This window comes from Panthera pardus, unplaced genomic scaffold (assembly GCF_024362965.1).
Source record: "Panthera pardus isolate Hobbes unplaced genomic scaffold, ASM2436296v1 HiC_scaffold_23, whole genome shotgun sequence".
Lineage (NCBI taxonomy): Eukaryota > Metazoa > Chordata > Mammalia > Carnivora > Felidae > Panthera > Panthera pardus.
In genome coordinates this window covers 6068769-6186976 of record NW_026526799.1, presented here as the reverse complement: position 1 = coordinate 6186976, position 118208 = coordinate 6068769, and the positions used below count along the sequence as shown (strand labels likewise).

At 47.5% G+C, this 118208-nt stretch overlaps 2 protein-coding genes, 1 long non-coding RNA gene and 1 other non-coding gene across 4 annotated transcripts; 2 read left to right on the top strand and 2 right to left on the bottom strand.

Moving 5' to 3' along the window:
• The first annotated feature begins 1245 nt into the window (after window positions 1–1245).
• LOC109273432 (uncharacterized) lies at window positions 1246–28323 on the top strand. Its single transcript, XR_002083045.2, has 4 exons — window positions 1246–1471; window positions 12525–12676; window positions 13395–13740; window positions 28176–28323. It is a non-coding gene; the product is annotated as an uncharacterized LOC109273432 (long non-coding RNA).
• A 3282-nt stretch (window positions 28324–31605) lies between these two features.
• Window positions 31606–79955, top strand: TICRR (TOPBP1 interacting checkpoint and replication regulator). The gene is made up of 22 exons (XM_019460243.2): window positions 31606–33262; window positions 39293–39572; window positions 41012–41250; window positions 42387–42621; window positions 43590–43719; window positions 47937–48076; window positions 48877–49095; window positions 51564–51715; window positions 52701–52798; window positions 53109–53202; window positions 53298–53377; window positions 53540–53779; window positions 54268–54364; window positions 56995–57052; window positions 58656–58805; window positions 69159–69249; window positions 71989–72050; window positions 73119–73253; window positions 73837–73994; window positions 76084–78223; window positions 78344–78469; window positions 79260–79955. Exons 1-22 carry the CDS (start codon window positions 32600–32602, stop codon window positions 79370–79372), a joined length of 5700 nt encoding a protein of 1899 aa, XP_019315788.2. The 5' UTR covers window positions 31606–32599; the 3' UTR covers window positions 79373–79955.
• A 297-nt stretch (window positions 79956–80252) lies between these two features.
• On the bottom strand, window positions 80253–107151 carry KIF7 (kinesin family member 7). The gene is given in 21 exon segments (XM_053888675.1): window positions 80253–81044; window positions 81183–81329; window positions 81434–81632; window positions 82363–82569; window positions 83264–83479; window positions 84278–84454; window positions 84630–84755; window positions 85050–85247; window positions 96721–96923; window positions 98597–98749; window positions 98926–99041; window positions 99386–99534; window positions 100296–100523; window positions 101036–101149; window positions 101669–102212; window positions 102438–102646; window positions 102648–102832; window positions 103217–103417; window positions 104849–104959; window positions 104962–105199; window positions 106781–107151. Coding segments are annotated over 20 exon segments (4041 nt in total). The 5' UTR covers window positions 105176–105199; window positions 106781–107151; the 3' UTR covers window positions 80253–80700.
• On the bottom strand, window positions 98068–98152 carry TRNAR-UCG (transfer RNA arginine (anticodon UCG)). The gene has a single exon. It is a non-coding gene; the product is annotated as a tRNA-Arg (tRNA).
• Window positions 107152–118208: the final 11057 nt, after the last annotated feature.

The following is a 118208-nucleotide window of genomic DNA, read 5'->3' as shown; positions in this document are numbered from 1 at the left end:
GAGCCACCCAGGCGCCCCAAGCCCTTGTTCATTTCTACTAGATTCACGTAATTTCCGCGCCGTATTCTTACGGGGAAATGTGCTTTCACTTAATTTAATGTTTTCATAAGGTGACAATAGCAGTCTTGTTCTTTCTGAATATAAAGGAAAGAAAGCGCATTATGGCAAATAGAAACAAAGGAAAGAATACAAACATGACCTGAAATCCCAGAGATAACCGTTGTCAACATTTCGTTGCACATCATTCTAGAATATATATATGTGTGTGTGTGTGTGTGTGTGTGTGTGTGTGTTAACATGTTTCAATATAGAAAATATTTTTTGAAACAAACAAAACTGGAATCACACTGTACGTAATGTTTTGTAACCTGCTCTTTTCCACTCAGTAATGCCTTATATGAACACTCTTCCCTACCAGCAAATGCAGTTTTGCATCATTTTGATGGCTGCCGGTATTTTAAGTGAATGAAGGTACCATAATTCACTTATTTTACCTCTTTGAACATTTAGGATCCCCCCCCCAGTTTTTTACTGTTAAAAAACAACTTTGGGGGGGCACCTGGGTGGCTCAGTCGGTTGAGTGGCCGACTTCGGCTCAGGTCATGATCTCGCGGTCCGTGAGTTCGAGTCCCGTGTCGGGCTCTGTGCTGACAGCTCAGAGCCTGGAGCCTGTTTCAGATTCTGTGTCTCCCTCTCTCTGACCCTCCCCCGTTCATGCTCTGTCTCTCTCTGTGTCAAAAATAAATAAACGTTAAAAAAAAAAAAACAACTTTGGGGAAGGTGCAACAGCCCTCACAGTGTCATTTTTAAAACACACAGACACTGGATGGCTCAGTCTGTTGGGTGTCTGACTCTTGATCTTGGCTCAGGTCATGGTCTCATGGTTCCTGAGTTCAAGCCCTGCATTGGGCTTCTGCACTGACGGCAGAGAGCAGGACATGGGGCTTGAACGCACAAACTGTGAGATCATGACCTAGGCTGAAGTCGGATGCTCAATGGACTGAGTCACTCAGGAGCCCCAAGATATAATTTTTATTTTTTTCCCAAAATATAATTTTTAATTAAAAATTTTTTTTAATGTTTATTTACTTCTGAGAGAGAGAGAGAGAGCGAGTGCGGGAGGGGCCAAGAGAGAGGGAGACAGAATCTGAAGCATGCTCCAGGCTCTGAGGTGTCAGCACAGAGCCTGACGTGGGGCTCAAACTCACAAACTGTGAGATCATGACCTGAGCCAAAGTTGGATGCCTCACCTACTGAGCCACCAGGGTGCTAGGGATCCCTTACTGTTCAGGCACCGAGGGAGGCTCTGGAGGGGAGAAGGAGCAGTGAACAGGACCCACCCACTTCTTCCCCTCCTGACAGGCTTCGTGGAGAAGCAAAGGAGACGCTCACGCCTTCAGTAAAGAGGGCACGCGGGGTCCCTAAGAGCCAGCCTTCTCCCCGCTTCTGTGGTCCTGAGCAGCCGCTGTGGGTAAGCAGTTCCTGGGCGCTGGTTCTGTGTGGCGCACGCCCAGAAAATGGGAAGATGCTTCTCTCAGACAGACCAACTTGTTGGAATCTCCTGCCTCGTCCAGAGTCACCCGGCCCTCCCTGTGCTACACCGCACAGCACACACCTGCCCCCCACACCGGTCAGGCACACGGTGTTTGTACTCCCGTTCTGGAACTCAGGCAAGTTTCACAGTTGTTTTCAGGAGGCTGGAAAAGAGCTTAAAGGTCACCTTGTCTAACCGACCTGGTCTGCTGAGGATGGAATCTTCTCTCTGATCCCCCACACCTCAGGGGATACGTTAGGTGGCAAGAAGAATTTTCTCTCTCAATGTGGCCCACTTATTCTGTAGGAGGCCACTACTCACTGATTTGTTCAATCAAATGGTGTGAATTAAGTGCTATGTACTCAGTGCTTCCTATGCACTAAGAAATAAGCCAGTGAGGGGGCGCCTGGGTGGCTCAGTCGGTGAAGCGTCTGACTTCGGCTCAGGTCATGATCTCACGGTGTGTGAGTTCGAGCCCCACGTCAGGCTCTGTGCTGACGGCTCAGAGCCTGGAGCCTGCTTCGGATTCTGTCTCTGTCTCTCTGCCCCTCCCCTACTCGTTCTCTCTCTCTCTCTCAAATATAAAAAATAAAACATAGAAAAATTAAAAAAAAAAAGAAAGAAAGGTATCAGTGAGTAAAACACAAAAATCTCTGCTCTTCCGAATCTTACCTTCTAATGATATGGGTTGGGGAGGACAAACATTAAACAAAGTAGATAAATTATAAAGTGCTACAGAGTAATACACACTAGAGCAAAAAAAAAAAAGGGGGGGGAATATGCAGGAATGGCTCAGGAATGGCTCAGGAATGGCAATTGTAACTAATATTAAAACATTAGTGTTATTATGTGTTAACTAATACATGTTAACTAATAAGTGAGTTTTAGCAGGGTCACGGGATGCAAGGTCAATAAACAAAACTCAAATTTATTTCTATATATTAGCAATAAACAAGAGGAAATTGATAAAAATTGAAAACATCATTTACAGTAGCAACAGAAAACATGAAATACTTCGGTAGAAATCTAACAAAATATGTGCAAGATATGTATGCTGAAAACTACAACACACTGGTGAAAGAAACCAAAGAAAGCCCAAAACACGGGGAGATAGACCATGTTCGTGTTTTGGAATCTGGGCTTAATAAAATTCTCCCTGCATGGATCTGTAGATTCAATGCCAAAAATTCCATCAGCATTTTTTTTTTGTAGAAACTGACAAGCCGATCTTTTTTTTTTTAAAAAAAGGGAACTATAGGGTTTTTTTTTTAAGTTTATTTATTTATTTTGAGAGAGAGACAGAGAGTGCAAGTGGGGGAGGGGCAGAGAGAGAGGGAGAGAGACAATCCCAAGCAGGCTGTGCACTGTCAGCCCAGAGCCCCCGGCCATGGGGGCTCGAACTCATAAACTGAGATCATGACCTGACTAAAATCAAGAGTCAGGGGCGCCTGGGTGGCTCAGTCGGTGAAGTGTCCGACTTCGGCTCAGGTCATGATCTCGCGGTCCGTGAGTTCGAGCCCCGCGTCGGGCTCTGTGCTGACAGTTCAGAGCCTGGAGCCTGTTTCAGATTCTGTGTCTCCCTCTCTCTGACCCTCCCCCGTTCATGCTCTGTCTCTCCCTGTCTCAAAAATAAATAAAAACGTTAAAAAAAAAATTAAAAAAAAAAAATCAAGAGTCAGACACTTAACTGACTGAGCCACCCAGGCTCGTCCCCTGACAAGCTCATTTTAGAGTTATTTGGAAAGGCAGTGGAACTAGAATAGCAAAAGAATTACAAATAACAAGTCACTACTAAGAAGAGTGTTGAGAGTGGAGGTGAGGACTGAGAAGTAAGAGAGGGGAGGTCCGTGGGAGGAAGACTTTCACTGTGTGCCTTTAATACTTTTCCAGTGAATGTGCTGCCTGTTCAAACATGAAACATATAATAATATTAAAAAAATAGAAGTCCTTGGGGGTGCCTGGGTGGCTCAGTCGGTTAAGCATCCAACTTTGGCTCAGGTCGTGATCTCACGGTTTGTGAGTTCGAGCCCTGCATCGGGGTCTGTGCTGACAGCTCAGAGCCTGGAGCCTGCTTTGGATTCTGTGTCTCCCTCTTTTTCTGCCCCTCCCCTGCTCATGCTCTGTCTCTTTCTCCTCAAAAATAAACATAAAAAAAATTTTAAAAATATATATAAATAAAGTGGCTCTAGCAGACTCAAACTCTACAACATGGAGCTTTGATTCAGTGGGTATGACCTAGAGGGAAGCACCAGAAATCAGAGTTCTACTGGGCTTGGCAGGGCACTTACCCTCTGCTAGGCAGGGACCGTAAAATGGGGCCTCTGTTTATGCATATACAGCTCTGGGTGGGTTAGGCAGGTCACCTGTGGAGCACCCTGAAAATCTCTGGGAAGGCCAGACCCTCAAAGGCTGCTTGCTTGGTCCTCCGGCCCCTCACTGGGTGTGGAGAGTGAGAACGAGTTCTCATGGTCTCTTTAGTCATAAGGCTACAGAGAAGCTTTCCTGGTGGGCAAGTGGGTGGCATTCAGATGTCATGCTAGAATGATCATGTGTCCCATTTGCCCAGGGCAGTCCTGTTTACACCTGCTGTCCTGGTGTAATTATTAATAATGCCCCCTCTCACTCTGTTTTGGGTGATAGCTAGGGTCACCCTAGCGATAGTTCAGGTTTGATCCCCAGAACGAAAGGAAGATGATTCTAAAAGAGCACTGGTCCAGGAGTCAGGAACACAAACTTTTGTCCTGCTGCTGACAAACTGGGGACCTTGGCACGTTTTCTCTGGCTGAATTGAAGAGTTTGGATCAGACAGCCCCCTTTTAGCTGGGCAGTTCATGCACGGGAGATGTGGGTCACAGGGCAGGGGGAGGGGGGGTCTGATTCAAGACCTTTCTGAACCCAGACCTAATACAAATAAGTAAAAAACAAACAAACAATAATGAAATGAGCCCTCGTCTCAGTTGTCAGGGAAAAGGTTGGACAACTGGGGGACATGGTCAAACCTGGAAGGGACTTTGTGAAGTGTCCCAGAAGAAAGTCTTTCCTGGAGGTTGGACAGGACTTGGTAGGGGGCGAAATGAAGGGAAGAGAAGGGAAAGAAGAAGAGATTTAGGGGGAGGTTACAGTGCCATAGGATCAGAGAAGGGATGGGAGCGCTCCAGGCTGTAGGTCCTAAAGGTATCAGTCTGTAGGGAGGTGACACTTCTGAGTGCCACCTGGACAGAGTGATGCCTTTGGGCTACAATCTACACATGGCTCCGTCCCATGGGGGCCCATATGCAGCATCTCTGGCATGTGAAGAAAGATTTCGAAAACTTCTCTCCCACCTATGACTTAAATTGGCTGAGCCTACTTGCTCCCGCTTTGGGGTGGGTCCCCGTGGTCACACCCAAAGGAAACACCGATCTTACTTAGAATGTCTTTTTATGCGTTTCCTGGAGGCTTTCCTGGACTCGGGATAGGAACAGCAGAAGAGAAATCGTCTCCCCCAGTGTCAGCCAAAACCCTCCTTACCCATCTCTACCCCTCCCTAGACACCCTCTTCTCGGGACAGCTTGACCTCATTTGGATCTCATTCCCTGTAAACTCCAAAGTGGTGGTTCTCAAAGCACGGTTCCCAGACCAGCAGCAGCAGCCTCACCTGTAAGCTTGTGGGCACCTGGGTGGCTCAGTCAGTTGAGCATCTGACTCTCGGTTTCAGCTCGGGTCATGATCTCACGGTTCATGGCATCAGGCTCTGTGCTGATGGCACGGAGCCTGCTTGGGATTCTCTCTTTCCCTCGCTCTCCCCTACTTGTGCCCTCTCTCTCTCTCAAAATAAATAAACATTAAAAAGAGAAATGCAAATTATTGGGCTCTGTGGTATCCAGAATCCTGGCTCACATTATTGTTATTTTTTTTTAACGTTTATTTATTTTTGAGACAGAGAGAGACAGAGCATGAATGGGGGGAGGGTCAGAGAGAGAGGGAGAGACAGAATCAGAAGCAGGCTCCAGGCTCTGAGCGGTCAGCACAGAGCCCGACGCGGGGCTCGAACTCACGGACCGCGAGATCACGACCTGAGCCGAAGTCGGAGGCTTAACCGACTGAGCCACCCAGGCGCCCCTATTGTTATTTTTTTTAAAGGGTTCAAATGCAATTTATTGTCAAGTTAGCTAACATGCAGTGTGTAGAGTGTGCCCTTGGCTTCGGCGGCCCCCCCACGGCCCCCCAGAGTCTGTGAAAATGTTACTTCACGTGGGCTCTCATGCTGATTAAATTAAGGATCTTGACCTGGGGAGATTATCCTGGGTAATTTGAGTGGGCCCAGGACAGTCAAGAGGTTCATGGTAAGTGAAATGGGGAGGCAGGTGTGCTAGGGTCAGGGCGGGAGATGTGATAATGGAGGGCAGGAAGGTGGAGGGAGAGGCCGCAAGCCCAGGAAGGCAGGTGGGCTCCAGAAGCTGGGACAGGTGACGGAGCCGGCCTCCTCCGGAGCCTCCGGAGGGAATGCAGCCCTGTCGGCCCCTTGATTTCAGCCCACCGAGACCCATTTCGAACTCCTGACCTCCAGCACTGTAAGGTAACAAATTTGTGCTGTGTGAGCCATTAAATTTGGGGTGATTTGCTAAAGCCGTAAGAGGATGGACCTGGAGAGCATTAGGCTAAGAGAAATAAGTCAGAGAAACGGTAGCTATACCTGCAGGGAGCACGGCAAAATGTGGGGAGCGACTCACTATGTTGTACACTGGAAACTAACATTGTGTGTCTACCTCATTTAAAACAATGCAGCAATCGGAGACTCACGCAGGCTCCATCCCAGACCTGCTGAGTCAGAAACTGCAGGTTGTGTGTTATAAGTTCTTCCAGGGATGCAGAGGTGGGCTCCAGTCTGAGGACCAGTGCTCCCAAACAATGGTTCTTGGCTTTCATGGCACAGCTGACTTACCTGGGGAGTCTCTTTAAAAAACAAAAACAAACAAAAAACCCACGAATACCCAGGTCAACCCCCAGAAGTTCTGATTAATTGCTCTGGAATAGAACTCAGGCACCCCACTTTCAAGACCTCCGTCTCTGATTCTGGTCCCAGGCCAAAGTTGAGCCCTGGGATTCTTGTCCCCCCCTGCCTGCTTCGGCCTCTGCTCCTTCCTGGCCCCTGGGTATTGGTTTTCTCTTCCCCTGCTCTGGGCTGAACAGTCTGTGAGACTTCATCCTAAGACACAGGCTTGCCAGTGTTCCTAATTAAAGAAAAAATATGTATATTATATATACATATATAATGTATTATAATTATTATAATGTATTATATATATATATATATATATATATATACATACATACCTGTCACAAACTCACTAAGCCATGCAGGGCACAGATTTAGTCACACTCCTAGAAGGAAAAGATCTTGGAGAAGTGTCTGGTCCAGCCACATTCTTCCCAGTTGAGGAAATTGGGGCCCAGAAAGACGACGTGACCAGTCCAGGGTTATACAATGAGCGAGGTTCAAAGCGTGGAACAAAATTCTAGTTTGAGGCCTGCTATCCTTTCCCCTCTTCACATCATGGTCCCCTGACATGGAAACTAGAGGACTCCGGAAAGGAAAGGAGCTGGCTCTTTAAAACCATCCCCCATTTCCAGGCAGAAGGGAGCTTGTGTAGTGAGCAAGCCAACCCTCTGGAGGTGACCTTGGCTTGGGGGGCAAGGCAGGAGAGATTCTGATGGCCCAAGATAAGGGAGATCTGAGGGGGAGGAGAGGCAGCCAGCTGAGACTAACGCCTAAGGAACAGCTAGCCTGTTCCCAGCCACATACACGGGGTGGGCACTGGGGGTTGGGATGGAGGAAGACGAGAGAGGGTGGAGGGGAGGAGGGAGCATGGGGCAAGGGCCTGCAAATAAATAGCCCCCTACCCATTGCAGGGGCCCCGGGCTAACAGGGGGCAGGACACCACCGTGAGGCTACAAGATGGTAAGTCTGGGAGGGGCAACAGCTTGCTGTATGTAAAATCAGAGGCAGTGTTTGGAATCACACACATGGGGATTCAAATCCTGAATCTGCCAATGTTTTTTGTTTTTTTAATGTTTATTTATTCACTTTTTTTATTTTTATTTTTTTTACATTTATTTATTTTTGAGAGACAGAGAGAGACAGAGCATGAGCAGGGGAGGGGCAGAGAGAGGGAGATACAGAATCTGAAGCAGGCTCCAGGCTCCGAGCTGTCAGCACGGAGCCCGACGCGGGGCTTGAACCCACAAACTACAAGATCATGACCTGAGTGGAAGTTGGAGGCTTAAGCGACTGAGCCACCCAGGCACCCCTATTTATTCACTTTGAAAGAGGTAGAGAGAGAGAGAGAGAGAGAGAGCAAGTGAGCATGAGTAGGGGAGGGGTAGAGTGAGAGGAGACAGAGAATCCCAAGCAGGCTCTGCACTGTCAGCACAGAGTCCGATGCGGGGCTGAAACTCACAAACCATCAGATTATGACCTGAGCTGGAACCAAGAGTCAGGTGCTTAACCGACTGAGCCACCCAGGTGCCCCTGCCAACACTTTTTTTTTTTAATGTGTTTTTGAGTTTATTTATTTTTATTTTGAGACAGAGAGTGTGTGAGCAGGGGAGGAGCAGAGAGAGTGAGAATCCCAAGCAGGCTCTGCTCTGTCAGCTCGGAGCCTGACATGGGGCCCAAGATTGCATGAACCGTGAGATCATGACCTGAGCAGAGATCAAGAGTTGGACGCTTAACTGACTGAGCCACCCAGGTGCCTCTGCCAGCACTTTAAAAAAAATTTTTTTTTAATGTTTATTTATTATTGAGAGACAGAAACAGAGCATGAACATGAGAAGGGCAGAGAGAGAGGGAGACACAGAATCCAAAGCAGGCTCCAGGCTCTGAGAGGTCAGCACAGAGCCCGACGCGGGGCTCGAACCCACAAATGGCGAGATCATGACCTGAGCTGAAGTCAGACACGTAACCGACTGAGCCACCCAGGTGCCAGCACTTTCAACCACATGACCTGGGCCTCTCTGAGCCAGTTTGCCTTCCTGTGAAATGGGGCTAACAATCCCTGGCCCTTGTGAGGATTTTGAGAGAATCAGGATCAGAGAGGTTAAGCCAATTTCTCATAGTCACACAGCTGATGTGTGGTGGGGGTGGGACCCACCCCAGAGCCTCCCTCTTAACCACACTACACTAGCCTACATGCTTAAGCATGCCAATCTGTGCCGTTCAGCATGGGACTCAGGATCTAGTGCCCTTCCCCCGTCCTCCACAAGTCATGAAAGTTGCCAAGATCACTGTGTGAGCAGAGAGGGCAGTGGGGGTGGGTGGGGGGGCGTTGGGGAGGAAGGAGGCCCCGGTAAGGACTGAAACTGAAGGCCCCTCTGGTCTATTGGAGTCAGACTTAAGCTGATTTCAAGCAAATGAGGAAGGGCAATGTTTCTCGGGCACCTGGTTGCAGCTGCAAAGTCTTGCCTGCCGTACGCCCTTTATCTTATTTAACTCTCAGAGGAACCGTGTCTCCATTTCACTCATGAAGAAGGTGAAGCTCCTCGAAATTCGGAGACTCATTCAAAGTCACAGAGCTGGGAAGTGACAGAGGCAGGCGTTCAATCCCAAGTTCAGCCTCCTAACTGACAACTGTCTGGACTTTTCCACATCCCTGGGAGCCTTGCGAGTGGCCACTGCACAAGCATGGGGTGAAAAGGCTGGAAGGGACCAGATAATGGGGGGAGGGCAGAGACAGCTTCTGGGTGAAGGTGGCCTTCGAGCCAAGTTTTCAGGGATAAGTAGAAAGGAGCTTGGCAGAAAAGGGCCAGGAAGAGAGTATCGAGCGTGGAGACCCAGAGATGAGAAACAGCAGATTCTGTCAGCTAGGAGCTCAGACGGGAGAGGAACTGGCCCAGGACACGCCTTCTGTAACCGCTGGTGACCAGTCCAGCATTCCTTGGGGCCCCTCACTGGCCAAGGGCAATCACAAGGCTGCCTGGCCCCGGCTCCCTCCCCGAGCCTCCCTGAATTATACCACCGCATTCTCAACGTGCCTCTGGAACATCAATGCGTGTCCCATCACTGGGAATGCCGTGAAGACAGGGATTCTGATTTGTCAGGACTGGGACGGGGCCTGGCACTCCTCAGGCCTTTCTGTCATGACCTCAGGCAATGCTCCTGGTCCGAGGACCACACTTTGAGTGGCATCATCCAGAAAAGTATATGTTGAGCCCCTGCCGTCTGCCAGGCATTGTGCAAGCTACCTTCTACACTTTTGCTAATGTACTAATCATCACAATGCTCTGAAATGAGACTTCTTATTTCTACTTCCCAGAATAGAGAACGGAGGGGCCGAAAGGTGAAATGTTTTATTTACAAAGTTAGTAGCAGAGCTGGGCTTTGAACTTGGGTCTGTCCCACTCTATAGCTGATGCTGGGCCTCCTGGTCAGAGGGATGGCTATAGACTGACTTGTGTCCCCCCAAGACTCAAATGTTGATGCCCTAACTTTGAGTGGGGCTGCATTTGGAGTTAGGTTGAATGGGGTCATAAGGGTGGCACCCTGATCCTATAGGACCAGTGTCCTTTTAAGAGGAGACATCAGAGAGTTCTCTTTCTCTCTCTGCCACATGAGGGCATAGTGAGAAGGTGACCTTCTGCAAATCAGAAAGGCTTGCACCAGGAACCAAACTGGCTGGCACTTTGTGGGGTTTTTGTTTTGTTTTGTTTTAAAATGCTTATTTATTTATTTTGAGAGGGTGTGTGTGTATGAGTGGAGGAGGGGCAGAAAGAGGGAGAGAGAGAATCCCAAGCAGGCTCTGTACCACCGACACAGAGTCCCACACGGGGTTCAAAGTCATGAACCGTGAGACCATGACCTGAGCAGAAATCAAAAGTCGGACACTTAACCCACTAGGCCAGCCAGGCGCCCCTGGTCAGCACTTTGATCTTGGACTTGCAATCCCCAGAACCATGAGAAATGAATGTCTATTGTTTAACCCATTCAGCTTGTGGCATTTTGTCCTGGCAGCCCAAGCAGACAAAACAGGGGCCCAGCTGCTACCGGTCAGCCAAGGATGCCAGTTAAAAGGAATGGCTCCCCTTGCATGGAATGTGGCTCTTCCCAAACTGCATGGGACAGGAGGAGAACCAAGATGGTGGTGATTATAATGGTGATGGGGATGATGAGGATGTTGATAACGGTGATGGCAACAATAATAACTCACACCCAAGCCAAAGCCACCTGTACCATTTGCAAAATGAAACCACCACAGAACGACGTAGCTATCCCAAACCTCACACCCTGATTCCAAAGACGTTTCAGGAGAAGACAGGAAATGGCCCAGTAATCAGGTGCCATCCATTAATTTGCTGCATGTACTGTGATGGCTGAGTCTGCATCCTTGTGGAGTGGACACATAGCACAAACAAGCAAAGCCTGCTTCCCCCTGTGCCCGTGTGTCAATGGAAAAGGGCAACATAGTAGACTAGATACCTGAGTGAATCTCCCAGTGAGAAACCTAAAAACCGAATGCTGAATACAATATTAAACAAAATATCCTCTTAAACGAATCACTGAATTGACACAAAACTGAGCAATCCACAGACTCCCAGACTGGAGTTAAGGAGCTCCAAAGCCAGCTGGCATGCTGAGGTTTCGTGCAGGACACGGGAGACCTTGAGCTTGTGCTTTGCTGCCCCCCGGTGAGAGATGAGAAGATAAATCTTAGGGGTCCACCAGAGGATGTAGGGAAAATGTATGCACACATATGTACACAAATTTTACTGATTCAAAGATTGTATAGCACATCATTTATAAAAAAAATAATAATAAGGTGTGCTTGGGTGGCTCAGTCAGTTAAGCATCCAGCTTTGGCTCAGGTCATGATCTCAGGGTTCACGGGTTTGAGCCCCATGTCGGGCTCTGTGTGGACAGCTCAGAGCCTGGAGCCTGCTTTAAATTCTGCGTGTCTCTCTCTCTACTCCTCCCCTGCTCATGTTCTGTCTGTCTGTCTGTCTGTCTCTCTCTCAAAAATAAATAAACATTAAAAAAAAAGACATACTAGGGCACCTAGGTGGCTCAGTCGGTTGAGCGTTTGACTTTGGCTCAGGTCATGATCTCACAGCTTGTGAGTTCGAGCCCCATGTCGGGCTCTGTGCTGACAGCTCAGAGCCTGGAGCCTGCTTCGGATTCTGTGTCTCCCTCTCTCTCTGCCCCTAACCCACTCTCATTCTGTCTCTGTCTCTCTCAAAAATAAACATTAAAAAAAAGTTAAAAAAAAAAAAGACATACTCTTTACTGTAAATTCGACACAAACAATTGATTCACACAAAACACTTACGATGGTTTATGCTAAACCCTCCTATCCATTGCCAGCCTATGGTTGTGGTTCACTCTAGATCTAACGTGAATGTTGGTGGACACTTTTCTGGTTTATGTAAAGGAGGAAGATGAAAGAAAACAAAGACATGTTGGAATTTCACTCATTAATCAACAGCATAAGCTACTTCTTTGCTAAATCAGGTTACTATTATTTTTTAAGTTTGTTTATTTTGAGAGAGACAGAGATGGTGTGAGTGGGGTAGGGGCAGAGAAAGGGAGAGAGAGAGACAGAGAGAGAGAGGGAGAGAGAATTCTAAGCAGGCTCCACACTGTGAGCACAGAGCCCGACATGGGGCTTGAACTCACAAAACCGTGAGATCATGACCTGAGCTGAAACCAAGAACCAGATGTGCAACTGAATGAGTCACCCAGGTGCCCCAGATCATTGTTTTTGAATAGTGGAAGAATAGTTCCCCAGGCTTGTGTGTGTGTGTGTGTGTGTGTGCGCGTGTGTGCACTATTCACAGTGAAATGACCACAGGCATAACACACTTATAAGTTTAATCTGAATGCTTAACATTTTCCCAACACTTTGTCTAGACAATCGATAAAACATTAAAGCAAGGTTTGACTTGCGGCTCTTAGAACGGTGTGTGGTACACAGTGGACGTTGTCAAAATGCTGGCTATTATTTATTGTTATTTGCAGTGTAAGTCACTCCATGATGTCACCTGAGTTTCAGTATGGCTGGCTTCTGGATTGTGGCCACATGGGTCTGGAGAACTATGTTCCTGATTCAAGTCCCAGAGAAAGGCAGGAAGATGGGTGGACCCAGGTGGCTAAGGACGAGTTTGGGCTGGGTGAGTGGAAAATCCAGTGGAAGTCTTCCCCTCCCTTCCACCGTGTGCTGAGAGGGACCCTGGGTGGATGGCTGGAGCCCGGGACGTGCATGGGTTTCATCCCCACAATGGCACCGACAGAGCTGAGTCACAGCACGGTGTTTAGACCTGGCTGCTATACATCATTGGGCTAATTGATTTGGGTGTCTCTTGCTCAATATTCTGAATTTATGGGTGCGGCTTTCTTTTCTTTTACTTCCCCCTTTTCCCCGCTCATATCTACCGCACTTGGTCTCTAGGAATCTTGGGGATCCCAGGCTCATGGGGTCCTCGGGCCAAGGTGATAACTATCCGTTGAGTTTCACGAGCCCCGGAAAGAAGTATTCATCACAGGACACTCTTAAATTTCAAACAGGCCCCAGGGAAAATCTGCTGGGCTGGCTTGGCAGAAGTCCAGCTCTCATTTGTATGATCTGATTAAGGAGACTGACTCCTCTGTGCCAAGAAACACGAAGTAAATTGCCAACGTAGACAAGACACTGCTCTTTTTACAGACATCGCCAGTGGAACAGTGATTCTCTCCCTCAGCATCTGTCCTGCTGGTGTCACCCCAGCACCCTGGGGCTTCGCGTCTCAGTAGGGACTGACTCCCCGCACGACTGGGGCTTGGAGAAGTGGAGGACATGGGCGCAAAGGGCTCTGACTGCATCCCAGCAACGTTGTCTCCTTCGCTCTTTAGGCACAGGATGGGGAGATCAGGTGGTAAATTACTCTGAGCTCTTAGCTGCAAACAACAGACCCCGCTGTGGCGAGTGTGAACAGAAAAGCCTTTCGGGAGCCCCTGAGAATCGCTGTGAGGATGCCAGGCCAGGTTGGAGAGCTGGGACAAGGCAGAGCTGCTGTGAGGAGACGTCACTGCCATCCCGATGGAGTGTGGGCCACGTGTGGCTGCTTGCAGGGCTGTTGCTGCCTAGGGCAGTGGGGGCTTCTGACACCCTCCCCCCAAACTGGCCCTCACTTCCCAACTTGTGATCGGTGGACACCAGTCACACGTCTATGCCCCTACTGCAAAGGAAGCTGGGAAGGTACGTTTCTGGTTTCTGCTTTAGGGAGACATAAACTCGAAAGGTAGAGGCATCCCCAAATAAGAAAAGTGTGTGTGGGTGGGCAAGTAGAATGATAAATGTTCACACGTAATCAGTGATCTCACATCACATGATTAAGACATCCCCCCCACCCCCTCGGGCGCCAACCGCACTGCCTTGAGAAAGTCCCCTGGGCCCTGACCCCCTGCCTGGGTCCTCAGATACTCACTCTGCCGCTCCTAAAGCTGGTCCTGAGTCCTTACCAGGAGCCTTCATTCTCTGTGTAACTCAGAGGTAATGGCTTAATTGTTGCTCGTATGTTTGGTTGGGTCTTGGGGTTTTTTTAAGTTTATTTATTTTGAGAGAGAGAGAGAGAGAGAGAGAGAGAGAGAGAGAGAGAGAAAGAGAATGAGAATATATCCCAAACAGGCTCCACACTGTCAGCCAACTCTCAGTGCAGAGACGGATGCAGGGATTGAACTCAGGTACCGTGAGATCATGGCCTGAGTCGAAGACAAGAGTCAGACGCTTAACGGACTGAGCCACCCAGGCGCCCCATGGTTGGGTCTTTGAAGGCAAACACAAATGTCTTCAAGGGCCAGGCAGGTAAATTAGTGGAGGAAGTGAGCAGAGAGAAGGGCATGTGGAGGACAGAGGAACTGAAGGAGCAGTCCCTGCCCAGATGTTTCCATCTGGAAATATGGACCCAGTGGCCAGATCTCTGTGGATTTCTTGATGTGAAATACCCAGATTTGGTAATAATTGGTCAAATATTCTTGATCTGTTAAACATTTTCATTATATTAAAAACTCCAAACATAAAGAGAAACAGAGTGATAGTATGATGAACACCCACATCCAAATACACTCATCACTCAGATTTAACATTTTGCCACATTTTATCTACTTTTCTTCTGCTTCAGTATTTTAAAGTAACAAAATCAGAGAAGCTAATAAAATATTTTATCCTTAAACATTTCAATAGGCATCTCTTCAAAAGTAGATGCTACTTTTCCAAAGTAGTAGCTACTTAACAATACCTAAGAAAATTAACAAACACCAGGGCAACTGGGTGGCTCAGTTAGTGTCCTACTCTTGATTTTAACTCAGGTTTTGTTTTGTTTTTTTTTAATTTTTTTTTTAACGTTTATTTATTTTTGAGACAGAGAGAGACAGAGCATGAACGGGGAAGGGGCAGAGAGAGAGGGAGACACAGAATCGGAAGCAGGCTCCAGGCTCTGCGCCATCAGCCCAGAGCCCGACGCGGGGCTCGAACCCACAGACCGTGAGATCGTGACCTGAGCTGAAGTCGGACGCTTAACCGACTGAGCCACCCAGGCGCCCCTTAACTCAGGTTTTGATCTTGGGGTCGTGAGTTCAAGCCCCACGTTGGGCCCCACGCTGCACACTGGGTGTGGAGCCCACTTAGAAAAGAAAAGAAAATTAACAGATACTCTGTCTTCATTCGTATTTCTTTCACTACCCCAAAGACGATGCTTTAGATGGATTGTTCAAACCAGAATCCAACAGAGGACCAAAAATTGGATTTGGTGGTTATGTGTCTTAAGTATCTTTAATCTAGAAGAGATTCCCACTGGTCTGTTCGTTTTGTTGCTTTTTTAATGTTTATTTATTTTTGAGAGAGAGAGAGAGAGGGAGAGCGTGGGCGGGGAGGGGCACAGAGAGGAGGAGACAGAAGATCCAAAGTGGGCTCTGAGCTGACAGCAGAGAGCCCAACGTGGGGCTCGAACTCACAAACCATGAGATCATAACCTGAGCCAAAGTTGGACGCTTAACCGACTAAGCCACCCAGGCGCCCCTGTTTTGTTATTTTTTGTGTGTGTTTCAACTGACACTGATTTGAGGAACTCAGACCAGTGTCTTGTTGACTGTCCTATTTATCTAGATAGGTCTGGTTGTTTCCTTGTGATGTCCCTTAACTTGTTCCCTTATCCTCTGTATTCCCTGCAAACTGGAAGTTAGAGCTAAAGGCTTGATTACATCGATGTTAACGTTTTGTCAAGGATGTACCCCGGGTGGTGCTGACTGCCTAATCCAGGACCTCAGAAGGCACAGGACGCTGTCCTATTAGTACAGACGTTAGATGAGAGACTGGGTTGAGATCATTCCCTGTCTTGTAGCTTTGCGTTTTCTTCCTTAGATCATCATTGCCCCCCAGGAGCATTTTACCAAATGGTTTTAGCATCCCTTGATACCCCCTGCCCGAATCAATTACTTCATTAGGGATTGCAAGAGGGTGTTTTTCTAAGGCTCTTTCTTTGACATTTATTAGCTTGCATTGGTCTATGACGAAGAGCTTTCTTGCGTCATCAACTGGGGCTGCCTGAAACTGGGTCTACTTGTTCTTTCTGGATGGCAGAAAAAAAAAAATAATGTTTTGGCTTTAATTACCAACTCTCGGAGTAAAGAGTTGGTGCAACAGCTTTGGCCAATAGAGTAGTCCCCCCTTATCCATGGGGAGCATGTTCCAAGACCCCCAGTGGATGTCTGAAACCACATATAGCACTGAACCCCATAGATGCTATGTTTTTTTCCTGTACATACATACCTATGACACAGTTTAATTTATAACCTAGGCCCAGTAAGAGGTTAATGACAATAATAACAAGATAGAACAGCTGTAACATTATGCTATATTAAGACTCATGTGGATGTGGTCTCTCTCGCAAAACATCTGACTGTTCTGGACTCACTCTTCTCGCGAGGCTGTGAGGTGATAAAATGCCTACGTGAGGAGACGAAGGGAGGTGAATGACGTAAGCACTGTGACAAGCGTCAGGCCATTACTGACCTTCTGACGATATGCCAGAAAAAGGACCCTCTGCTTCCAGGCCGCACCTGACTGGGGGTAATTGAAACTGCAGATCAGAAGGGACCACTGTAACGACAAAGTGTTCTTTTCCTTTTTGAAGTATTCACTATTCTGGCTGCTGGATTTTTACGTATTCGATATTGTATCATCAGTTACAGCCTTTAGTCTTTTTTTTTTTTCTTTTTAATTTTTTTTAATGTTTATTTATTTTTGAGAGAAAGAGAGAGACAGAGTGTGAGCTGGTGAAGGGGCAGAGAGCGGGAGACACAGAATCCAAAGCAGGCTCCAGGCTCCGAGCTGTCAGCACAGAGCCTGACGCGGGGCTCAAACCCATAACCGTGAGATCATGACCTGAGCCGAAGTTGGGCGCTCAACCGACTGAGCCTCCCAGTCGCCGCTGCTTTATTCTTTAAAAAATTTATTTATAAAACATTTTTAAATGTTTTTATTTATTTTTGAGAGCGAGAGAGCAAGAGAGCACAAGCAGGGGAGGGGCAGAGAGACAGGGAGACAGAGGAAGCCTCTGAAGCAGGCTCTGCACTGACAGCAGAGAGCCCGATGCGGGGCTTGAACTCATGAACCATGAGATCGTGACCTGAGCTGAAGTCAGATGCTTCACTGACTGAGCCACCCAGGCTCCTCTCATAGACTTTATTCTTTTTTGATGCTCAAATTGTTCCGTCTTGGCCAGTGGGAGCCCTTGAGGATGGTTTCTGTGTGGTTTTTGATGTATCTCTGCTGCCTTTGGTCACTCTTCCCCTCCAGGCACACCTTGATGTCCCATGTTCCCCAAGGGAACTCTTCCTGCTCCAGCCCTGAGATGAACCATTTCTGCAAGAGCTTAGGTTCCTTTTTTCAAATACTTTAAAGGCATTCTGCAAGTTACACAAACCATGTAGCTCAGCTGGATACAGCCCATGGCATGCTAGTTTGCCACCTTAGCTCTTAAGTTTCTGCAGTTTTATGCTATAAGACGCAAGCAATCAAACATCCGTGCATGTGGTTGTTGCCCTTATTGGTGGACCATTGGTTTTTAAACCTAACACATGTCTGTGCAGGACCCACCTGTCCATTGACTACTATGCTCACTGGAGCCTGTGCGTTTCCTGGTTTCATGCAGAATTCTGGGGAATGATTTTCTCACAATCTAGGTTTGCCTTGTCACCTCCCACGTTTGGTCCCACTACTTTAGGATTATACTGTGTCCCTCCCGCACCTTCACGACCCAGAGCATTTCAGAATAGCTGACTGCTTCAAGCCCCTAATCGTGACACGGCAAGACCTCCATGATATACTGTTAACTGGGTGGCAAGGAGGAGGGCCTTGGAAATTGGCATTTTCATCTCATGCTATTGAGAATATAAATTTGTATCACTTTCCAGTATTATTCTGGACTCCCTCACTTATAAGTGACAGCAACCCAGGCAAAACTAGCTTAAACAAACACACAAAGGATGTTCACTGACTCAATTAACCGGGAAGACCGAGGGAGGGAAGGCTTCAGGCATAGCTGGATTCAGGGGCTCTATCTTTGTGACTTCTGATCCAAAAGGGAGAGAAAGAGCCCCCTGTGACAGTAGTTTATATAGAGTCTCAGGGAATACTTTGATTAATTCTCTCTGGATCTTATGCCCATCTCTGAACTGAACACTGCAGCCAGGGTTAAGAGAGTATTCTGGCTGCCTCAAGTAGAGGAGTGGGGGAAGCCTGGCTCCCTACAGGAAAAACAGAAGCCTATTATTAGAAGACGGGGGGAAAGAATTCTGAACAGGGGAGCACATCAGATGTCCATTTCATTTAGCAAAAAAAAGCCAACAAAGATTTTGAAACTTTAAAACAAAGATTTTACCTTCCATCTAAGAGAATAATTTCACATCAAAGAATTCACGAACAAAAAGATCACGGACAAGGGCAGACTTGTGTCCAAGGATGTTTGTAATCACAGTACTGTGTATAATAGCAAAATATTTTAAGAATCTAAATGTCCATCTAGAGGAGATCAAACAACTTAGCACACATCCGTGTTACTGGGATGCTAGGCAGCTCTTGAAAATGATCATTATTTCCTTGTATTTCATGACCAGGAAAGACCCCCATGATATACTGCTAAGTGGAAAAGACAGTCTACAAAATAGCACACATGTTATAATCTAATTTTTTTTTTTTAAAATTGGCTCTATACCCATTGGGAAATAAACATGGTCAGAAACCACATCACAGGCTTAATAGAGGTCATCTCTGGGTGATTATTTCAATTTATTTAATTTGTCTACATTTTCTATGATAAGCACGTATTACTTTTTAATAACAGATTTTTTTTTTTTTTAAGAAAAGAAATCAGGATAAACACACAAAGATACTCAAAGAATAGACTAACAAGTAAGGGGGGGTGGCCCAGGACCATGCCCACAAGGTCAGAGATGCTCAGAGGCAAGGACACCAGGCCTGTAGGTACCTGTGGGGGCTTAGCACACCTATTCATCAGTGCTGATTCCCTGTCATCTTGACGATTCACAGTTGCCACATTAATCGCAGGGTGGGGTGGGCAGGATGGGCTGACCAGGGCAGGCCACCACTGGCCCTCAGCTGAAAGAAGTCAAGTCCTCTTTGTCTTTTCCTCATCTGGTCCTGCCTGTGAAGACCTCCTTTTCCCAGCCAGCCCTATCCCCATCCCAAGCCCTGCCAGTTCTGGTCTCTGCACTCTCAGGTTAACTGAGAGTTAACCCATCACCCAACTTGGCAGTAAAAGCCAGCGGGCCAGAAGGCAGGGAGGTGCCATAGTGACCTGGGAGGATCCCCTTGGCCTGATGCCCTGATGCTCAGCTCCCCAGCACTGGCTCAGCAGACCCCAACCCACCTCTTCCCTTTACTCCCCCTAGGGGCTGGGATAAAAGGCTTTGGCCAGGCAAGGACCTCCAGCTCCAAACCAAAGTCAGCCTCTGCGCTGTGCCTGTTGGGGGATGCTGGGGCTCCAGGCCTTGGGTCACCTCTGTGTCTCCACTTGGGGAATGCTGAGGGATCTGTCCGGTTCTGCATTCACAGTGGAAGTCCCGATGTGGAGCTTGAACTCATGAACGATAAGGTCATGACTTGAGCTGAAGGCGGATACTCAACCGACTAAGCCACCCAGGCGCCCCTGTTTTCCACATTTTAAATGAAACATTTCAAACATAATTATTTTCACAGTGAAAATATCCCTATACCCACCGCCCAATTTCTACTATTAGTAGTTTACTATATTTGCTTTATCATATGTCTCTCTGTCTATCCATCCATCAATACGTTTTATTTTTTGTGCATCTCAAAGTAAATTGCAGACGCCGGTAACTTCCCCCTAGCTACTTCAGTATGTTTATCGTTAACTAGAGCTCAGTATTTGTTTATAGTTTTTTGAAGTGAAATCTATAAGCAATGAGATACAGACCCTTAAGTATACAGCTGCCAAATTCTGACAAATACATAAACCTGTGCACCCCAACCTCTATCAAGATGTAGAACCCTACCATCACCCCAGAAAGTTTCCTCATGTCCCTTCCCTATTGATACCTGCCCCCAACCTCTCGGAGAACAACACTGTTCTGATTGGTTCTACCCTAGGTTAGTTTTACCTGTTCTGGAACTTTATATAAATTGAATCATACAGAATATACTCTTTTGTTCAAAGTTTATGTCACTAAACATAATGATGTTGAGTCACTTATGTTGTTGCATGTACCAATAGTTTGTTCTTTTTTTTTTTTTTTTAAGTTTTAAAATTTATTTTTGTGAGAGAGAGAGTGCAAGCCAGGAGGGGCAGAGAGAGAAGGGAACAGAAGATCCAAAGCAGGCTCTGCGCTGACAGCAGCGAGCCTGATGTCCTATGAACTGTGAGATCACAACCTGAGCCAAAGTCAGATGCTCAACCAACTAAGCCACCCAGGCTCCCTGTTCTTTTTTTTTTACTAGGAATAATATTCCATCGTATGAATCCAGCCCCGTTACCCATTTTCCTTTTGATGGATGTCTGGGCTGTTTCCAGTTTTTTGGCTCTTAGGGAAAAGCTGCTATGAACATTCTTACACATATTTTTTTGTAGACATATACATCCTATCAGGTCAATACCTAGAAGTGGAATTGTTGGGTCGTAGGGCTGGCGTATAATTAGTTTTTTAAAAAATATTTATTTTGAGAGAGCAAGAGTATGTGCGTGCACGAGTAGGGGAGAAGCAGAGAGAGAGGGGGAGCGAGAAAATCCCAAGCAGGCTCCACGTTGTCAGCACAGTGCTTGATACGGGGCTTGATTCCACAAACTGCAAGATTATGACCTGAACTGAAATCAAGTCAGAGCTTGAGGGCGCCTGTGTGGCTCAGTGGGTTAAGCATCCAACTCTTGATTTCGGCGCAGGTCATGATCTCACAGCTTCGTGGGTTTGAGCCCCACACTGGGCTCTGTGCTGGCCACATGGAGCCTACTTGGGATTCTCTCTCTCTCTCTCTCTCTCTCTCTCTCTCTGCACCTCCCCAACTCGCTCTTTGTGTCTCTCAAAGAACTAAAAAAAAAAAAAAAAAAAAAAAGAGATGCTTAACCAACTGAGTAACCCAGGCACCCCGGTGTATAATTAATTTTAAAAGAATTGGCCTTTTCATCATTTCTTGATGTGTCAGGTGCTTTACACGCTTTATTTATTTATTTATTACTTTATTTATTTATTTATTACTTTATTACTTTATTTATTTATTACTTTATTTATTTACTTACTACTTACTATGTGTCAGGTGCTTTACTTGCTTTATTTAATTTTGGAAATAGCTCAATGTGGAAGGTGAGGAAGGTGATATCATCTCATTAAAAAATAAATAAAGAAAAGAACTGGCCTTTTCCAAAGTGGTTGTATTATTTTACATTCCCACTAACAATATAGGAGAGTTCTGGCTGCTCTTTATCCTCGTTAGCCTTTGGTGGGGGTCAGCTGTTTAAATTCTGTTGCGTATGTTGTAATATTTTAATTTGCACTGCCCTGATTATTAATGATATTGTCTTTTTCATGTGCTTGTTATCCAGTCATCTATCATCTTTTTTTTTTTTTTTTAATTTTTTTTTCAACATTTTTTATTTATTTTTGGGACAGAGAGAGACAGAGCATGAACGGGGGAGGGGCAGAGAGAGAGGGAGACACAGAATCGGAAACAGGCTCCAGGCTCCGAGCCATCAGCCCAGAGCCTGACGCGGGGCTCGAACTCACGGACCGCGAGATCGTGACCTGGCTGAAGTCGGACGCTTAACCGACTGCGCCACCCAGGCGCCCCCAGTCATCTATCATCTTTTATGAGCCATCTGTTCAAATCTCTTGCCAGTTTTTCACCGGGGTGGTTTGCCTTTTTATTTATTGAGTTGTAGAAATTCTTTACTCATCCTGGATACCAGTTCTTTTCAGACATGGTTTGCTGATGTTTCCTCCAGTCTATAGCTTGCCTATTTGGGTTTTTAAAAAGTTTGTTTATTTATTTTGGGAGAGAGGAACAGAACGCACGAGCAGGGGAGGGGCAGAGAGAGAGGGGGAGAGAGAGAATCCCAAGCAGGCTCCTTGCTGTCCATGCAGACTCTGATGTGGGGCTCGAACTCATGAACTGTGAGATCATGACCTGAGCTGAAGAGCCAGATGCTTACCAACTGAGCCACCCAGGTGCCCCATCATTTTTTTTTTTTAAAGATTTTATTTCATTATTATTTTTTTAAAGTAATCTCTATACCCTGTGTGGGGCTTGAACTAACAACACCAAGGTCAAAAGTCACATGCTTCACTGACTGAACCAGCCAGACGCCCCTTGCCCATTCATTTTTAAATGAGGTCTTTGAGAGCTTAAACTATTGATAAAGTCTTATTTATCAGTTTTTTAACTTATGGTTATTGCTTTCTGTGTCCTAAGAAACATTTGCTACTCTTAGCCACAAAGATATTCTCCTCTGTTTTCTTCTTCTTCTTCTTTTTAAAATGTTTATTTATTTATTTTGAGAGAGAGAGTGAAGGAGAGAGAACAAGCAGGGGAGAGGGGCAGAGGGAGACAGAGAATCTTGAGCAGGTTCCACGCTGTCAGCACAGAACCCAACACAGGGCTTGATCCCACAAACCATGAGATCATGACCTGAGCCAAAGAAATCAAGAGTTGGATGCTTAACCCACTGAAGCACCCAGGTACCCCACCTCTGTTTTCTTCTAAGAGCTTATGGTTTTACCTTTTATGTTTACATCTATGATCCATCTTTAATTACTTTTTGTGTATGGTGTGAAGTAGGAATTAAGGCTATTTTTTTCTATATAGATATCCAGTTTTTCAGCCCCATTTATTAAAAATATTTTCCTCTCCCCCTTGGATTGGCTTTGGCACCATTGCCAAAACCAAATGACTAAATAAGTGTGGGTCTATTTTCAGCTCTCTCTTCTGTCCTTGATGCATTGCTTGATCCTTATAATGGTACCACACTATGTTGATTACTGTAATTTTATATTAAGTCTTGAAGTAAGGTAATGTAAGTATTCTAACTTCTTTTTCAAGATTGCTTTGGATATTCTAGATCCTTTGCATGTCTGCATAAGTTTTATTTTATTTATTCTTAATTTTACTTTTAATTTTTTAAAATTTACATTCAAATTAGTTAGCATATAGTGCAACAATGATTTTAGGAGTAGATTCCTTAGTGCCCCTTACCCATTTAGCCCATCCCCCCTCCCACAACCCCTCCAGTAATGCTCTGTTTATTCTCCGTATTTATGAGTCTCTTCTGTTTTGTCCCCCTCCCTGTTTTTATATTATTTTTGTTTCCCTTCCCTTATGTTCATCTGTTTTGTCTCTTAAAGTCCTCATATGAGTGAAGTCATAGGATTTTTGTCTTTCTCTGACTAATTTCACTTAGCATAATACCCTCCAGGTCCATCCATGTAGTTGCAAATGGCAAGATTTCATTCTTTTTGATTGCTGAGTAATACTCCATTGTATATATATACCACATCTTCTTTATCCATTCATCTATTGATGGACATTTGGGCTCTTTCCATACTTTGGCTATTGTCGATAGTGCTGCTACAAACATGGGGGTGCATGTGTCCCTTCGAAAGAGCACATCTGTATCCCTTGGATAAATGTCTAGTAGTGCAATTGCTGGGTCATAGGGTAGTTCTATTTTCAGTTTTTTGAGGAATCTCCATCCTGTTTTCCAGAGTGGCTGCACCAGTTTGCATTGCCACCAGCAGTGCAAAAGAGATCCTCTTTCTCTGCATCCTCGCCAACATCTGTTGTTTCCTGAGTTGTTAATGTTAGCCATTCTGACAGGTGTAAGGTGGTATCTCATTTTGATTTGTATTTCCCTGATGATGAGTGATGTTGAGCATTTTTTCATGTGTCAGTTGGCCATCTGGATGTCGTCTTTGGAGAAGTGTCTATTCTTGTCTTTTGCCCATTTCTTCACTGGATTATTTGTTTTTTGGGTGTTGAGTTCTGCATAAATTTTAGAATTAGCATGTTAATTTCTATAAACAAACCTATGGAGATTATGATTTATGAATTAAATCTATAAACCAATTGAGAATTAACAATATTGAATCTTCTAATCCATGAACATGGTATGTCTCTCCCTATGCTTACATCCTTTAAACATTTACCTTAGGAATGTTTTGTAGTTTTCATTGTGTAAGTCTTGCACATCTTTTGTTAAACTTATTCTTAGGTATTTTCTGGTTTTTTGTCTTTATCGTAAATTGGATTTTATTTTAATTTTACTTTTCAGCTATCTACTGCTAAAAGAATCTGGAACACTTCACAAATTTGATGTCATCCTTATGTGGGGACTGAGTTAATTTTCCATATCATTCTAGTTTCAGTATATGGGTTGTCAAAATGACATTGTATGTTTTTAATAAAAACATAGTATCATCCACTCCTGTGAATTTTTAAGATACACTCCAGGCAATGGGGCACCTGGGTGGCTCAGTCAGTTAAGCATCCTACTCTTGATTTGGGCTCAGGTCATGATCTCACGGTCAGGAGATGGAGCCCTGAATCCAGGCTCTGTGCTGGACATGGAGCCTGCTTAAGATTCTCTCTCTGCCCCTCCCCTACACACACACACACACACACACACACACACACGTGTGTGTGTGTGTGTGTGTGTGTGTGTGTGTGTGTGTGCTCTCTGTCTCTCTTAAAAAAGAAAAAAAAAGATACACTACAGGTAAGGAAGTCGCTTCTTACCTGGATCCCTTTGGGCTCCTAGCACAGTGCCATGGACCCCGACAGGGAGCATTATGGGATCTCTGCCCAGGGTGCCTTCTCCTCTGGGTCACTATCTGGCTCTCTGAGGTTGGAAGCCTACATTCTCCACTACAAACTCCACACACTCACATCAGCTGTGATTTTGTAAAATGGTTCATCAGTCCTAAAACATGGTGGCAAAAAATGCTTCCTGAGCCAGAACCTGATTTACTGGCTTGTTCCTCACATTCATCCCCAAATATTACTGGAGAGAGAAAATCCCATCTCATGGACCTAATGATAGCCAGAAAGAGTGGAAAGAGAGGCACATCTGTCAGGCTCTTTAAAAGCCATTTCTAACCTCTTGGGTGGGTCATGATGACCCTTGAGGAGAAGACAGTGCCTCCCGCAAAAGCTGGGTGGCCCCAGCCTACAGGTGCTCTTGGAGCGCGCGGAAACCTCTCTTCAGCCTCAGATGAGACTGGCCTGACATGCTTTCTAAACTAACCACAGTATCATATTCTTCTTCTTCTTTTTTAATTGTAGTGAAATATGCATAACATAAAAGTTACTGTTTTAACAATTTTAAAGTAAACAGTTCAGCAGCCTTAAGTAAGTACATTTGCACTATTGTGCAAACATCACCCCCATCTGTGTCCAGGACTGTGTCTCATCCCCTATCACGGTTCATCTTAGAAAATTATTTTTCATCTGACCTATGCTTTTTGAAGAATGAATTAAAAGCAGGTTGCCCAGCCCTCCACTCCCAAACCACTTCGCAGTCCTGGGATCCACAGTGTGATAGAAATCTTTCCTCCTGGCTCGAATTAGCTGGTCCAGGCCTCATGGGCTTAGCCCAACGCAGGGCTGTGAGCCCTCGGGCCCCCTGTCCGAAGGGGGTGGGTGGACGCCTAGGGGGTGGGGCTTCCAGATTAGCTTCCGCCCCATCCTCTGGTCTGGCCCTGGGTCCATTAGGGAGATTGCAGTCCTGCCCACCCCCCCCCCCCCCAAATTGTCTGGGGCTTCCGTTCCTTCCCGCCCTGCCACGAGGACCCCACAACTTTCCCGAGCCTCTACAAGCCCCTCCAAGCGTCCTGAGGGAATGTGAGACCCTTCTTTCAGGGTGAAGCTAGCCCCGCCCTGGGGCAGAGCCTGAGGCCATGATCTTTCCCTGCCTACCTGCCTCCTCACGTGGCAGACCCTGTTTAATTTGTAGTATAAATGACTTCCGAGAAGGGCTTTGATTCTGTAAGGAGTTTCAGCTGGCGCAGTGGCCCCACAACCACCGCTTTGGCCTCATTTCTTCATGGGCTTCTGCCTGCCAGGGGACCTTCCTTTCATCCTCCATTTCTCCCATGGTGAGTGGGCCTGGTGTTCCAAACGATTGTCACAGGGCCCAAGGTGAAGGGTTTCTGAGCTCTGTGCCGTCCTGATAAGGCAGGCCTGGGCCATGCCTCACTGGCTTCAGCCACAGCTTGGCTTTCTCAGCCAACAAAGAAGGCCAGGCCCACAGGACTCTGGAATCACACTGGCCCTCAGAGCTGGTTTCCCAGGGAGCACTGCTGGGGTCGGAGCAGAGTGAGGTTGGAACCAGAGATTAGGGTCCCAGGCCTTAGGTCAGGAGGGGTCTGAGAGCGGACAGGGCAGGGGTGAGGCAATCACCGCCCAGCCTGCACTCCTGCTCCCCACTCCACCCCATCTCTGAGCCACAGCCCTGCTCCTCCAGGAAGTAGAGCAACCACTCAGTGAGCTGTGTGACATCCAGCAACTTACTTAACTTTTCTGAACTGTTAAAATGGAGATGTACACATGGTTTTGGGGATTAAATAGGAATGTTCTGGTTGAACAAATGCCTGGCGTGGAAGAGAAACAATCTCCTCGGAAGACCCACCCCTTATCCAGACCCACCAAGGACACATACGCTGTATGTCAATGCCAGTAAAAATCCCCAGACCTGTGACCTCAAGATTCCCTGCCCAACGGGAGCTGGAGGGGTCCAGACACCTCAGCTCCTTTCTCAAAGGAGGGTAAGGACATTTGTGTCATCATCACCCTCAAGGAGAAACCAGAGTTTCACTGGGCCCCTGGGTGGCTCGGTCGGTTAAGCATCCGACTTCAGCTCAGGTCATGATCTCACACTTTGTGAGTTAGAGCCCCACGTTGGGCCCTGTGCGGACAGCTGGGAGAATGGAGACTGCTTCGGAGTCTGTATCTCCCTCTCTCTGTGCCCCTCTGCCCCTTGTGCTGTTTGTGTCTCTCAAAATAAATAAACACATAAAAACATCAAAAAAAAAAAAGGGGGGGGGGCGCCTGGGTGGCTTAGTCGGTTGAGCCTCTGACTTCAGCTCAGGTCATGATCTCATGGTTCATGGGTTCGAGCCCCGCATCAGGCTCTGTGCTGATGGCTAGGAGCCTGGAGCCTGCTTGGGATTCTGTGTCTCCCTTGCTCTCTGCCCCTCCCCTGCTCACGCTCTGTTTCTCTCTGTCTCTCAAAAATAAATGAGTGTAAAAAAAAAATTTTTTTTTTTTCTTAGAAAAGAAAAGAAAAAAACAAACAAACCAGAAACTCAGAGCAAGGAGGGAGTTTGGTGGTATGCCCAAGCCCCACCGCAACCCAACTCAATTAGAATCTTTGCCGGGTAGGGCCAGCTTTGGATAGTTTTTAAAAGTCCCCGGGTGCTTCTAATGTGTAACCAGGGTTGAGAACTGCTGGTTTAGTCCAACCTCCTCATTGCAGAGATAAAAGAACACACAGGGGGAGAAAACCCCAGAAAGGTTAACAGAAATCAAATATTTAAAGTGAAAGAGTATGGTTCAAATTAGTTGCCCTAAAGAGGGAAGTTGTTATGATTTCCCTATTTCTCTTATTGCTCTAGGCAGGCTAGCTCTGTGGACATGTGTCTTATAGGGTCACACCGGCCCCTCGTGCTTGGAAGGGCCCTGTGCTTGACTTACTGCTCTGTTGCTGCTGTTTTGAAATGTTTAATTTTTTTAATAAGGGGTCCCACATTTTCACTTTGTACTGGGCCCCGCTGGTCCTGGCCCTAGATCGCACAGCTCTTAAAACCAAACTGGATTATCACCCCTTTAAAGGAAGACGAAGAATGCAGGGCTCAGAGGCTTGCTGGATCTCCTGGGCTCCATTGCCCAAAGAGGTCCTTTCTGTCCACTCCATCAGGGGAGGAGGCTGTCGTGGGATCTCCTGCGGGAAGCAGTGAAAGAGTTCCAGTGCTCTCTCTTACAAGCTGTGAGAGCCCCTCTGAGCCTCAGTTTTCTCATCTGTAAAATAATGCCTGCCTCGCAGAATTACTGAGAGTGGCCAGAATTATGCCTGTCCCTCTAGATGCTGGAAATATGTGACTTCCCTTGCTTTATAGGAACACAGAATGCATCGTTCCCCAAAAGAATGGGACCCACGTGCTCCAGGTGCAGCCTTGTCAGCCACCCCAAGGTCCCTTTTTCTCCCTCAGAGGCCCAATTACAGTAAGTTCCCAGATTTTTGCTTTTCTCACCCAAATGAAGGACAAGCAGTTCTGGGGAAAGCTTTCATTCTGGAGTGGGCTTGTAGGCTTGAGAGTCCCTGGTGAAGGGTTGCTGCTGCTGCCCTCTGGTGGTAATGTGTGTATATGCACAAATTCCTAATCTGGGAAACGCTTGGTAACATACTGCATTTCAATTATGACAATAATTTACTGCTACTCTGCTAGGCAAGAGGGATACAAAGACAAATAAAACATAGTTCTTGCCCTTTAAGAACTTTAAGAACTCACAGCTTTTAGAAAGTGAAAGGGAGATAGCTCGAATACAGTGTAACGTGAGAAGTTATAATAAAAACAACTCCCCGGGCACCTGGGTGGCTCAGTAGGCTAAACATCTGGCTTCAGCTCAGGTCAAGATGTCACGGTTCGTGAGTTCAAGACCGGCATCGGGCTCTGTGCTGACAGCTCGGAGCCTGGAGCCTGCTTCAGATTCTGGGTCTCCCTCTCTCTCTGCCCCTCCCCTGCTTGTGCTCTAGCTCTCTCAAAAATAAACATTAAAAAAAAAAAAAAAGCGAAAAAACAAAAACAACACCACCCGACTTCTAGCTCCAGACAAAATAGGGTACACATATTCCTATTATTCCCACTAAGTAAAGCTGAAAACTTATGGACATTCTATATACACAGACATGAGAAGACCTCTGAGGTTGAGAGAAGAGGCAAACTTTGCTAGGGGCCTTGAGACCCAAAGAATGACATGGCAGTGAGTTCCCAGGGTTTTCTTTTGTCCTTTTATATCTGACTGGATACTGGAGAAGCTGGCGACCTTATACATCCATGGACGCAGACTAAAAAAATCCCCGAGGAAAGTCTGCTCTCTCCAGTCAAAAGACCAGGAAAGGGGTAGACAAGCAAAACAGAAAACTTCTAGACAATAATCACTCCCGTCAGGTAAAACTCCAAAAAACACCAAGCCAACCCAAATCAAACCAACAAACAAACAAGCAAACAGTGTCCCAGCCCCATCAGCAAAGGCTGAGTGGGATCCCACACTTGCGCCCACGCTGGGCATCACGAGGCAGCCCCTTCCCCTGCCAGGGTGGCATCAGAGGCCAAGTGGGGAGCTGGCACTTTTATCCCCACCCGATGGTAATGAGGACCAAAGTGGAGGTCCCTTAGGGAACCTGGACTCCCACATCTATCTGCTGGGAACAAGATGCCCCCTCTGCCCCTGCTGGGGTGATGTCGGAGGAGGCACAGCGGAGAAACAGGACTGGCACAACCCCTGTGGTGACACAGTTCCCCCACCTGCAGTGTCAGCAGAGGCCACAGAGGCCAGGGGGAAGGGGGCTACATTTTCTAAGAGATGGGGGTGGAAAAAAAAAAAAAAAAAGATCTGTCAACCCAGAATTCTATATCCAGTGAAAGTCCTTCAGAAATAAAAACATTCTCAGAAAATTAAGGAATTTTCTGCAAGCAGACTTACTCTAAAAGAATGGCTAGGGGAAGCTGTAAAACACAGGAAAAAAATGATAAAAGAGGGAATCTTAGAACATCAGGAAAAAAGAAATAACAATGGAAAGAGTAAAAGTATGAGTAAAGACAATACAATTTCCTTCTCAAGGTTTAGAAGTTTGATGGTTAAGGCAAAAATTATAACCAATGTAGGTATTAATATTTATAAAGGAAATAGACAATTTTAAGTGAGGAAGGGTAAGGGGACTTAAAAGGAGGTAATGTTTCTATACTTTACTACATTATACTTCACCAGACTGTGGTTAATTTATACATACATATTGTAATAGACAAAACCCTAAAAAAATCTATACTGGGGCAACTGGGTGGCTCAGTTGGTGGAGCATCTTACTCTTGATTTCGGCTCAGGTCATGATCCCAGGGTCATAGGATCGTGGCCGCGTTGGGCCCTGTGGTGAGTGGGGAGCCTGCTTAAGATTCTCTATTTCCCTCTGCCCCTCTTCCCCCACCGTGCACTCTCAAATAATAATAATAAAAATCTATATAAAGAAATACAGTAACAAACAAAATTAATAAATAAAAATTGAATTTAAAAAAAAGGTTCGGGGTGCCTGGGTGACTCAGTTAAGCGACCAACTTCAGTTCAGGTCATGATCTTGTGGTTTGCGAGTTCAAGTCCCGCGTGGGGCTCTGCGCTGACAGTGCAGAGCCTGGAGCCCCTTTCGGATTCTGTGTCTCCCTCTCTCTCTGCCCCTCCCCTGCTCACGCTCTCTCTTTCCTTCAAAAATAAATAAACATTAAAATTTTTTTAAAAAAGTTTCAATTAGCACTGAGGGAAGGAGGAGGAAAAAACAAAAACCAAAAAATGAAATGGCAGACTTAGGCCCTAATAATCAATAATACATTACACATAGATAGTCTAAATACATCAATTAAAAGATAGATTGGCAGAACAGATTTTTTTTAATGTTCATTTACTTTTGAGACAAAGAGAGACAGAGTGTGAGCGGGGGAGGGGCAGAGAGAGAGGGGAGACACAGAATCTGACACCGGCTCCAGGCTTCGAGCTGTCAGCACAGAACCCCACATGGGGCTTGAACCCATGAACCGTGAGATCATGATCTGAAGGAAGTCAGACACCCCACCGACTGAGCCACCCAGGCGCCACTGGCAGAACAGATTTTTAAAACTGACTCAATTATATGTTATGTAAAGAAACTCACTTCAAACATAATGATATAGATAAGTTAACAGAAAAAGATCCAAGCCAGATATACTATGCAAACACTAATCAAAGAAAGCAAGACAGGCTATATTAATAGCAGATAAATTTATTTCAGAGCAAAGAAAAGCACCGGTTACAAGAAAGGACTATTACATAGTGATAGAAGGGCCAATACACTAAGAAGACACAGCAGTTCTAAGGGTGTACGCGTCAAACAACAGAGATGCAAAACATATGATGCAATATAATGATAGAACTGAAAGAAATAAGACACATCCACAATTATAGTTGAAGACTTCAACATCTTCCTCTCAACAACTGAGAGAATAGTTAGAAAATCAGCACAGATATAGAAGCACTCAAAAAACACACTAACCAATGGGATCTAATTGGTATTCACAGAACACTCCACTCAAAAATGGCAGAACATGTCCCTTAAACTGGTCCCATCTTCCACCCTTCCTTGACCTCCCTACAGCTTACCATAAACACACTCCCCCTTTGTCCTCAGCCTCTACTTTGAATATTCCCTTTACCTTGTTGCCCGATTAGAAACCCGGCTTCTTCTATTTGCAACAGGAAATGCTTTTTAGTCACTAAGTATATTTCTTCCTGACTATAAAAGTAACAAGGGGATACAGAATAGAAAATTCAGAAAAGTGTGAAATAGGTATATATGTTTAAAATCACCATAATGTCCTCATCACCCAAAGACAACTTTCGGTACAGTTTTATCATAACAGTTTAAAAATATACGCATAGAAAATTGGGGGTTCTCGCTGCATGTGCTGTTTCACAGTCCTTTTTTAAAAAATCTAATGTTACATATAAAAATATTTTTGAAAGCCGCTTGATGTTCCTTCCCTTTAGGCCGTACCGTACTTTAGTCATGCCCATTTGAGCTGTTTTCCAAGCTTTCTCAAATTAAGTAAGTAACTCTACGATGTACCTAAGTCTTTTATTTGGATCTAATTACCTTCTTCAGAGAAACTCCTTGAAATTATTGGGGCAAAGTGAACTTTTGATTGTTAATAAATTTTTCTTAAATTACACAAAACGAAAATTTCATCATCGGATTCTACTCCATAGAAAGTCTAGGGCGGCTTCCTGCCAGTTTGAATCGGACCGTCTCAAGTTCCCCTCCAGCCCTAAATTTTCAGTCTCGGTAAACATCTCCCAGCAGCCCGCACCCACGCCTGCGCACAATCGCCCAAACCCAGGCCTCCTGACCAAAGGGGAAACTTAAGGACACGCCCCCGAAGCGCAACCTCTTTAAATTTTAAAATGAAGGCCCAAGCCAATGAATGTTAAGTTTCTCCCGGAACTGGGTGCCCCGCTCACAGCCACGCCCTCCACCAATCGGGCAGAGAGCTTCTCCGTCGTCCTTCCAATCAGCGCCAAGGCTGGGAGTTACTCACGTAAGTTACGTAAGGCGAGCGACCAATAGGAGCTGACTCTGGGGGCTGACTCCGCCAATGGCAGCAGCGCTTGGAGAGCGCGGGAGCTTTTCCACCGGGACTCCTGAGGGAAAGTGGTGAATGGCGCTGGTTCCCTGAGGCGAGGGCCGAGAGGACGGCGGCGCGGGCCCCGGCCGGAGCCCGGGGGCGGCGGCGCGGCCGGCATGGCCTGCTGTCACAACGTTATGTTGCTGCTGGACACCGCGGGCGGTGCCGCCGGCCGGAGCCCGGCCCGGCGGGCCGCCCTGCGCCTCCTCACTTACCTGAGCTGCCGATTCGGCCTGGCCAGGGTCCGCTGGGCCTTCAAGTTCTTTGACTCCCAGGGGGCGCGGAGCCGGCCGTCCCGCGTGTCTGACTTCCGCGAGCTGGGGGCCCGCTCCTGGGAGGACTTCGAGGAGGAGCTGGACGCCGTGCTCGGGGACGGCGCCCACGGCGCCCACCTGCCGGGCCCGGCGCCCAGGGCCAGCCACACGCACGGCGCCCTGATGGAGACGCTGCTAGACTACCAGTGGGACCGGCCCGAGATCACGTCGCCCACCAAGCCGATCCTGCGCAGCAGCGGGAGGAGACTGCTGGACGTGGAGAGCGAGGCCAAGGAGGCCGAGACTGCGCTCGGGGGCTTCGTGAACGCGGTCTTCCTGCTGGCCCCCTGCCCGCATTCGCAGAGGGAGCTGCTGCAGTTCGTGTCCGGGTGCGAGGCGCAGGCCCAGCGCCTGCCGCCAGCCCCTAAGCAGGTGATGGAGAAGTTGCTGCCCAAGCGAGTGCAGGAGGTCATGATCGCCCGAAAAATCACCTTGTACTGGGTGGACACCACCGAGTGGCCCAAGGTGAGTTAATGGTAAGGTCCGACTTGGTGCACGGTGTCCTGCGGGATCAGCCGGAACCTGGCGGCGTCCGCAGAGCCGCCAGTGGACCCAGAATGCGACCGGCCTGACCCGCATGGGTCCGTTCGGGAGGAAAGTCCTGTGGTCACAAAGTGGGAGAGTCTTCACGACAAAGCAGGTAGGTCCTTGGGCCCTGCTGAGGTCAGCGTTTAAAGCCCTTCACAATTTGGGCCCTGTCCGCCTTCCCAGGGAATATTCCAGCATGTGAAGAAGCATGGTCTCTTGGGTCAACAAATCTTGAGTGCTTGTTCTGTCTTATCAGCCACCCGGAAGCCTTTGCGAGTCTAAGCCTCGCTTCCAACGCCCTGCCCAGTGGCAACACCTCGGTCTCTGTCTTGAATTTCCACCCACTTTTGTGGCACTTCCCCTTTCCCAGTGATCAGTTCCGCTGGTGCAAGTCTCTCCCTTTCATCTGGTCTAAAAACGTCTCAAAGGCAAGTCCGCACACCCCTCTGTGTCCCCTGCAGATGGCACCTTGAACGTTGTGCGAGCTCAGTTAAGTATCTGTTGACTTAAAGGAGTACATTTAGGTACTTCCGGTTCTAAGTGGCTCATTTGGGGCCCCAGCTTCAGTTAAGCGCCCCTGATAAGTATATATTTTTACCTTCATTTTTCTGCTGTCTGCTTGTTGTAATAGTCAAGCCATTGCACTGAGCGCCTACTGCACGTTGTAGCTGCTGGGGGTGCGGTGGTCAGCTGAAGTGGTTTACCTTCTGGTGAGGAAGATTCATGAAACAGATAAGATTAATAGATCAAACCGGTGAGCAGGAGGAGGTAAAAGGGTGGGGGGACTGTTGTACATAGGGTGATGGTCGGGGGAGGCCTTTATAAGCAGAGAAGGTGAAGGAGGAGGAATGTGAAGGCTGGGAAAGAACATTCCAGGCAAAGAACAAGTATAAAGGTTTGAACTAGAAACGAGCTTAGTTTGTTTCAGCAAGTGCCCATCTATGGGGCTTAAGCAGTAAAAGTGCCGATTTTCTTCTAATTGATGGGAAGTGGGTTAACCAGGTGAAAGATGTGATTCCGCTTATTGAAAACTCCTGCCACTGAACGAGGGGTGGGTTAAATTGCAAGATTACAAATGGAAAATGAGCAGATGCTTAAATAATGGTATGTAATGTTAAAATTTCCAACGTGCTTTCGCATGCAAAGCCCAAAAAAGGCGTGGGAAATGCAAAATTAGGCAGCAGCTTGTCAAAAGGAAGGGACAGAGTGTTTAAGGGGATTGTAAACATTTCATGGAGAAAAAGGAATCCTAGAACTTAAAAGTTCTTAAGGCAGCAAATGAAGTGTTGGACCCATACACAACACATAAGTGTTTGATTTGGGATGATTGACACCAGATCACAACAAAGACTTGGTTCTGAAATTATATCAAATACTGGCTAGAAATCTTAACGGATGGGGCTTGGAGATCCTTCTCTCCTTTTTCTCTTTTTGGAATAGCTTTGCAATAAGGAGATTGATGGTACCTTTTTGGAGACCCCTTCCAGTTATAACACTCTACCTTCTGAGGGGATGGGTCTTCTCTGAGGCTTCCCTTCTCACATTAGCTGTGTCGTTTCCCCTAAGAAAATGTCCCATCAAACAGGCTTTTCTGGAATTTTTTTTTCTGGTGAAGATTGATCCTTTACTATTCAGAAAGCCTCTGCCCGGCCACACCTTGGAGACAAAGGGAGCTTTGGGTCCTGTCCTTGGAGCGCTCTGGCTACAAGGGCAGAGAAAAGGGAAGGAGAGAAAATCCAGGCCCTGTCTGGTGGAGCTCCCCATCTGGGAAATGGAACGGGAGAAACAGAACCTGGATTCACAGACTGGGGGAGGAGGGATCCAAGCACAGAACTCTGGCAGAATAAAGGGAACATAGGAGACTCCTGGAACACTTTCGGCTTTCTCTCCGATTTATTCAACACCTACTTATTACATGTCTGCTAGGTGTGCTGAGTGTACCATTAAGTGAACCAGACAGATGCTTTCCTGGAGTTTATAGTCTTGTGGACATTTATAAATCTCCAGATTCGAAACTATCACTAAGGCTTGTCTGTCAGTTATTCTGTAATATGCATAAAAATGAAAAATATAGGGGCGCCTGGGTGGCTCAGTCGGTTAAGCGTCCGACTTCGGCTGAGGTCATGATCTCGTGGTCCGTGAGTTCGAGCCCCGCGTGGGGCTCTGTGCTGACAGCTCAGAGCCTGGAGCCTGTTTCAGATTCTGTGTCTCCCTTTCTCTCTGACCCTCTCCCGTTCATGCTCTGTCTCTCCCTGTCTCAAAAATAAATAAACGTTAAAAAAAATTTAAAAAAAAATGAAAAATATAACCATACCCTTTATATTGATTGTGTTTTTTGTTTTGACATAACTTCAAAAAAAATTTTATTTACATCCAAGTTAGCTCACATAAAGTGTACTAATGGTTTCAGGAGTAGAATTTAATGATTCATCACTTCCATATAACAGCCAGTGCTCATCCCAACAAGTGCCCTCCTTAATGCCCATCACTCATTTAGCCCATCCCCCCACCCAGCACCCCTCCAACAACCCTCAATTTGTTCCCTGTATTTAAGCATCTCTTATGGTTTGTCTCCCTCCCTGTTCTTGTATTATGTTTTCTTCCCGTATGTTCATCTGTTTTGTATCTTAAAGTCCTCATATGAGTGAAGTCATATATTTGTCTTTCTCTAATTTTGCTCAGCATAATACCCTCTAGTTCCATCCACGTTGTTGCAAATGGCAAGATTTCATTCTTTTTCATCACCGAGTAATATTCTGTTGTGTATATATACCACATCTTTATCCATTCATCCATCGTTGGACATTTGGGCTCTTTCCATACTTTGTCTCTTGTCGATAGTGGTGCTGTAAACGTTGGGGTGCATGTGCCCCTTCGAATCAGCGTTTTGTATCCTTTGGGTAAATACCTAGTAGTGCAACTGCTGGGTCCTAGGGTAGCCCTATTTTAAATTTTTTGTGGAAACTCCACACTGTTTTACAGAGTGGCTGCACCAGTTTGCAGTCCTCATGGTGGTTTTTTCAAATCATGTGCATATATTACTTCTCATCAAAAGTTGATTTTTTTTCAATTCTTATTGAAGCTTTACTTTTCAATTGATTAGCAGATTTTTTTTTTTTTTTCCTGGCTATCCTCTAGCCAGAATCTCTAACAATTTCAACAAATTTTTTTGTTTCCCTTTGGTGGAAAACCCCAATCAGGATCTGTGGTGTATGAACTAGCTTACCATTCTCCCCTATAGCAATGAACACAGGCATGGACACATGGATGGTAATGGCAGATATTGATTAATTTCCAAACTGGCATGCGTAACTGAAAAGTCTTACAATATATTGTTTATCTTCGTTACATGTGATATTTTCTGTTCTCTGATAGTTCCTAGCCTGTTTTTTTTTTTTTTTAAACGCTGATCATAAGCCAGGAAATTGATCCATCAAAGGATCCATCCGAGTCCATCAAAGGGTCTTAACCCTCATATTAAAAGCACTATCCAAGATAGTACTGGGTTCTTGGACTAGTCTATCCTTCCCTTGCTGTCACCTTGGGCACTCTTATGCCCCTCTTTGAACCTGAATATATGGAAAGTTTGGAGGTGTCCTGGAAGACCTCACATTTCCATAGCAATTTATTGTCTACAGTTATTAACTGTCCTGTGGAGTAGGCAAACCAGCACAATAATCATATTTTGGGGTAGGCACTCTTCTGTTCCCATACTACTTGAATATTCTCATGTTATATTGTGATGCTGCATTAAATATTTCATTTTATTACTGTTCCACCCCCAACTTTAAAATTCTAGAAGACAGGCACTGTGTCTCACTAATCTATGGCGTATAAAGTTTGCTCAATGAAAGTTTGAAATCCATGCTTGGGTGTTGAGACTCAGAGGGGGTCACCTCAATGCTCCCTGATAGAATTCCCACTGATTAAGTAGGTCAGTTCAGGATGTTTGCTCAAATGGGTATTGGAGTTCGACCAAATTGTTGTAATAAAGCAAGATTTTAATGCCTTAAAAAAAAAAAAGCTTGTTAAAAGAAGGTTGAATGGAGCATTGGCTGTGTGTGAGGAAGCGAAGAGCGGCTTTTACAGAGAAAGCAGTATTTGAGCTAGATTACCAAACTTAGTGAAGAGGGAAGGGGAAGGCACGGGAAACAATGAACAAAAGCATGGATGATAAAACAGGGCATGTTCAGGAAACATTAGTGGTTCAGTGTGTCTGGAAAGCAGCGATGGGCGAGGGAAAGATAATGTGTTTGGAAAGTTTGTTTAGGGCTGGGCTATCCAAGAGTTACGTTATCGTGGAGGCAGTGGGAAGCCCTTGAAAGTTTTTTAGAGAAATAGCATGATGTGATATATGATTTGGAAGAATACTTCTTAGAGAAACATGGAGGACAGATTCGAGGCGGGACACAGACTTTAGAGGCTGTACAGTAAGAGTTCAGGCAAGAGATGATGAGGACTTTGGTGAGAGCAGTGAGGACAGAACTGAGACCTGCTTGGTCCCCACACAGTCATGTGGAGTGGGTGAGTCAGCAGTGATCCCCCTCTAGGAGAGGGGCTCCTGCCTAGCTCCCTTGGTACCTAGCCATTGTTGTGTTCTGTTGTGTAGGACAGAATTATTTTTATTAGTGGACTGTATGTTTCTTTTGACTCTTGACATTTCATGATTCCTCTCCAGTGATTTTTATCGCTTCTGTTCCTTGCCAGAAAATAGAACTCAAGTGTTGTTTTCACTACATGGGCACTTTCTAGAAGGCATAGTATGTAGTAGTTATATTCTTAGGCTGTACAGTAACAGGATACCGGCCATTATTTGTGTTTGGCTTAATAAATACAATGATTGTGGAATTTGATCCTTTAATGTAGATGCCAGCTTGACTTTCTCTTGATCTCCCTAAGCTTGCTTTCTTTTTTTTTAATATGAAATTTATTGTCAAATTGGTTTCCACCCAAATTGAAACACCCAGTGCTCATCCCAACAGGTGCCCTCCTCAGTGCCCATCACCCACTTTCCCCTCCCCCCCCACCCCCCATCAACCCTCAGTTTATTCTCAGTATTTAAGAGTCTCTTACGGCTTGCCTCCTTCCCTCTCTGTAACTTTTTTCCACCCCCCTTCTCCTCCCCACTGATCTTCTGTTGAGTTTCTAAGGATCCACATATGAGTGAAAACATAAGGTATCTTTCTCTGCCTGACTCATTTCACTTAACTCTCCAGTTCCATCCATGTTGCTACAAATGGTCAGATTTCATTCTTTTGCGTTGCCAAGTAGTATTCAATTGTATATATAAACCACATCTTCTTTATCCATTCGTTGGATAATAAATAAATAAAGTTGATGGACATTTAGGCTCTTTCCATAATTTGACTATTGTTGAAAGTGCTGCTATAAACATTGGAGTACAAGTGTCCCTATGCATCAGCACTCCTGTATCCCTTGGGTAAATTCCTAGCAGTGCTATTCCTGGGTCATAGGGTAGATCTATTTTTAATTTTTGGAGGAACCTCCACACTGTTTTTCAGAGCGGGTGCCCCAGTTTGCATTCCCACCAACAGTGCAAGAGGGTTCCCGTTTCTCCACATCCCCTCCAGCATCTATAGTCTCCTGATTTGTTCATTTTGGCCACTCTGACCTCACTCTGTGAGGTGGTATCTCAGTGTAGTTTTGATTTGTATTTGCCTGATGAGGAGTGACGTTGAGCATCTTTTCATGTGCCTGTTGGCCATCTGGATGTCTTCTTTAGAAAAGTGTCTGTTGATGTCTTCTGCCCATTTCTTCACTGGATTATTTGTGTTTTGGGTCTGGAGTTTGGTGAGTTCTTTATAGATTTTGGATAGTAGCCCTTTATCCGATATGTCATTTGCAAATATCTTTTCCCCTTCTGTCGGTTGCCTTTTAGTCCCCTAAGTTTTCTTTATGGGTGCCTCATTTATAACTACCTGAGGTTCTTTATAATTTTTATTTCAGTTGTGGGAGTCCCCAGATCACCTTGGGTACTGGACAGTGTGTCAACTGCTCCACCTTGTAGGAGGCACTATCTTACCATCCGAAACTTTCCGCCAGGATTGTACTAAAGCTGGGAAAATACTACTTGGCAGTGAAAAAAAGCTGTCAAGTGAATCTCCCCTCACTTCATGGATTTCGACTCTGCCATCTGATGCCACTTTAAACTGTTTGCTCTATAATTCTCCTGCGTATGAAGCCTCATTTCCACGGATGGAAGGAATGTTATTTCTCCCTGTTGAAGGTAAGCAAATACTATTTTGGGGGCTTTTATGGTCTCAGGTACATTCATTTCCTCAAGGCAGATCCATGCTTTTCATTTGTTTAGAGTTTCCAGCAGCCTAGGCGCTCAATGCTTGTAATTAAAAGATACCCATGTGAAGGGGCACCTGGGTGGCTGGCTCAGTGGGTTAAGCATCTGACTCTTGGTTTTGGCTCAGGTCATGATCTCACAGTTCATGGGTTCGAGCCCCACATCGGCCTCTGTGCTGGCAGTGCTGAGCTTGCTTGGGATTCTTTCTCCTTCTCTCCCCTTCCCTCTCCCCCCTCCCACTCTCTTTCCCTTTCTTTCAAGATAAATAAACTAAAACAACAACAACAAAAAAAGATACCTATGTAGAATCAGAGGTACCACAGGAAACGGTTGGACATGGGCACAGTATAACTGCCAGCCCACATTTGAAAAGAACTAGTGAGTGATTGTTTAAAGAGTTTCCCAGCTGGGGTGCCTGGGTGTCTCAGTCAGTTAAGCATCCGACTTCCGCTCAGGTCATGATCTTGCAGTTTGTGAGTTCAAACCCCTTATCTGTCAGCACAGAGCCTGGAGCCTGCTTTAGATTCTTTGTCTCTCTCTCTCTCTCTCTCTCTCTCTCTCTCTGCCCTTTCCCCACTCATGCTCGAGCGCTCACTCTCTCTTTCCCTCTCTCTCCCCGCTCCCTCTCAAAAATAAACATTAAAAAAATCTTTAAAAAAAGTTTCCCAGCTGTTGTAAAGAAGGATAATATTGTTCAGGTGCCCAAGCAGAGGGGGTGGTAAGATTTCCCACCTCATAGAAGAGATTGAACAATTGAAGACCACAGAGAAGCGATGACTGATTAAGAGAAGAAATAAATTAGTTAAGAGGCGCTGAGAATGGTGCTTGTTACCAGGAAGAGCCAGCATGGTGAACTCTTCGTAAATCGGCTTTGCCGTGTGGTCTGTCGTATGGTGAATCTCCTTTGTGAATCCTGTCTCCACACAGGAGTAATCCTGCCTAGAGATGTAAACCTAAAACTATGTGATGCATTACGTTCAGTTTAAGGAAACTCCAAGAGTAGTTTTGTTTAACCAGTTCTGTCATACCTAGTTTTTAGACTTTAACATTTTAATAAGATCTGATACCCTGGACTTAAGAGGCAGTGTTGTCTTTTTTGTAAGTAATGAGTATTACTTGAATACTTACGTCGAAGGCATAATTATTGAGAAGTTCTGACATTTAGTTGCACCCGTGTAATTCTTTTCATCTATCGCTCTTCCCAGAGAGCGAGATGAACTTGCTCTGATAGCCTGTTGGCAGTGGAATGACGGTTGAAGTGTGAAGTGACAGTTACCAGCACCTCGACTGACAATCTGATTTTTTTCTTCTTACTATTCTATTTTTAGTACCTCTCACATTAGAATTTTAATATTCCTTATTTCTAATAGACAAAGAGATTCAAGAAACATGGACAGTCACCCTAGAGCCCTTGGCCATGCATCAGAGACACTTTCAGAAGCCAGTCAGAATTTTCCTAAAAGGCACAGCAGCCCGGTGGTCTCTCCCAGCGAGTAGCATTTTGGGCACCGATAGCTGGTTGCTACAAAGTCCAGAGGAGAGCGAATCAACTCAAAGGCTGTTATTTCAGCAGCTGGTAAGCAGGCTGACTGCACAAGACTTACACCTGGTAGGTACCGTGTACGCGCCGAATTATTCCGGTCTGATAACGCACTTGTACGGTTCAATAAGGGGTCCGTGAGGAGCCAAGGCTGGATCTACATAACATACTTTCAGTGACACAGGTGATGTTTTTGTGAATCATACTATTTCATGGTAGCATCATGACGGTGCTTGTTGGTGAAGAAACAGTTTATAAAATTGCATGTACCTTGATTCCCATTAAGTTAAGTTATATTCACATGGGAAGAAAAGGCAGCAGGTCAAATGGAAGTATTAGGGTGGTGAAATAATGTGTGGTTTCTTGCTATTTTTTTGAGTGTTCTAATATGTATTTCTAAACTTACGTATTTTTATATACTAAATGTCATGCTATGAAGCCCTTCACTGTAAAATTGGATGTAATAGTGTTTAATAGTTCCACAAACTTAGAAATGTCTTCTGAAAAACACACAGGTACCCAGATTTGATTGAAAGGTGATGATTATTTTCAACTACTGGCAAATTTTTTTTACCTTACTTTGTCTTTTGCCTCTGTAACCTCAGAAGGCTTCTGTCGTCTAGATCCTTTGTGAAACATAGAAAAACTGTAGTCTCTGGACCGATGTTGTTCTAAGAGTTACGTGTGCTCTGAATGAAAGCGCTGGACTCAGGGAGTCAGCTGGGCCTCTGCTCTGTTCTGCAATTATGTATCTAAATCCCTTAAGTGGTAGTATTGCCTCATGGTTAAGAGCATGGGTTTCGAATTCATACGCATACAGGCTTGGCTTCTGCCTCTTACCAACTCGGTAACCTTAAACAGTTTACTTATTCTTCAGCCTTAATCCCTCCTCTGTAAAATGGGGGTAATAATCATTTTGTTACCTCAGAGCAGCTGTGAGGATTCGGTGAGTTATAATCACATAATAAGTGCTTAGTAAATATTCCCGGTAACCTTAGGTTTTTCTTGTTTATAGATTGAGAGATTAGGATCATGTGGTCACTAAATTCAATTCGAGCACTAATACCCATCCAGCCCGTCTGTTCCACAGTTTTGTCTTTTGTAATAATCATTGGGAGAAACTATCATTCTGTCTTTTACTAAGCTACCTTCTCTTTTAGCTGTACATCAACAGTCTTCTCAATTAATTAGACCTTCTGATGTAGGTTGCCAGCGTGGACCCTGGTGAAGGCTGGCCCCCCATCACTGGAGTTATTTCCCCCCTCTCTACCAATGCTACAATTCTCACTGTGTTCCGCACCGAGGAGGCTGAATTTCAAAGACATTTTCTCCAAACAGTTGTGGCAGAGAGCCCCCAGGATACAGCGTCCCTTTTTTCTGATGTTATGGATATTGTACTGAGTCAGATTCACAGTTCACTTGAGGATCCTGCCACCTGTGGTAAGCTCCTGAACCGATAACTAACATACTCTAGGGCAGTGGTTTATAGTTTCTTCTACCATCAGAATTTTTTTCACTGTGCTCTTCGTAGAACCCCAATATGTATTATAAAACAGATAAAAGCAAGCTACAATACTTTAGGCAGTTTAAATCATCATTATTTGTAGAAATCCTGAAGCACCTCTGAGGAGGCCAAAGGCTCTATGAAACTGGTGTGAAATCAGAGGTATGAGATGAAACCCGTATTTTAATATACTTATTGAAGACTGCACGTGAAAGTATTGTGCTTCTGTCCACCTCCAGTCTGGTGCATTGTTACTAATAACAGTACAAACCCTATTTATGCCAGGTAGATATAAATATAATCAATTTGATATTTATCCCATTCATTCAACAGATTTATTGAGTGCCTGCTATGGCAGGCACTGTTCTAAGTAACGGGAATATAGCAGAGAACAAACTAGACAAAAGTCTGTGTTCTTACAGAGTGTACCATCTAGTCTGGGGAGACCAGACAGTGAATAAGGAAATTGCATAGTATATTTAGAAGAGATAAGTGCCATAGTCATAAAGCAGGAAAAAGGGAATGGGGAGAGTTAAGGGGTGGGGGGTTGAAATTTTAAACAGACTTTGTTGAAAAAGTAATATTTGAGCAAAGGCTTGAAGGAAGTGATACAAAGAGGTAACAGCAAACGCCAAGACTCTGAGAAAGGTGTGTGTCTGTTACATTTGAGGGACCGCGAGCAAGCCTGCGTTTTGTACACTGTCGGGAGTGGCATTTTTCATTGACAGCATAGACCTGTTGGGGTTGGTGGTGTGGATGGAGGAGTGTTGTTAGTGATGCGGCTGTGCATCCTTTGTAAGAAAGCGGCCAATCCAAGGGAGGAGCAGGTGTTTGGATTCTCTGCTTCGGTCCTAATGCGTCTTTTTCTCTCCTTCCTCTCCCATCTCTGCTCCTGTCCCTGTAGCTCCTCCTGTTCCAGAGTGGGCCCAGCAGGAGCTTGGCCGCACCGGTCCTTGGAGCGCGGCCGTCATGGAGAAGTGGTTCCCCTGCTCTAACCTGACTGGCGCTAGTTCAAGTCTGATGGAGTCATTTTGGTAAAACTTTATTTCTCTGGATATTGATTGATGAAATCGGCCCTCACTTATCTGCTTATGGGTTTGTTTGGTTTTTTAGCATACTGCATTTTCTTAGTGTAGTCCAGTAATACTAAAAACTACACATGGAGAGCATTGTTTAATGGGGATAGAGTTCAGTCTTATAAGATGAAAAGAGCTCAGGAGATGGATGGAGGTGATGGTTGCACAACATTATGTATCTACTTAATACTACTGAACAGTGTACTTAGTATATTTTAATTTACCACAATTAAAAAACTTGGGAAAAATTAATTACAAAAACAAAATGTTCTCATTATGGAAGAAAATATTTAGTATTAAATCTCAGTAAAAATGAAAAATAACAAATTTGTATAATGCAGCTAAGTTTATGCATACAGGAAGATTTAAGAGCTTAAACTGTCTTTTTTTTTTTTTTTTTTTTTTAACGTTTATTTATTTTTGAGACAGGGAGAGACAGAGCATGAACTGGGGAGGGTCAGAGAGAGGGAGACACAGAATCTGAAACAGGCTCCAGGCTCTGAGCTGTCAGCACAGAGCCCGACGCGGGGCTCGAACTCACGGACCGCGAGATCATGACCTGAGCCGAAGTCGGACGCTTAACCGACTGAGCCACCCAGGCGCCCCTAAACTGTCTTTTAAAGAAGAAAAGTTAGGGGCACCTGGGTGGCTCAGTTAAGGGTCTGACTTGGTTTGGCTCAGGTCATGATCTCCTGGTTCGTGAGATCGAGCCCCACATTGGGCTCTGCTCACACCTAAGAGCCTGCTTGAGATTCTTTCTCTCCGTCTCTCTCTGCCCCTCCCCTGCTCACGCACGCTCTGTCAAAATAAATAAACATTTAAAAATAATAAGGGGAGTGTAGGTGGCTCAGTCAGTTAAGCAGCCAACTCTTGGTTTCAGCTCAGCTCAGTTCGTGATTTCGATCAAGCCCCACATCAGGCTTCCCATTGATGGTGCAGAGCCTGCTTGAGATTCTTTCTCTCTGCCCCTTTCCCACTCACTCTCTCTGTCTCAGAATGGATGAATGAATAAACTTAAAAAAAATTTGTTTTAATAAAACAAAAAATAAAAAAATAAAAATAAACATTAAAAGCCAATTAGCTAAGGGTCCAATACAGTAAATAACACAACAGAGTAAATCCCCAAAATAAAGAAGGTAGTAATAAAGATAAGAACAATAATCACAGAAAATAATAGAAATCAACAAACATAAAGTGATTTTTTGAGAAGTCAAATAAAATGGAATTATCTATTGTAAAATTGAGTAATTTTTTTTAAAAAAGAAGACATAAGCCATATTAGAAATGTAAAAGATGAAGCAGAAATTCAAAATAGTATTAAGAGGTAAAGTCAAGGTTTATTTTTGCCATATAGATGACCAGTTGTTCCAACCCTGTTTATTAAAAGTCTTTTTCTCATTAAATTACTGTAGCACTTTGTCCAAATCAGTTCACCACCATTGTGCAGGTTTATTTCTGCAAAGAATCTAGTCCAGAAGTTGTTAATACCACATTGTCTTGAGTACTGAAATCGAGTAGTTTTAGTCCTCTCAACTTTGTTTTGTTTGGTTTTGTTTTCAGAATTGCTTTGACTATTTGAGAAACTTTGCATTTCCCTGTAAATTTTAGAATTATTCTGTTAATTTCCACCAGGAAACCCTGCTAGGATTTTAACTAAGAGTACATTGAGTCTGGAGATCAATTTGGGAAGAATTGACTTAATAATGAGTCTTCTGATTCCTGGATGTGGTATAGCTTGCCAGGGCTAAGACAGGACAGGTGCACTTTTCCCTATAAGATAGCAGTGTTTACCATAAAGCACTAATAAATAAGGTGGTGTGGTATTGGTGCAAGGATCAACGGAGAGACCCATACAGCAATAGAGCCCAAAGAGTGACCCACACATGTATGGGAGCTCCGCATACACCAGAGGCAGAATTATAAGTAGACTGTTGGGGAAAGAATAGACTGTTCTATTAATGGTGATGTGACAATTGGCTCTCCAGAAGAAAAGCAATAAAAATTAGATTTCTACCTCACAGCATACACAGTAATAAGTTCCTGATAAATTTTAAACAAATGTGAAAAGTAAAACTTTAAAATCTTAAGGGAAAACACAGGAGGAGTTCAGGCTTGGAATGGTTTTCTTACATAAAACATCAAGCACTGAAACCATGAAGGAAAATATATGACTATAATTTAAAATTTCCTATATGATGAAAAGGCCTAGTCATAGGCCTAGGTAGCTGTAATCCATATAACCAGCAGAGGATTTGTATCTAAATTAGCACAGAGCTCCTAAAAATCAATAAGAAGAAAAGCAATTGGGCACAGAATGCAAACAAGCAATTCATACAATGAAATCCAATAGAGCAGTAATTTGAAAAGATAAGATACTCAGTTTCAGGGTGCCTGGCTGGCTCAGCCAGTACAGCGTGTGACTCTTGAACTCGGGGTTCTGAGTTTGAGCTCCACATTGGGCCTAGTAGAGCTTACTTTAAAAAAAAAAAAAAAAAGCTCAGTTTAAGCAAATGGAAATGAAAACGACAGTAAGAACCCCCCCCCCACAAGATTCTGTTTTATACCCATTAGATTGTCGAAGGTCAGTAAGTCGGATATAGCACATAAAGAAACGAGAGCACTTTCGATGATAGAATTGTAAATAGTTACAACCATTTTAGAGAACAGTTTGTATTCCTCGTAAAGGAGAAGCTTTACATGCTGGCACCCAGCAATTCCACTTTTACATGTCTACATTAAAGTATTTGCACAAATACAAGGAGAGCTACGCTCGATTGTTCATTGCCAGTCGTTACAAGTGAAAAAGTGGAAAGAACCGGCTGTCTCTCAGCGGGGAAACGGATAAACAGACTATGGTATAGTTACACAATAGAACATTATAGATAGATTAGTAAAACGGAATAAACGAGCTATTTATATACTCATGAAAAATGTTGAGTACAGACAGAAAATTGCAAAAGGATGATGTATGGTATTTTTTAAAACTTCCAATGTATACAATAGCAATTTATGTTGGTTTTGATACATACGTATGTCTCTATAAATCAGATACTAGTCTAGGAATACTTCTGGAAGGAAAGGATGGGAAAAGATTGGGGCTTTTCTGTGTCTATAATGCTTAATTTCATTAAAAGAATCTGAAGTCGATAAGGTCAAGCTTTAGCAAATATTTAATCTTTGTGGGAAGAACATATCTAATAATGCTTTCACTACTTTTCTGTGTAATTGAAAGGCTCATAAGTTCTAAAAAAAATTAACAGAATGAAAAACAAACCATCCCCACAGTTAAAGGAAATCCCAGCACACTTAGGGAGAATTAGTCTGCTTCAGAACTGCACGTGTGAAGCCGAGAAGCCCAGCCCATTCAACCAATGTCACCATAACTTCCTCCCACTTTTAGATCAGATAATGGAAGATAGTGAAATATAAGTAATAAGTTTTTGTTTTGTTTGTTTTTGAATGTTTACTTATTTTTGAGAGAGTGCGAGCTGGGGAGGGACAGAGACAGGGAGACAGAGGATCAGAAGCAGGCTGCTCATGCACTATGGGTGCACCGTCAGTGCAGAGCAGGGCTCAAACTCACAAACCGTGAGATCATGGCCTGAACCGAAGTCAAACGCTCAACCGGCTGAGCCACCCACGTGCCCCTACAAGGAATACGTTTTCAAAGTTGTGCTCTTTTCATGGTTTCCCTTAGTGATGTTTAGCCCCAGGCAGAGCTTTTAATATCTAATCCCCTCTGCCACACTTCCTCCCCTTCTCGTCAATTCCAGATTAGTTTACTGTGATGTAATGGTGATGTGAAGGAATTATTCAGAAGGCACTGTGACACTCACTATACTGTATTGCATCGTCTTCTACTTTCACGTATGGGCAGTGAGTAGAAAACAACTATGGAATAGTTGCCTAAATTAGACATGTACCGTAGGACCTTAAGGATCTCATCAATATAGAAGTCACTACCATATGTAATGATTAATGGTTTTGTTAACAGGTGGCTTCTGTCCCTGAGTCTGTTTAAATCATAAATGAGAAGAGAGAGAAAATACATTTTTTGAAGGCTGCTTGTGGGGATATCTTTTGATTAGCTTTTAAAGGCTAATGAATTTTGTTTTTGAAGCATTTTGAAAAATCAGAATTTCAGCTTTGTACTAGACATCTTGACTTGTTCGCAGGTTACTACAGGCTGCCTCATCTAATAAGGAAGAGTCTTCCAAAACTGAAAGTGAATTAACGTGTTGCCTCTCTGACCTCTACCAGAGAAAGTCTCGGGAAGAATCCACTGTGTCTAATCAGGAAGACAGCAAAAAGAAACGTATGCACATAGACTGTTTCTTGGTGCAGTCTTTCTTGAGAGAGTGTGTGTTTTAAAAGACTGGAATTCCCTAAAATGGGGTTGAAACGGTAACTGAATAAGAGGACAAGTTCTTGCATTTCAAACTCGAAAATGATTACATTAGTACAAAAGTGATGTTAAAAAATCGCCTACAATCTTACCTTCTTAAGAAACCATTTCCATTTTTACTTATGCAAATACAACTTTGTATGCTACTCATCAATATTTATTTCCCTGTGCCGCCTTGCCTTTTCAGTTACTGTTCCACCTCATTGCCTCACAAGATTGATGAAATTTTTCTGTTGTTGAACAGTTTTCAATTTTTATCATTATAAGTAATACCGTAGTATATGGGGTGCATAGGATTTATTCTTTGAGTGACTTCCTTAGTGTAAATTGTCTGGAACAAGTTACTGTATCAAAAAGTGGGGGAAAAGTAGCTTGCAATGCATACTGCTCAGTTGCCTTCCGGAACTTTGGTCACAACTCTGTGACCACTGGGTGATGATACCTTGGGTCTGTTCGGCCTCTGCCTTCCTAAAAATCATCCGATCTTGTTGCCATATTTAGTTCCTAAACTTCCGTTAAAAGAAGAGCTCTCTTTCTCTTCTGTGTTGTAGGTACAGACCGATGGGAGAACCACCTCATTCACATCCTCCCGAAGGGGTGTACTTTATTGCAGTATCCCTTCACAGAATACTGAGTCTGAATTAAAGCATTACTAATTCTGCAGAAGTAAAAGCTATTTTACTTGTCTTCCCACGATGCTGTTTTGGTAGGAGGGGTTCCTCGCACCCCAGTGAGGCAGAAGATGAACACCATGTGCCGTTCCTTAAAGATGTTGAATGTCGCGAGGCTGAACGTGAAGGCCCAGAAGTCGTGTCCAGATGGCAGTCCAGATGCCACCGGGGAGAAGGGGATCCCAAGGGCAGCCGTTGGAAGAACGGCAGATAAAGTGGAAAACCGAGCGAGAACACTCCGAAGCTCTAAACCTAAAGGTGTTTATTCCTCGATGCCATCGCGTTTTGGGGTCTAAGGCCACACTTATTCTTTCATACCCTCGTATTTTTATAAATTTTAATCCTGTCCTTCAGTTAATGAACATTTATTGAATATCTGCTGAATTCCTCAAGGTGTGTTATGGGGAATACAATAAAAATAGGATCATGTCCTATTCTCAGATTTATGATCCAATCACAAAGATGACAATAGCGAATTCATATATGCATGTGTACATGCGAGCATACACACACACACACACACACACACACACACACACACACACAGTACATAATGGACTAATACAATGTAAGACATAAGAGAGCCAAGAAGCTACAACAGCAAAGACATACTAGGCGTCGAGAACGAGAAGGTCAGCCTTGGGCCAGAAGAGGCTGAGAAGGCTTCTAAGGAGGCAGTGGAGCCCAGGCTGGAGTTTAAGGAACAAGCAGAATTCAGATGGCAGGAGGGTAAAAGAAGAGCTTACTAGATGGGAGATTAGCCTCAGTAAAGTCACAAGAAGGGCCGTGGCATGGCCCTAGGACAGGTAGTTAAAGAAGCTTTAGCCATTGAGGAAGAGAGGGAGATGGGGAAGCTTTGTGACTCATCTAGCGTATTGAGGTCTTTCAGAGTTGGGCAGAAGAATTTCATCCAGTAGTGTTAATTTTCCTATTTGTTTCTTTCTTTGCTAAAAAATGGATTGCACTGCAGTGTGTTTCTTGTCCTCAGGGCACATTCTTAGCTCACGCTACCAGAGCTGGTCCTGTGGGAGGTGAACTTTGGACAATACCTGCATGATGTTACGTTTGATTTCTTTTGAGAATTCTGGAGTAAAAGTTTTCTGCTCCTTGAAGAGTTTTTTTTTCCCCCCACCTTTGGAATGCTAGATTCACAGATGGTAATCAGTTTGAATGGGACAGAACATCTTTAATGAGCTAGTAAAAAAGTATTCACGAATGTGGATGGTTCATTCAAGGGAGAGCAAAATTAACAGTACTCAAGTGCCATTAATATTAACACAGTTTCTGGATTAGATTCTAAGCAGAAATAGACCCGCCCAGCAGTGGTACATGCTTTTGGACAAAGGTGCCCCAATAATTCAGTGGGAAAACGATAATCTTTTCAACAAATGGTGCTGGAACAGATGGGTGTCTTGATGGAAAAAAATGAACTTTGACCTCCCCTCTTAGTATTTCAAATCTCTGTTCTATTTTTCCATTCTAATACTGCTTATTTATCCTTTCTCTATTTAATATTCCTCAGTCTTACTATAGATTTCTATATCTGGTTTTGCAGAGAATTATTTTTTTGTTTCTGCTGATCTCTCTTGTTTTTTTTTCCCTATTTAATTCATTTCTGTTCCTGTCTTTAGTATTGCCTTTGTTTTTTGGATTTATTCTCTCATGCTATTTCTTCTGTTGTACCCTTAGCTAATTGGTTTTTATTTTTCTTCTTTAAAAGGTTATTTAAGTCTATGAACTTTCCTTTAAGTTTTAATTTAAGTGCATTATACAAGTTTGCTATGTTCTGTTTTCATTGATACTTCTAAACATTTGGTGACATCCAGAATATAAGGGAATTTTTTAACCCAATCTGATAGTTTCTCTTAACCAGCATGTACATTTGTGAAATAGATGTTTATAATTATTGATAAGCTTGGATGTTTTTTAGAGTCTTATTTTGTGCATTCTAGGTTTTTTGTTTTATCCTTTCTAGCAGACTGGGATTAATCAAGTTTTGTTTGTTCCTCTTCCTTTCTGCTGGGTTTGGAGGTTATATAGGTGTTTTTTTGTTGTTTGAGAGAGAGAGAGAGCGAGCGTGCGCGCACGTGAGAGTGCAAGCAGGGGAGACGGGCAGAGGGAGAGAGAATGAATCTCAAGCAGGCACCCCGCTCTGTGTGAAGCCTGACGCGAGGCTCGATCCCACAACCCCTGGGATCATGACCTGAGCCAAAATCACTAGTCAGACGTTCAACCTACTGAGCAACCCAGGCATCCCTTTTCTTTTTTTAAGATTTTATTTTTAAGTAATCTGTTCACCCAACATGGGGCTCGAACTCACAACCCTGACATCAAGAGTCGCATGCTCCACTGACTGAGCCAGCCAGGCGCCCCTATAGTTTCTTTTCCATTAATAGTTATCATTAAATTTATAATGTGTACATTTGATTTGCAGAGCCTTAAAATTAATCAGGATCTCTGCATTTCTCAGCCTCCCCACCACTGACATTTTGGATGTCTGTTAGGGGCTGTTAGGGGCTGTCCCTTGAACCACAGGATGTTTAGCAGCATCCCTGGCCTTTGCTCACTAGATGCCAGGAGCACCCTCCTCCTCCCCACCAGTCTGGCAACCCGGAGGTAGCCACACGTGCCCTGGGAGGCAAGATACCTAGCTGACAACCACTGGCTTAAGCCGTACAGTGACTTCAGCTGGATGTGATGATCAACTTAATTTTTTTTTCCCACAGACTTTAAAACTGAAGAGGAGCTCCTGTCTTATATACATGAAAATTACCAAAAGACTGTGGCCACAGGAGAAATCATGTTGCATTCATGTGCTCGGAATATGATCTCAACCATTAAAGCATTCCTAAAGTCAAAAGGCACCAAGGAATTGGAAGTAAGAGAGTATGGATGTTGCTGTTTATTATAGGTGGAGTGGTTGGTTGCTCGTTGGTGGGTTTGGTTCATATGTCTTGGGAAATGATTGCTATGCAGTGTGTGATTCAAAAATAAGAGAAGGGGTGAACTTAATTCCAGATCTTGGGAGGTAGACACAATGAACCGGTAAAGCAGAAATCCAGGAAATAGCTGGGTGAGGGTAGTGGTAATTACGTGAACTTCTTTTTAATTTTTTTTAAAGAGCAGAGGAGAGGGGGAAAGGGACACATCGAGAGAATCCTAAGCAAAGCTTCATGCTCGGTGTGGAGGCCGACGTGGGGGGCTCGATCTTACAACTGCGAGATTATTACCTGAGCCAAAATCAAGAGTTGGATGTGTAACTGACCCACCCAGGCGCCCCTTCGTGTACTTCTTTTCTAACAAAATCTCTGTTCTCAACTACATGTTAGCTGCATGAATTAAACCAGCGGTTTTTACCTTAGGTGACTTTAGAGTCACCTAGAACATTTTTGAAAAATGCTAATGCCTGGTTTCCTCAAGACCAACAGAAACAGATCTCTTGGGCTTGGTTCCTGGGTATATGTACTTGTAAAAAGCTTCGTAGATGATTCTATGCAGAGGGAGTATTGTAAACCACTGGTTTAGACCATGCTGTCATTGTCTTTATTCACGGTTAGTGCTGAAAGGCAGTCTCCTTCTCAAAAATAGATAGGAGTTATTTATAGTCCTTAAGGTTGTTTTTTTTTAAGGTCAGACATGGAAGCTTGTTGTATCCACACCTCCTTGCTCTTAAATATCTTTTTTACCCTGTTTTTTCTTTTTAAGATACGAAATAAGAACATTCATTTCACTATTTTTCGTTCAATAAGAGGGAAAGACCTAAGGGGATATACTTCCCTTCTTAGGGCATTAGTCAGCTGTGAAATAAATTAGATATAATAAGTAACTCAGTTTTCTCCTAGGTAATAATTCTGTATTTTCAGATGAACTGCCTGAATCGGGTAAAAAATCACCTCTTAAAAACTAGCAAAAGTCTTCGACAAAATCTGGGCAAAAAACTGGATGAAGATAAAGTCAGAGAGTAAGTAACTACCTTTGTTGATTGACTGATTGATTTACCACCACTCCCAAACAAAGCTCTAAGACTTGCTTCTATTCATTCAAAATAGATTGCCAGTTGTTCAAAGAGGCTTTTTGTGCCTGATTCTTCGTGATGTTTTAAGGTGCAGTTTGAGTTACCCATTTATCTAATAATCATGTCATTACTTAGAGAAAGCAATGACTCTTCTTTTTGGTTGTCGGTTCTTCTGGAAAAAGATCTTTGCTTAAGGAAGGAGCTTTTAGTTAAATGGCACTCGTGATCGATATGACCAAGTATTTTTTCTCTCGAGGTGCCGGCTTCAGGTATTTCTTCGTTTGGAGATGTGTCTGCAGTGTCCTTCCATACATGAAAGTGGAGATGATATGGAGCAAGTGGTGAAGGAGGCAAGTATATAAGCCCAGCGCCCCTGGGAATCGGCCTCAAAGACTTTCAGCGTCCCTGTAGAAGGCATATGGTAATTTTCCACTGTCTTCTTCAGGTGACGGATTTGCTGCGCATGGTGTGTTTAACTGAGGATTCGGCATACCTCGCGAAGTTTCTGGAAGAAATTTTGGAATTGTGAGTTTGAGGGCTAGTAACTTTACTACTCTTTTGCCAGGAACCACGTGCGGTATTGCGTGCGAATCGTGGAACGGGAGGACTGCTTCTCGTGCTGGATGAGGGGTGGAACAGAGAGGGTGGAATGGTGGCTGCTCCACGTTCAACCAGTCTGTTCCGCAGGTATATTGGCTCCATCCCGAAGACGCTCGGAACTCTTTACGACAGCCTGGGGTTTATGATTCCTCAGAAGCTAGCTGGCGTCCTTCCTCTAGACTTTTTCAGCGATGACTCCATGACACAGGAGAGCAGATCACCGCTTCTTTCTGTGCCTCTTCTGTCAAGTGCTCAGAGATCAGTGTCGGGCGGCACTGAATCTGACCAACTGGAGGAGCTTCGTACCAGATCAGCTAAGAAGAGAAGGTGGGAGCTCAAGAGATTGGAGGAATTACTTGCACTGTTGTAGTTCAGACAGAGGGCAGTTGCCTTTAAATAATTGATTGAATTCCTAGCTGCCCTTACTTCTGAATCATAGAAACCACTTCTCGGAGTTCCTAACCTACATCATCTGATGCCTTTCACTACCCAGGGAGTATGCAGTGTCGACGATGTGGTCCGCAGTGTCCTTCTTACCTGTCCGCATGGGGTTGCCGGGAGCCTTTTATGAGACAAGTTGAGGGCTTCCGCGTACTTTCTGTTTTTCTTGATGTTCTTCATTGCTCATAACTAGTTGAATTTACAGCAGTTATTTTGGAAATTGTGAAGTTGGCGTATTTCGTTACAGATTCAGACCTGTGTCAAAAAAACTGACTTTTATTTAATGTTCTATTATAAACTCTGGTTCTTTTCTAATGTAACTACTTGTCACCTCTATTGAATGTATTTTGGCTCTTTGTTTCTGTTTTTAAAAGGAAAAATGCGTTAATAAGACATAAAAGCATTGCAGAGGTTTCACAGAATCTTCGGCAAATTGAAATTCCCAAAGTGTCCAAGAGAGCTACAAAACATGTAAGTTATTTCCAGAGGACAGGAAATGGTGCTTCTAGGTCTGTTCTTTCCAGCAGGAGTTGATTCGATAAGTAAGATTGAAAGGCAGTGTCTCTACTTTGAGGAAATGGTCATTGGAGAATATAGAAATAAAAGTAGATGTTTTTAATCCAACAAGTAAAGAACTATAAGTTTGTTAAAGACAAACCATCTTACCCAAAAGACTGACAGTTAGAGGTGATACAAAGAAAATCAGCAAGTGAAAGTTAGGAATGAATAAGTGAATTCAAAATATCTAGATAAGAAAACTCATAAAATAATAACTAACATAAGCAAAGAGACCATGGAAAAAATAATGTGCATCATGATAGGACTTTGATTGCAGATCAGAAGGTGCTTTTCAGTACCTTTTACTTCAGTAAGGTGGGGTGGGGGAGGGGTGCTGTCGGGACCCAGGTGATCTGCTTTTCTGTGACAGTAGATGGGAGGACTTGAACCCAGCTGCAGTCTGTTAATATTAAGTAGAACTGATGTTTTATTAAGGAAAGAAGAGAGTACCTTGAAACTTTTTGGAACTGCAGGCACTCTGAGAAGAGTTAAAATTCTATAAGAACTAGTTTTAGAAGCATTAATCATAACAACGGTTTGCTTTGTTTCTAGATATGTATAGCTGTCCTTTGGGATTGGAGGTGGGATTGTATTTTAAGAGCTAGTGGTATTCACTTCCTTGGTGTGCCTTCATGAGTGTCCATGAATCAGGCACTAATCTTATGTGTTGGAATCCTGAGTGGAGAGCAGGAAATGCAAAAGTGACAGCAGCAGAAGTGGCAGGCTTCCTCTCTCTAGATGTTACAATGATTCACAGTCCTTTCTAGCACTCCTTAAGTCAGCCTCCATGTGGTAGTTCATTCTTCAAGTAACACATTGGCGCAATGGGAGAGAAACAACCCCAAGCTTTAAAAACAATTCCATTGTATAGCTGTATCTATATTTTTAGATTATTGTATAGCAAATAATTTAATATAGAGACTCTTTAAGATTATAGTCATCCTTGGGGTGCTGGGGTGGCTCAGTGGGTTAATCATCTGACTTTTGAATTCGGTTCAGGTCATGATCCCAGGGTTGTGGAGTTGAGCCCTGCACTGGGCTCTGCGTGGAGCCTGCTTAAGATTCTCTCTCTCTCTCTCTCTCTCTCTCTCTCCCTCTCCCTCTCCCTCTCCCTCTCCCTCTCCCTCTCCCTCTCCCTCTCCCTCTCCCTCTCCCTCTCCCTCTCCCTCTCCCTCTCCCTCTCCCTCTCCCTCTCTCCCCCTCTCTCCCCCTCTCTCTCCCTCTCTCTCCCTCTCTCCCTCTCTCTGTCTCTCTGTCTCTCTCTCCCTCTCTCCCTCTCTCCCATACTCACAGTGTCACTGTAAAATTTAAAAAAGGGGGGGGGCACCTGGGTGGCTCACTTGGTTAAACATCTGACTTCAGGTCATGATCTCACAGTTCATGAGCTCAAGCCCCACTTTGGGCTCTGTGCTGTCAGCGCAGAGCCTGCTTCAGATCCTCTGTCTACCTTTCTCTCTGCCCCTCCCCCACTCATGTGCTCTCTCAAAAATAAACTTTTTCTTTTTTCTTTTTTTATTTAAAAAAAAATTTTTTTTTTTGACGTTTATTTATTTTTGAGACAGAGAGAGACAGAGCATGCACAGGGGAGGAGCAGAGAGAGAGGGAGACACAGAATTTGAAACAGGCTCCAGGCTCTGAGCTGTCAGCACAGAGCCCGACGCGGGGCTCGAACTCACGGACCGTGAGATCATGACCTGAGCCGAAGTCGGACGCTTAACCGACCAAGCCACCCAGGCGCCCCACATTTTTTTTTTTAAAGAGTATAGTCATCTTCTAATTTATACGGGTTTTCCTTTACTTTTTTAGTACAGAAGGTATACATGATCATCGTTGAAAAACTGAAACCTTAATAAGTTAAAAGTTAAGAGTGTCCCTCCTCTTCCCAGGCCCCTTTCTGTATACACCAATAGCACACATCAACGTTTTCCACATACCTGGATGCACGCCTATGCATAAATGTTACAAATCGTTACCAAGCTGCTATACTTCTCCTTCCCACCCCCACCACTTTCTCCCATCATGTAGCTCTTTCTGTGTATGTACAGATAAGTCTTCCTTCCTTCTCTATTTTTAAAGGTCTTACTAATGTTTTAGTCTCCTTTGGATGGATGTATCAAAATGTCTTTCATTCTTTATGGATATTTAGGGTGTTTCTTTTTTTTTTTAATTTTTTTTTAACGTTTATTTTTGAGACAGAGAGCATGAAGGGGGAGGGTCAGAGAGAGAAGGAGACACAGAATCTGAAACAGGCTCCAGGCTCTGAGCTGTCAGCACAGAGCCCGACATGGGGCTCGAACTCACAGACCGCGAGGTCATGACCTGAGCCGAAGTCGGACGCTCAACCGACTGAGCTACCCAGGCGCCCCTGGGGTGTTTCTTATTTTGCACTACAATGCAGGCTTCAGTGTCCTTGGAACATATATCTGTTTTTGCGCATTTTACAAGTATTTCTGTTAGGGGTTCCGGCAAGTGGAACTGCGAGGGTCAGAGGATTTCATGTGGAATTTTTGTTCTTTTAAATGAGTGCCGATTTACTCTTTCAGGAAGGCTCTCACCTTACTCTTCAGCAGCCTCCAGTCCTGGCAAAAGATACAGTGCAAGGTATACTTTGTCTTCTCGGTGTACACATGTACTGACTAGGATGACAAACTTAGTTTAATTGCATGTATTTAAGCAGCTGCATACAGTTCTAAATTATAATTTTATATGATCGTTGGTTAATGAGATACATCCAGGTATCATATGTCCTAAGTCCAAATATGTCCTAAGAATATCTTAGGAGAATAAGATATTCACACGGTCTCAAAATAACTGCATTCTGCAAAATCACGGGCCAGAAATCTTTATTTTATTTTTTTAACTAAGCTTTACACCGAACATGGGGGGTGAACTCATGACCCTGAGATCAAGAGTTGCATGCTCTACTGACTGAGCCTTCTGGGTGTCCCTGGCCTGAAATCTTTTTTTTTTTTTTTTTTCAACACCATTATTATTGAAAGCCACAGAAAGGAAAAGAGGCTGAGGCTGTGATACTGGTCTAGATGAAAGCACTTTAAGTGTGACAGTTGAATGCACTATATGATCCCTGCCTGGATCTTAAATTCAGGGAGGCAAGAAGCCATAAGGGATATTGAGACAGTAAGAGAAATGTGAAGATTGGTAGTATGCTGGGTGATAGGCCCTTATATTTTGTGGTGTTCCTACCTTACTGTGCTGTGTTCCTGGTGGGAAACTGTGTAAATGTAGAGAGTGATGGAGGGAGAAAGCAAAACTTGACAGTTGGTGAATTTTAATGATGACTCTACGTGTAATGAATTAGTCATTGGCATTTTCTGTCAATGTTAAACTTTTATAAACTTGGGAAAACAGACCAACAAATCCAGCTTGGCTGTCAGATCATAAATGAGTTTCAGGCGTTTGTTTTTGAAACTTGGGTATCACTGGTGTCCTTAACTTTAATGTCTGTCATTGATCGGTAAATATAAGGGCTCCTCCCAACTTGTGGGTCATGGTTTATTGGGGTTGTATTTAAATGACTTGCTCTCAGAAGAGTTACCGTGGTGAGTGAGTGAGTCGGCTTCCCTATAGGCCATCTTGCTTCGGGTGAAGATGCCATCCTGCTGGCTTTGTCAGGTAGTTTTTGATGGATTCTTCAGCTACTTTCTTCAACTTTAAGTCTATAAATGGTCACACACTCTCATGTTCTGAAGTCAGGAAGAGAATTTAAAATAATGCAGCAAATTCGTGAAATACTCAAATCCACAGAGTGAAATCTGTGGGTTTGAGAAGAACACTTTTTCTCCTTGGAGCCGAGTCCAAAGCAGTAAAAAGGCCCAAAGTGAGGAAAATCCTCACAATTCTGGCATACATTGAAACAGAGCCTGGTCTACACTACCGGCCTCCTGAGGATTGTGTCCATTTTACAATGACGACAGACTCTGGTTTAAGTGATGTGGGCCTTCCTTGTGTTCCTGAAAAGTTAGATTTAAATTGAATTTGTAAAAGTAAATAGTCTTTATGTACCATATTGAGTATAATATTTAAGAAAATCCTGTTAGTAAATGTGAATATAGAAGCCAGTCTGTAGAATAGTCCCTTAAGCTTAATCAGCCGCTTTCTGTTTTGGATGTCTTTCTTTTCCCAGATATGGCATTTATTAGTGATAATATTTGGTGCTTTTGTTTGTTTTTTTTAATGCTTTCAGAAGTGACCAAAGTTCGAAGAAATCTCTTCAACCATGAAATGATTTCTCCTTCAAAGAGATTGGCAAAGCGGGGGTTGCCTAGAAGCCATTCTGTGTCGGTTGTGGAAGGTTTGGAGAATAAACTTAACAACTTGAAGAAGAAGACCAAAGGTATTATATTTTAGGGTAACCAATAGAAGGGGATTCTTGGATCCAAAGCAGTCTGCAGACTCTGTTGCAGAAGCTCGTCGATCTCCTCCATTTTTCTCTCTGTGGTTACCATCAGTTTTCCCCTTGGGGTCTCTCTTCCTCCAAGCTTGGGTGAAGACTTAATCCTGGGATCTGGTCAGTCCTCTCCTACCTAGTCACCCCTACAAGTATCTGTTTGACAAACCAGTGAAAAAGAAATGAAGGATAATGATCAGTTTTTTTTCTAGTCTTTTGGGTGTTTTGGTTTTTTCTTTTTTGTTCTTGTAGTAATTGAGTAAAGAATGCAATTCACTGGCCTTCATTGTATTCGTGAAGTGGTGCAACTTCTAATTCCAGATTGTTTTCATCCCTCCAGAAAGAAACCACGTATCCGGTACAGTCACTCTCCCGTTTCCCCCAACTTTCCCAGCTGTAGGCAACCACCAGTCTACTTGCTGTTTCTGTGGATTCACCGCTTGTGGATATTTCTTTTAAGTAGAATCATATACTATGTGGTCCTTGTAACCAGCTTCTTTCACTTAACATAATGTTTTCAAGCTTTATGTACAGGTTGTAGCACATCTCAGCACTTCATTTCTTTTTATTGCCATAATACACCATTGTGTGGATAAACTGCCTTTTATTTGTCCATTCATCAATTGGCGGACATTTGAGTTGTTTCTACTGTTCAGCTGTTAGGAATATGCTTCTATAAACACACACAAGATTTCACGTAGACGTGTTTTTAATTCTCAGGCACATGCCTTGGAATGAAATTATAGGGACATATGGTAACTCTGTGTTTAACTTTCGAGGAATTACCAAATTGCTTTCCAATGTGGCTATACCATTTCACGTTCCCGCTGGCAATGTGTGAGGGTTCCAGTTTCCCCACACCTCCCCCCCACCTGTGGTCTCTTTCTTTGATTCTCCCCATCCTCCTGGGTGTGCGGTGGTAGTTCATTGTGGTTATGAGTTGCATTTCTCTGCTGACTGGTATTGAGCATCTTATCCTGTGCCTGCTGGCCATTTGTAGATCTGCTTCAGAGAATGTCTATTCAAATCTTAGCCCATTTTCTAATTGGGTTGTTTGTCTTTTTACTGTTGAATTATAAGAATTCTTTATGTATTCTAGATATTGGGCCCTCATCAGATACATGATTTGCGAATATTTTACCTCATCTGGGGGTTGTCTTTTCACTTTCCTTGATAGTGCTCTTTGATACACAAAGTTTTTAATTTTGGTAAGGTGCATTTGAAAGCAGTTTGTGAATTTTTGTCATTGCTCATGCGTTTGGTGTCCTAACTTAGGAAAAAAAAAACGAACAGAATTCGCTTTTAACTTTAAACAGTTACGTTTCAGTCTTTGATCCGTTTGGAGTTAACTTTTGTGCGTTATTTTGTGTGAGATAGGAGCCCAACATCGTTCTCTCATATATGGCTATCCAGTTGTTCCATTAGTTGAAATGGCTTCTTTCCTCATTGAATTGTCTTGGCATCTTAGTCAAAGTCAATTGACCAGGGGTGCCTGAGTGGCTCAGTCGGTTAAGCATTCGATTCTTGGTTTTGGCTCAGGTCATGATCTCACAGTTCATGAGATCAAGCCCTACGTTGGACTCTGCTGACAGCACAGAGCCTGTCTGGGATTCTTTCTCCCTCTCTCTCTGCTTCTCCCCTGTTTGCTCACTCTCAAAATAAATAAACTTTTAAAAAAAGTTAATTGACCATATATATTAAGGTGTTAATTTTTTTTAATTTTATTTAAATCCAAGTTAGCTAACATATAGTGTAATAATGATTTCAGGAGTATAATTTAGTGATTCTTCACTTACATATAACATCCAGTGCTCATCCCAGCAAATGCTCTCCTTAATGCCCATCACCCATTTAGCCCATCTCCACACCCAGCACCCCTCAAGCAACCCTCAGTTTTCTGTATTTAAGAGTCTCTTAAGGTTTGCCTCACTTCCTCTTTTTATTTTTCCTTTTCTTCCCGTTTTGTTTCTTAAATTCCACATGAGTGAAGTCATATATTTATCTTTCTTTGCCTCTTTCGCTCAGCATAATACACTCTAGTTCCATCCATGTTGTTGCAAATGGCAAGATTTCATTCTTTTTGATCACCGAGTGATATTCCATTGTGTATATATATCACATCTTCTGTATCTATTCATCAATAAATGGACTTTTGGGCTCTTTCCATAACTTGACTTTGGTTGATAGTGCTGCTATGAACATTGGGGTGCATGTGCCCCTTCGAATTAGCATTTTTGTGTTCTTTGGATAAATACCTAGTAGTGAAATTGCTGGGTCTTAGGGTAGTTCTATTTTTAATTTTTTGAGGAACCTCCCTACTGTCAGAATGGCTACACCAGTTTGCATTCCCACCAGCAGTGCAAAAGTGTTGCCCTTTGTCTGCATCCTTGCCAACACATGTCATTGCCTGAGTTGTTAACGTTAGCCATCCTGACAGGCGTGAGGTGGTATCTCATTGTGGTTTTGATTTGTATTTCCCTGATGATGAGTGATGTGGAGCATCTTTTCATGTATCTGGTAGCTATCTGGATGTCTTCTTTGGAAAAGTGTTCATGTCTTTTGCCCGTTTCTTCATTGGATTATTTGTTTTTTGGGTGTTGAGTTTGATAAGTTCTTTATGGATTTTTGGATACTAACCCTTTATCTGATATGTCATTTGCAGATATCGTCTCCTTTTCCATCAGTTGCCTTTTTGTTTTGTTGATTGTTTCCTTTGCTGTGTAGAAGCTGTTTTCTTGAGTTTGCGGTAGTTCATTTTTGCTTTTGTTTCCCTTGCCTCCAGAGACATGTCTGTAAGAGGTTGCTGTGGCTAAGGTCAGAGAGGTGTTGCCTGTTTTCTCCTCTAAGATTTTGATAGTTTCCCATCTTACATTTAGGTCTTTCATCCATGTTGAGTTTCTTTTTGTGTCTGGTGTAAGAAAGCGGTCCAGGTTCATTCTTCTGCATGTCGCTGTCCAGTTTTCCCAGCACCACTTCCTGAAGAGACTGTCTTTATTCCATTGGATATTCTTTCCTGCTTTGTGAAAAATTAGTTGGCCATACGTTTGTGGGTCCATTTCTGGGTTCTCTATTCTGTTCCATTGATCTATGTGTCTGTTTTGGTGCCAGTACCATACTGTCTCGGTAATTACAGCTTTGTAATACAGCTTGAAGTCCAGAATTGTGATACCTCCAGCTTTTGTTTTCTTTTTTAACATTACTTTGGCTATTTGGGGTCTTATTCTGGTTCCATACCATTTTAGAATTGTTTGTTCTAGCTCTGTGAAGAATGCTGGTGTTATTTTGATAGGGATTGCATTGAATATGTAGACTGCTTTGGGTAGTGTCAGCATTTTAACAATTTGGTTTTTAAACTTTTTTATATGTGTATTTATTTTGAGGGAGAGGGAGAGAGAGAGAGAGAGCATGAGCGGGAGACAGAGCATGAACGGGGGAGGGGCAGAGAGAGAAGGAGACACAGAATCCGAAGCAGGCTCCAGGCTCCGAGCTGCGAGAACAGAGGCCAATGCAGGGCTTGAATCCACGAACCATGAGATCATGAGCTGAGCCGAAGGCAGATGAGCCACCCAGGCGCCCCAACAATTTAATTGTTTTTTAAATGTTAGGTAGAAGTCAGCAGTAAAGCCATCTAGTCCTGAGTACTTCTTTGTGGGAAGGTTTTGATAACTACTTCCATCCTTTCACTTGTTACATACAGGTTTTTTCAGATTTTCTGCTTCTTCTTGAGTCTGTTTTCAGTGTTTGTGTCTTTGTAGGAATTTGTCCATTTCTTCTTGGTTATCTATTTTACTGTTACACAGTTGTGCACCGTATTCCCTAATAGTCATTTGTATTTCTGCGAGCTCAGTAGCAATGTTCCCTCTTTCATAGTAGTTTGGGTTTTCCCTCTCTTTTCTTGGTCAGTCTAGTTAAAGATTTGTCAATTTAACAAAGACGGGAGTAGAGTTTAGTGATTCTTCACTAAAAAGCACTGGGTGTTTTATGGTTCTTCTCAAAGAACCGACTTTTGGTTTCCTTGGTTTTTCTGTTGTTTTTTAATTCTTGATTTCATTTATTTACTATGTAATCTTTACCATTTCCTTCCTTCTACTTGCTTTGATGTTAGTTTGATCTTTTTGACCTTTTCAGGTTTAGTTTAGGTTATTGATTTGAGATCTTGTTTTTTAGTACAGGCATTACAGGTACAAATTCCCTTCTAAGCACTACTTTAGTTGTGTCCTGTAAGTTTGGGTGTGTTGTGCTTTCATTGTCATTATCTCAAAATATTTTCTAATTTCCCTTGTGATTTCTTCTTTGGCCCATTGACTATTTATGTGTGCATTGACCTTCATGTATGTGTGAGTTTCCCAAATTCCTTCTGTTGTTAATTTCCAATTTCACTCCATTGTGGTTGGAGAACAAACTTTGTATTTTAGTCTTATTAAATTTGAGACTTATTTTATGCTCTACCATTTGACCTGTAATGGAGAGTGTTCTGCGTTTGCCTGAGAATAATGTGTATTCTGCTCTTATTGGGTAGAGTGCTATACTAATCTCTGTGACCTGTTTATTTTATAACTGAAAGTTTGTACCTCTTAATTCCCTTTATCTATTTCACCCACCCCCCACGCACCTCCCCTCTGGGGACCACCAGTTCTATGTATTGAGGAGTCTGGTTTTGTTCTTTTAGGTTCCACATATAAGTGAAACCATATGGCATTTCTTTCTCTGACTTAGTTCACTTAGCAAAATACCCTCTAGGGCCATTCATGTTGTCACAGATGTCAAGATCTCATTCTTTTTTATGGCTGAGTGATATTCCATTGTATGTATGCCATTTATCTATCAATGGGCATTTGGGTTGCTTCCATATCTTGGCTATTGTAAAGTTGCAATAAACAGAGGTGTGTGTATATCTTTTTGAATTAGCAGTTATCATTTTCTTTGGATAGATACCCAGTAGTGGAATTATACTGGTGAATTATGTGATAATTCTGTTTTTAATTTTTAAATGAACTGTCATTGGGCATTAAGGAGGGCACTTGTTGGGATGAGCACTGGGTGTTACATGTAAGTGATGAATCACTAAATTCTGTTCCTGAAATCATTATTACACTACATGTTAACTAACCTGGATTTAAATAAAAAATAATAATAGTCCAAAACTATAAGGTTTAGAATCAAGATATGTATGTGTATATATATATATTAAAAAATCAAGAATTTCCTCTACAAAAAAAAATAATAATAAAATAAAGGAACCTTCATACTGTTTTCCCCAGTGGCTGCACCAGCTGGTATTCCCACCAACAGTTCATAAGGGTTCCCTTTTATCCACATCCTCACCAACATTTGTTATTTCTTGTTTTGATAGTAGCCATTCTGACAAGTGTAAAGTGACCTATCATTGTAGTTCTGATTTCAGTTTCCTTGATGATGAGTGATGGTTGAGCATCTTTTTATGTCTCTGTTGGCCATTTGTATGTCTTTGGAGAAATAGCTGTTCAGGTCGTCTGCCCATTTTTTAATTGGATTATTTTTCTGGTGTTGACTTGCATGAGTTCTTTATGTATTTGGGATACTAACCCCTTATTGGATATGTCATTTGCAAATATCTTCTCTCATTCAGTAGGGTTGCCTTGTCGTTTTGTTGGTTTCCTTTGCTGTGCAGAAGCTTTTTATATTTCAGTGTAGTCCCAAAGGTTTATTTTTGCTTTTGTTTCTCTTGCCTCAGGAGACATACCTAGAAACAAGTTGCTGATGTCAAGATGCTGCCTGTGTTCTCTTCTAGGATTTTTATGCTTTCAGTTCTCACATTTAGGTCTTTAATCCATTTTATTTTTGTATATGGTGTATGAAAGTGGTCCAGTGTCATCCTTTGCACGTAACTATCCGGTTTTCCCAGCACCATTTATTGAAGAGACTCTTTTCCCATTGTATATTCTTGCCTCCTTTGTTGTAGATTTACCACATAAGAGTGGTTTAGTTCTGGGCTCTTTATTGATTCTTTTGATCTGTGTGTCTATTTTTGTGCCAGTACCATACCGTTTTCATTATAGCTTTGTAGTATATCTTGAAAGCACAGATTGTGATACCTCTAGATTTGTTCTTTATCAAGATTGCTTTGGCTAATTGGGATCTTTTGTGGTTCCATACAAATTTTAGTATTTGTTCTAGTTCTGTGAAAGATGCTGTTAGTATTTTGATAGGGATTATCTTAAATCCGTAGATTGCTTTTTGTAGTATGGAAATTTTAACAATATTAAATCTTCAAATCCATGAGCATGGAATATCTTTCCATTTATTTGTGTCATCTTCAATTTCTTTTATCAGTGTTTTATACTTGTCAGAATACAGGTCTTTCACCTCTGGTTAAGTTTATTCCTAGGTATTTTATTCTTTTTGGTACAGTTGTAAATGGGATTTTTTTTTCTTCTACTTTGTTACCAATGTGTAGAAAGGCAACAGATTTCTGTATATTAATTGAAATCCTGCACCTTTACTAAATTTATTTATCGGTTCTAGTGCTTTTGGGTGGAATCTGTAGGGTTTTCTATATATAGTATCGTGTCATCTGAAAATAGTGACAGTTTTAATTCTTCCTTACCAATTTGGATGCCTTTTATTTCTTGTTCGATTGCTACAGCTAGGAGTTCCAGTGGTACTGTGTCGAATAAAAGTGGTTGATACTCTTGTCTTTTTCCTGATCTTAGAGGAAAAGCTCATTTTTCACCATCGAGTATGATGTTAGCTGTGGGTTTTTCGTCTATGGCCTTATTACTTTGAGGTATGTTCCCTCTAAACCTACTTTGTTGAGAGTTTTTATCATAAATGGATGCTGTGGTTTGTCAAATGTTTTTTCTGTGTCTATTGAGACGATCATACAGTTTGTATTCTTTCTCTTGTTCATGTGAAGAATCACGTTGTTTTGCAAATATTGAACCACGCTTGCATCTTTGGATTAAATCATACTTGTGGTGAGTGATTTTTTTAATGTATTGCTGGATTCAGTTTGCTGATATTTTGTTGAGGATTTTGGCATTTTTGTTCATCAGAGATACTGGGCTGTAGTTTTTTGTAGTGTCTTTGGTTTTGGTATCAGGGTAATGCTGGTCTTGTCAAATGAATTTAGAAGTTTTTTTCCTCTTTTATTTTTTGGAATAGTTTGAGAATTAGGTTTCTTTTAATAATTTTTATCACTTTGTTGACAGTCTCATTTTGTTCATACATTGTTTTACTGATTTCCTTTATTTCTTTGTGATATTCTTGAGTCATTGAGCACATTTAGAAAACTTGATTTATTGTCCTTGACCAGCCATTCTGATGGGTTTTCTTAGGGATGGTCTCCATCAAATTCTTCTTTTCCCGTGGATGGGCTCTATGTCCCTGTTCCTTTGTATATTTTGTAATTGTTTGTTGAAGATTAGATATTCTGACTATTATAATGTGGCAACTTTGGAAACCAGATTCTCCCGCTCCTGAGTGTTTGCTCCTCTTCGCATATTGAGGACTTCAGCTGTCTCTGTTTTCCAAACCCGCGACGCATGTAGTCCATATTGTGTGTGGTCACCGAAGTTTCTGTTCTGTTATCTCTGGTTTGCCAGTAACCTGACCAAGATTTCCTTAAATGTCTGACTCTAAAAAGGGAAAAACAAGAAAGTATTCTTGTCCCTTTAAATATTCCCATAGTCGTCTTGGGAAACACAGCTGCCTTCTGGAGGTCCCAAAACCAGAGCAAGTGTCTGCGCCTGCCCATCAGGGGTCCATCAGATTAACCACACAACCCCAAGTTTGGAGGACAAGGTGTCTGCCCTACCACCAGCCACCTGCTCCTGGAATGTGGGCCCCTCTCCCCCCAGCTGCGGTGAGGCTGGGGAAAGGAGATCAGAGCTTCATGCGTGGTGCTCGCTTACCAAAACTCAGCAGCATCTTCCTTGCATAAATCATGTCCCTCATTGTTGCAAGTAGCCCCTTGGGTTCCAGAGTTCCAAAATACTTGATTCTGATCATTTCCCACCCCCCACTCCCCTGCCAGTTTACTAGCTGTTTTGGTGGAGAGACCAACCCCTAGCTTCTTATGGCACTATTTAGTGTAACATCACTCCCTCTGGGGATTACAATTCCTGTCTTCTAAGAGCCTAATTCAGATTAATACCAACTTCATTTCAGCAGTATTGAAAAACTTTGCTCCTATAAATACAGTTCTGTTTCCTACCCCCTCCTTTGTGCTACGTTGTTATACACATTACATCTTCGTACACTCTATGCCCATCAACATCAATTTATAATCACTTTATTTTTCAACTCCTAGGAGAAGAGAGTTACAAACGGAAACTGCTTCTGTGCTGTACGTTCTATTTATTTATGTAGTTCCTTCCCTGGTGCTTTTTGATTCTTCCCATGGATTTGCCTCACTCTTGAGTGCCCTTTGCTCTCAGCCTGAAGGACCCCCTCTAGTATTACTCATGGGGCAGGTCTGCTACTGAAAAGTTCTGTTTTTGGGGGGGGGAATTTGTTTTTAACCTGGGAATGTGCTAATTTCTCCCTCATTTTGAACAATAATTTTGCTGGATATTCAATTCTTGGTTGAGTCTTTGCCCTTTCAGCGCTTTTTTTTTTTTTTTTTAATGTTTGTTTTTGAGAGAGTGCGAGTGGGGGGTAGAGACAGAGAGACACACACGCAGAATCTGAAACGGGCTCAGGCTCTGAGCTGTCAGTACAGAGCCCGACGCAGGGCTCGAACCCACGGACCGCGAGATCATGACCTGAGCCGAAGCTGGACACTTAACCGACCGAGCCACCCAGGCACCCCTGCATGTCTCTTTTTTTATTGACCACTGGACGTAACATAATAAGGCACTTCTGACAGACTTCTCCCCTCCCCTCCAGTGTTTGTTGTTATTGTTACTGCTTTTGTTTGGGGACTTTCCTGAACTAATTCTTTAAAGTCTGTATTCTGTCATGTGTGGCCACTGACGTCTGCTCACTTAGCTTAGCGATCCAGCTAATGATTGGACAGATTTTCTTTGATGCCTGGAACCAGTAAGTTTCTCAGCCTTTGCTGAGGGCCTTTGGTGCGTTGGCTCATTTCTTCAGTACTCAGCCAGGCAGCGTATATTTCTCTCTGCTTTTCTAGAGCCTCAAGGTGAGCCGTGGGTGACAGCTTAGGGCCTTCTTGGGTTTACCCTGGGCGTGCACACAGCCCTGCATTGCATGGAGTTTTAGGTTCCAGGAATATGTTGAAGGTTTGTTGAGTCCTCCATAGACACCTCATTCCCTAGTTTCCCCTTTTACACTTTTGGTTAGCTTGTTGTTTGCCCCAGCTGTTATCACTCCCCTAGGCAGCTGTGATGTTCACAATTGCTGCCGGTTGGTTTCAGTAAGTGCTCCCTGGAAAAAGCTCATTCATACTGGGTGAGTCCTGAGGTCAAATAGAGACTACTTGAGCCCGTGAGATTTTGCTTTTGCGGGGGAACTGCCAGACAGGTCAGATAATGACATCTGTGAATGGGGCTTTGGAGGAGCTCCAGTCTCATTTGGCCCTGTTCACACACAGGCCCCTGGGCAGGGGCGTTGGTCTGCAGAGTGATTGCAGGCTGGTGGTTTTCAAGGCTACGGGGCTGGGGGCGCTGGGGCAAGATAAAGTTCCATGGACTTGGCTGTTGTTACTGGGATTCACTGTTTTTCTTGGATAAACACTCCATGGATTGTTGCAAACTAGTTAATTTCCAAAGTTCTGAAAAGGCTGATTTTGCCCATTTTTGCCCAGTGTTCTCGTTCCTTTTGTGGAAGAGTTATTTCAGAGGTTCTTACACCACATTCCTGCCGACATCACTTCTCTTCCTGGTCACTTTTAATTCCCTCTAAACTAGTCCTCCCGTGATCAGCTTGGTTGCATACCCCACTGCGGAAATGCATGCCGGCTAGATGGCGCTCGCTATTCAGTATCTTAGTATCTGTGTGGCATGTCAGCACTTTCATACTCTGTCATTTCATCATAAATATAAGAAGCACTGGTGAGATGGATACTTATTAGTTCTGATAAATATTTTTATTTTTTTTCAGAATTGCTTATTAGAATTTTACAGTATTTTACACTAGCTTATTGTTTAATCTCTAATGCTGATTAACTGTTGTGTCATGTTAAATTAAGTCCTATGGTTAGACGTTAGCCCCAAAACAATCAAGAACCCCTCCGGTAAAGACAAACAAAAACCACTCCAGGCGAGTAGTAAGCCATACAGAATTTCAGACTGCTCGCTTTGCCTTGCTGCCACTTCTTGATAAGGTTAAATGAAATTGATGCTATTTACATTTTAGGTTATCACAAACTGCTGACTAAGAGTGTGGCTGAGACTCCAGTACATAAGCAAGTCTCCAGAAGGCTTCTTCATAGGCAAATCAAGGGCAGGTGAGTAACACCCTTGCCTAGCTACTTTGTGTAGTCACACAGCCTTGCTAATGATCTTGCGGGCCACTGTCCACCTTCTCGGAGCCCCTGTGACTGATGTCTTAACTGTCTTATTACTAAAGAGTATTCAGCATTCTGTAAATTCTGAGGGCTAGAGAATCATACAGAATGTACTCTTTTGTGTCACCTCTTTCACTTGGCATAATTATTTTGAGATTGGTCCATGGTGTTGTATGTATCCATATTTCTTCCTTTTTGGGGCGGTGAGGGGTTGCTGAGAAGCAGTCCATCAAATGGGTATTCCACATTTATAAACTTTTTTTTTTTTAATTAAAAAAAATGTTTTTTAACTTGTTTTATTTTATTTTTTTTAATTTACATCCAAATTAGCATATAGTGCAACAATGATTTCAGGAGTAGATTCCTTAGTGCCCCTTCCCCATTTAGCCCATCCCTCCTCCCACAACCCCTCCAGTAACCCTCAGTTTGTTCTCCATATTTAAGAGTCTCTTATGTTTTGTCCCCCTCCCTGTTTCTGTTATTTTTGTTTCCCTTCCCTTATGTTCATGTTTTGTCTCTTAAAGTCCTCATATGAGTGAAGTCATAGGACACTTGTCTTTCTCTGACTAATGTCACTTAGCATAATACCCTCCAGTTCCATTCACGTAGTTGCAAATGGCAAGATTTCGTTCTTTTTGATTGCCGAGTAATACTCCATTGTACATATATACCACACCTTATTCATTTGTCCATCGATGGACATTTGGGCTCTTTTCGTACTTTGGCTATTGTTGATAGTGCTGCTATAAACACGGGGGTGCATGTGTCCCTTCAAAAGAGCACACCCGTATCCCTTGGATAAATGCCTAGTAGTGCAATTGCTGGGTTGTAGGGTAGTTCTATTTTTATTTTTTTGGGAACCTCCATACTGTTTTCCAGAGTGGCTGCACCAGCTTGCATTTCCATTATAAACTTTTTAAAAAATTTTTTTCAGAGAGCGTGTGTGCATGTGCTCACACATGGGAGAGGAGCAGAAGAAGGAGGGAGAAAATCCAAGCAAGCTCTGCGCTCAGCCACCCACACAGGGCTTGATCCCAAGATCCTGGGATCACGACCTGAACCAAAGTCAAGAGTCTGGTGCTCAGCTGACTGAGCCACCCAGTCCTCCCCTGCACAATTTTAAAAACCATTCTTGGGGCGCCTGGGTGGCGCAGTCGGTTGAGCGGCCGACTTCAGCCAGGTCACGATCTCACGGTCCGTGAGTTCGAGCCCCGCGTCGGGCTCTGGGCTGATGGCTCAGAGCCTGGAGCCTGTTTCCGATTCTGTGTCTCCCTCTTTCTCTGTCCCTCCCCTGTTCATGCTCTGTCTCTCTCTGTCCCAAAAATAAATAAAAAAATTAAAAAAAAAAAAAAAAAAAAAAAAAAACATTCTTCATGGCATCTGGGTGGCTCAGTCATTTAAGTGTCTGATTTCTTGATTTTGGCTCAGGTCAGGACCTCATGGTTGTGAGATCAAGCCCCATGTTGGGCTGTGTGCTAAGTGCAAAGCCTGCTTAAAGGTTCTCTCGGAGCGTCTGGGTGGCTCTGTCACTTAGGCAACCGACTCTTGGTTTCGGCTGAGCTCATGATCTCATGGTTTATGTGTTCAAGCCCCACGTCAGGCTCCGTGCCACCTGCTTGGGATTCTCTCTCTCTCTGTGCCCCTCCCTTGTGCACCTGCTCTCTCTCAAAATAAACATTTTAAAAAACCTTCAAAAAAATTCTCTCCCTCTCAGCTCCTCCCCTCACATGCTCACACTTTCTCTCTCAAAATAAAAAAACTTAAAAAAAAAAAAAAAAACCCATGCGGGGCACCTGGGTGGCTCAGTCGGTTAAGCTTCTGCTGTTGGCTCAGGTCATGATCTTGTGGTTCATGAGTTCAAGCCCCATATCCGGCTCTCTGCTGTAAGCACGGAGCCTGCTTCAGATCCTCTGTCTCCCTCTCTCTGCCCCTCCCCTGCTCTCTCTCTCAAAAATTAAAAAACAAAAATGCAAAAGCATTTGTCATTACATGGAGGGGGTCATCATCGCTGCTGGGCCAGGCTGCAAGTTTAGGATCTCGGCTCAGCCTATGGGTGTGGTGGGCCACAGTTTTCCATGGTAGTTAGTGTCTGAAAGTTTGTCGTGCTAAGCTGCCCCTTTCCTGGTTCTTTGGCTAGAGAAAGCTGACTTTTCTTAGGGCAGTTTTGGTACCTGTTGACATATTTGGGTTCTCTATTTCCCCAGCACCCAGTCCAGGATCCAGGAAGCAAAAAGGGAACTCTCTGGGAGCTCACTGCCCTGTCTCTCTTTGGGTCCTGTGATCCCCAGCCACCTGCCTCTTCTTGTCACTGTTTAATCTGTAGTTCATTTTAATATAACATCCAGGGTTTTTAGCTGAACTTAACAGGAATAATAGGAAGGTTTCATCTTGACATTATTTGTGTACAGATTTTACATACTTCTGCAAGTTATCTACAGGATAAATTGCAAGGAGAGAAATGGGTGCGTTAGAAGGCATGCATATTTTTAATTAATTTTTGTGTTGTAAAACCACTTTCCAAAAAAGTGTTCTAACCATTTTACTTGCAACGGTCAAGTATATGAGAGTGCTTGCCAGCACTGGTACTCTTAAGCCCTGTGGTCTCTGTTGCTTTGTGAGGCTTATGGTGCATGAACCATGAGTGATACTAAATAATCCCTATGCTTGTTATTCGTTAAGGTCCTCGGAGCCTGGCCCTGATATTGACATAGTTGAAGAGTCCCCAGAAAAAGGAGCAGACGGTATTACCTATGTTTGTTTTGTGCTGTTTTCTCTAGTTTCTTTGAAAACCCTCTATTTGTGGTGTTGTTCAGCATGTCCTAGGATATTGTGCAGACAGTATGACAGCTCTGGGCCTGCAGTGTAGATCAGTAAATGTTTATTAGTAAATGGTCTTTTACACAGAATTTCCTGAGGGAATTTCTGGAGAAACCTTTTTACACAGTAGGAACAGAGGTCAGGGTACGGGCTAACACGGGGTGATACAAAGTGCCATGGCTTCTTTTTAAAGTACATGTAATACAGGGGATTCCAAAAGCAAACATTTTGTTTTTTCCAAAAACAAAGTCATGTTTTTAATGACTCAAGTAATTTGTTTATTGTAGAAAAATCAGAAAAGTAAATCAAAAAATATAGAGAAGTCAAATTTAAAAAAAAAAATTTTTTTTAACATTTATTTATTTTTGAGAGAGACAGAGCATGAACAGGGGAGGGTCAGAGAGAGAGGGAGACACAGAATCTGAAACAGGCTCCAGGCTCTGAGCTGTCAGCACAGAGCCTGACGCGGGGCTCGAACTCACAAGCCGCGAGATGGTGGCCTGAGCCGAAGCCGGACGCTTAACCAACTGAGCCACCCAGGCGCCCCAAGAAGCCAAATTTTTAATAATTGTTTGGTAATCCCACAACTCAGAAATACTTAATATTTTAGCTTCATTGATACTCTTACAGGTGTCGTTTCTACACAAATGTATGTATCATAAACATGAAAACTGCAATTTTTAAATTTAAAAAATTTTTTGCAAAAGTCACACCATATAAACCCTTTTTTCACCCAGTATCATGGTTAAAAGGGTGGCAGTTTGAGATTTCCAAAGGTCACAGTCTGGTAGGTCAGTGGTTTTTCTGAACTTTGTTGGAGCCATATGTCCTACCCCTTGTAACCTTGTTACACTTCAGAAGTCTCAAGGTCAGTAATTTGTGACAGTCTATCTTGTATGTGGTATAACATAAATTTTACCCATTTCATACACAGGCAAACGTTAAAAGCTTGTGTTTCTCCCTGGTTACTAACTGTGATTCTGGTTTTGTAGAAATAAGCTTGAGACGAAGTCCTCGAATCAAGCAGTTGTCACTCAGCAGGACAAATTCTGGTTCCTTCTATTCTGTGTCTCAGCCCAAGTCTCGAAGTGTGCAAAGAGTTCACTCATTCCAGCAAGACAAGTCAGGTAACTTGCTTGCCCACCGCCTAGTTGTGTGCCTACTTGGCGGGAAGTATTTTTGGGAAAAGAAGTATAAAACTTGGCATTTTCTTTCTTGATACTGGAGCGGTACAACAGGCATATTCAGTAGAGGTGTAGAGTGATGGACGATCCATGACCTTCACTAACAGTGTCCTTCCTTTGGATTCCTACAGCTGGTCATTCATACTATCCTTTTGGTAATTTATTCATTCAACAGGTAGATTACCTGTTATTTCTACCATGTATTCACATTCTACACTCGGGTCCTAGGTGGAAGGGGATACCTGTTTGTCCTTCATTCTTTCATCCATCATTAGTTTGGATCATCAGATAATGTGTTTTTATATTTACAAATTAAATTGTTTTACTTGCCTCACATAAGGGCTGAGGTAACTATGCAATCTTATTAAAAGTCCAGATGGCAACAATAATTGGGGTTGCTGGCATAATTAGGTGGGATCCCCCACTCCCAGTAGCTCGAAAAAAATTGTTTTCTTGTATGGACTGGCTGTTCTGTTAGTATTGGGAGGGCAGGAGTTGAGAAAGAATTACTGATTTTGACTTGCAGACCAAAGAGAAAAATCTCCAAACCGAAGTATTCGTTCTCCCAAGAGCCTGCTTTTTGGGGCATTGCATGAGATGGTCAGTCCTTCTGAGAAGGGTTCAGCTCGACTTCAGAGGACTTCAAGAAGCACATTGGGTTCTGAGATACCTACAGCTTATCAGGTATAACATTTCTATAATGTTTAAAATAGTGTGGTCTTGTGGAGGGAAACAAACATGGCCCAAAAAACCCACTGAGAACATTAGGGACGAGAAAGCAGGTGATCTGTCAATGTTAATACGTATTTGGGGGTGGTTGGGTTGATAGAGATGAATGGTTATTGGGTATATAGGGATGTAAGGCAGCAGTTTGGCTGAGGCCAAGGTGGTAGGAGAAAACAGAAATTATCTCATCTAGTCTCTTGGTTTCGTCCACCATTTTTATCATACACCACGTATAGATCTTCCTGAAATGTACAGGCATCATTCATCTGTTGCCCTTACACTACCCACCCAATCCAGTCATCCACGTGAGAAGCCTGAGCCACTCCCAGACATAGCCATTTATACCCATTCCCTTTTCTCCATCCCTGCAGTTCTGCCCTATTCCAGTTCTGCCTGGAACATTTCAACCGCCTTTTCCCTCTTCCCTCTCAAGTCCATCCTGCCCCCAGAGGCCAGAGTGAGCCTTCTTTTTTTTTTTTTTTTTACATTTATTTATTTTTGAGAGAGCACAGTGGGGGGAGGGGCAGAGAGAGAGGGAGACACAAGATCCGAAGCAGGCTCCAGGCTCTGAGCTGTCAGCACAGAGCCCAACGCGGGGCTTGAACCCACAAACCGGGAGATCATGACCTGAGCCGAAGTTGGATGCTTAACCGACTGAGCCACCCAGGCACCCCCTGGAGTGAGCTTTCTGACTGCATCACTTTGCTTAAAGCTCTAGAGACCTGTTGTTAAACAGGGTTTTCTGAAAATGGAATCCTTATGTTAAAAAATAATTTTTATTTGGAAACCCAATAAACTGCTTAGAGTTTGTGGGAGGACACACAGCTATGGAGATGGGTTTGAAGACCACAGATTTACGGAACCAGGTTCAGTCCTCTCCAGATGGGCATGGGCCTCCATCGGCTGGCTCTGGCCCCCACTCTCCCTCTGCTCTGTCCTCCACCTTTCCGGTGACGTCAGGCTGCACATAGGTCTGCATGCAGCTGCTGGTTTTCATTTTAGGCAGAGAAAATGATAGAGCAAAGGCACCAGGGGCACCTGGGTGGCTCAGTTGGTTAAGCATCCGACTTCGACTCAGGTCATGATCTCACGGTTTGTGAGTTCGAGCCCCGGGTCGGGCTCTGTGCAGACAGCTCAGAGCCTGCTTCCGATTCTGTGTCTCCCTCTCTCTGCCCCTCCCCTGCTCACACTCTGTCTCTCAATAATAAATAAACGTTAAAAAAAAAAATTTTTTTTTTAAAGACACCAAAATTACCTCTTCCCCGCTTTCCCACCTTTTACATTTACCTGCTGATACCCATTCTTAATGACCTAACTCACTGTTCCTGTCCCCCCTTCAGGCTAGCTGGGTTAGACAGTCCTCTCTTGTGCTGCCAACACGTGTTGTCCCACGCACATCCCTGTCGGTGCGCTGGTGACACTGTTACCATCTCTCTGTACCCTATTCAACGTGAAATACCCACTAGACCAGGATTCCCTTGAGATGATCACGATGGGCGTCTGACCAGCTTTACCTGTTGGAGTGTTTAACTGCATTTTGCCAGAAGGAAGGGAGATTTTTTGCTGGGGAGTGTCGCTCCTGAGACGTCGTCTTTGTTGCTGGACCTTATGTATCCATATATTCCATACTCCATCCCCCCCACCCCCCCCACGGCCTGGCACATGACGGGCGTGTAGCAAGCACATGTTGAAGGCAGGTGAACAGATGATGTGACACCTAGAAGCTACTTCAGGAAGGGAGCAGGAGCGGTGCGGTGGAAGAGAACGTGGCAGTAGTGGAGCGATCCACCGTTGAAGGCGAAGCGTGTTTTAGCTGTAGTATGCATCTGAAGACACTTCTTGGTCTTAGGACCAAGATCGGATTTGGTGCTTAGTGCTAGGAAAAGAAAAGTGTGCATCATGTTTTGGAAGTTGAAACGTGTCACTGTCAGAAATCCAGGTTAAGGATTTCCCATGTGCCTTTCTGATGGTCTTAGAGGTGACTCAGATGCTCTGTAGAGCATATGGGTGATGACATTCAGGCACTGAAATGAGCATTTCTTTACAGACTCCCAAGAAGAGTAACCGGAAATCTCCAAGCTCTTCTAAAGCGACGCCGAGACGGTTCCCTCGTATGCCACGAACTCCACTGCGCACCCCTGAAAGGTGGCAGAAACCCCCTACCGAAGTGACCCCTGCGAAAAAGGCCATTTTTGAGGAGTCCTTAAAAGACTCCTCACAGGACTGGGGCTCACCATCTCAACCAAAAGTCACTCCTCAGAAAGGCTGCTCCCTGGCGAAAGGAGGAACCTCTCCTCTTGAAAAGAAGATCCCAAGAACCCCCAGAAGGCCAGGTGGTCAGCCAGCTGGATTTCTGCGGAATTCTACTTGGCCACTCTCGGTGACCTCCAGTCCAGAAAGCACCCCCTGCCCCGCAGCCCCCAACGGGACCGCAGGTCTGAGTCCTGCCGGGTCCTCTCCGCGAGCGGCAGCCTCGGGGGTGCGGGGAGAGACGCCTCCGGACCAAGAGCACCACCGTCCCTGTGTCCCCGGGGCCTCCCAGGCAGGGGAGCTAGCAGAAAAAGGAGAGGAGAAAGCTGCCTCCACCCCCGGGAGCCCGGGGATGACAAGTCTGGTGCCTCCCCCATCTCCTCCTCCAGAGAAGCCTTTCACCTTTCCCTCAGGCAAGGTTTCCAAGAAGAGTCCATTTCGGAAATTTTCGACAAACTCTCCTTCCCCCGGAGAAATGGACTGGAGAGAGCCCTGGAAAGCCCCCAATGTAGCCTCACCTCTCTCCTGTCCTGCTCCCTCAACTCCTCCCAGAATCCTGCAGAATGCCCAGTCTGACCCCGCACCTGCTCTGCCCCCTTCTAAAACTGGAAAAAGGTGCAGAGAGCCCTCGGATCTTGCAAGCAGCTTCCTGGAACACCAGCCTAGTGCCTCTGCTGCTCCTAGAGAGGCCCCAGCTGACAACCCAGCTGCCAGCACAGATGCCAGAAAGGACCAGAAGGAAGCGAGCCTCTCTCTTCGGTCTTCCCCTGAAAGACACAGCTACCCCGGGCTTGGCTTCAGGAGGGACTGGCGTCTGTCCTCTCCGCTGCTGATGGCGAGTGACACAGAGTATCTCACTCTCTTGGACGAAGCACAGCTTGACGGCAGTGATGGCTTGAAAAGTGATGTGGCACCAATGGGAGAGGAGAGGCAGTCAAGGACGATGGTTGCCAAGAAGTCTTCTCCGTCGAGCCCTGGGGTTCTTCCATCCCCTCGTTCCTGTGGGCCTGGCTCTCCCCCGACACCTTCCTACGACCTGCGCTGCACTGCAGACAGAAGGCAGCGCCAGGCCGCCGCGCAGCTGGAGGATCTGCAGGCATCAGCTCAGCTTCCAGAAGCCCCCGCCAGCCCGCAGACCTACGAGGTAGAGCTGGAGATGCGAGCTTCTGGCCTGCCCAAGCTTCGCATCAGAAAGATCGACCCCGGCTGTGTGTGCGAAGCTGAGTCCCTACGAAGGGCGGGGAGCTCCCGGGGCGACGAGAGCTCCCTCCCTGGTGTTGGCCTGCCCCGGGCTGGCAGGTCCTCAGGGAGACCCGAAGCCACCTACGTGTCTCCCCCCTGCCTCCGCCCCTCACACAGCACCCCTGGCAAGAGTGGGGGACAGATGTACATCTGCCAGTCCTGTACCCCCACCCGCGGCCCCTCTAGCACCCCCTCTCCGTTTCAGACAGACGGCAGTGTTCCTTGGACCCCGTCTCCCAAGCACAGCGGGAAGACCACTCCAGACACCATCAGAGACTGGCCCCGCAGGAAGCGGGCAGTGGGCAGCAGCTCTGCTGCGAGGAGCGAGGTCAGCGCTGACCTCCCTGCAGGGGTGTCCCTACTCGAGCCAGAGAGGAGGGAGCGAGGCCCCGAGCTCAGCATCAGCAGAACTCCCCTCTTGGGGGATTTTGAGCTCGAGGGGGTGTGCCAGCTGCCCGACCATTCGCCTCCCGGGGACAGTGTGCCGAAGGCCGAGGAAGCCTGCTCCTGGGGACAGTTTGGGCTGGGTTCCAGGAAGAGGCTCCTTCCTGCGGAGGAGGAAATGGAGTGTCAAGCAAAAAGAGCGTGTGACGGGCAGAGAGGAGACCCAGAACTCAGCAAGAGCGAGGAGCGGTCTCCGGGCGCGAGCGTGCTGTACCTGCCCTCGACGGGGGACGACGAGGTGTTCTTTTCAGGTGAGGCTGCCGCCGTGGGTTTTGGGGGTTGGGGGGAGCGCCTCAGAGCTGCTCCTTGAAGAGGCCCGGGCCCCGTGGCGTGGGGTGCCACGGAGCCGTGCTCACCCTGCGTCTCTGTAGGTTCCACGCCTTCTCCTGGCTGTGCCGTGCGGAGCGGCGTCTCTGCGAGCGGGCTGCAGGCCCTGACCCAGTCTCCACTGCTGTTCCAGGGGAGAACGCCTTCCTCTCGGTGGAACGATGCCAGAGGTAATTGTTCACGGAGGGTCCTGAGGAGTGACTGCTGGGTGCCTCCCCGGGGTCAGCTCGGGGCTGCCAGGCCGTCTGGGGGAGGAGTTCTAGGGAAGGCCGGGTCTGGGACAGAGGACCGTCCCTGCAGGGTCCCGTGCTCTTCCCAAAGAATCTCCGCATTAGAACCCCATGGTGTAGTTACGTGCAGTCCTCAGATCCTGATGTGTTTTCTTTAGCTTCTTGAAACTGTGACAGATGTGGACATCCCACATCCCGTGTGGCGGGAGTGTGTGGAGGAGAGGGGTGGGCGGCACGCTGGCAGCTTTCCCACAGCGGGTTCCACGCTTCTGTACTGGAAGCTTCTGTACTGTGGTAGATGGAGGACTGGCTGTCGTGATCAGACTCGAGGCTTCCCTTTCCTCGACCCCGTGGCTTGCGTCTGCTGAGTGCATGGGTTAGAAAGGTCTCCTGGAACTGAAGGGGAATGCAGGAGTGGGGGGCCTTTGGTGGTTCCTCTCCCTTGACACTCAGACATAAATCACGTGAAACAGCATAAACCCCACAATCTGAGCCAAAAAGAATGTACAAACCCAGCTGAGGGAGTTCAAACTGCAGTACTTAGCTTTTTCCATTATTTACTGCCGTCCAGTCAGTGCTGACGGGTGGGGGGCGCTCACACAGCCCGAGAACTTGCAGGCAGCGCTGGTGTCAGTCCGTCTTCGGGTGTGGCCTCTCCAGTTCAAGCCCGTTTTCTTTTGTTCTGTCCTCAGTGACTTCCTGCCCACTAAGTCTTTCTGCCTTTCTCTAGATGAGGATATGGATGTTTTCCTGGCCACGGCAGAAGACTCTCCTTTCAGCCGAGCCTTGTCCAGGAGACGCCCCATCAGCAGAACTTACACACGGAAGAAGCTGATTAGCTAGTGAGGCTGGAACCGGTTGGGGGACTTACATCCTCAAACACTACGGAGCGTGGCCGGAGCCACCGTGTCCCCAGCACAGAAGACGTGTTCTGAGTGGTCTTCTCCCGGTTGGAAGTTCCAGGCTGCTCTCTGTCCCACGTAACCCTGGGCTTGCTGCACAGAAACAGGAATCGCCAGGGCTCAGTGGAGCCAAGGGAGTTCAAAAGAGGAAGCTGCAGTCAGCCCGGTCCCCATGACTCTTTGTGGTCAGCTGTCAAATTCTTTACTCCCTCTCCGGGAATCCAGCCCTACCCCTCCTTGGGGAGGTGGTGTCGCTGGGGCTGGGAGTCAGGAAGCAGGCAGGAACTGTAAGACCAGGCGCTCATTCCAGCCCTGCCCTCCGAGAGACCAAGGCAAGTCAGTCAACTGCCCCCGCCCCCCACCCCCAGCCCCTTCGTGGGTTCTTTATGAAGCTGCTGTTAGGCTGGGACCCGGAGACCCCGGCAGGGCTCACGAACTAAAGCACCACACACAAAACCGAAGGCGGTGGCAGACAGAAGAAATTTCTTGCCTTCCCCGTATAATAATAAAGTCCTCTCTTGCTACTCAGTGCATTTCTGCTTACTCACCAGGGCCGAGCTCTGGTGGTTCCTGGAACAGCCACATCCCCAGGTCTGCTCTGAAACTCAGCCAGTGCCCAACGGTCCTCACCGTGAGTGGGGAGACGCACCGGAGTCGCACAGAGGCCCGGCGTGTCCCAAGGAGCAGCTTCTGGGGACTCCTGGTGGGGGTCCCGGTCCACAGTTCTGAATTGGGCCTCAGGGGCTCTAAAAAGCCTTCACACCTGTCATGTTCTCAAATCTGACTCGTGTCTTGTAAATCAAAACAAGTAAAAACTCCCATTCTTCCCTTCAGAGTCTCATTTATTATAAAATGGTTTTACAAAAGTCTAAAACTATGCCAAGCTTCCCACTTCCCACCATATACATAAGACCATTTAAAACACAACCCGGTTGCCACTCACTGTTGTGTGTCCAGCACCGGCTGAACCCCAGCACTGTGGGCACCCGCACGCAGGTCTGGGACCAGAATTGCCTTTTGGGAACTCTCAAGCCAAAAGATGGCAATCCGGTACCGGAGCTCAAAGAAATGAGGGGCAGGAATTTACAGATGAAAAAAAAGGAGTCTGATCCACTGGGGCCGGTGGCCCAGGTTCGCTGATCCCCACTGTGTCAAGATCAGGACCCGGATTTGGAGGGAGAGCTAAAGGCCGTCTTTCACGAAGCGAAGGGGGTTGACCGTGCCCGGGAGTGAGCTCAGCCTCCCTGCGAGGCGGGCTCTGCGCACAGCCTACAGCGGGTTTCTCCGGACGTCGATCATGCCCGAGCTGGCCCGGCGCGGGTCCCGCCGGGGCTTGGGCAGGGGCCCGGTGTTCCAGGGCAGGCCCGCCTCACCCACGGGGGGCGCCCGCCCCCCTAGGGGCTCCTCGGCGCCGCCCTGCTCCTCACCGCACAGGCTGGAGCGCTTCCACGTCAGCGGCAGCGGGGCCCGGACCAAGTCCCGCACCTCGTCCCGGGCGCGGGGGCCCCCCTCAGGGAGGGACTGCTGCCAGAGAAGCTCGGGCACGGGGCGCAGCTCCTCTTCGTTTCCGGGAGCCGGTCTGCTCTCCAGGCACAGGGCCCTCTTCTCCCCACCTGTCACCGAGACCAACGACGCTCGTCAGAAACGGAGGCCTCAGCTCCCCTGTGGGAGATGCCCACGGAAGAGCGGAGGTTAGAGGGGTTCCCAAGCCTTCCCGGAGGCCGGCCCAAACCGGGTCAGGTGAGCCTCACCCCTGCTCTGGCCCGCCGCACTCAGGCTACTGAGCTTCTGTTTCAGTTCCTGGTTCATCCACAGGTGGCGGCCCAGCTCCTTCTCCAGCGCTTGGATCCTGGTCTCATACTGCCTCCTGCTGTCCGCTAGCCCCTCGCCGAGGTGATCTAGACGGGAGGGGACACGGAGGAAGGCCGGGAGGGGCGGAGGAGGAAGACGGGGAGGGGCCGAGGAGGAAGGCGGGGAGGGGCCGCGGGCGGGGGCGCCTCACCTCGGCTCTGCTGGAGGAGAAGCTGCATGTTCTGCTCGTGCTCCTTCTGCTGCAGGGTCAGCTGGCGGTCCATCTCCAGGCGCTGGCGCTCCAGGGCCACCTCCAGCCAGTAGACCAGCCTCTGCTGCTCCTCCAGCTGCATCTCCAGCTCGGAGAAGGCGATCTGCTGCTGGTGCTGCTCCTCTCGGAGCGTCACGACCTGTCCCAAGACCCAGCCGGGCTCAGCCCCCAGCGCGGATCATTCCCGACCGGAGCGGCAGCTATTCAGGTACTCGGCAAACTTGTAGCTACCGCCCCCCACGGGCGGACGTCGCTAAGGAATCACCAGGGTGTCCCGCTGAGACAAGACCTGGCCTCCCACACCTTCTCAACAGTGTTCTAGGCAGGGATTTCCAAATGACAAGAGTCAGCTGTCAAGAGGAAGCTTACTTCCTACCCCTGCCTCAAGCTCCTTCCGAGTCCCAGACTCCTAAGCCAGCGGGCGGAGCCTTGCTGAGGCCCAGCTTCTCAAGCTCCGCCCTACTGACATTTCAGGCAGGGAGTCTGTGGTTGTGGGGACCTGTCCTGCCTGCTGTAGGGTTAGCAGCATCCCTGGTCTCTACCCTCATGGCTGTGAGGACCGGAAGCATCTCCAGACTCAGCTAGATGTCCCCTGGGGGAAAACCATCCCTGCTGAGAACCACCGATCTGGGTGCACTGAAGGGGCCAGGAGGCCGGAAAGTGGGGGGAGAGGAGACCGGGTCTTCGTTTCACTAAGAAAGTTAGGGTTTAAGGAGGAGAGTCTGAGGCAGCCCTGGAGACTGGAGCAGGCCCTGATTCTGTCCCCGCATCTGGGAGGAAACAGACCCCCGTCGGGAGCTGCCAGCAGACCCCTCCCCCACACAAGTACCAGACGGAGGTGGCGGAGGGCCCGGGAGCCGGTGACCCACCTTGTCAAAATACTTGCAGAGCAGGGCTCTGGTCTCCGAGGACGAGAGGTAGCTGAGCTTGGCCATGAGGTTCATCTCACACTGGGACAGCAAGGAGGCCGACGCCCGCAGCACCCGCTGGCGGCACGTGATGGCCTCATTCTTGTATTCGATGGCAGCATCCAGGGCCTCGATGGCCTCGTCCAGCTGGAACAGCGTCCGCTCCTCCTGTGGGACACGGGCGGGCGTGGAAGGGGAGGCCCGGGTGCCCACACCACGCACACCCACTCCCCGGATGACGGCCCTGGGCAGACGGCACCAGCACCCAGCCACGGGGGAGACGCTCTGTCGCCTCATCCTGAGCTCACAGCACATCCAAAGTGTCCCTGACTGGTATGGCAGGGACAGGAAGCTTCCGTCACAGCCCCGACCCCGGGGGAGGCCAGGCTCTGCTGACGGGCTGCTCTCTGGTGTATCGCCTGTCGCGTGATCTACAGAAGCACAGAGCGCTCTACGCCAAACAGAAGATACGGCGGGTCTGCTACGGGCACCAGAGGGGCCACCGGGGTGAGTTTATTGCAAGAAGGCTCTCTCTGCTGCTCAGGGACTGGCCACGAGGCGCAGGGACGTGCTGCCACCGCTCATTCCCACACGGGGAGCCGAGGCGCGGACGCGCGGGCTGACACGGCTCAGGACACAGAGCGCCCCCAGGGTCCAGCCGGGCAGGAACCGCGAGGGCCAAGTCCGTGCGTCCCTGCTGCGGGGGCCGCAGCGGGAGGAAGGGCCAGGCCAGCACGCCCGCTGCGGCCACCCCACGCCCTGGGTCTCACTCGCAGGGAAAGCGTGTCGGGGAGCAGCAGGGCCCGGCCCTGGGCCCGGCCGAGGCCGGGCAGGCTGCGGAGGTCTGGGCCGCGGGGCTCACCTCGGGCGACAGCAGGCTGCCCCTCCTCAGCTTGCCGTCGATGTCCAGGCGCTGCTTCAGCAGCGAGTCCTTCTCCTGGCGCAGGGCGTCGATCTCCCCGCGGAGCCGCTGCTGGCTCTGGGCGCTGCCCTGCCGCAGCTGCCCGCTCTTCTCCGACAGCTCCTTCTCCAGGTGCTCCAGCCGGCTGGACACTCGCACGATGTCCTCGCTGAGGGCCTGGGGGCGGCGCCACTGGGGGTCAGGGAGGGGGCGGCCCCACCCTCGCAGAGGTCACAGAAGCGGCCCAGCCACGGGATGCTACGGAGGCTGCGGGCCTTTCCCTCAAGAGCCCTACAATCCGGGAGTACCGCCCGGCGGGAGGGCCCGGCTCTCGACTCTGCGGCGGCTCGGCCAGTGGGGCCGGTGGGACCAGAGCCTCGGAGGAGGGACCCCCAGCGACGGCCCCGAAGGATCCCAGCAAGCATGGGAAAAGGCACTCCTGGCAGAAAGGGGGCAGCACCGGACAATCCAGCAGCGCCCTGAACCCTGCTGGACTTCAGAGCACTCTGGACCCCCGTGGGCAGAGTCCGATCACCTGCTCTGGGTCTGACATCCCCCCCTTTTCCACCGTCCTGGCACCACTGTGATTCCACCGGCCGAAGAGGGCACTGGCTCAGAAGCTCCTTACTCAAGAGGAAGCAGTGGCGCAGGGGGGACAGAGTACTGCTCAGCGGGGAGGCCGCCGTCTGCCCAGGTCTGTCGGCCTCCAGCGCCTGTGAGGCCTGCGTCTCCTTGGTCATCCCCCTTTCCACACCTGCTGTTCCTTGTTTCCTGCACGGCCCCCAGCAAGTGCAGAGGGCGAAACGAAGGGGACGGAGCCTCACGTGGCTGGAACTTGCCCGGCAGGGACATCACCCGGAAGAGCCTCCCCTGGCAGGGTTGTCACCGGGAGGGACCTCCACGGGAGGGGGCCACCCGATGGCCTCTCACCCGGCAGGACCTCACCCGGCACAAACCCCGCTGGCGGGGCCTCACCTGACTGGACCGCAGGCGCTTGCTCTCCAGCCCCGTCTTCTCCTGCATCAGGGCCTCCTTCTTGGCCAGGATGGCCTCCCGCTTGTGGAGCTCCTCCCCCAGCTCCTCCAGTGCCCGCCGTTGCTGCAGGACCTTTTCCATCTCCTGGTCCAGCCACTTCTTCTGCTCCTCGATCTTCTGACGGGGGTGGGGGAGGGAACTCAGCTCTCACCCCTGGCCCCACGGGCCCCCGCCCGGGGTCAGTGGGGGAGAAGGGTGCGCCCCCCCCCTCCCATCCCCCACCTCCGCTGCGCCCCAGGGGGACCGAGGCAGCCGACGGGGGCTCCGGGGACGCCGGCCTGGCCCGGCCCACCTGCTGCTGCTCCAGGCTGACCACAGAGCCGTTGCTGCCGCTGCGCCGCTTCCTCTGGAACGCCGCGATCTCTTCCGTCTTGATCTTCAGGATCTTTTGCTGCTGCTCGTGCCGCCGCTCCAGCTCCTGGGGATGCGCCCGGCGAGCAGCTCAGGGGCAGGGTCCCAGGGGGGCGGGGGGCCGCGTCTCCCCAGAGCCCCTCCGGAGATGGCCTCGCCACCCACGTCTCCCTGGGACTGGGCTCCTGCGGGCCACCGGCCGCGGGCACGGCTCACCTCCTGAGTCCCGCCCGCCTCGCGTGCCCTCCGGCTCTCCTCATTGTCAGGGGCGAGGACAAACTCAGGGAGGCCGAGCCGCCAGCTCGGGAGGTCCCGCGGCCGCGAGTCCCGGCGACCCCGGGCGCCCCCGACCCGACCCGACCTTGACACGGTGCTGCCGCTTGTTCATCTCGGTCTCCAGGCGCCGCTTCTGCTCCGTCTCCTCGCGAAGCCGCCTCTGCAGCTGCCCCTGCTGCTGCCGCATGAGCTGCACGTGCCTCTCGAGCTCCTGCAGCCGCTTCTCGCTCTGGGCCGACAGCGACGCCAGCCGCTCGGTCGCCTGCTTCTTTTCCTTCAGCACCTGGACCGACACAGCCTCGGCTGGGCCGCCACGAGATGGCACCACCCCCGACACTCAACCAGGGTGGGCAGGACCGCAGGATGATGGACGGAGAGAGGGACGGACGGAAGGGCAAACAGGCCAGTGGGTAATGGACTAATGACAGCAAAAGATGGTGGCTACCAGGACATTTTCTCTGTACGAGGCACACATCACGTGCTCTGTGGGTATCAAATGATCCTAACAATCCTATGGAAAAAATAGGATTATCATTATCCCTACTTTGCAGACGAGGAAACTGAGGCACAGAGAGCTCAGGAAACTTGACCGAGGGCACAAGGCTACTAAGTGGCAGGGCTGGGATTCAAACCCAAGCAGTCAGGCTCCAGAGCCCGTGCCCTTGACCATTCTACTGAACTGTCTCTTAGACAGCTGAGCTGAGGAAGGGAGGCGGGAAGGGAGGGGGGGAAGACGGATGGACAGACAGCTATAAAGTTTGGTGGATGGAAGGGTGGGTGGACAGATGGATGGGATCATACAAGGGTGAAAAACAGGGTGGGGGCGCCTGGGTGGCTCAGTCAGTTAAGCGTCCGACTTCAGTTCAGGTCGTGATCTCAACAGTTCGTGAGATGGAACCCTGGCGCTGGGCTCTGCGCTGACAGCCCGGAGCCTGCTTGGGATTCTCTCTCCCTCTCTCTCTGACCCTGCCCCACTCACACTTTCTCTAATAAAGAAATCGATCTTAACGACAAAACAGATAATACATGGATCAATAAAAGGCCATAGAAAGACGAACGGATAGATGGATAAACGGACAGTTAGTCACATCAACTGATAAAACGTGTTGGGGAAGGTCAGCAAAAGGATGTGGTCTCCCATTGACCCATGAGCTGGACCCGGGCGATCAGAGGCTCCTCACCCCCTTCCCTGTCCTTGGAATGTGGGCCACACTTGGCTTTCCTGCTCCCAGAGGCAGCTCCAAGGACACGGCCTCGAGAGGGTGACGAGGCGCTGAGAACGCTGCGTGTACACGACTGAACCCGCGTAGACCTTTTCATGAACTTCTAAGATACAGCAGGTGGGCCCGGGGATCCACTCATCCTGCTGCCACCCAAGACGAGCCTTGTAAATAAGTTCCCTTTGCTGATTAAACCTGCGACTTCCCCACGGGGAGTGGCTGCCTCTTTCATAGCTTCCCCCGCCCTCTGCATGCGGGGACCGGTTTAAAATGACATCCGGGAAGGTCGCGAGCAGATTGCCACGGAAAATGGCAGCAGGCGAAACCCGGAGTCGGCCAGAGACCTGGGTGGGGAGAGGTGGCCCCTATGCCAGACGCTCACGGATGGCCGCATGAGCATGGGGGCATCCTTAAAACGCTGATTTAGGGGCTGGCTTGGGAAGCTGCACGGCACGCCGGGGCAAAGAAGGAAGAGGTAAGGCTATTCTGCTGCCCGCTGGGCTGGAGTGCGGGGTAAGGGGTGTGGGGTAAGGACCTTATAAAGCTACGAGGGCACAAGATGCCTCTGATTGACATCCGGGTGCTTGTGACAAAGCCTGATTCAGATGCTAAGAGCTGGAGTCTCTGAGAAGGTGAGGAGGATGAGGAGGTAACTGAGGAGGAAACAGACAAGATGCCCCATGTCTTCTGACCCTGACACAAAGGAAAAATTTCCTTTACTTTTTATTTTTTTTAAGTTTATTTATTTTGAGAGAGCATGAGCGTGTGAGCTGGGGAGGGGCGGAAAGAGAGGAAGAGAGAGAATCCCAGGCAGGCTCCACGCTGTCAGCGCAGAGCCCGACGCACGGCGCAATCCATGAACCGGGAGATCATGACCTGAATCGAGATCAAGAGTCAGACACTCAACCAACTGAGCCACCCAGCGCCCCACAAAGGACAAATTTAAATAGCAATTACCCCAAACTCCTTGAAGAAAACTTGCATGCTTTGTCCCTTGAATTTGTAAGTCTTAGCAATTCTTAGTAAATCTTAGTCTTTGAAATATAAACACCCCAGGACATGACCAAAGCATTGCCCACAGAGACTGAAAAAGGCAAAGTGGGGCGGGGGGGGGGGGGGGGGTGGGGGGGGGTGGGGACCTTTTAAAATACAGACTGCTGGGGCACCTGGGTGGCTCAGTCGGTTGAGCATCGGACTTCAACTCAGGTGATGATCTCACGGTTCGGGAGTTTGAGCCCTGTGTCAGGCTTTGCACTGACTGCACACAGCCTGCTTTAGTTTCTCTGCCTCCCTCTCTGCCCCTCCCTGCTTGCGCACGCTCTCTCAAAAATAAACATTTAAAAAATTAAAATAAAACACGATAAAATGCAGACTGCTGGAGGAGTTCCCTTGTCCAAAATCCAGTCCACAGCCTCTGAAAGATCACGAATATCAAAGCTCCAGCCATGTGAGCGGGCTGGTTCATGGCTGGAGCACTGAAATGAAAGCTGAGAGAGTTGTAGGAGGCTGCTAAGCTCACCTCATCTCATGGATGCAACTGGAAAACACATGGGAGCAAACAACCCAGAAAACAACCAGAAGACAGGCAGAACAAACCAAACTAAATGAAGAGAAGACACCCGTGGAAGAGGGTGGGAAGGGCGGAGACACGGTGGGAGCTAGATGGACCACAGGACCGTCCATGGGAAAGGGGGACACCAAGGAAGCAGAGAAGGGACAAAAACAGACCCTCACACCAGGGAGCCTGCCCGGGGAAGATCAATCACCCTAACATTTGGCTCTGAAAACCAGAGGGGCCAAATTTTGAGAGTTCTTAAAAGTAGTGGGACTTAAAGCATGGAACTTTAGGAGTGCCGGGGTGGCTCAGTCAGTTAAGCATCCAACTCCTGATTTCGGCTCAGGTCGTGATCTCAGTCATGAGACCGAGTCCTATGTAAGGCTCTGTACTAAGCATGGAGCCTGCTTAAGATTCCCTCTCTCTCCCCTCTGCCCCTCCCTGCTTCATGCACACTCTCTCTCTCAAAATAAATAAATAAATAAATAAAAATTAGAATTTTAAAACTCAGCGGGCTCAGGTCTGGGAGAACCCAAGGGCCACAGGAAGTGGAGTCCCACCCTTAAAGAGACAGCACAACACACAGGCATGGAGATACAGACAGAAGCAGGAGTTTGAAAAATGCCCAGGGCGTATGGAGGGGCAGTCATTTACTAATCTGGAGGGACAGACATCACTGAGGGACTCCTCCAGGAACAGAGGACCTGGCAGGTGCCATTTCCACGCTCTCCCCCCCCCCCCCCCCAGCATCAACACACAGCCCCTCGTGGGGCCAGCGCGACACCAACACTCACTGCCTAACTTACACTGAGCCTCATCCCACGGCGCAGCAGATCTGCCCCTGCAGCCAGACCTGCCTCAGTCCCAGCAAGACAGGACTCCTCCCCCAGAAGGCGGGCGCAAACCTTGCAGACACCACGCACCCCGCACTTTACAGATCCACCTCCTCCGCCCCCGTGGCGGGTCCTGGACATAGTAGCAGGAGGTCCCCTCTCACAAGAGGACAGCTCACAAACCTCGCTAAAACTGGACGCCCTGCCCCTGTGCACGTCGCAGACCCATCCGCTCTAATATGCTCTGGGCCAGAGCCCATCCAACCCAGGCCACAGCCTGGCAGTGTGGAAGCAGCCCCCACAGAGGCCGGCACTACTCCAAAGTGACTCCTGCCCCAGAGAGATGGGAAGACAACCACACTAGTCTGACTGCGGCGCCAGCAGTGGGCTGGGGGCAGACAGATGGTCTTGCTGGAGGCCGTGCGCATCCACAAAAGCTTCTCGGGAAAACACAGGGAAAGGGCCCTGCAGTTCGGTGCTTCCACGGCTCTGGCAAATCCCTGATCTGACTCAAGCCCGGCGTGGCCCCAGACTGGCCCACTAACGGCACAGGGACCAAACTCTGCCCACGGCAGACAAAGAGAGCCCCTGCAGACCACTGGACAGATGGCAAAAGCGGCCACAACAGTCAGGTGCACACGATGCACACGTGAGATATTTGTGAAGCACCAGGTTCTGGTGAACGGGGGACACTGCACTACAGGACCTCTTCCTCATGAGGCCACACTTTCAAGAGCAGAGGATGTAGCTGGCTTTCCTAACACACAAAACCCGACCCAGAGTTAGACAAAATGAGGAGACAGAGGGATGTGTCCCAGATGGAAGGACAGGACAAAATCACAGCAAGAGGCCGAAACAAAACAGAAATAAGTAATATGCCTGATAGAGGATTTAAAGTAACAGTCATAAAGATACTCACTGGACTTGAGAAAAGAGTGGAGGACATCAGTGAGACCCTGAACAAAGAGACAGAAAACATAAAAAGAGAACCAACCAGAAATGAAGAACACAATAAATGAAACTAAAAAGACACTAGGGGGAATAAATAGCAGACTAGAAGAAGCAGAAGAATGGATGAGGACAGAGTAATGGAAAGTAATCAAGCTGAGCAGGTGAGAGAAAAAAATTATGCAAAATGAAAACAGATTTAGGGAACTCGGCGACTCCATCAAGTGTGGCAACATTGGCATTATAAGGATCCCAGAAAGAAAAGAGAGAAAAGGGCAGAAAATTTATTTCAAGACCTGATACCTGAAAACTTCCTGAAGCTGGGGAAGGAAACAGATATCCAGATCTAGAGGTACAGAAATCGCCCCATAAAATCAACTCAAGGAGGCCCACACCAAGACACTGAGTAATTAAAATGGCAAAAAGTAGTGATGGAGGATTTTAAAAGCATCAAGAGAAAACAGTCACATACAAGAGAAACCCCATGAGACCATCAGCTGATTTTTCAGCAAAAACTTTGCAGGCCAGAAGGGAATGGCATTCACAGCACTGAAAGGAAAAGTCTGCAGCCGAGAATAATCTACCCCGTAACACCACCATTCAGGATAGGAGGAGAGAGAAAGAATTTCCCAAACAAAAGCTAAAGGAGTTCACAACCACTAAACCAGCTCTGCAAGAAATGTTAAATGGGACTCTTTCAGTGGAAAGAAAAGATCATAAGTAAGAGTAAGAAAAGTAGGAAGCATGAAAGAAGTAAAAATAAGTATGTCTGTAAAAATTAGTCAGGGGACTCACAAAGTAAAAGGTTGTAAAGTATGACATCATAAATCCTAAAATGTGGTGGGGAGAAGAGTAAAGAATGGGTTCAAACTTAACCGACCGTCAACTTAATATAGACTGCCATTTGTAGAAGAGGTTAGATATAAACCTAACGGTAACCACAAATCAAATACCAGGAATAGATATGCAAAAAATAAAGAGGAACGAATTCAAGTATATCATTAAAGAAAGCCAACAAACTGGGAAGAAAAGAGCAAAAGAATAAAGAAACTGAGAGGAACTATAAAAAACAACAATAAAATGGCAATAAATACATACCTATCAAAAATTACTTTGAATGTAAATGGACTAAATGCTCCAATCAAAAGACACAGTAGTGGGGCACCTGGATGGTTCAGTTGGTTAAGTACTCGACTTCAGCTGAGGTCATAATCTCATGGTTCATGAGTTCAAGCCCCGCATCAGGCTCTCTGCTGTCAGTGCAGAGCCTGCTTCGGATCCTTTGTTCCCTTCTCTCTCTCTCTCTCTGCCGCGCTCTCCCTTCCTCTCTCTCAAAAATAAGAAAACATTAAAAAAAAAAAAAAAGACACAGTGTGACATGTATTAAAGAAACAAGACCCACTATATACTGCCTAAAAGAGACTTATTTCAGACCTAAAGACACCTGCATATTGAAAGTGAGGGGATGGTGGGATGCCTGGGTGGCTCGGTCACTTGAGTGTCCAACCCTTAGTTTCGGTTCAGGTCATGGTCTCATGGTTCATGGGTTTGAGCCTCACATTGGGATCCACTCTGTCATCGCAAAGCCTGCTTGGGATTCTCTCTCTCTCCCTCTCTGCCCCTCCCCTGATCATGCTCGCTCTCGCTCTCTCTCTCAAAATAAATAAACTTAAAAAAAAAAAGTGAGGGGATGGATGTGATAAGAAAGCTGGGGTAGTAATGTATTCTATCAGACAATATAGACTTTAAAACAAAGATTGTAACAAGAACAAGGAAGGACATTACGTAGTCATTAAGGGAACAATCCAACAAGATAGAACAATCGTAAATATTTATGCACCCAACATGGAAGCACCCAACACATAAAGCAGTTGATAACAAAAAGTAATTAATTAATAGTAATACAATAATAATAGGGGACTTTAACACCCCACTTACATTCATGGACAGATCATCCGAACAGAAGATCAACAAGGAAACAGTGGCTTTGAATGACACACTGGACCAGATGGACTTAACAGATATATTCAAAACATTTCATCCTAAAACAGCAGAATACACATTCTTTTCAAGTGCACATGGAACATTCTCCAGAACAGATCACACATTAGGCCACAGAACCAGTCTCAACAAATTCCAAAAGATCAAAGTCCCACCATGCATCTTTTCTGACCATAACTAAAAATCAACCACAAGAAAAAATCCGGAAAGAACACAAATACATGGAGGTTAAATATGCTACTAAACAATGAGTGAGCCAACCAAGAAATCAACAACCTATATGGAGACAAATGAAAATGAAAACACAATCAACATACATGGAGACAAATGAAAATGAAAACACAATGGTCCAAAACCTTTGGGATGCCACAAAAACTGTTCTAAGAGGGAAGTTTATGGCAACACAAGCCTACCTCAAAAAGAAAAAAATCTCACATCAACAATCTAACCTTATACCTAAAGGAGCAAGAAAGAGAACAGACAAAATCCAAAACCAGCAGAAGGAAGGAAATAATAAAGATTAGAGCAGAAATAAAATAGAGACTAAAAAAAATAGAACAGATCAATGAAACCAGGAGCTGGTTCCTCGAAAAAAATCGACAAAATTGATAAACCTTTAGCCAAACCTATCAAAAAGAAAGCAGGGGAGGGACTCAAAATCAGAAATGAAAGAAGAAAAATAATAAGTGACACCAGAGAAATTATACAAAGGATGGTAAAGAGAATATTAAGAAACATGATACACCAGCAAATTGAACAACCCAGAAGAAACGGATAAATTTCTAGACACATAACCTACCAAAACTAATCACCAAGAAATAAAATTTGAACAGACTGATTACCAGCAATGGAATTGAATTGGTAATTAAAAAAAAAAAAAAAAAAAAAAAAAAACTCCCAGCAAACAAAAGTCCGGGATCAGATGGCTTCACAGGAGAATTCTACCAAACATTTAAAGACGAGTGATACCTATTGTTCTCAAACTATTCCAAAAAATAGAGGAAGGAAAGCCTCCAAATCCGTTCTGAGGCCAGCATTACCCTGATACCAAAACGAGTCAAAGACATGACCAAAAAAAGAGAACTACATGCCAATATCTCTGATGAACATAGACAAAAAAATCCTCAACAAAGTACTAGCAAACCAAACCCAACAATGTATGTAAAAAATTATTCACCATGATGAGGTAGGATTTACTCCTGAGGTGCAAGGGGTGGTTCAACAGTCACAAATCAATGTGACACATTACATCAATAAGAGAAAACAACCATACGATCGTTTCAATAGATGCAGAAAAAGCATTGGACAAAGTACAACATCTATTTATGATAAAAATCCTCTACAAAGTAGGTTTAGAGAGAACATACCTCCTCATAATAAAGGCCATATATGAAAAACCCACAGCTAACATCATGCTTAATGATGAAAAACTGAGAGCTTTTCCCCTGTGGTCAGTAATAAGGAAAGTATGTCCACTCTCATCACTTTTATTCCACATAGTACTAGAAGTCCTAGCCACTGCGAGCAGACCAGAAATAAAAGGCACCCAAGTTGGTAAGGAAAAAGTAAAACTCCTATATGCAGATGACATGATACTATATATAGAAAACCCTAAAAATTCCACCAAAACACTACTAGAACTGATAAATTAATTCAGTAAGATCACAGGATACAAAATTATACAAAAATCTGTTGCATTTCTATACACTAATGATGAAGCAGCAGAAAGAGAAATTAAGAAAACCCTTTCATTTACAACTGCACCAAATAATAATAAAATATGTAGGAATAAACTTATTCAAAGAGGAGAAAGACCTATACTCTGAAAACTATAAATCACTGACGAAAGAAACTGAAGATAACACAAACCAATGCAAAGACATTCCACGCCCATTGATTGGAAGAACAAATATTATTAAAATGTCTATACTAGCCAAAGCAACCTACAGATTTAATATAATCCCTACCAAAATGCCAATTGAATTTTTCACAGAGCTAGAACAAACAATCCTAAAATTTGTATGGAACCATGAAAGACCCCAAATAGCCAAAGCAATCTTGAAAATGAAAAACAAAGCTGTGGGTATCACAACTCCAGATTTCATGTTACATTACAAAGCTGTAGTGATCAAAACAGTATGGTACTGGCACAAAAATAGACACATAGATCAATAAAACAGAATAGAGAGCTCCGAAATAAATCCACACTTATGTGGTCAATGTTTAACAAAGGAGGCAAGAATATACAATGGGGAAAATAGTTTCTTCCACAAATGGTGCTGGGAAAACTGGACCGTCACATGCAAAAGAATGAACCTGGACCACTTTCTTACACCATCCACAAAAATAAACTCAAAATGGATTACGGACCTAAATGTGAGACCTGAAACCATAAAAGTCCTAGAAGAGCACACAGGCAGTAACATCTCTGACATCAACTTCTTTCTAGACAGATCCCCTGAGGCAAGGAAAACAAGCAAAAATAAACTATTGGGATTTCATAAAAATAAAAAGCTTGTGCAAAACAAACAGTAAACAAAACTAAAAGGCAACCTATGGAATGGGAGGAGATATTTGCAAATGACATTTACAATCAAGAGTTAGCATCCAAAATACATGAAGAACTTACCCAACACAAAAAAATACTCCCATCAAAAATGGGCAGAAGACATGAACAAACATTTCTCCAAAGAAAACAGGCAGACGGTCAACAGACACACGAAAAGACGCTCAACATGACTGATCATCAGGGAAATACAAATCAAAACCACAATGAGGTATCACCTCACACCTGTCAGAATGGCTTGATGTAAAAAGACAAGAAATAAGTGTTGGTGAGGATGGGGCGGGGGGAGGAACCCTCATGCACTGATGGTGGGAATGCTAATTGGTGCAGCCACTGTGGAAAACAGTATGGAGGTTCCTCAAAAAATTAAAAATAGAATTACCATATGATCCAGTAATCACACTACTAGGCATTTACCCAAAGAAAATGAAAACACTAGTTTGAAAGGATATAAGCACCTTATGTTTACTACAGCGTAATTTACAATAGCCAAGATACGGAAGCAACCCAAGTGTCCACCGATAGATGAAGGGATAAAGATGTGGCGTATATGTACAATGGAATATTACTCAGCCATAAAAAAGGGATGAGATCTCGCCATCTGCAACAACATGGATGGACCTGGAGGGTTTCATGCTAAGTGAAATATGAGAAACGCAAATACTGTATGATTTTGCTTATATGTGGAATCCAGAGAACAAGTAGCACAAACAGACCCATAAATACAGAGGACAAACTCACGGTGGCCAGAGGGGAGGGGGAGGCGGCCCGGGTGAAGGCGAGTGGGAGGTACAGGCTTCCAGTTATGGAATGAATAACTCATGGGGCAAGACACAGCATAGGGGATAAAGTCAATGGGATTGTAACAACGTTGTGTGGTGACCGATGGTAGCTACACTTGCCGTGAGCACAGCATAGGTACACACTTGGTGCATCCCTATGTTGTGCACCTGAAACTAATGTAACATGTCAACTATACTTCAAAAAAAACCAAAACAAAACAACCCAGCAGACTACAGTAGTAACAGACAAAGCCACTCTGGCTGGGTGGACTAAAGTACTCCCCCAGGCTTTCATACATGTGAGTGATCAACCAGTAGGGCCCGTGCCCCATATGCCAGACTGGGGCCTCTTGCCAAGGCACCCAATCCCGTCGAGGTATGGAAGTCATGGGAAACAGCCACTGTCTCAACTCTCACCATGGAGCCACGTGCTGTGCTGCTGAGAACACCAAGCCCCACCACGCCTGGGAAAGGGATGGTCTACCAGAACTTGCCTAGGGTGTCCCATCTGGATGGGTGAGTTACTTCGAGGGGACTCCTCGGTCTCCACTGGGATCCTGTTGTCCTGCTACAAGCCCGACCTGGTGAAACGCACTAGACGCGGAATGGTAAATGTGCCACTGGGAGAGGGAAGAAGGTGGGAGTCCTGGTTGGGCACATCCCCCAGTCCATCTCTTCACGCCTGGCAGAGCTGCCTCCCCCAGCCAACAGGTACGGTACGCACGACCAGGTCAATATCCTAAAGCTGCGAACTTCCCTCTCCTCAAGGCCAGGCGGACGCTGTTTTCCAACAGTACGATCGTTTGGCCGCCATCTTGGTTCCCTCCACTGGGCTGGAGGACAGTACAGCACACAGAGAAGCCCTTACTAAATTCATCTAGCAAGCTTAAATGACAGCCAAAGAAGCCTGTCCTCAACACTGAAAGGTCTCTGATGAGAACAGCTATCCTCCAAAATAGAATGGCCTTGGACATTACTGTCCTACGAGGAGGCCCCTGTGCCATTATCCAAACACAACGTTGTGTGTTCGGCTAACGTGTGATCCTTGTTGAATCTAGTTGACCCATGAGCTGGGTGGACCCAGGTGATCAGAGGCTCCTCACTCCCTCCCCTGTCCTTGGAACGTGGGCTCTGCTCGCCTTTCCCACTCCCCGAGGCGGCTCTAAGGACACGACCTTGAGAGAGTGATGTGGCGCTGAGAACGCTGCGTGTACACACGACTGAACGCAGTTCAGGGAGCCTCACAAACTTTTAAGATGTGGTGCGCGGGTGCGGGGATCCACTCCCCTTGCTGCCGCCAAGACAAGACTGGTATGCAAGCTCCCTTGCTTAGGAAACCTTTCTACCTGGGGTGGCTGCCTCTTTCTTTGGTCTCTCCCTGCCCTCTGCACGCAGGCACCCAGGTTACACCCAGGAAGCTCCGGAGGGGGGGGTGGTTACCAACCAACAGCGTGATAGACAGATGTTCGAGTCAGACAGACTGACGGCCCGAGGGGTAGACAGAGAAGACGGGACGGAGAGAGAAGTGGCCGGGGAGCTGGGGGGGAGGGGAGGGGGGCTGCATGAGGAAGGGGTAGCTTGCTTTCGATGCCCACCCTTCCCCCCTCACTGGGCTGCAGGCAGCACTGGCCTCCCTGCCTCTGCTGTGTTTACAGCTGAGACACCCCGCTCAGTGCTGCTGACTTCTGTGTAACACCGGCCTCACCCTGGGAGTCGGAGGTCGTTCCCCAAGCCAGCCAGGGGCTGGGCCACGAGGGCCTGAGCGCCCACGGGTGCCGGTGAACCTGGCCTCGGGGCCCACCTGGCTTGATCCCAGGCCCCCAGCCACTGCCCCGGGATCCCCGTACTGACCTGCACCTGGCTCTGGGCGACAGCGACCCTCTTGCGGAACTCCTGGAGCCGGGACCGCTCGCCGGCGTCCTGGGGCTCCCTGCCCTCCAGCTCCCGCAGCTGCCTCTGGCTTTCGCTCAGCTCCGCCCGCACCTGCTCCGCCTCCTGCTCCAGCTCCCGGATGTGCCGGCTGTGCTGCCGGTTCAGGGCCTGGGCCGCCTTGCCTGGAAGAAAGAGCGGGGGCCTCATCAGCACAGGCAGCGCCTCTCCCCCAAGGGGACCATCGCTCGGCTCCCCTGGGAGGGGTTCCAGACCTCTGTCAGCCATGGTCACCTGTGGGGGTCTTGCCAAGCCTCTGTACCACTGGTACCGTGAGTTATTTACTGTATTTTCCTTTAAGCCGCTTACTTTTTCAATTAAAATTAGCCTCATCCATAGCAATGACCCACAGAAATTAGGGGTTAAACTGGCTTTATTTTTTTAAATGTTTGTTTTTGTGAGAGAGAGAGAGAGAGAAAGAGAGAATGCACGTGCATGTACACAGGGGAGGGCAGAGAGAGGGGGAGACAGAGAATCCCAAGCCGGCTCCGCGCTGCCAGCACAGAGCCTGACTCGGGACTCAAACTCACGAGACGTGAGATCGCGATCTGAGCCAAAGTCAGGAGTCGGAAGCTTCATCGACTGAGCCTCCCAGGCCACCCCTAAATTGGCTTTGATTTTCACCTGCCACCTACTAACAAATACACACGGTTGGGCCTGCATGTAATTAAGCCTCCAGAACTGACTTCCATTGGCGGGAAATCTGGCGAGCGGAGGGACGAGTTAAATACCACCACAAGGAAGCCAATGGGCAAGTCCTGAACATGAGGGGTTTGGGACAGTCTACAGGACTGTGAGGAGACAGGAGAAGGGACGCTTTAGAGACCTCACGAGCACGGTGTGGGACATGTGTGGAGCTGGGTGCCAGCAAATCAGCTGTCCACGGACTCTGCCAAAGACCTGAGGGAACAGGCTTGTGCTCTGGGCGTGGGGGGGACGTGGAGCTTCATTAGACGTGCTCATGGCACGTCGGTTAACGTGTCCAAAAAGAGGCAAACTGAACGGTGTGGGGGTGAGATGACAAGATGCCTGGGATTTGCTTCAAAACACCTCAGCGAAGACAAAAGAGACAAAGGAAAGGGATGTATGGGAGAACCTCGTGACGCTAAATCTGGGTGACGGGCGCACGGGGCCCTGCTGTGCCAGCCTTCCTCCTCTTGTGTTTGAAATTCTTCATGATGCATTTTGTAAACATTTATTTATTTTTGAGAGACAGACAGACAGACACAGAATCCGAAGCAGGCTCCAGGCTCCGAGCTGTCCGCACAGAGCCCGACGTGGGGCTCGAACCCACGAACCGTGAGATCGTGACCTGAGCCGAAGTCAGACGCTCAACCGACTGAGCCACCCAGGCGTCCCTTCATAATGCATTTTGTAATAAATACACGACCCTTCAAATAAAAAGGCTCAGCTGCTTCTTTACATGTGTCACCAGTGGCGGACGTAGCATGATTTGGGGCCATTGTTTGCACCCTAAGAGTAGGGGATCCTGTGCCCAGCAAGGTGCCTAACACGGCAGGCAACTGACAAATACAACTACCGCTACCACGAATAGGTATTGCTTTCTGAGAACCGGTCTTAGCGCTTCAGCTGAATGAAGTCCCTTCAACGGCCCAAAAAGCAGGTACAATTACTAGCCCCACTTTAGAGAGAAGGAAACAGAGCCACAGAGGGGCTATTCTACTTGCTCAAGGTCACACAGCCCCAAGAGGCTGAGTCGGCTACCACACTAAGCCACCTGGTCCCCGCTCCTAACCACCCTCGGGCGGGAGGCCCGCCCGAAGGCCCACTGCCTCACCTGTGCGGACCAGCTCGCCAATGAGCTCCTCCTTCATGCGGATGTTGATGGCCAGCTCCCGGATCTTCTGTTGGGCTTGGGCCAGCCGCCGCTCAGAGGCCGTGGCAGCTGGGGTCCGGCGGGGCCGCGCCAGGGCCTTGCTCCCACCGGCTACTGTAACAAGCCCGCCGTCAAGGCCACCACCCCAATGATCAGTGGGGCAGGCGGGGGAGGGGAGAGGCACGCCGCGGGCAGGGGCGGCGAGGCATGGCGTGTGGCCCGTCTGGGACAGCCAGTCCAGGATCACGGAGGGGAGGGTCAGAGCCCTCTCTGCACCAGGCCCAGCTCACCTCTGGGCCCCGGGATGGCTGCACCCGGTTCTTCGGGGGGAAGCTCTGGGCCCTTCCCGGCACATGGACTTCCTGGGCGGGCCCCCACCCTCTGGCTCCACTTGTTGATCCCGTTCCTGGAAGACAGAAGCAGGACTCAGAGGAAGGAAGAGAGGCCACTGTGGTCTTCTGTCCTCTCAGGGTCAATGGAGCCTCGGGGCGTCGGCCTGGCAGAACCGAGGCCAGGGGGCTGGGCTGTTGGGGGCACCGAAGGCCGCCGTGAAGGCCGAGAACCAGGAGGCCCGGGGCCCACCCTGTGGCGTACTCACCCCACCGGTTCCAAGCCCACAGTCCCCATCTGCTCTCCCCACCGGACGGGGCAACATAGGTGAGGGCTCCCTGAGACCACAGTGGGGTCCTCCTCCAGCCCAGCCTGGGTCCCGAGGTGCTTTGGGTCAGGTGGGCAGCTGGTCCCACTCACCTGCGCAGGTGCGGGGGCCGCAGGGGCGGCTGCCCCTCCTCCTGCCCCTCCTCCTGCTCCTCCTCCTCCGAGGCAGCTGAAGAGCCGCTCCCCTGGCTGTCTGCCTCTGCCAGCAGCTGGGCCCCAGCCTCTCTGCCGTTTGTCACCTGCTAGGGGAGTGCCAGGGTTTCAGAATAGAAAGCACCCAGGGCACCGTCCATCAGCCATTTTCCATCATCAATCTTTGCTCGTGCCTATGTCCGGCCCTGCCCGCCCTCCTCACAGCCCTGCCAATCCCAAGCGAGAGTAGGAGCTTCCTCCCAACCTCCCAGCACCTCCTCCCCTGTGGCGCCCATAGCACCTGGGACTCCACGGGTGACAGTTTGCCCTATCTTTGTATACAGCTCACCAGCAGCGCCCTGCCAGAGTGGTGGATGTATAACAGACTCCGGTCAAACTCACACCCTCCCTCCCCGCAATGCCTTGGGCTTTTACAGCTGAGATGACCCAGAACTTTCAGGAAGATGCAGGACAGCCTTTGTCCAGAAGGTCCCAAGTGACTAGAAGGCCGGGCTCAGGGAGATTAGGGCTCATGGAAAAGTATACTTGCAAAGACAGAAGAGGTGGCCTCAGAGGGGATAAGTCCCCCCATCTCTGGAGGTGTGCAAGCTTTCCATCCAGCGCCTGAAGCCCAACTCCCTCTGTAACCTCCTCACTTCAAAAATCTCCAGCCAGCCCAGGGATGCCCAGTGGTACCAGACCCTTCTGAGCGGCCCTACAGAGTCCCCCAAATTTTGGCCCTTTCTCTAGGAGCACTGGAAAGGGGTATCTCACAGCTGGTCCCGGGAAAGGCTGGATACATTCGGCAGCACCGCCCTTCCCCTGCCCGAGCCTGTCCAACGCGAGACACCCGGCCTCGCCACCTCCTCACCTCTCCCCAGTTCTCAGGGCCAACTTCATCTCCAGGAAGGCAGACGGGGGGCACCATGCCCAGCATGTGGTTGTGGGCACCGCCGAGGGGGGCTGTGTGAGGCCGGGGCGCAAAGGAGCCGGCAGACAGGCCCTGTAGGAGCCCTGGGGCCCCCCAGCCAGGCCGCACCAGCTCTAGCCGCAGCCGAAGCTCCGCCATTTCCTGCTGCTGCTCCCGAAGCCGGTCGCTCTGGAAGACACGTTCCGGGTGCTGATGGGGGGTGCGGACGGGGAGGGTGCCGGGATGCTGGCAGGCAGAAGTGCGGGAAACTGAAGAAAGGGGCCACCCCACCCTCTCTCGGCTAAAACTGAGGAGGGCCAGATACCTCTGACCACTTGTTGCCCAAACACACACACGCACACCAGTTGTTCAGGGTCAAGCTCTCACCCCACCCAGCTAGCTCCAGGTCAGTCCTCCACGTTCATGCCAGTCACTGCCGCCAGAGGGCGCCGGGAGCAATGCTGACCCAGTTGCCTTGGGACGACGGGGGGACCCGTCCGACTGCCCCTCCAGTCCCACCTCTCATCCAGGGTCATGGCCGTCAGGCACAACCACCCGCACCATTCTCTTCCTCACCTCCACGCTGTCGCTCAGTTGTGCCCCCTCCATCTCTTCCCACCCTGCCAGAAGCCCGCCCTGGCTGACTCCCCCTTCTCCCCGGAAGCTCAGCTCGATTTCACCTTGAGGAAGCCTGCCCCCACCTGCAGTTTGTACTGCTCCATGGCGTCCTCCAGGGCCGCCAGAAAGTCTCGGTTCTCCTCCTCCAGCCGGGCCACCTGGCTCTGCAGGGCGAGCAACTGCAGTGCCCCATCTTCCTATGATAGGGGCAAGGAGAGAGGCTTCAGGGGCAGGAGCCGGCGGACAAGCCTGCCTGTCTCTGGGACACCCGGCCCTCTCTCTGCCCTGCCAGGGGTTCCCCTAGTCCAGCTTGCTACTCTGCTGCAAGCCCTGCCTGCAGTGGGGCTCCAGAGCCCACCCAGCCTGTGGTCCCCTCTCCAAGCTATTTGGGCCATCTCTTGGATTATGAATCATACTTTTATTAACAATAATAACGGCATCACTATTATTGGGAACCCACTGAGGCTCCACTAGCGTGCTGCGCTGGGCACTTGGTGCACCTTCGGCCCTTACAACAAGCCTAGGAGGTAGGTACCCACGTTATCCCTGTTTCACAGACAGAGACCCTGAGACTCGGGAGGGTAAAGGACGTGGTCAAGGTCATCAGAATCGCCTCTGAATCAGGAATGCGCTGCGCTGATGGACAAGGGGCAGGGGCGCCGCTGGCCGTATGAAGACGGCTCCCTTCCCCGCTCCCTCCCTCCCCGGGGCCACACCTGGCCCTTGGCCACCTTCGGCCCCCCGCCGGGCCCCTGCGTGGCCTGCTCCTCGGCGGAGGCGCTCTCGATGCCGCTGTCGGGCCCGGAGGCGGAGCTCAGGGCGCTGCGCTCCCCCTCGACGGCGCACAGCCAGTCGCGCACCTTGCGGGCGGCGGCGCCGGGCAGCCCCGGCTCCGCCTGCAGCTCGCGCAGGAGGCTGTAGGCGGCGTCGGTGCGGGCCCGGTAGCGCGCGCACTCGGCGCCCAGGCGGGCGGCGGCCGCGGCGGCGGCGGGGGCGGCGGCGGGGCCGGGGGCGCGCCGTCCGCGGTGGATGATGCGCGTCTCCGAGCGGTGGCGCGGGGGGCCGCGCGCGCCGGCCGCCGCCTCCTCGGGCGCGCGCTCGGCCTCGGGCCGCCAGTTGACCGTGGCGCGGTTGCGGATGTTCTGGGCGCGACTGGCGTAGTTGAGGGTGTTGAGGGTCTCGTCGAAGTCGGAGGAGGAGGGGCTGACGCAGGCGATCATCACCGTCTTGGCGTTCCCGCCTAGCGAGTCTTTGAGGATCCTGAGGACGCCGGGTGGGGGCGCGTCAGGGGCGCCGGAGCGCCAGGACGCGCCCGGCCCCGGGACCCTGATTCGTCGCCCGGGGGGCCTCGGAGCGGTGGGCGGCGCGGCCGGGAAGCCAGAGGGGCCCCACCCCCTCCTCGCCTCGCCTCCCGCCGCCCCCTGACCCCCAGCGGCCGGAGAGGGGCCCCTGCTCCCGTGGGGCCGCAGGCCGCAGGGCCCTCACCGGGTGATCTTGGAGTCCCGGTAGGGGATGTGGCTGCCGCGGCGCTGGGGGTCGCCCAGGGCGCTGATGACGTTGCCCAGCGCCAGGAGGCTGCTGTTGATCTGGATGCTCTCCTTGAGCCGCTCGCCCGTGCTGCCCGTCTTGAGCACCCGCTCCGAGCCCGCCAGGTCCACGAAGTGGAACTTGGAGACCAGCAGCTGGCCCGCGGGGTGGTCGCGGCAGGCGGCTGGGGGCGCGCCCCCGCTGCTCCAGGGTCACCGTGAAGACGGTGTGTGAGCGGCTGGACAGGCGGTTGAGGTGTGTGGCGCCCGTGTGCCGCGCCGCGTTGCCCATCTCCAGGAGGCTCAGCACCTCGTCCAGGCCCTCCACGTCCACCTCCTTGACGCCACACAGCACTGAGGACACGCAAGGCTGTGAGCCCAGCGCGGGGGCAGCCCGGGACTGGCCAGGAGGGCAGGCAGAGCAGGGCTAGCCTTTCCAGCTCTTCCCGACTCAGATGCCCCTTCCCCATGCCTGACAGGCAGGGGCGGGGCGGGTCCTGCCCATCCTGGCTCCGGCCCCAGGGGCTCCCGCTTGCCCGTGCCCACCTTGCACTCTGGGTACAGAAGTATATACCGAACTCAGGGGAGACGGGAGAAAGGAAGGCAAAACCTTCCAGGGCTCGGGTTTCCCAGTTAGGAGGTAGCCCTCCCAGACAGGGGAGCCACCCCTCGGCAGGTGAAGCCGCATCAAGCCACACGTCCCACTCCCGGCCAGTGGAGGCCCCAGGAGCTCCTCACCAACATTTCCGCGGTCATCTTCCCGCAGCTGGATGTCACGGCTGGCGGTGCCCACCTCCAGCAGATCTCGGAACTCCTCCTTATACACTTCCAGGTAGGACACGTGCACCAGACAGTCAAGCAGGTCATTTTCATCGATCAGCTTGAAGGCTTCAGCCATGGCCCGTGGGATGATGCCCTGCTCGTCCTCGTGAAGGGAGGCTGGGGAGACACGGCAGAGCCTCCTGCCACCATGCCTTCAGCGGACATGGCTCGAGGCCCCAGGGCCCCAGCCAGCAGCTGGAGGGCAGGGCTCCAGCGGTGAGCGTCGCAGCGGAGGCCAGGACGGCTGGGTAGCCTGAGCCAGACCACCCTCCAGGAAGGTCAGGCGGAATTATGGAACTTCAGAGTTGGCAGCAACCTCTCAAGGTTCGGCCAACCCCTTTCATGAAGTAATAAGCATCCCCTCCACCACATCTCTGCTAGATCATCAGATACCCTTGGCTTGATTACTCCCCGGGTCAGGGAGCTCATTACTATAGTCTACGCTCAGTTAGCTAAAGGACCTCCTAAATTTATCCCAAGGAAGTAATAAGAGGGTGTTCAGAACAGTACTGTTCGTAACTTCAAAAGAATGCAAACATCCTAAGAGTCCATCCTACGATCCAATAGGGATCTGGTTAAATAAGTTAACTTAGATACACAATGGAATGCCAAGCCACCATTAAAAAATCAGCTTGGAGGGGCGCCTGCGTGGCTCAGTCGGTTGAGTGTCCGACTTCAGCTCAGGTCATGATCTCTTGTGGGTTCGAGCCCCACGTCGGGCTCTGTGCTGCCAGCTCGGAGCCTGGAGCCTGTTCTGTATTCTATGTCTCCCTCCCTCTCTGCCCCTCCCCAGCTCACACTCTGTCGCTCGCTCTCAAAAATAAACATTAATTTTTTTTTAAATTAGCTTGAATATTTAATGATCTAGAGACATGTGTATGATATGTTGTAAGAAAAAAGCAGGCTATAAAAGCACAGGTACAATATAATCCATTTTTTAAAAGGTAAAATGATTTTCTCAGAGAAATCGGAATGGTATCAGGGCGAGTGATTTCTGGAAAGTACCAAATGCTCGTGTTTGTATTTTCCTAATTTTCTACAGCACACCTGTATGCGTTTGTAACCTAAGAGAGAGAACGTTTGTGCTACTTAACGTGGGGCAGTTCCTTCCACTGGCCCAAAGCATCCCTCCCAAACGAACGCTCCAGGGCCTCACTGAACTGCCGGCCCCCTTGCCGGGCAGCAGCCAAACTCGGCTCTTCCAGAACAACCCCCCCTCCCACTACTCTGACTAGAACACGGGTCCCTGAGCCGTGTCAGCCATCCTGACGACCTCCAGAGACCGGCCGACTTGCCCCGCCCTTCCTCCCCTGAGGTCCCCGGAGCCACACAGTGTGACCCCATCTCTGTGGAGGTGCAAAAGGCTCCCCACGTCAAGGACTCTTCCTTCCCGTCCTGGTCCGCCTCCCGACACGGCCGCTCCCACCCGGGGCCGCAGGTCAGATTGGGAACCCGGCTCGCCTTGGACGGGGGTATGGCAGCAGGAACGCAGGGGCAGAGGTTGGGGAGACTCCACAAGGACGCGGGGGCTCCCGCCGGGTCACTCACCCACACTGGCCTCCCCCATGGTGTACGTCTTCCCGGAGCCCGTCTGACCGTAGGCAAAGACCGTGGCGTTGAAGCCCTCAAAGAAAGCCTCGAGGAGGGGCTGCACGCAGCCTGGTACACGGCCTCCTGCCCCGTGTCCTCATCCAGCACCACGTGGAAGCCAAAGTGGCGGTCTCGACCAAGGGTGACGCGGCTGTGCCCCGGCTCCACCCTCAGGCAGCTCTGGTGCCCGTGCAGCAGCTCCTTGGGCAGCAGCGGCCGGACCCTCAAGGCCACCCTCACTGGGGCCTCCTCGGCCCCCGGCAGCCTCTGGGCCTCCAGCCCCATGCTGGGGGAGGGCAGCTCCCGGTCCTGTAGAGAGAGGAAGAGGCCCCTGGCCGTCAGCACCTGCAGGTGACCCGGAGCCAGATCCCGGGGCTCCCGGACCTCGGAGACATGGAAGGGAGGGGGCCTGGTGTCCGAATACTGCGAGGGCCACACGCGGTCCTACACGGTAACGCTGCGTGGTTCCCGTCACTGGCAAAAGAAGGCCCCCAACTCCTCCACTTGACTCCCAAGGGCTTCCGTGTTCCAGCCGCACCCCTCCCCGGTGACCCCATCTCCTAGAACACGCACGCTCCACCACCACCACATCAGGGAGGCCCTTTCCCTGATACCCACCAGGGTCTCCATCACCTCCGCCCTTGTCCCCTCACACCCCCCTGCCCCGCCTTCTTCAGAAAAGCCAGATCCTTCGAGACCAAACTCCTACCACCACACCTGCCAATTCCATCTCCTAGATATCTCTCAAGTGCACCTGCTTCTCCCCATCTTATTGCCAAAGCCCCGCTCCCCGCCACTGACATCTCCACAGGATGGCCGTGACCAGCTTCCTCACCGTTCTGTCTCCAACGCAGCAACCAGGAGCATCTTACAAAATTGCAAATGCAATCATGTTACCCTCCTGCTGACACTCTCCCAAGAGAGGCTCCCCACTGCCATCCAAACTTTAACAGCCCTGCCTACCTTGTCTGCTCCCCTCCTGCACCCCACCCCGTGTTGCCCAAGGCTCCTCATTTCTCTGGTCTTGGACTGGCCCCCTCTCCCTCAGGGAGCCAGGGAAGCGCCTCTGCTCCGTGTCCGCACCGCGGCGCACACACGACGCCCGGTGACGCTCCCACCCGCCACTGGCCACTCTGTGGCAGAGGGAGCTGGGAGGCAGGGACCCTGCGTCTCCCTTCCTGCTGGATCTCCACCGCCCAGCACAAGGTCGGACGCTTAGTAGCTGCCCAACAGTGATGATGAAACTGCATCCAAAAAACTCTCCCCGTCCCCGTTCTCTTCTCATCACGGTCCACACCGCCTCCTACCCACCCGGCCCGCGGCACTTGGTTTGTCACTACTGAACTTCTCTGAGCACACGTAACGGTTCGTCCCTTCCCTCACTCAATCCTCCAGTCCCTTGCTGGGTGCCCGGCCCTGGGGACACAGCGGTAACTATCGCGCAATACAGTGGGCGCCTCGGCTCGCCCCGCACCCTGAGCTCTTCCAGCGCTCGGGACACAGAACTCCGCGCACCCAAGGCTCCGGGACAACTGCACGGGTGCGGTCTGGCGCGAGAGGAGGCGGGCACGCGACAGGATCTCTCGGAGTTTGGGAAAGTGATTACACATGCGGGCCCGACTCTCCCAGCGTCGGCGCTCGCCCCTGCCGGCCAGGCCCGGGATGCTGGCCTCAGGCCCCCGATTTAGGGAAGGGGGCGCTTCCGCCCGCTCAAGGAGGGGCCTCCAGGAGGCTGGTATGCAAGGATCGGGGCTCCTCGTGCTCGGTCCAGTGCTCCCCAAGTGCCGGCTCCCGCTGCCACCCCCGCCCAGGCCTGCGCAGGGAGGGGGCGAGCGCGCGCCTCCCCCGCCCCCCTCCTCGACCTCCACCCCTCCCGGGCCCCAAACCCACCTGCTCGGGTGGGAGCACAGTCCCCCAGGGGTGCAGTCAGACTCCGAGCCTCCGCGCGGCGCGCTCCGATGGCGTCATCGGGACCCCCGCCCCCCAAAACATCCCGCCCCTCGCCCGCAGCTCCGCCCGCCTGGGAGCTCGGGGGCGGAGGCGCGAGCCGGGCGGCGCCGTGGAGTCGGTCCGCAGACAGGGCGGGGTCAGGGCTGGAGGGGCGGGGATTGGGCGGGGCCTTGTCCGAGGGCGCGGCAGGGGTGTGGGGCGGCCAATCGGGTTGCCGGAGCCGCGCTCTGATTCCAGCGCAGACTTGCCGATTTCTGGGGTCGCGGCGACCACCAAGGCGGGCCTGATTCTCCGAGCGGGAGAAGCCCGCCTGCTCAGGCAATCTTACAATGCAAGTTGCAACAGGTGAGAAGACGAAAACTAACCAGGAGACTTTTTCGCTCCGCGAGGGGAGAGTGGATTTTCCAACTCTCGATTATGACCAACAGTGGACTAAAGATAAGCTACTATTTGTTCATTAACTGATTCGTTCAGGTGCAGACCTGATCTCCTCCCGCCATGGCTGCCCCTCGATCCCAGCACTGCCGACGCCCCCTGAAAGCTCAGCAAATCTCTCCCTTCCCCATCCTCGGGAAGCCTCCGCCCCGCTTTTATCCCTGATTTCACGACCCCTTCTCTAAAGCTGAGAAGGATCCATCCCCCTCCCCCATGAGATTCTGGAGATTGGGCTGGGGGCCCACTCCACCCTGTGTGAACGGGCCCTGGCTGCACCTTCTGCACTCACACTGGAAACAATCGTTGCTGGGGCCCTGCTCTGCCAAGGCCCAGAGTGACCCAGACAGGGGGTGGATGGGTGAAGCCCCCAGAGAGCTGCTACTCAGGCCTTCTAGCATGCCAGAGAGCAGGATGGAGCTGCCTCCGGGGGAGCCTCACCCAGGACAGGCCCTGACAAGGCCTGGCCCCACAGCGCTGGCTTGTAAGCCCCCAGTTTATAATGAGCAGGGGAACCACTGGTCCGCTGGTAGACCGCCCTGGCACCCAGCCTCCGGTGCTGGATGGACAGCTGCCCCTGAAAGAGGCCACTGGGAGGTGAGGTTTGCTGTGGGGTTCTTAGCCAACCTCTCCAGTTAGGGAGGTTATGGAGTGAACAGCTCAAGGGAACCTTGCAGAGGTGTTGTTCATCCTGCATCTACCTGGGCAGGTGCTACCCGAGGCACTGCCCCCAAACAGCCCTTCCAGTGTGCCCCCCACCATCCATCCCATCACTCAAGCCGTCCTTGTCTCCTCCTCTTCTCTTGTCCAGGACTGAGCCCCTCCTTCCCCTCCTCTGTAGCTTCCAGTCCAGGCAAAACTCTTTGTCCTCTACGCCCTGGCCACCCAAGCTGCCACTATCCCTCACCTGGACCCCTGCAGAGCCTCCTCCCTGGTCTCCCTCCCATCTCTGTAATACCTGCCAGTTAAAATTATATTAACAGGGGCACTTGGGTTAAGCATCCGATTTCAGCTCAGGTCATGATCTCACGGTTTGTGAGTTCGAGCCCCGCATGGGGCTCTGTGCTGACAGCTCGAAGCCTGGAGCCTGCATCGGATTCTGTGTCTCCCTCTCTCTGCCCTTCCCCCTGCTCGTTCTCTGTCTCTCAAAAAAAAAAAAAAAAAAAAAAAAGAATAAACATTAAAAAAAATTTTTAAATACACATTTTAAAAGTTTTTAAAAAATAATAGAGTCCAAAATATGAAGGAGGCAGGTAAGAGAAGTCGATGTCTTGGAGGGTTCCCTTCCAACTCTTATTCTCTGTGTGTTTTAGTCCATTCAGGTTAATAGAACAAAATACCCCAAACTGGGCAGCTGATAAATGGCAAACATTTATTTCTCAAGCCTTGGGGGCTGGGAAGTCCAGGATCGTGGCATCGGAAGATTCAGTGTCAGATGAGGGCCCACTTCCTGGATGCCCCAGGGGGCCCACATCACATGGCAGAAGAGATTGAGCTAACTCTCTGAGGTGTATCCTATAAGGACATTGACCCCATTCACGAGGGCTCCACTTTCATGACCTGATCAGCTCCCAAAGGCCCCGCCATCAATACCATCACCTCGAGGGATAGGATTTCAACGTATGAACTTGCGGGGGGACACGCGCATCCAGACTCTAGCCCTACGATATACAAGCACATACGTATCTATTGCACACACACGTATGATACACGTATTATCGCTGGTGCACTTTACCTGCGACACTGAGGTCCTTGAAAGGAGTGTGCCTTATTTACCTCTGTGTCTCTTGTCCCTGGCCCAAGGCCTGGCACCATCACTCTGTAGAGGTTTCTGGTAACAGTTATTGAAGAAAGGAAGGAAAACCTTTTCGCATTAGCAGAAATACGGGTCACCGTGGCTCATGGTTTCCTGCTGTGGGCACAAAGTGACAGAGCGGTGCACAGGACATACCTGGAGAATAAAGGAGCATCCTCTTTGTGGCATCTTATGCTTTAGGAGTCAAGTCCCCCATCTGCAGACGGGGCGATCCCGTCCTCAGCTCAGAGTCCCTTCTTTGGTCATCTCCGTTTTCCACTCTCAGTCCTGACCTCCGCCCCCCAGAAAAAGAAACCCAGTAGAAACGTCCACCTCCTCACATCAAACAAAAAAGATGCTTCTTCAGTTCTAAGTTTCGCATTTTTCTCACATTTTAACATTTATGACATCGAGTTACACCTTGTAGTCATTGCCAAGGGAAACCTGGCACCAGGAGAGGTGACAGGTGTCTAAGTGCCACCTCAAGGAGAGAGTGTCTTCACCTCTGTGACCTCTGATGGATAGATTGCATTGAGAGCACCATGCATGGTTGAATTTTAATTAAAATCTAGAAACATATTTGTCACTTTAAATGTCGTTAGAAAAACTGAACCCTGATGCAGCAGTGACATTTAATTTATTATGCCTACAGAAGATTGCCTGTCATAGACAGGCAGTGTAATTAAAGGCTGCAGAGAGGGGCAAGTCTCTTTGGGTAGATCTATATTAGGAAGGCCTCGACCTCAAGGAACACACACCACAACTTGAAGTGGCTTGAACAATAAGGCCGTTTCTTATCTCAGCTGAGAGATGGATGAGAGGGAGGAGGGCTCCGGGGCAGGCTGAGTCAGTGGCAACGTGACAAAGGACCTAGCTTATCCATTTCTCTGGCCATCATCACCTTCGACCATAAAACATGCAGAGGAGGAAGAGAGCACTGTATCATGAGCAGGCTCTTCGCTCTTCGGATGAAGGGAGCTTTTCCTAGGAGCCCTAAGAGCAGGGTTCACACCTCATGTACCAAACAGCTGAGGGCTGCCCCCTGGAAGTAACCACCGGCAAAGGGGCGGACTGATTATGATGGCTTAGAATGTGCACCTGAGTCTGCATGGTGTTGGGAAGTGTGATGGTTCCCATCCTTTTATGTATTGGCTTGACTGGGCCGTGGGGTGCCCAGATATTTGGCAAAACATTATTCTAGATGTTTTTGTGAGGGTGTTTTTGAGTGAGATTAACATATAAATTGGTGAACTTTGAGTAAAGCAGATTGCCCTCCCCAATGTGGGTGGGCCTTGTCCAATCAAGTGAAGGCCCGAATAGAACCAAAAGGCTGACCCCGTCCCAGATAAGAGTTTTCCTGCCTGACTTTCCTTGCACTGAGGCTTTGGCTTTTATCCCACCTTCAGACTCAAACTGAGTCCTGAGCCTGCCAACTTTTGGATTGGTCTAGAACTATACTATCGGTTCTCCTGGTAGTCGGGCCTTCAGGCTTGCACTTGAACAAACCATTGGCTCTCTTGGGTCCCAAGCTTGCTGACTCACCCTGTACATATTAGGACTCACCAGCCTCCATGACTGTGTGAGTTAATTCCTTGTAATGAATCTCTCTCTCTGTGTATATGCATTTCCTATTGGTATATACTTATATATATACCAACAGACCTGTTGGATCCGTTTCTTTGGAGAGCTCTAAAGACAGGACGTCATCTGCCACCGTGTCCTAGATTCTTCAAAGATGAAGAGAGGCTAAGTCAACGTGTCATGAACGTTCTTCATTCAGGTACCAAGCCTCTCTCCGTCAGAAGCTGCCAGAAGATGTGGCACTTTCTGCGATATATAATTCAAAATATAATTCGATATATGCAATAATGTAATAAAAATTCAAGCATTTGGGAAAAGTAGGTGAACCCCCCCCCCCACTTTCTCTGATATGCTGTAGAATTATATTGTTGGTCCCAACTGTTCTAAAGCAGCTGGGGTCCTGAGCTGAAATGATACGGAGAAGCCTGTTACCAGAGTGGTCAAAACAATTCATTTAGGGGCACCTGGGTAGCTCAGTAGGGCGTTAAACTTCGGCTCCGGTGATGATCTTGTGGTTTGTGAGTCTGAGCCCCGAGTTGGGCTCTGTGCAGACAGCTTGGGGCCCTCTTTGGATCCTCTGTCCTGCCCTCTCTCGCTGCCCCAACCCCGCTTGCGCGTGCGCTCTCTCTCTCCTTCTCTCTCCTCTCAAAAATAAACATTAAAAAAACCCAAACGAGGGGCGCCTGGGTGGCTCAGTCGGTTAAGCGGCCGACTTCGGCTCAGGTCATGATCTCACGATCTGTGAGTTTGAGCCCGGCGTCGGGCTCTGTGCTGACAGCTCAGAGCCTGGAGCCTGTTTCAGATTCTGTGTCTCCCTCTCTCTGACCCTCCCCTGTTCATGCTCTGTCTCTGTCTCAAAAATAAATAAACGTTTAAAAAAAAAAAAATTAAAAAAACCCAAATGATTCATTCAGACTCTGAATGTGAAGAAGCTGGAGACTAAACTTGGACCTTCATGCACATAAATATAACAAAGATTGGTAATGGTTGGCGAAACCTCATGTTTCAGAGAAGGAGGTACGGGGTTATAATTATAAGAATAGTTATTAAGCTTAAAGAAAATAAAATTAAAATTTTTACAGTAACAATTTGAGCGAATTTTGCGATGTCAGAGTTCACTGAAATTATCGATGTAAATTCATGACTTTGGAAAGATATACCTTCTTTCCAGCTCTTACTAGTGGATATGCAATGTTGTTTTTTGTTTTTTGTTTTTGTCTGTCGCCAATAGGCACATGGAACCATTGGATATTTGTGCCCCAGCGTCCAAACTTGGGCTCTGTCGTGATTTCCTATTCAAAGTAGTTGATTCCACACGTTAGGTCAAGAACTGGGATCATTTTTTTGCGGGCAGAAAACTCAGATGACTTTAAAATGTCTGTGGTACACCTGAAGGGAAAAAGGGTCCCAACTAATGGGGCCAAATTGTGACAATCTGAGCATCCGAGCAAAGGATAATTGTAGTCACTTGAGACAAGTCAAGTCTGTGCAAATTTCTTTTGTGGAAACTGACAACCTGGCTCTGTTATTTAAATGGAAAAACAAAGAGCCAGAAGTTGTAAAGACATTCCTACAGAAGGGCCAAGGGTGGGGTGGGGGTGCCTGCCCAGCCAGATATGAAAACATACTTTAAACTACTGTAATTCAGACGACGTGTTCATCCCACAGGAACAGACAAACGGAACGTGTTTGGAAACTTGATCTGTGGCAGGGCTAGCGGGTGGATCAGTGAACGAAAGCCCAACGAGGCTATACGTGAGCCAGAACCTGGTCTCTTAGCCCTATCTGGATGCAAGAAACAAGGAAACATCATTCAAGTTCAGGCGTCAGCAGGGCAGAAGCTCCCAGCTGACTTCCGAGGGGCACTCTTAACCTTCTCACAGCGTGCACTTCCACTGAGGAGAAACTAAAAATTCAAGAAATTAAGAAAAATATACAGGACCATCAGTTATCCGTGTGGAGGAAAGAAAATTGGATTCCTACCTCAATCATACAGCAAAATTAATTAAATGTAAAAAGCAAAACTATGGAAATATTCAAAGGAAATACAGGGGAATATCTTCATGACTTCATTGTAGGGAAGAGTTTTTAACACATAACTCCAAATCACAAAACATAAAAGAATTATAATGTTTATCCAGAAAATATGAAAAAAAAAAAACCCTCTAAAAACCAGTGAGAAAAACTACTAATAGAAGGTTGTTCTGGGATACCCGGGTGGCCTGGTCTGTTAAGCATCTGACTTCGGCTCAGGTAGTGAGCTCATGGCTCATGGGTTCGAGCCCCACATCAGGCTCTATTCTGACAGCTCAGAGCCTTGAGCCTGCTTGGGACTCTCTCTCTCCCTCTCTCCCTCTCTCTCTCTGCCCTTTCCCTGCTTGTTCTCTCTCTCTCTCTCTCTCAGAAATAAATAAATAAACTTAAAAAAAAAAGAAGGTTGTTCAATGTATGTCCACTTCAGTTTTTTTTTAATTAAAAAAAAATTGCTCAAAACTTTTGACGGATACTTCACAGAAGGGACACGTCACAAATACTCAATAAACATAATAAACGATGTTCAGTATCATTGCTAATCAGGGACTTAAATGCACAATGAGATGCTATTTTACACACTACCGATTTGTAAAAATGGTAAACATAGACAATATCAAATGTTCGTGAGAATGTTGAGTAAGAACAAATTACAGTTGACGTTTGAACAAGGTGGGGCTTAGGGGCACCGACCCCCTGCCCAGTCAGAAATCCATGGGTAAGTTTTGGGTCCCCAGAAACATAACTATTAACAGCCTACTATTAACCGGAAGACTTACTAATCACATAATCGGTCAGTTGACCCAAATTTCGGATGTCATATGTATTATGTACTGTATTCTTATAATAAAGCAAGCTAGAGAAAAGGTTATTGAAGAAGTCATAAGGAAGAGAAAGTACAATTTACAGTACTGAACTGTACTTATCAAAAATAAATCTGTGCACACATGGACCTGTGCAGTTCAAGCCCGTGTAGTTCAAGGGTCAACGTACTTGTAGTGAGAATATAAATCAGAACAAACACGTTGGAGGAAAATTTGGCAATATCTAGCAAACACACGTACCTTATGGCTTAGCAGTCCCACTCAGTCATATTCTCTAAGAAACTCATAAGAATGTTCATTGCCAAAATTATGGAATAGTAGAAATATGGAGGGCCGTCTGGCTGATTCAGTCAGTGGAGCATGTGACTCCTGGATCTCAGAGTCATGCGTTCAAGCCCCATGTTGGGCAGGGAGCCTACTTAAAAAAAAAGAATATGGAAATAAGCCAAGTGACTGTTGACAGGAGAGTGGTGAGGCAGAGATTGCATACCCCAGACACCCCCACCCCCGGGGTCCAGTTTCCATCCTTTTAAGGCCTCTGATTTAAAAAAAAAAAAAAAATTTAATGTTTATTTTTGAGAGAGAGAGAGACAGAATGTGAGCATGGGAGGGGCAGAGAGAGAGGGAGACACAAAATCTGTGCCAGGCTCTGAGCTGTCAGCACAGGGCCCAACGCGGGGCTCAAACTCACGAGCTGTGAGATCGTGACCTAAGCCGAAGTCGGACACTTAACCGACTGAGCCACCCAGGTACCCCTAAGGCCTCTGATTTTTAATTAGATGCATAGCCACTCTGAATAAAGACTCTGAATAAAGACTCAGCCTCCTTTCCATCTAGATGTGGCCGTGTGACTATGTTTTGTTCAGTTACTTATAAGCAGAAGTCATGTGTATAATTTCTCCATCCCCCTTGTTTCTTTTCTGTGGCTGGAAAATGGAGTTGATGGCTGGGGAGAAGCAGCCTTCTTGGCCTGTGAGACGACTTGAGGAAAGAAAATCACTGACAGCAGAACAATAAGATAGAAAGGCCTGGATTCCGGCCACTGGGGAGTGCGGTCCAGCGCTGGACCGCTCATCTCTGGGCTTTTACACGAGAGAGAAATAAACTATCGTATTTAAACCACGGTGTGCTGGGTTGTACTATTGTTCAGCAAATATTTGCTCCTCTCCCTCTTCCCCTTCCCCACTGGTGTGGACTTGGCTATGTGACATGCTTCGGCCAATGGAATATGAGTAGATATGATGCAAGCAGAAGGCAGTGATTTGTGTTGGGAGAGCATGCCCCAGATGGCCCCTGACCCTTACTTACCCGGGCTTCCTGAAATAGCACACCTAGAACAGATTTGAACCCATGCACAGCCCAAAGCCAAGTGCAGATGATCCACAGGCTGAAGCAGAGTCACTAGGAGAGCCACAGGGATGAGCTGAACCACGGTTGACCTGCTGACCCACAAACATAAGAATAAATGCACGTTGTTGTAAGCCACACTATTTAGGATAGTTTATTGTGCAGTGTGTTATGGCAAAGGCTGACTAATACACGTTGTTATTTAGGGCTTTCCCTCTCAAAACTGAATCAATTCTGGGGCGCCTGGGTGGCTCAGTTGGTTAAGCGTCCAACTTTAGTTCAGGTCATGATCTCACGGTTTGTGGGTTCAAGCCCCACGGAGGGCTCTGTGCTGACGGCTTGGAGCCTGGAGCTGCTTTGAATTCTGTGTCTCCCTCTCTCTCTGCCCCTCCCCCGTTCATGCCCTGTCTCTCTCTCTCTGTCTCAAAAATAAACATTTAAAACATTTTAAAAATAACTGAATCAATTCCAATACAAATGACTAAATTACGGTATATTTAAATACTTATTAAACATAAAAATGTACTTGTCTATTTGGGCTGCTATAACAAAACACCACAGAAAACAGCCTGGGTAGCTTATAAACAACGGAATCTATTTCTTATAGTTCTGGAGGCTTGAAAGTTCAAGGCCATAGCTCCAGCATGGTCACATTTGGGTGATGGTCCTTTCCTTGGCTCAGAGCCGGGGTGCCTTACTGGGTCCTCACACGGCAGAAGAGGCAAGGTTGCTCTCTGGGGCCTCTTTTACAAAGACACTAATCCCATGAAGCCCTCATGACCCTATCACCTCCCAAAGGCCCCACCTCCTAATATTCTCATCTTTGGGGGGTAGGGTTTCAACGTACGAATTTGGCGGGAGGGATACAATGAGACCATAGCAATAGTTGTACAAGAAAAAAATTTCTGGGGCTCCTGGGTGGCTCAGCCGGTTAAGCGTCCGGCTTCGTTCGGCTCAGGTCATGATCTCGCAGTTCGTGGGTTCGAGCCCTGCGCCGGGCTCTGTGCTGACGGCTCAGAGCCTGGAGCCTGCTTCGGATTCTGTGTCTCCTTCTCTCTCTGTTCCTCCCCTGTTCACGCTCTGTCTCTCTCTCTCTCACTCTCAAAAATAAAGATTTTTAAAAAAATGTTTAAAAAAAATTTCTAGTGAAAATGAGTGGCTCTCAGGAACTTCACTTTGAGCGGAAAAAAAAAAGCAAGTCTCAGAAGAATACATATAATTCCACTTAAAGGTCAAAGCATGCAAAACTAAATACTGTTGGAGTGAGATATATGCATAGGAAAGGAATCTATAAAGAAAAGCAAGGGTATAGTAAACACAAAATTCCAGATTGTGGTTCCTGGGGGCAGGCCAGGGCGGGAATAGAGATGCCGCAAAGGACGTTCTGATGGTACTGCTCGCGTTCTGTCTCCTACATTGAGAGGTGGGCAGGGGAAGGGTCCTTCCTGCACTATGTGCAGCCTCAGCGCCCCCTTCGCAGACGGGGGATCCCCTGGAGGTTGCTGTCTGTAATAAGATGCCAGCGAAACATGCAGACGTTTCCGCTGACTCAGGCTTTCTAGGAATGTTTAAAAGAACCTGACATTTTGTCTGTAACCGACATTTGGATATTTAAAATAATTTGATGTATGCATTCTATAAGTTTTGATTAAGTACAAAGTGTTTAAATGTTTAGGAAAATGATGCTCAACGCAATGAGCATTAAAGCCCAAGTTGTAGTGCTATTGGTGTCCAGACACAGAAGTCCTTTGGATATTAAGGTCCTAAATAATTATGGAAGATGAGGCGCCTGGGCTCATCCAGTTAAGCATCAGTTAAGCATCTCGGAGCCTGGAGCCTGCTTTGGACTGTGTCTCCCTCTCTCTCTGCCCCTCCCCTGCTTGCGTGGGTGCTCTCTCTCTCTCTGTCAAATATAAATAAAACATTAAAAGAAAAAAAAGCATCCGACTTCAGCTTAGGTCATGACCTCAGGGTTTGTGAGTTCCAGCCCCACATGGGGCTCTGTGCTGACAGCTCGGAGCCTGGAGCCTGCTTTGGATTGTGTCTCCCTCTCTCTCTGCCCCTCCCCTGCTTGGGTGGGTGCTCTCTCTCTCTCTCTCTGTCAAATATAAATAAAACATTAAAAGAAAAAAAAGCATCCAGCACATGACTTCAGCTTAGGTCATGACCTCAGGGTTTGTGAGTTCGAGCCCCACATGGGGCTCTGTGCTGACAGCTTGGAGCCTGGAGCCTGCTTCGGATTCTGTGTCTCCCTCTCTCTCTGCTCATGCTCTCTCTCTCAAGAATAAAAACATTAAAAAAAATTTTTTTTTAATTATGAAAGAAAGAAGTGGTAAATAACTGCATGGATAAATGTATTTTATGGTCTGTAACGGTCCTTTCTCCATCTCCAGATCGAGTTGGAGGTGCATTTCGTGAGCTGGAGAGAGGGGATAGGGGATAGGGCATTTCTCTGGAGAGGGGCCTTGGCATCCCAATGTGAAGTGGGGTGTTCTGAGGTCATGAACTACTGAAGATGAGTGTGCAAGACCTTCGCATCCATGTGCACAAGGAGGCTCGCCAGAGTGATGTCTTTCAGAACAGTGAAAAGTCCCACACCAGCCACTGAAGCACATTTCTTTCGTTTCGAGGAAATATTTTGCTCTCATTTGTCTCCAAAAAGTGTTCAGGAACCCCGAGAGCCAGGCTCTGGGTGGTTTGCTACCCAATCAAGAGGTTTTTAATGATAAAAAGAGACTTTTACAACTTAAACTGTTTGTTTCCTGGGCTATCCTGCCCCATACACTGGCCCCAGCACCCTGAGGGGTGAGGGGTGTGGCCTGGCCAGCAGCTGTGTTGACAGCTACTGCCTGGTCAGGGACCCAGCTCTTCGGGGTTGCTGAGAGGGCAGTTTTTCTGCTACTTGGGGTATGGCCTCGAAGGAGGAGCCACAGGACTATGGAGGAGTGGATGGTCGGAGTGTGGTTTCTGAAGCTCCAGAAAGAAAGCGGCATGGGCAGGGGGGACCAGGACAGCTGGGGGTTCTCTCTACACATCCAGGCCTGAGGTCAGTGCTCCAGCAGCTGCCCCCGGGAGCCCTGCCAGGGCCAGGCGGGACTCTATCTTTCTAGCCCCTGTCCTATCAGCCTATTTATTTATTAAAAAAATTTTAATGTTAATTTTATTTTATTTTTGAGAGACAGAGCATGAGCAGGAGAGGGGCAGAGAGAGTGGAAGACACAGAATCCGAAGCAGGTTCTATCAGCACAGAGCCTGACGCGGGGCTCAGATCCACGAACGGTGAGATCATGACCTGGGCCAGAGTGGGACGCTTAACCAACTGAACCACCTAGGTGCCCCACATATCAGCTTATTTATA

Excerpts from the sequence above, each read along its gene's own strand:
- TICRR (XM_019460243.2), top strand. The coding sequence starts at position 32,600 with ATGGCCTGCTGTCACAACGTTATGTTGCTGCTGGACACCGCGGGCGGT. Across the intron at positions 49,096-51,563 it reads CCGAAGCTCTAAACCTAAAG|ACTTTAAAACTGAAGAGGAG; the intron begins GTGTTTATTCCT and ends TTTTTCCCACAG. Across the intron at positions 69,250-71,988 it reads CATAGGCAAATCAAGGGCAG|GTCCTCGGAGCCTGGCCCTG; the intron begins GTGAGTAACACC and ends TTATTCGTTAAG.